The following is a 105073-nucleotide window of genomic DNA, read 5'->3' as shown; positions in this document are numbered from 1 at the left end:
TAGTGCCAGTCCCCAAGCAGTCAGCTGTGGTATCTCTCAATGATTACAGACCAGTAGCTTTAACATCTGTTGTTATGAAATGTTTTGAGAGATTGGTGCTGGATTACATTAAGGCTAGTCTTCCACCTTCTTTGGACCCATGGCAATTTGCATACAAGAAAAATAGATCTACTGATGATGCTGTGTCCATTGTACTCCATACTGTATTGAGCCACTTAGAACAACAGGGAACTTATGCGAGGCTGTTGTTTGTGGATTATAGCTCTGCTTTTAATACCATTCTACCAAATAGGTTGTTTTTTAAAATGATCAACCTGGGATTACCTCAGGAGATATGCATGTGGATAAAGGATTTTCTGACAGATAGGCCACAGTCAGTAAGGATGGGATCTCACCATTCTTCTACCCTGGTACTAAGTACAGGAGCTCCCCAGGGCTGCGTGCTAAGTCCCTTCCTCTATTCCCTGTACACACATGATTGCACCCCACTGTATAACACCAATGCAATTATTAAATTTGCGGATGATACGACAGTGGTGGGGCTCATAAATAAGAACAATGAGTCTGCTTATAGAAAGGAAGTACAAAGGTTGATACTTTGGTGTAAAGAAAATCATCTCACACTTAACATCAAAAAAACTAAAGAACTCATAATTGATTTTAGGAGGAAGAGATATGTACATTTACCACTGTACATAAACGGTGAGGAAGTGGAGAGAGTTGGTAGTTTTAAATTTCTGGGTACTTACATCTCAGAGGACCTCTCATGGACTATAAATGCCAACATGCTAATGAAGAAGGCACAGAAGAGGCTGTATTTCCTGAGAATGCTCGGCAAGTTAAATTTATCTCAGCATTTGCTTCTGTCATACTATCGTAGCACCATTGAGAGTGTCCTAACCTATGGCATTCTGGCATGGTTTGGGAGTAGCTCTGTAGCGGACAAAAAAGCTCTACAGAGAACCATTAAAATTGCCCAGAATATCATCGGGCTCCAGCTACCAACCCTGGATGACATCTTCACATCCCGCTGTCTAAGGAAATCACATAGCATCCTGAGAGACTCTTCCCATCCTGCTTATAACTTTTTTGAACTGTTACCATCTGGCAGAAGATATAGAACAATTAAGACTCGGACCACACGTTTTCTCAATAGTTTTTATCCCAGAGCTATAATTGCAATTAATAATGAGCTTAAAGACCACCAGTAGTGAATAATTAGTTGGACTGTGTAACTTGGCCTGCGGTGTAGATGTTTGTATTTTTAGTGGGGGACTTTTAGTGGGTGGGGAGTGTTTGGGAATTTTATGTGTGTGCATGTGTCTGGTCTCTGGGTGTCTGTGAATTTCGTTGTATGTGTATATACTTACAATGACAATAAATTATTATTATTATTATTATTATTATTATTATTATTATTATTATTAAGGACCCATAATAAGGATTGTGAGATATTTGCTTTTGTGTCCATGATTCAATATGCCTGAATGTGAAGAATCTGAGAAATTGTGGGAATGTAGAATCCATCTTGAAAAATCAGTCTTCTCTGTGAGTGTCTGGGAAAAACTGGTTGAGAATGTGGCAATCAGTATCGGCCCAGGCAGAAGGAGGGAGTAACACATGCAGCTTATCTCTTGTGAGGACAACTTCCAATGCAAAGTCAGCTTGTTCTTGGTTCTGCACTAATTGAGAGATGATTTGAGCTGTGTAAAAGGGAAGGACAGAATATATTCTTGTCTTTGTGTACATTCAAGGGAACTTCAAGCCTGATTGGCAGACCATCTGGAGTGGGACATTTAATGTATAAAATGTGATCAAGATTTTGTTTCAGTTGGCTGAGCTAATCTCTCAGGAAATCCTATGCTCATTTGCTGTCCTGCTCTGCAGTACCTGGGAGGATGCATTTTATATATCCTTTAGAGTATTTTTTTTAATTTATTTTATTTTATTTACACAGAAAAACAGCAAGACAAATTTGATTCTGTGTGAGTATTATGTAGATTAGTCTAACTTTGTTATTTTCTGTTGTGTTTTCTTGATTGCCATAGCATTATCTCATACATTATTTATTTTTATTTATTTATTGGACTTCTATTTGGGCTACAATTGCCTTTTGAAACCTATTTTTTCTTGTCTTCTTATCTTTCTATTCTTTTTAATAAAATCTTAAAATATCTCCAACCAACTGTCTAGATTGTTTGCACAGAAGATTTTTGGTTCTCAAACCGGGTCTTGCCTTGACCAGACACCAAGAGTTCTTCTGCGTATGGTGGCAGTCTGCCTTGCAAGGTTGAGGCACTGGTTCATTGTGCTTAGCTGTGTTGGATTCCCTGGAAGCACTGCCAAGTCTGGGTGACAGGGTTTTGGAATGCACCAGTGCCAGACTGATTTCATACAGTAGATGTCACTATAACTGGCTCTCCTGAATCCGCTTAACTCTGTAAAAATAGAATAGTGTGGCTGAGTTGGATCCCCTGAACCTGGATTCTCTCACATAGGAAAAGCCTGATATTGGTTGCAATACCTAGCAGGAAAAAGAAGACCAAGCTTTAATTAGCAAAAGAACTCTGAATGTAGTTGACATGAATGTCAACAGTCAAGATGGTATACAGGATCTCTTCTTCTGCTCAGTACTATTCGCTAACAGAGGGGGGGGGGAAGGAAAGTTACAGAATTTAACACATTTTTTATCTTATAATCACGTCTCACCTGAACACAGAACAATTGTAATTTTAATGTCAGCATGACAGTTGCCTAAATACTCCTATGGCTCCCCCGAAGTGGCAGGTTCAGCGTAGAACAGGGTGACGGGTAGTAGAGAGATGACAACAATATTTACTACAGTGGACCCTCGACTTACAGACTTTTCAAGTTACAGACTTATCTGGCTGCAAAATTTAGGTTCAACTTGCAGCCAGAAAATTGACCTACAGACCAGAAAAAAACCAAAATGGAAAAAAAATGGAACAAAAACGGCCAGTTATGGGATTAATCAGTTTTTGAATGCATTGTAGGTCAATGGAAATTCGACCTACGGACTTTTTGACCTCCAGCCACCGTTCCAATACAGATTAATTCCGTAGGTAGAGGGTCCACTGTACTGTGGCAGGTAGCTACTTTTGAGTTTGGGGGAGGCATCATTCTCTGTAAATCTCCAGGCATTTCAAGGACTGAAGGATCACACCATGGATACTGAGAGAAATATTTGGCCATACAAGCTCCTTTCCCCGTGAAACACAATGCAGGTGACACCAAGCTCACCCTTTCAGTCTAAATGGGTGCAACTAAATCAATTTACAGTCTCAGCATCCTCACCTGATGAAACTTCTGATTCCACACAACGGCACTTCCATTTATAGTGAATTGTTTGCCTTCAAGCGCCAGGGGGTCCATGTGTCCAACCCGGACTTTCTGGGAGGACCCGTTGGGAAAGATGACGAAGTTGATGATATCAAACCCAGCTGCTAATTCCCCCTTCTCATCCAGGAATATTTCTTCCCCAGCATTATTGTTGAAGTGGAGAGTTTTCAGAAACGAGTGAAGCTGAATTGGAGAAGGAAGAAAAGGTTTACAGTTTTAGTCAGAGAGAAACATGCCAAAGCTCTATACAGTTTGAACATTTAGAAATGTTCCAGCCAAAGAACAATGGGTGATGTACTGAAGTGTGAAAAAAGTTTTCTTAGTCTTAAGAGACTGAAAGACTGGCATTTCTGAAAAATACAGAAAACATGAAATGGATGGCCAATAAATGTGCACAGATGAATTCATTTATCACTCCATCACGAAGCAGTGATAGCCCTCAGCTTAAGAGTCTCTAGAATTATGTTGGATTTATTCATGAATGTCAGATCCATCTTCTGCGACCTTTCTCCCTCCTTTGAGTAAAGAGGCAAGATCTCACTTTTCTCTCCTGCTTCCAAAACTGGAGGGATTACCGTGTTTTGCTGTACCTGGCTATTTACATGATCTTAAGCTTATTTTTTCATGTAATTACCTGCCATGGATAAATATTCAGAGAATCCTGTTTGTCTCCATCTCTCCTTCCTTTCTGTTGGGCTCTCAAGGAATAAATGGTGTGCAAGGCGTGTGCTACAAAATAAACAGCATTGTAGACACTGTAGCTGTGGCCAGTCATTCCCATTTCAAAGACAGATCCAGGAAGACCTGAGAGCTTCTCCTGCCCAGTGCATTTGTTTGCATCTCGAAAATACAGGTTAAGCATAGGTAATGAGCAGCGGAATACTGTGGACCAGAACTCAAGAATTAAATACATGTTTGTGTGAAATGGATTGATGTTCTCCAGAAAGTCCTGAAATCCTGGCACCACATTTGTGTGGAGGGTGAATGACAAGGTTCCATTGAGTGACTCTGAGGCCAGTTTTATCCCAGTCGGTAAAGATGTGTAATCCCACTGAGCCGTTGTCACCCACACCCTCCTTTGTGGTTGTCTTGCATGCAGTTCAAAGTAGAATAGAGTGAGGTATAAGGCCTCCAAAGACTGTTTGTCTCCATGCACAAGAACCACATTGATTTCAATCTGTCGGAAACTGTACAGAATGGGTTCCAGTTTTTGAACTAGTAGTTTATTCGGTAAGTGCACAGATACTCTAGGGATCATCATGGTCCAAGCAATACAAATATGACTCTCAAACAGCTTTGGTGTCAAAGTTCTAAGGAAGGTTTCTCCATTGTCATCATCCGGAACCATGAGGCCAACCCAGTTCCATCCAAAATGCCGGAGTAGGGAAACAATTCCCACATACTGTGGTTCTTCATTGGGGGTCATCCGATACAAGAAGGGGAACTGTATGTTGTCACTCAGAGCTTGTTCAAAAAAGCCATAGCTAACCTAATTGAAAAGCATACAATATATTTTAAACTAAGAAACCCTTCTTAATTTTTTCCAACATTACCTGACCTCACCCCAATTTTTGTTGTTACGTGTTGTCAAGAAACTTCTGGCAACCTTAATAGGGTTTTTAAGAAGTTACCACTGCCAGCATAACTGTGTTTCCATCATCAAACAAGGTTTTGAAATGATGGTTTCTGTGTGTTTCTGTATAATCTCAAAGAACAATTTTATAGGATTAAAGGAGGATTTTGAAACTATGTCTTCTGCTGTCTCCCAGTGTCTGCATTTTTAATTCTTTTTCCCACTGAATATACATTATCAGAGTCTCTCTTGTAATTCTAACGTGCTATCTTCAGCCTCCTAAAAACGCATCTCATGTTTCAAATTCTAGACTTGGCAGGACCTTTTAAGCAAGCTGTCAAAGAAATTTAAGGAGAAGTTCCAGTAGGGTTTCTCCACATGGTTGCATGTAATTCTAACATCATACTTTTTAAAAGTATATAAGTTTTTATTAACCTCCAAACAATAAAAAAGACAACAAACAAAATAGACACATGAACAAATCAAGTTAAACTAAACAAAACCACAATTATCACCCTGGTCCACCTTTAGGACTAGTTAAAATTTATATTTTTAATCATAATTCATACCGCCCCATTTCTCTCCAAAAATATATTGATTGTTTTCCAGGTGCATACCCTTTGGTCCCCCAGCCCAGAAATAAAGAGGTGAGACACAGGTTGTGGGGTTAAAACTTGGGACACAAATTTATTATCTATTTAAACTAGTCCTCCAACTACAAGGGTCCATGACCGTAGTGCGACATACTTCTCAGTCTGGAGTAGCCTGGACCATTCACAGAGCAGGGGGAGCTCCTATTTCTGAATCGTGCTGTCCATTGTACAGCACGCATTCAGGTGCTCTTTGCTAAGGGTAATCCCACCTTCTTAGCCCGCCAAGTCTCATGACCCTTAGTGGGCTGCTGGCCAGGAGGTCCCCCTATGGAAATCCACTCCTCATCCCATGCCCGGCTGGCTCCACCTGACAGAGAGATGGCATAATTCTCGCACCACGAGTTCACCAAGAACTCACCCAACTCTTGTCTTTGCACTACCTGCCATTACCTGGGGCTATTTATATGCCCCAAACACACCAACCAAGCCGAAAATTTCAGCTCAAAGGCCCCCTTGTACACCGTTGAGAAAAAGGGGGCCCATACCCAAGTCCAATAAGTGAAAAACACCACTTCTATACAGTTCTCGCTGGTGGCCTGTATGTCAGGATGCTGTATCACCCATCTAAGGCTAGTCCTAATGGCTCAGCTAACTTCACAATTAATGCCATGCCTTGGATGGTTGATACACCTAGTATTGCGATCAGCCCTCCAGACCAAACATGGTATGTTATTAAACCACAACCGGAAGCTGCAGCTGTGGATACTGTACCTATTCTAAAGAAATGAATGCCAAATTTACAGCCATCAATGTCTGCTGCCTGAAGCCACACAAAGTAACCGTCCAAAATTGATATTTCGTAAAGGCCGAGCCATCTTTATGGTGAAATAAATTGCCACTTGAACTGCCTTTTACTTTGACAAATTCTGAAATGGCCCTAACCGGGCAAAGTTATTTTACAGAACAAATTCCTAAGCTTATAACTTGGCCCTTTCCAGACTGGTCGCTGAACAAGAAATTTAGGGGACATTGCCGTGCGCTTATCATCTTGCCTACCTCCTTTCCTTGCCCCAACCCTCAATCAATATTATGACTCTGAAAACTCTGGGAGGTTCAGGACAACCATGTGCCTTGGCATAGAAAGCGAGGCGGAACATCTTCCCTAAGTGGGGAGCCAAGCCTTTCCGATGGAGATGAACTTTGTACTAGCAAATGGTCAACTGTTACAGTGGTGCCTCACTTAGCAATGTTAATCTGTGCAACAAAAATCGCTCCTAAGCGATTTAATCGCTAAGCGATTTTTAAAAGCCCATAGAAACGCATTAAAACACATTTAATGGATTCCTATGGGCATCAAAACTAACCTTAAGCGAAAATCCTCCATTGCGGCAGCAATTTTCGGTGCCTCTAAAGTGAGGCAAAACAGCGGGTGGCCATTTTGTTTATCCGGTGGCCATTTTGGAACTGCCAATCACCTGGCCGAAAATGGGGGCTTTGCGATGATCGCTTCCCTGCAATCATCGCAAAGCGAAATTTCCCCATAGGGGCCATCGCAAAGCAATCGCTCCTGTGATGGTAAAAAGTTCATCGCTATATGGAGTGATCGCTATGCAAGGTACCACTGTATATGCCATGGTCTACCCATGCCTTCTGCACTGCAAAAGCAAAACTCCTCACATGCAGCTGCATAGCTACACCTGGTACTGGGAGTGATTGTCTTGTCTGCTTCACTCCTTCAATGCTCCATACCTCTTGAGGCAATGTCAGTAGACAAGCTTGAGTTTCCAGGGCAAATGCCTTGAACCAGTCGATCTCTTGACGGGACAGGGCGTTCAGCCAGCTCATTCTTCTACCAGGCACATGACAGGCCTGGAAAACGATATTATGCACCAAACAGCGCAGCATAAAAGGCTCTCAGCAGTCGCATGACTCTCAGTGATTTTGACATGAGAGTATTCACTACATGTACTACTGCCATATTGTCACACCAAAGGTAACTGCTGAATTGGTCCAAGATGGCAGGTGACTTCAGAGTCACTCCATTCCATCGGTCACAGACCTGCACACCATCAGCCTCAAGGTAATACATATCCGGATGACCGAGCAGCATCGGAGAAAACTTGGGACTCAACTCCCAAGCACAACTCATCTCGCCAGAATAAAATTACTGTCATATCCATCAAGGAACTGCAGGTAATCCCTCATGCCTGTTGTCAAACTTTTTAAAAATTTTTTATCTATAATGTGGTCTTGCGAAACCACTCATGGCCCAACAAAGCCATCTCAAAAAAGACCCACCAAGGGCAATGACTTCACTAACGAAGTTGAGGTGACCCACCACCTCCTGTAGCTCCCTTAGCGTAACTTTAGTATGTTGTAACAAATTCCAAATTTGAATCCTAAGGTCCACCAATTTACTCTCCAGCAGGCTGCTGGATTGCTGAATAGTATCTAATTTGATACCCAAAAAGGTAATTGTGTAGGTAGACCCTACTCTTGATGCCCTTAACAGCTCACAGATTCTAAACATCCCACAAATTGCACAAAGTGTCACAGCTTTAATTAATTAATTAAATCTCCTTCTTAATACAACCGCAATGCCGCTCTCCAGGTGGGATAGCGAAGCCTCTCTGCCATGGTACCTCAGCAGAATGGTCATTATATCCATATATCCTTAAATCTTAACATTTCAATACCTGTGGTATATTGTAGGTGCTTAAAATATGGGCCATCTGCATGGAATTTTGGGAGGTGAGCCCACCAATGACTGCCGAGAGCTCCTCCTTCCTTCCACAGTTGTAATTGAGGGGGTTTCCTTTCTTCCTGAACAGAAAATCCAGAGTGTTGTAAGTGGCAATCCAGGAATCAAAGTAATTGTTATAAACTTTGTACCCCAAGGTGACATTGGGCAGCAGTTCAGCCTTCTCAGTGATCTCATGGATGGCAAAAGCCAAGGCCAAGACTTGCTGGTAGTTTTTAGGGATCACACTGCAAAGACAATTCAAAAGCTTCTTACATGGTGACCTCAAAGACTCCAAAGTGATACAGAGTCTGTTGCAATTGGCTGCTTTGTGGAATCAATTTGAATGTCCCCCATTGTTCTTCTAACCTCCATACTTTCCCTTGTCTTGTCAGTCATTGAATGAATGGAGAATATTTTTTTCTATTATGTTTCTGAACTCTTTCAATTCCATTTAAAGCTGATATGCACCCACACATCTCACTGAACAATCGAACCCTCCTATTCAATTATCTCTGCCTGAAAAGAGTTAATAAAATCAATTAGGAGCCAATGTCTCTATATATGATGACATGGTACAGGCAGATTAGGATGAATATCTTCCTCCCATGGACAGAAAAATGTACAGAGAATCATTTACAAACTCTGATGGTGGCCCAAAACGGGACACAATTGCAATGTAGTGCACTGAAAATGTATTTTATGATATGCAATCATATATTATATATAATCTTTGAATGGCAAAACAGAATGAATTGAAAAGTCCACTGAAAATTGAGAACTCTGAATATATGAATGATAGATTGCCCATCCAGAATGGACCCAAAGTATTTTTACCAGCTCCAAACTTTAACTGATGCCCAGTGGAAGACCCCTTTGTTATCCTTCCCCCAATGATGAAAATAACCCAGCTCCAAAGCCTCCTTGAAAGAACAAGCAAGGGATTGAGACCAAATTTTAATGAGAACCAGCTTTCACCTCTGTGTTCTGACAGCTCTATTTTTATAGCAATGGGGGTGAAGTATTAGTTTGTATGAAGCATGCCTGGATCAACATCACATTTCTTAACAACAACAGAGAGAGAGAGAGCCTAAGATCTACTTACTAACCAGTCCTGAGAGATTGTGGGTGTTTCTTAAATGTCTCCATGAAGAAGCTGCCAAGTCCTATGGAAACAAATCCACCAATGATAAACTCATTTGAAGGATGAACATCTGAAGGCATCTGGGTTCCTGGCTGCCAATCACCCATGGAGTAGCTGAAACTCTGGCTGGAGCACCAGTGTTGTAGGAGGAGAAGCAGTGCTGCTGACAAAGATCTAGACAAGTCCCCATCGGACCCCATGAATGATCTTCCACAGTAACTAATAACAAACTCTATCAGTCCTAGGAGAAGACACTGAAGAACCTAGACTGACAGACCGTCTTTTGCTCAGATTCTGAGTCTGAGATGGTTTGAGTTGTTTGGACAGTGTTCTTTATATTATGAGGGATGTTTTTCCTCCTTTTTCTCTTCTTTCAAATGCAGGCTTTCATCTTCCTCATGGGATTTGAAGAGCAGAGGCACTGCACAAAGTTATTGTAATAATTGCAAGGATGATAATTAAGCCTCAAAATATGTCTTGATGTTTTTCTGTTAGACAGTCAGGCCTACTTTCTCTTGGACTTATCAAAATCTAGGGAGTATAGAAGAGAAGAGAAACAACTCAGGAAACTCCATATTGTAGCTGGACAAAAATTAGAACATTAGTATATTATATACAAAAGTATCAATAATAATGTATCACCAACTGATATCAAACCATCAAACAATATTTGTAAACAATGTTCTGTTTTATGCTACGCAAGTAGATTATATGATAAAGTTCTCCAATGCAAATGTATGCAATCCAGGTATCAACTCACAGAAAATCAAAAACTAGGGTCTGGAAGTGTTGAGTTAAAAATTCACTTCAAATGTGCAGTTACTGTCTTGGATCCTCGGGGTAATGTTGACGAGCTCTGAACATGAAAGATTGTCCACTAAGCTCATTTTGTGGTAATTTAACTTCTTCAGAAGGAGAACTAATATACGAATGTCCTAATTTTTGTCCAGCTACAATACAGAGTTTCCTGAGGGGTTTTTTTATCTACTTTAACTTGGAATCTGAAAACTTTGTTGAAAACTGCAGAGGGAGAAATCAGCCTCCTTGCCATTTACCTGAATTCTTGAAGAAAGAAGAATTTCTCAAAGACTACTTGGGAAGGAAGAGGCTGGAGGTTGTCCATGTTGCCTCTGGATCCTGGCCATGTGCCTTGACAGCTGCCTTCCACTGAGTGAGGTCACTAGTACTGTCGATCAAGGATTGGAAGGGTGTTCTGAGACCTCTCGAATCTCTCTCCTTCCCATGCATTCTGATTTGTTTTGCAAAGAAACAGAGAACAGTTTAGCTGGAAGGTGAAACTTGGTCCTTTTGCCAGCAAGGCAGGATTTTTGCTGATGAACTTCACTCTGTTTTTAGCACAAGTCCATGAGACCAACATAAAAAGAGACACTTCTAGTCAGAAGGCATAAATATTCCAAAAAAAGATCCAAGCAGTAGCTTTGGGAAGTCCACAAGCATGAATGCAACGGCACTCTGCCCCTTACACTGCCCGACAGTTGATAGAGAGGAGAGAGAGATCAAGGGCCTACTGTAATCAGGTCCGTGAGAAGGGAAAGTAGCCTATTTGCATGTTTATTTTGAAAGAGGACGAGGTCTCTGACTCACCTGAAGCCTCTTTTTGTCAGCTATGGTAGTATCAGTTCTAGATGATTTGTTGACCATCCTTATGGAGTGGCTTCTCCTTCCAAGGGCCCCTGGTAGTGGGACTGGAGCTTCCCACCTTAGGATTTGAACTGGCTGATGGTATTGGCAGGAGTGGAAGAACTTCTCCAGGAAGAATGTAAGGAAAGAGTTTTCAGTCCCATCCATCTGCAGAGCTTAAGTAGCATAGCTGGCACTGAAGAACTCATATGTTTGGAATGTTAGTTACATATCACAACTTAGTTGTTGTTGTTTTTGAAACATGTGAATGGATGCAGGGGGTAGTGGGAAGAACTTGCAGTGGTTGAGTTCCCACCTAGCTGGACCCACTTGGTAAGGTGGGGTGGAGATGTCATGTTCATGCTGAACTTGTGGGGCTCTTCTATACTCTCTGCCCTGTTAGGGAACCAGCAGGACAATAGAATATATTAAAAACCTAATCTGTCTCCTTGCGAAGCTTCAGACACCAGGCTGGGTGACTGATGTGATACATTCCAGAGCCATTGGCAACTGTATCTAATAAAGATTTGACAAAAATTTTATATCAAAATTGTGTAGTGCATATGTGGCTATTTATACTCATTGACAGTTGCATGACTCTTTGTGAACCAGATTGATCAGTAGTGCTCTGATTTGAGCACTGTTGTTGGTACAGCCTCAGTGGATGGACATTACTATGTTTAATTTAAACTCACTTATTTAAGATGCTGGCCACAAACGACAGGGTGTATTGCTAAAAATTTAAACAGGAAATATCCATGTAGGCATTTCAGGACTTGGTGAAGTTGAAGGACATAGGGAAGCCCTAGAGGTTGCAAAAGTGGATCCTTTGAGGTCCAACTCAACTACATAGAATTCAGTTTTGAAATGGGAAAGGCTATGTGATTGCCCTGAATTCCTGGGGATTTATACTGTAGCCTGTCTGTTATGTTTTGTTTACTCCACCCAAGAGCACTGAGTCAAATAGCAGTAATCTTGGAGAAAGAAAGAAAAAAGCACATTTTGTCCCATTCATACTGCAGAGGTCAAGAATCTTACCAAGGCTTGTACATTTCTCATTGTGAAATTCTGTAGTACTAAGACAGCCTGCTCAACCAAGGACTATCAGAAGGCTCTCAAAGCTGTATGGCAGGTAGATTTGGGAGAAGAAATAAATGTTGAGGTGTGGAAGAATAAAAGGGACAAAAGGAGGTGTGGAGCTCTTCTCCATCTTGACCTCTAGTGGTGGGTTATTGGGTTGCCTCTTCTTCCCTAAATGCTACATCAGGATTCTCAGGTCTGAACCCTCAAGAGCAATTAGTAAGACAAAGAAGTGGTGGTAATTTGGGGATCAAGAATACCCCCCAAATGCAGCTAAGAAGGAAGGGCAGTTGTGTCAAAATTCTTCAGGACGAAAGGGAAGAATTGTATTTAGGCTATATTTTTAGCAAAACAGTTTAATGCAACATTTCCTGAGCACCACCTGCAAAGGTCAGTGCCCATTCTTGTGGCTGTTTGGAGGAGGTCTGGTGTTTGTAGCCTTAGATCTCCCCCCTCCATCTCCTTTTTCTCTTGGTTTGCTGCAGGCAGTTGGTTTCACTTTCAGCCTGTTGGGCTTTTTCCCCTGGGTGGCCTCTAAACCCCCGTACCTTTTGGGCTCAGCAGTTTTATTTCTGTCTGGCTAAATACGGCTTGGTGTGCTTCCTTACTAGATGGCTAGTGGCAGCTTAGTCATGGGGGCCAAGAAAGGGGTTGGGAACAAGAAGGGCAAGCAGGCTCCCTTGCCAGTCACCTCCCAGGATTTCTTCCTCTGATGATGATGAGGAGGAGGATTCAGTTGATCTGGTGGCACTAGTGGCAAGGGTTCAAGCGCCGGAGGTGGCAAGGTAGATAGCGTAACAGGTGATGATGCCCAGCCTGCCACCCAGGAACTCTGTTAAGGAAACAAAGGTGCTCAATAAGGCATGCACTCAACAGCTGGGCTCTGAATTAATTGAGCATATTTCTGTTTTAGATCAGGAAAGCCCTTGCACTTCAGCTTCTGTGGTGGGCATAAAGTGGCCTAGGAGTGTAAGCAGAGTTGCTACTCCAACTTTGAAGTCACCTGGAGGAACGCAGGCTCCTTCAACAACCATCGTGGGTCGGTGATCCTATGCCAGTACATCTGCGAGGTCAGTGGTTCAGTGGAAAAGACACAGGAGGTGGCCAGCCAGGTGAGGTCGTGGCAAAACCAGACACTAAGGCCACCCTGTCGAGGTGAAATTGCCCCCCATTGTCTACTGGCCCCTTGGCTACAACTGGAAGCACTTGTATGTTCTTCCCAATAGTTTACAATACCCCACTTTGGCCAGCCCCCTATTCACAATGGCCCTATCTTGGCCTACATGCAGGAGCTATAGTGAAGGTTGGTGTTTGGCCATACTTCTCAGTCCTGGACACAAGCCATAATTCTGTGCTGGTCCATGCGTTGCCATTTGGTGAGCAGATTTTGCCACTTGGGGATCACTTACTCTCTGCCACTAAGGAGAAGATATGGCAGGGTAGGTAGATGGATATCTTTAGCCTTCTCAATAGAGAATCGGAGAAGAGGGAAAAAGACAAAGTGGATGTCATGGAGAAGGAGAGGTCTCATAGAAACAAGCCCAAGAGGTAAAGGGCAAATTGGCTCCTAGCATTTATCATTTATGCTGGGATCATAATAAAAGCACAGCCTTGGAGGGCTTTCTCTCTTTTCAAACAACTTGATCTGATTTATACGGCCTACATGGACTTTCCAGGACATGCATGGCTTCTTTATAATGACGTCATTCACATACATGCTCCAATCCACCCTGCCATGTGGTGGGATGAGCAGAATCCACAGCTATGGCTCCAGCCAAGCCTGCCCTTTGGGTGCGTTATGACCGTGGACACCTTATACAGCGAACCAGCCAGCCAACCATTTCCCGCATTATGGCAGGGCACTCAGTTCAACCCTGACTGCTTTGTTGGGAGTTCACTTCTCAGGGTATCTGCATCAGGAAGTCATGCTGGTTTTACATCCCTTTACAGGATATTCTAAGGACAGTCTAGGAAAGGGGGGAATCCCAGGATGCAGGGAGGGACAAGGAAGCCACCACGAGGTGGTACCCATCCTCCAAGAGGGTCCAGCCCAGTTAAGGTGGAGGTGCTAGCTGCACTACTTCTTGATTACCCTGAGCAGGATTATGGTAGTAATTGGTGATAGGTTTCCAGTTTGAATTCTGGATACCAGTTATGGGTGCCCAGTTTGGCTTTCATGCCAACAATTTTAAGTCAGTTCGACATTTGGAATGGGTAGCGAGGCAAAAAATTGCAGAAGAAATGTGGGAAGGTAGGGTTCTCTGCCCCATTCGGAATTCTGTTAGGACTTTGAAAGTATATTTTTAATTTCTGTCCCTGTCACTTTGTGTATGTGCAAAAGTGTGTGCTTGTGTATCTGTGTAGTCATTGATTAATTTGATTTTTTTAAAAATCTTGTGCCTATCTCATGGTACATTTATTTAGATAAACGTGGATATTTTGGTGGTTGTCTTACTGGCGAGTTTTCCTTCTCCTATACCATTGCCTGCTTTTGAAGTGAATGGAATCCCTACTGCACGCTTTGCCTTAGCTTTCCTTGGAGATTTCTGTAAAGTTTTTTAAAAGTTTGAATTGATTTTGTTGCCTGCCCCACTCTTGCTGTTTTGTGGTAGCTTTACAGATCCTTTAGGGATTTTAGATTGATTCTGCCTAGAACCTGCCATTTTGAGTACTTTTAAAGAGTTGTTCAGGCTTTTGAGTTGACTCTCTGTTGCCTGGCTTGTCCCTGGTTTATAGAATTATTTAAGGAAAAATGAAATGAAATGACCAAAAACAGTAGGACTGCTTTGTGTTTCAAAAAATCACCAGTGCACGAAAGACATGAAAAGAAAAGAGGAACTCATGAAAGAAACCAAAATGAAGCAAAAATTAAAATTCTTTCTAATGACATTTTTATGGTTACAGAAGGTGCTAAAATGAATCAAGTGAATCCTTGTGAACTCAGGTTACACAACTGTATATCTCCTAACCATTTGCACTTCTTTTATCTGATTACACCATATATCGATAGATTGCTCAATTCAGTTGCCATAATAGATCACTCTAGCTACTACACAACATGTTTGGTAGCCATTTCTAGTCAAGATGGCACTTTCTTCTTCTTTTTTGCTTTACTCCTAGTGACAACTTTGTTCTACCTGAAAACAATCCTGTCTCCTTACCAAATGCTTTCTTGTGTTCAGTTCAGGCCTCAGGATTATAATATACAATTTGGGGAGGAAGATACAACCTAGTAATCCAGCACCAGAGGCCAAGATGGAGAAGATCTCCACGGCCACCATATATTTCCCTTTGGTGCTCAAGTAGGTGGGCACAAACGATATCCACACACTGCAGAAAACTAACATGCTGAAAGTGATCAACTTGGCTTCATTGAAAGTATCAGGCAACCTCCTGGCAGAGAAAGCCACTAGGAAGCTGATGATAGCCAAAAGGCCCATGTAGCCCAGGACCATGTAGAACATGAGAGGTGAGCCATCATTGCATTCAAGAAGGATTTCATCTCTCTGGGAGTGTATGTCCAACTCCAGAAAGGGATGAGCCATTGCTAACCATACACCACATATGCCCACTTGAAGGAAAGAAGAGGGAACGATGACTAAGACAGCAGGTCTCTTCCCAATCCAATTCCTTGCCCTATTCCCTGGCTTGGTGGCCATGAAGGCCAACACCACCGTGATGGTTTTGGCCAAGATGCAAGCGACAGCAAGGGTGAAAATGATGCCAAACACCATTTGTCTCAAAAGGCAAGTTACTTTCCCAGGCCACCCAATGAAGAGGAGGGGGCAGAGAAAACAGATGAGAAGAGAAGAGAGCAGAGTACAGGTGATGCTCCAGTTATTCGCTTTGACAATGGGAGTATCACGGTGCCGAATGAACGTACGCATCACCATAGCTGTGCCCGTGGAAAGGAAAAGAGATGCAAAAGCGAGAGCTGCTCCCAAAGGCTCCCCATAGGATAAGTAGTTCAACTTTTTAGGAAGGCATTGGTTGTGATTTTCGTTGGGATACTTATCTTCTGGGCACTCCTGGCATTGTTCAGCATCTGAAAATGAAAAGAAAAGTATTAGAAGTCTGGGAGTAAACAAATCTATTGTGTGTATTCAGCTGCCATCCTGCCATTACTTTGCTACAAAAAAAAAGTTATCATTGTGCAGATACAGGACTGTTCATTGTCAATGTTCCCTGCTTCCAAAGTCCACTCCTTGTGTTGCTGTATGAAATCTGTCTTTTGCATGCACAGAAAAATGATAGACACTAATATAAATTCCAAGTAGGTGGGGCTTGTCAGCCTTGGAAGGCAGCCCATCCTGGATAAGGAAAACTTCGATTTCAAACCTCCACTGCCTTATGGCTATATCCACTGAAGGAAAAGGCTTCAGGAGTTAACCTCGAGGCAAAATCTAGAGCTGGAGTCCTGGAGGCAATTTGTGTCATTCTGCCATCTCCTGCAACGTTGCTTGATCCAGTCCTTGCCTTTCCATTTCAGCAACGTGGAAAGGGGAATTTGCTGCTTGGGTAACAGCCTATCCTCCATATTATTTTACCGAGGCTTCGTGCTCTGGAGAGGACTCTCCAACTTCGCATACAGCATCAAAACAACATGGAAAGGGATTGTCACTCTCAAATTGGCCTTCTCAGCCACACTAGATGCTGTTCCAAGTCCTCCATACAGACCATGTTACCATAGTCTCTTGACTATGATGAATATAAATTGGAATGTTAAATTATTTGGCTATGTAGAAAAACCCTTCACTTACCACTCTGGATTGATATCCTCCCTGCAGGGCACTGAACACAATCATAGCAACACACTTGCTTCTCTGGCTGGACGAACATGCTCTGCCCAGGATGGCAACTCTCAACACAGGTGGATCTGGGTGGCATCTAATGATAACCATAAGGAAAGGCATTTTGGATGTAATTGGTTGGGGATGATAAAGCTTCAGCATTGTTCCTCAGCTTTCAAGAAAAGAGATATATTGCTACTTGCTGTCATGACAATAGTAACATACTGTGCCCTATACAGTGGTGCCTCACTTAACAGGCGCTCTGTTTAGCGATGAAACCGCATAGCGATTAACCTTTTGAGATCGCAAAAGCAATCGCATTGCGATGTTTCCTATGGGGTATTTTCGCTTTGCGATGATCGGTTTCCTGTTTTACTTACCGATCATCGCAAAGCAATGATTTTTTAACAGCTGATCGGTGGTTCCAAAATGGCCGCCAGGTTAAAAAAATGGCCGCCCACTGTTTTTGCGTGGATTCCTCGCTTTAGAGGCAGCGAAAATGGCCCTCGTATGGAGGATCTTTGCTTTAAGGTCAGTTTTTTGGCTCTAGGAACGCATTAAACAGGTTTTAATGCGTTTCCATTGGCTTTTTAAAATTGCATAGCGACGAAATCGCTTAGCAGCGATTTTTGCTGCACAGATTAACGTCGCTATTCGAGGCACCACTGCATCTAATTAATGGCTGGCTGGCTGGCTGGCTGGCTGGCTGGCTGGCTGGCTGGCTGGCTGGCTGGCTGGCTGGCTGGCTGGCTGGCTGGCTGGCTGGCTGGCAGGCAGGCAGGCAGGCAGGCAGGCAGGCAGGCAGGCAGGCAGGCAGGCAGGCAGGCAGGCAGGCAGGCAGGCAGGAAGGAAGGAAGGAAGGAAGGAAGGAAGGAAGGAAGGAAGGAAGGAAGGAAGGAAGGAAGGAAGGAAGGAAGGAAGGAAGGAAGGAAGGAAGGAAGGAAGGAAGGAAGGAAGGATTTGGAAACTGTTCAAATTGGAGTTACACTTAATTGGTTTTCTTCCCAAATTATTGGTACTGTAGCAACCTAAGGTTTTATTGGTTGATATTTGAAGCGTCGAGAGAATTTGTTGGCTAATGCAATGAAAGGTTGGAGTGCCATTACTGTTTCTGTCATGACTAAGGCAGGTGTAATGCTGGGAGCAGTAACAGGCCAGTTCAGACCACAACCAATTCCTAGTAGCCCTCTCCCTCTGCTAGGACTCCTTTCCCCACCTTCCATCATGCAGAAAAATGTTCCTGGTTTCATTTGGCTCTCTGCTCTTTCGAAGATGTTACTGAATTCCAGGACAGGCAGGAGAAATTTAATTAATGAATTTGAAACATTTCTTGCTTCTCCCTATGAGTGGGTTACAGAGTAGTTCAAAAAGAATTTTAAATGAAGTGGTTGAGAACTATTACTTATTAAAAAAATTAAATCATTAAAATTATAGTGTCAAACTCTGCACAAGCCAAGACCTTCAATCTCAAAGACCCTAAGAAATAAGCATAAAGTGACCTGGTGCCAAAATGATGTTAATATTGCCACAAACCCACAGTTGAGGTGCTACAACTGAAAACACATGTCTCCACATACTGAAGAGTTCTCAGTGGAGGGAAATGAAGGAGGGTCTCCCTAGGAGATCTTAGTAATTTGGCTGATTTCAACAGAGAGAGAGAGAGATGTTCCTTCAAATACCCAGGTCACAAACCATTTAGGGCTTTGTAGGACATGATCACAGCAGTATATCGACTGAGAACTGGATTTTGAAGGGGCAGAGGAACTAGAGGCACAATTACTAACATGCGCTGGATTATGGAGAAAGCCAGAGAGTTCCAGAAAAACATCTACTTCTGCTTCATTGACTACGCAAAAGCCTTTGACTGTGTGGACAACAGCAAACTATGGCAAGGTCTGAAAGAAATGGGAGCCCCTGACCACCTTATCCATGGCTCCAATGCTTTGGCCATCTCAGAAGAAGAGAAGACTCCCTGGAAAAGACCCTGATGTTGGGAAAGTGTGAAGGCAAGAGGAGAAGGGGACGACAGAGGACGAGATGGTTGGTCAGTGTCACCGAAGCTACCAACATGAATTTGACCAAACTGCGGGAGGCAGTGGAAGACAGGAGGGCCTGGCGTGCTCTGGTCCATGGGGTTACAAAGAGTCGGACACAACTTAATGACTAAACAACAACACAGGACATGGTCAACACTCAGAACTCAGTAGAACTTTTTATCTCTCAGTATTAACTCTAAAAGTCTATTTTCATGTCAGTGAGTCTACATATATTGAAGTTTATTTTAAAAAGCCTGTCCTGTCAGATTGAGTGTATGTGTCAGAAAGTTTGTGAGTCTCCGAAGAAGTTACTGTACTGTGATTTTGAAATACAGGAAGAATATATTTAAATATTATTCTTGTTTTAATCTTTATCATTCTTTAGATCCTACCATTACCTTCCTACCTCTTACCTATGGTCCCTCAAACACCTCAGTTTTATTAGTTTCTTTCTTTTCTTTCTTAAAACCTTTATTGGCATTAAAAGGGGATAAAGCAGCAGTAACAATTTATGTCATAGTATTGCAGACCAAAAAGGACGATCGTGAAGGTAAGAGCTGGGAAGGTGATGCGGGGGGAGGTTGGGGGAGGGATTTTGGCTTGGAGACCACTAATAAAAAATCCGCTACCACGCTAGTGATGGTCGCCGAGTAATCGCTTAAAAGGACGGGAAGGGGGTCAGCTAGGGAAACAAAAAGGGACGATAGGAGGGGTTCGAGAATGTTGTTTCGTAAATGTAGATGAGTCGGGCAGCGGAGTAGTATGTGGTCTAAGGTATCGGGCTCAGATGAGCAAAAGAGACAGAGTCTATTGTTACGTGGAATGTTTGCAAACCTGCCAAAATGAACAGCTGATGGGAAAATGTTAAGTCTTGCTAGCATAAAAGCCCTCCTTTTACTTGGATTAATTAATTTACTGAAATAGTTGGAGGGTCTACCAAGAGAAGGGGAAAGACCGAAGAAGAGAGGGGAACAAATAGGATTTAAATTGGGGAGTAATAAATTAAGTTCCTGTTGCCAGAGTTTAGATTTAATGATTTGATGGGCTCTGTGAAGGTTAGTGTCTGAAAGAGATTCGGGGGAGAGGTCCAAGGATGCGAGCTTGTCATCCAGAATACTGAACCACTTGGATGAGAAGGGATCTTTTAGTAGGTCATTGAGTATGGAATCTGGTTGGGTATTGAGGTGCAGTCTAAGCCAGAACTTGAAGGTTAGAGACCAAGCGGTAGTAGAGGGAAGGTGTATGCCTAATTCGAGTATCAATGTGGACAATCTAATTAGGTTTGGGACCCCAAGAATCCTTCTGAGAAAGGAGGCAGCAACTTTATCAAGATCTTGATAAAGTTTTATTAGTTTGAGCCAAACACTGAATCTGCAATTGGAAAAAAATAGGATTTGTTTTCAACTCGTAAAAAAAAGAATGAGATTTTTCTTTAATGCAGAGGAAGAAAAAAAAGAACATCTGGCCAACTTTAAGTCTGACAGCTTTATTCCAGAGCAAATTTCCACTGATTACTCTTTTCATTATTTATATTGAAAATCTTTTAGCTCCCCTTTCTCCTTTAAAAGGACACAAGGCGCCTTGCACCATTAAGAGACAATATTTAAAAGCTAAAAACAGTAAGTATGGAAATAGTTTAAAAGAATTTTTTTTAATTATAAATAAAATGGTAAGTAAAATCAACTCCAAAAAGAGATTCAACAGTTCTCTTCCAGATGTGCTCCAGGTCTGAAAAAAGATTCATGAGGAAATTTTTCTCCACCAAAGCTCATGCTTCTATCATTTTCTGATTAAATATCAAAATATCTAGAACCAATGTCAAATATACTCATGAAAGATGAAGAAAATGTTGATAGACACACCCACCTGATTAAAAACCTGATTCCATACAATGTTGCTTCCATTAATAACGAACTCTTTGCCTGCAGGTGCCTGGGGGTCGATTCGTCCAACCTGGACTTTGTGGAAGGAATCATTGGGTGATATGTAAAAATTGATGATATCAAAACCAGCAACCAGTTTCGCCTTCTCATCCAGGAATATTTCTTCCCCAGCATTATTGTTAAAGCGGAGAGTTTTCAAAACTGAGTGAAGCTGAATTGGAGGGAAAAAAATCATTTATTGCTATAGCCAACATATGCTCTAGACACTGTTTTCAACATGTATCCTGCTCCTTCTCCTCCTTGTCTGAAAGCTAGTGAGAGAAAATAGGTTCTTTCTCAAACATGGGGAAATGTTCCAGCCAAAACAAAAGGGAATGTGTTCTGAAATAGTGAGAAAGGCTCCCTTTATCTTCTGCGGCAGGCAGAACATGTCATAGAATCATAGAAAAGTGAAGTTGGAAGGGGCCTACAAGGCCATCAAGTCCAATCCCTTGCTTGATGCATGAAGGCTGATTCAACCTTAAACTGGCTACCTGTGGTTGAACTCTGGGTCGTGGGCACAGTTTTGGCTGCACCACGAGTTGGGAATAGATCTGCACTGGGCATCTCATCTTTTCCACCATTCATCACGGAGCATTGATAGCACTCGCTTTCAGAAAATTTAAGAAGGATTTGGACAAATTCACAAAAGTCATTAATAAAAATATTGAGGAGCACCGGGCCCAGGACTGAGCCTCGGGGTACCCCACTTGTGACCTCCTCCCAGTTAGAGAAGGACCCATTAATCATCACCCTCTGAGTACGATTCTGTAGCCAATTGTTCATCCACCTGACACTTGATTTAGCCAGACCACATCTAGTTTGCTCGCTAATCAGGAGATCATGGGGCACTTTGTCAAAAACTATCCTGAAGTCAAGGTATATTATTTCTAGAGCATTCCCTCTGTCTATCAGGGAGGTGACCTGATCAAAAAACAAGATCAAATTAGATTGGCAGGATTTGTTCTTGATGCCCATAATCTTTGATTCATGCTTGGATGAAGGAAATGGGCAAAGATTGGTATCCCTCAGCATGATAGAAAAGCAGAGAAATAAAGCAGAAAGAAGAAAGAGCAAAGTGTGCTGCTTATATAACCCCCAGCAATTAAAGCAGTCTCTGGACGGTTTACAAGTTAATTACACAGTTTACAAGTTAATTACACAGGTTATGGATAACCCCCCCCACGCAAACTGGTTACTCATTTGACCGACCGCAGGAGAATAGAAGGCTGAGTCAACCTTGAACTAGTTACCGGTGGTTGAAGTCTGGATCATTACCATTGTTTTGGATACAGTACAGCAGCTGAACGGCTGCATCACGAGGATCCAAAGAATGGAATGAGTTGGGAATAGATCTGCACTGGGGATCTCCTCTTTTGCGCTGTTCATCACTGAGTAGTAATAGCACTCGGTATCAGAAAAATTAAGATGGAGTTGGACAATTCACAAAAAGACATGTCCAGCTCCGGTTTCCTCTCTCACATCATTCCAGAAAATACCATTTTCCCCAAAAAATAACATCTAACCTGAAAATAAGCCCTAGTAGGATTTTTCAGGATGCTCGTCATATAAGCCCTACCCCCAAAAATAAGCCTCAGTTCACTGAAACCTGGCCCTCCACTCTTGTGCAGCAACCAGAAGATGAGATGACAGTATTTGAATAATTGTAGATTGTGTACATGACAAAAATAAAACATCCACTGAAAATGAGCACTAATCCGTTTTTTAGAGCAAAAATTAATATAAGACCCTGTTTTATTTTGGGGGAAACGCGGTAGGTGAGACCTGACTACTCTATTCTGCCTTTGACACTGGAGGGCCTAACAGTTTGGGCTTTGCCCTCTTGTGGGTTTGTTCTGGATTTGGCTTTTTGACCTGCCATGGATAAATGTTCGGAGGATCCTGTTGGTCTTCATCTCTCTTTCCTTTCCGTTTGGCTCTCAATGAATAGATGGCATCCAGGGCATGTGCTACAAAATAAACAGCATTGTAGATGCCATAACTGTGGCCAGTCATGCCCATTTCAAACAAAGTTCCAGGAAGGTTCACAAACTTCTCTTGCCCGGTGCAGTTCTTTCCACCTGGATACTGCAGACCATGCAGTGGAAATGAGCAGGCAAATAGTGTGCACCAGAACTCGTGAATGAAATACAGCTTTGAGTGAAATGGATTGATGTTCTCCAGAAAGTCCCCAAAACCTGGCACCACGTTGGTATGGAGGGCAAATGACAAGGTGCCATTGAACGTCTTTGAGGCCAGTTTTATCCCCGCTGTTAATGCCGTATAATCCCACTGAGCTGTCGTGACCCACACCTTCCTTTGTGGCTTCATCACACGAAATTCATAGATGTCTAAAACAAATCGTAATGCTTCCAGAGACTGTCTGTCTCCGTGCGCAAGCATCACGTTGACTTCAGTCACTAAGAACGCCAAAACAATGGGTCGCATTCTTCGTTCCTGTATTTCCCTAGGTAAATATGCAGAGACTATTGGGATCACTATCGTCTCAGCAATGCAAATACGGCTCTGCAAGAGCTTTGGTCTCAAGGTCTGAAGGAAGGTTTCTCCACTGTCATCCTCAGAAACAACGAGGCCGATCCAGTTCCATCCAAAGTGCTCCAGGAGCAGAACAATCCCCGTGTACTGGGGATCTTCACTGGGGATCATCCGGTAGAGAAAAGGGAACTGAATCTTGTCGCTCAGTCTCGGGTCAAAGGCACCATAGCTGATCTAACAGAAAAAGAACAATACATTTTAAAAGAAGAATCTAACAGCTCTGTGATTTTGAAATCTGGCTGGGGAGCTAAAGGTTGAGAGTTTGATTTCTACTGTGCCTCCTTGATAGGATCTGGAAGACTCAGTGATCTATTCGGTTCCTTTCAAGTCTGTAGTTCTAGGAGGATAGACGATATCTCTTCACTATTCAATTCAATTCAATTCGGTAACATTTATTAAAAAATCATCATGAGCAGATGTTTCTTGTTATATGCTGTTGAAATGCTTCCAGATGATGGGGATCTCAGTAGAATTTTCAAAGAAGGTGAATGGAATAATTTACTAGGACCACTGATTTTTCATGGACAAACCAGGATTTACAAACATGTCTTGTAAAAATTTGTTTGACTGTCTATTAGCTCCACTTCACTGGCCTCCAATGTTTACCACGGTTTCATTCTTTACCCCCAAAGTTTGTTGTTCTTATAAAGAACCGACGTATAGCGACTCTTAAAGGACTTTCAATGTAAGTGAGATATTTAAGAAATGATTTTATTAATTCTATACACCCAAGTGAGTTTCCATGGCTGAGTGAGGATTTGAATCCAAACCGCCTGAGTCCTACTCCATCACTCAGTCCACTACACCACAAGGGGTCTGCTTAAAGAATAATAATAATTTGCCCCCAAGTCAATTCTGATTTATGGCAAGCTTTTTCAGGGTTTCTACGCAGAGAATACTAAGAAGGGTTCTCTTCTTCCAGGAGCTCCCTGGGACTCTGCAGCTTTGCGAAAGACACACAGGAGAGGAGTTCTACTCTCAGGAGGCATTGTAGAGAATCAAACTCCCAAACTTTGATCTGATACCTAAATCACCCAGCTGTCCAGCCAGGAAGTTTACCACGGTTTCATTCCTGATTCCACTAAATATGAGTTAGCAAAATTTCCTCTTGCTTTTCTCTTCTGTTCTCTTAAACGTCATAATAAACTCAACTGAAGCTGCTGACTCAAACCTGGTGAATCAATTCTAACCATAATAGAGAATGAATTTTAGAAAAAACTCAAAAGGGAACTCTTCACTTGGTGGCATCTACTTAGCTCTAAAACCGTACCTGTGGTATAGTGTAGACATTTAAAATGTGGGCCATCTGCATGGAGGTTTGGGAGGTGAGACCACCAATGACAGCCAGGGTTTTCTCTATCCTTCCACACTTGTAATTGAGGGGGTTTCCTTTCCCCAGGAACAAAAGGTACACAAGGTTCCCCTTGTCAATTTTGTCCAGTCGTGTCCGACTCTAGGGTGTGGTGCTCATCCCCGTTTCCATGCCGTAGAGCCAGCGTTTTGTCCAAAGACAATCTTCCGCGGTCACTTGGCCAGCACGATTAGCCACGGAATGCCGTTAGCTTCTCACCATGGTGGTATCTATTTATCTATTCACATTTGCATGCTTTCAAACTGCTAGGTTGGCAGGAGCTGCGACGAGCGATGAGAGCTCACTCCGTCACGTAGATTCAGTCTTACGACTGTAGGTCTTCTGACCTTGCAGCACAGAGGCTTCTGCGGTTTACCCCACAGCACCACCACGTCCCTAGTGACATCTACTTAGCTCTTAAACTATACCTGTGGTATACTGTAGACATTTAAAATGTGGGCCATCTGCATGGAGGTTCGGGAGGTGAGACCACCAATGACAGCCAGGGCTTTCTCTGTCATGCCACAGTTGTAATTGAGCGGTTTTCCTTTCACCACGTACAAAAAATCCACAGTGGTCCTACAGGCTCTCCAAGAATCAAAAGCATTGTCATAAATCTTGGAACCCACTGTGGTATTTGGTAGCAGTTCAGCCTTCTTGTTGATCTCATGGAGAGCAAAAGCAAAGGCCAAGATGTGCTGGTAGTGTTTAGGCATCACACTGCAAAGACATTTCAAACCCTTTTACAACTCGACTTCGGAGAATCAAATATGTTACAATTTCTATTGTGATTTGCTCATCTAAGTAAGCCAGATATTCTGCACACACCATGGAAAAATCTTAGTCAAACCACGATAAAGAGTTTGTACCCTAAAGCAACATGAGTCGAGAAATAAGATGTCACCAGGGCAGCAACAAAACCATCTGATGCTAAGCTTGGTCATAGTGTAGGGACTGATTTAAGCCATGAAAAATCTAATGTGCATTCTCCTTAAGAGGTCCTTGGGCTTCAAGGCCATGTTCATTTCTGTTAAGTAAGTCTTGTGAGGAACATCTGGGATTCCCTTTTACCAGCAGTTTAACAGCAGTACCCTGAAATATCATCTTCATTGGGCATTCAGTCTTTTCCTAATGGAGTTTGCTGGGTAGTCGTGAAGGTATGATGTGCCTGCAGACTGCAAGCCTTTATGTAGAACTGGTTTCAATGCATGCCTTCCTCTTAAGCCACCATAGCTTCCCCTCTCTTTTGATTTCTCCAGTGACCTAAGGGAGAATATCTTTCTATTTTCTTTCTCAACCTTTCAGTTCATCTCACTAGCCTCTCTTCCACCCAGTTAATTTTTTTGTTAAAGTAGCTTTGTCCCCAGAGATTGCAAGACAAGGGGAAAGTAATGAAACATCTGAAGTGTCTGAAGTATTTTTAACAACTCCAAAATTCAGCTGATGCATAATAATAATAAAAAACATTTTAGACTCTAGCGATCATTGAGTCATGTTCATGACAAGGAGGCACACAGGGGAATCAAATTCTCAACTTATGACTCTGCCGCGAGATACATTAAGCAACTTTATACAATAACAGAAGTGGGATTTTTTTTTTTTGCAAGTACATTGTTTAAATTTAGGACCATATGGAAGAATAATAGAATATCTGCTCTTTATTTTGTGATGTTACAAAGCATCTTTAGGTTCCCTGTGTATTTCTGAAGAAAAAGAAAATGATAAAGATCTACTTACTAAGCAGTACTGGAAGACTGTGGGTGTCTCACAAAGGTCTCCATGATGAAGCCAGCAACTGTAATAGATACGAATTCACCAATGATAACGTCTTCTGAAGGATCATCTGAGGGCTTCTGAGTTTCTGTCCTCCATTCACACATGGTGCTCAAACTGTGACAGAAGGACCTGTGCTGAAGGAGGAAGAGCAGCACCAACAAAACTAGTGGATGGCTTAGCAAACATTCTGCGAAGTCCATGTTGGGCCCCAGAGATGATCTCCTCCACTCCCCACCACAAACCTCTATCTGTTCTGGTGGAAGGCACAGAAAACCTGGGATTGACAGAGTGGCTCCACCTCAGAATTCAGAGATAGAAATAGTCCATGTTGTTTGGGAAGGAGCCTTTATAGAGTGAGGTAAATATTTTGAAGTGGAAACAGGGTGTTTTTGATTTAAAAAAAAAAAAAAACCTCATAGGCTTCTGTTTTTCCATGGGGATTTGATGAGCAGCATCACTAAACAGCAATTTAAATTGTCAAGAAAATAATCTAGACTCATAATATGTGTCAGTGTTTTTTTTTTAATCTGACAGTGAAGCCTGCATTATTTTGGAGTTTGGAAAGTTTGTAAGAAACTGCAGAGGGAGAAAGGAGCCTCCCAACAATTAATTTGGAGTTTCTGAATTCAACAAGACTTCTTCCAAGTGGAAGAATGAGGCTCAATCTTTGTGTGTGTAAACTGACTTTGTATCCTGCTCAAGCTCCTTGACAACTACTTTCAGCTGAGTCAGGCCCCTGGTTGATCAAGAGTAGCAAGAATGATTGGAGACCTCACAAAACACTCTCCCTCCAATGCAACCTTTTTTTTAAAGAGAGAGTGAGAAAGAAAGACACACACACAGAGAGAGAGAGAGGTTTCCTGCCCTTTGAAGTTGATGCATTCTGCTTAGCAAACCATGAATTTTGCTGCTGAACATTGTCCATTATTCTCGGCCAAGGTCACCGATCCGAACATTAAAAACAGCCACTTCTGACTGAGGGAAGAGGTACAAAATGCATGTTCTTGAGCCCATTAAGTCATTTGGTGCAAGCCAAGGAATGGGACACCTTGTCCCTGTATTTCCACAATCAACCACCTCAGAAACTTCTCCCAGCCTGTCTTGCCTCTGGGATATTGCGAGGATCTAATCCCTGGTCTCAAATATTGGCCCTAGAATTTCTAGGAATGGGCCGCTGCTGAGTTGGCAACCCTAAAAGTGAATTGGAGGTCTTTCAAGGGCAGGTGGCTGTGCCAAGTCCATACGATGCCCCCTCTCACCACTGCTAGTTGTGCTTAGGTAGTTTGGTCAAGTCTATTACTAGCCTTGCAAAGTAGATAAATGGTCACTGCTCCTCTTCAAGTTCAGTCCCAGAAGCCAGAAGAACTGAGACTTTCCCAGAAATCTCTGTGGGTCTTAGGATCACAAGTTCCCAGAGTCTTAAGCTCTCTGCTTCCCAAAGTCATAAACAGAAACTAATATTCAGCAACAATTACCAGAGAAGAAGAAAAGATTTCACACTGGGACTAGGGATTATTATTATTATTATTATTATTATTATTATTATTATTATTATTGTTGTTGTTGTTGTTGTTGTTGTTGTTGTTGTTGTTGTTGTTGTTGTCGTCGTCGTCGTCGTCGTCGTCGTCGTCGTCGTCGTCGTCGTCATTGTCGTCGTCGCCGCCGCCGCCGCCGCTGCTGCTGTGCTTTTTCTTTTTGTTGTTTTTTGTTGTTGTTTAGTTTTTGTTGTTAATGTTATTATTGTTATTGTTGTTATTTTTAAATTGTTCCACAAACTTGGTAGTAGTAGTAGTTGCAGTTGTAGTAGTAGTAGTAGTTGTTATTGTTGTTTTTAAATTGTTCCGCAAAGTTGTTCCTTCATATGATGTAAGGCAAGACTATTATAACTGATGTTGCTTTTCACATAGGTCTTTCTGAAGATGATAGCTAACTTTTTAGCAATCTTGAAAGTGTGGCTGTCCTATCATTTCCCAGTCCTTTAATTCCTTCTTACAGTCATAGCTGAATCCCTGTTGCATGGCTATCTATACGGGCATAACTTAGCTTTATACCTGCAGTGCTGTTCACAGAATCACACAATGGATAGCACAATTGCATGATCTGCGTTGTCTGACTGTAATGCCTGGCAAAATTATACCTGCATAACTTCACATCATGTGGTGACAAACTGGATTTCTGCCACAGAAACTGATCAACCCAGCTTTGCCCTTCCATGGCTATTCTCAGGTTGAACACCTTTTCCCTTGGTTATAGGTCACAGACCTCAATCTCCCAAATGTATCTGTGTTTTCTTGTTAAATGGCATCATGATTTTTCTTTGCTTATATCTGTAATAAGCTTATGTACATTTCATTCATTGCTTTAGCGATGGAGTTTTGCTTCCTCTCCTCCTCCCTGCTGCAACTTCTTGTGCCCCAGCATTTCTTCCACAATCTCTCCAAAGAGATCTACAGAGTGGTGGAGAAATTTATTCTACCAGCTACACCTGTTCAGTTCTTTTCATAGTCTACTGACAATAGATCTCCAATGGGTGTCGTATACCTTACAAATACTCCCTATTAGTCATAGGCTACAAGAAACACTTCAGTTTACATGGCCCTGAATCAGATGATCCGATTCTGTTCAGCTGGGTGGAATATGCAGGGAACCACCCTTGAAGGTGTAGTAATGCTGGGGCAAGGAAAGGGTGGATTTATCTTATGTTAGGCATAGCAGAGAGGAGTTAGACAGTAAACCTCATTGGCAAAGTTACATTTTTTAAATTTACCCTGTCCCCCTCCTTAAGAATTTATGCCATCTAGTTTTGTTCTCAGGCAGTCTCCTTCTTCATAGATCAGACATGGTTCACATCATTATTTTTCTAGGCACCATTGGCCCAAGGAGCATCACTGAAGCAACAGGAATAATGAAAAAAAGAGTTAATTTTTACGTAAAACATGTTGAGAGTTCCAAAATGCCCCACAAAGACAGAAACAAAAACAAAAACAAAAATTAAAATCTTGAAGGGTGTTTTCTCCCCATTTCCTTGCCAGGTGGAGAAAATTAAATGCTGGGGGGGGGGGGAAGGAATTGAACCATGGGCCCACCAAAGTTGCCCAAGGTGAAGATCATTGTAGTAGTAGTAGTAGTAGTAGTAGTAGTAGTAGTAGTAGTAGTAGTAGTAGTAGTAGTGACTCCTGCTGCTGCATTAAATAATTCTACACCTTTAAAAAAATCACAACACAGAAAAATCCACAGTCAAATGGTTTATACATGACCAAAGTTCAAAGAATTCTAGCAGTAGTGGATAAAAGCCAGCGTCACAGAAATCTGAAGCGTGACCCTTAGAGATGGGCACGGATCGGCACAACAGGACGTCACGGTTCATCAGAGTCCACTAACCGTGCTGAATTTTTTAAAGAATGAACTAGTTCATGGATCATTCACTTTGGGCCCATCTCTAAATGAAAGGAAGCGTTCTGTGTAACTCAGCCCGCCCGCCCCCGTTCTTGGGTTTTCCACCCCCTGCCCCCCATTTCTTAAGCCCCAGAACCTACCTGATTTACTCAGGGGCCACCAGTTCTTCCCCTCCACCTCCGTCATGCTACCCACCTGAGTAGGACAATAGGCTGTCTGGGGCCTACGTCCTGCCCCCCCCTGCATCCTGAGAGACTTAAGGTATTGAGGGTTCCCTCATTTTTTGAGGGTTCCCTATATCTAGCCAAATGGGCAGCAAAAGTTCCCACAGTAACTGAAGCTTCTCAGGAAGCACCGGGGCAGGAATTAGGTCGCAGACGGCCTACTGTCCTATCCAGCTGGGTGGCAGCAGCCGTGGGGGCCCAGAGCAAGTATGGGAGGTGCTGGGGCCCCTGGAAGGGAGGATTCCATTAAGCCAAATGAAGCACCAATGATGAGCTGCCTTATACTGGGGCAGACTGTGGATCTATCTGGTACTCTACTGTTGATAAGACTCATTTCATAGCATCTTTCCCCAGTTTCAGAGCAGAATCTTTCTTCCCACATCCTGAGGATTTAAATAGGGACATTGTGCATGCTAAGCCTAGGCTCAGCCACCAAGCTATGGCCTTTCATAGGGACATTTCTCAGCAAGAAGTTGAGTGAGCTGTCAATTTCATTATATAGGATATACAGTACCTCGCTAGACAACGACCCCGCTAAATGACGAATCCGCGTAACAATGACTTTTTGCGATCGCTATAGCGATTCACAAAACAGTCATTCCAATGGGCTATTTTCGCTTGACGATGATTTGGTCTGTGCTTCGCAGACCGTTTGTTCGCAAGATGACAATTTCTACACTTGATTGTTGGCTTCATAAAATGGCTTCCCTGTGTTTTCCAGACCTATGCTCCGCGGGATAGCCATTTTAATAGCTGATCGGCACTCGCAAAATGGCTGCCCTATGGGCAATCTTCGCGGGGCGACGAGGTATTTTCCCATTGGAAGGCATTAAATGGTTTTCAGTGCATTCCAACTGGGAAATGGTGTTCGCATGATGATGATTTTGCTAAACAGCAATTTTCACAGAATGAATTATCATCATCATGCCGGTCACCACTGTAGTTACACAGGTTTATCTCAGCAGTCACAGTCATTTTTCAGCACTATTTACTGTTATTTCTTGTCCTTTGCTGCCACCAGGCGACCATTTTCATTCAATGCACACAGCTATTGTGTGATTGATTCTTAACATTTCTCACACTCCTTAGCATATGTTCATTCCTGTCCCATATCTACCTTCAATTAATGGCACCTATTTACTTTTTTATTGTTGCCACATGGGATTTCTTCCTGGAGTTTTGTCATTGTCAGAAAGCTCTGACTTCCCAGAAGGACCCATTACAACTAAAAGGGAGTTAATTGCTGATCTGCGTCTATTTATTTATTTATTTATTTATTTATTTATTTATTTATTTATTTAGTTAGTTAGTTAGTTAGTTAGTTAGTTAGTTAGTTAGTTAGTTAGTTAGTTATTTTATACCCATGTCTACTTGATTATGAAAATAATCAAAGTTGACCACTCAGTCCATAAGGGATTGGCCTCGGGGTATCACCTGAGCCTCATCCCTGTAGTAATAAATGATGAAATAGGTATTCTCCTGCGGAGCTTTGAAGGATGTTTCCGTACCTGGAACTCCTTTTCAGTTGTGGTTGTTCCACAATTCCTGAGGTTCTTAATGGAAAGCTAGAACTGTAGTTCCCATCCTTGGGTAACCCAGGTGTTCTTGGTCTGCAACTCCCAGAATCCTCAGGCACCACACCTGGTGTTGAAGGCTTCTGGGAAATGAACATACTGAACATTCTGGGAACATGCTTTGTTTTGTGATTGGTGAATGGAAGCAAACATGAGCTTAATTTCCCATTCTGATTGCTGAGGTACTCATCTCTAGGAAATCCCATCATGAATCAAAACAAATGTATTTCCCCCTTAAAATCCAGCTTAACAGTGAATTAACTTAGTTTATGTAAATCTGCCAGGCAACTTAATGGCCATATGGAAAAAGAAAGATGAACTCTAAGTAGCCTCTTTCCACATCATTCAAACAGATCTTTCTTAATGTTCACCTGATGCTCCTGTCCGAAGCTGATCCTGGAGTGTCCCAGAGTTTGTCCAAACCACAAAACCTGTGGGAAGAGCACTACAATGTACAATATAGTGGACATTTATGCAAGGGGACAATTGTTTGTGCACCCTTAGGATTTAAAATAAAACCATGTTGCAGTGTGCCTGTCCATGAAATAGACATCCATTATTGTGCACAGATATAATTCCATCTTGGAAATTAAAATGTCAGTAATTAATAGTATAGAGGGCATGGCAGTGAAAATGAAACTGCCCAGAATTTGAAAAGAAAAATTTTGATTTCTCCAGTTTTGATCTGCCCGTAGATTTTGAACAATAAACTTAACTGGCAGAAAGTTTGTTGGGAGCAATGGCCTCTGTGGAACACTATCCTCCAGGTCAGTTTCTTCTCTAGTCATTTGTTTATAAGCCTTCTTCACAATTGATAGATAACAGCTCCATCAGATAGTCTTTGTAAAGGGAAAAGCCCCTTAATCTCTTAGGAATGTCTGGTCCCATTGACCTAGAGTAATTTCAAAATCTCCTTCCCTAAGCATGCTGAGTAGCATGATGAAAGCACCTCAATCCAGGTGCTCTCAATGGGACAGCCACGCTCATCCTCATGTATTTCTGTGCAGGAACGTCTGTTTTTGAGGTATAGTGCTAGCCCAACCCCATTTCTATTCTTTCTGTCCTTTCTGAACTATTTATTTATTTATTTATTTATTTATTTATTTATTTATTTATTTATTTATTTATTTATTTATTTATTTATTCATTCATTTATTCATTCATTCATTCATTCATTCATTCATTCATTCATTCATTCATTCATTCATTCATTCATTCTATTTGTACCCCGCCTATCTGGTCAAAATGATATATCCTTCAGTTCCTGTATTCCAGTCACGGGAATCATCCCACCAGATTTCAATTATCCCTGTCAGTGTGTGTGTTTAGTCGTTTAGTCGTGTCCGACTCTTCGTGACCCCATGGACCAGAGCACGCCAGGCCCTCCTGTCTTCTACTGCCTCCCGGAGTTGTGTCAGGTTCATGTTGGTTGCTTCGCAGACACTGTCCAGCCATCTCATCCTCGGTCGTCCCCTTCTCCTCTTGCCATCACACTTTCCCAACATCAGGGTCTTTTCCAGGGAGTCTTTTCTTCTCATTAGATGGCCAAAGTACTGGAGCCTCAGCTTCAGGATCTGTCCTTCCAGTGAGCACTCAGGGTTGATTTCCTTTAGAACTGATAGGTTTGTTCTCCTTGCAGTCCAGGGGATTCTCAAGAGCCTCCTCCAGCACCACAATTCAAAGGCATCAATTCTTCGGCGGTCCCTGTCAAGTCATATTTAATCCCTGAATTATGATTTCCAGTTCTTCTCTTTTTGTTTCCCATACTCCTGGTGTTTGTGTATAGACACAGGAGATTGAGTGACTTGTGGCCTGCTTTATTTCCTACATTTTTTGAAGGTCATTAAAGGTCCTTAGTCTGTTCCTCTTTTTGTACATAGGCCTCCATTTAATTTTACTTCTGATCTTGCATTTCTGCAAAGTGTTTTCTGGGGCCCACCAGGTTTGAACCAGGAGTTTCTATCTGCGTTCCTGTGATGAAGCTAATTAGTTAAAGGCAATGACTTTGGTGTGGGATATGGTATGCAATCAAAAACCCTCCCTTCCTGTCTCTCCTTTTAATTCCTTCAGAGAAAAGCAGGGTTTCTCCTCCCCTAAGGGCTGCCTTGCCCATCAGGCATCTGGGGATCATCTGTCCAGTTGTGTCTGGGGGCAATGTTGATGAGTCTGTCACAGCTGGACTTCAGGAGAGGCTAGGAGAAGCTGAGGGGTGCGCAAAAATCAAACTGCAAACTATCTTCCTCTTTTCCTACCGTTAGAGATTGGATTTTCAGATTCATTAATGAACATGGACACTCATTTCACACGCTAGCAAGGTTATGCTCAAAATCCTCCACGGTAGGCTTCAGCAGTATGTGGACCGAGAATTCCAAGAAGTACAAGCTGCATTTTGAAGGGGCAGAGGAACTAGAGACCAAATTGTGAACATGTGTTGGATTATGGAGAAAGCCAGAGAGTTCCAGAAAAATATCTACTTCTGCTTCATTGACCACGCAAAAGCCTTTGACTGTGTCAACCTCAGCAAACTATGGCAAGTCCTTAAAGAAATGGGAGTGCCTGATCACCTTGTCTATCTCCTGAGAAACCTATATGTGGGACAGGAAGCAACAGTTAGAACTGGATATGTGACAACTGATTGGTTCAAAATTGGGAAAGGAGTATGACAAGGCTGTAGATTGTCTCCCTGGTTATTTAACTTATATGCAGAATACATCATAGGAAAGGCCGGAGGAATCCCAAACCAGAATTAAGATTGCCAGAGGAAATATCAACAACCTCAGATATGCAGATGATACCACTCTGATGGAAGAAAGTGAGGAGGAATTAAAGAACCTTTTAATGAGAGTGATAGAGAAGAGTGCCAAAAATGGTCTGAAGCTCAACATCAAAAAAACTAAGATCATGGCCACTGGTCCCATCACCTCCTGGCAAATAGAAGGGGAAGGTATGGTAGCAGTGACAGATTTTACTTTCTTGGGCTCCATGATCATTGCAGCCACGAAATTAAAAGATGACTGCTTCTTGGGAGGAAAGCAATGACAAACCTAGACAGCATTTTAAAAAGCAGAGACATGACCTTGCCGACAAAGGTCCGCATAGTCAAAGCTATGGTTTTTCCAGTAGCAATGTATGGAAGTGAGAGCTGGACCATAAAGAAAGCTGAACGCTGAAGAATTAATGCTTTTGAATTGTAGTGCTGGATGAGACTCTTGAAAGTCCCCTGGGCTGCAAGGAGAACCTATCCATTTTGTAGGAAATCAACTCTATGTTCTCACTGGAAGGACAGATCCTGAAGCTGAGGGTCCAATACTTTGGCCATCTCATTTGAAGACTCTCTGGAAAATACCCTGATGTTGGGAAAGGGTGAAGGCAAGAGGAGAAGGGGACGACAGAGGACAAGATGGTTGGACAGTGTATTCAAAGCTATGAACATGAATTTGACCCAACTCCAGGAGGCCGTGGAAGACAGGAGGGCCTGGTGTGCCCTGGTCCATGGGGTCACAAAGAATCGGACACAACAACAGCACCAAAACAATAGCATAATTTTGCTGTAAGATCAGAATATGCTTCTTTATTAAAACCCTTGGGACTTGAGGATTTGAGGCTGCATAACCTTTAATGCAATGCTTTTCATATCTTAATGTTTGAGTTTTACATGTATTGAAATACTGTAGTTGAATTTGAAATTGTTAATAGGGTTGTTTTTGATCATTTCCAAGCCTCTGTTTCTCCATTGCTGGATGGGGGGGGTGGATTTGGTCAGCACCTTAAATAAGTTAACTTAAAGAAAACATAGTAATGTCCGTCCACTGAGGCTGTACAAAAACAGTGCTCACCTCAGTCACATGGTACGCAAGATGTCCTGCAGTTGTCAGTGAGCCTAATAGTTGTCCAGGGCCCAAAGTGTAAACAACATACAATTTTCCTAATTTGAAAATAAAGTAGGCCTGGCTGTCTGACACACACAAAAATTGAGACATATTTTGAGACTTCATTATCTTCCTTGCAATTATTACAATTTCACGGTGGAGTGCCTCTGCTCTTCAAGTCCATGAGGAAAACTGAAGCCTGTATTCAAAACAAAAGAAGAAGAAGAAGAAGAAGAGGAGGAGGAGAAAGAGGAGGAGGAAAAACATCCCATTTCTTCTCTGAAATGTTTCCCTCACAATATAAAGGCTCCAGTCAAAACAATTTGGGCCATCTCAGACTCAGAATCTGGGGAGGAGATAGTCTGTCAATCTGAGCTCTTCCGTGTTTTCTACTAGGACTGATAATGCTTACGAGTGCTAACTTTAGGAAATGAGGACTTGTTTGTCAGCAATTCCTCTGGGTGTTTTGGCCCTGCTGCTGCTCTTACAACACTGGTGCTCCAGCCACAGTTTCAGCAACTCCATGGGTGATTGGCAGTCAGAAACCCAGATGCCTTCAGATGGTCATCCTTCAAATGAGGTTATCATTGGTGGATTTGTTTCCATAATGCTTGGCAACTTCTTCATGGAGACATTTAAGAAACACCCACAATCTTTCAGGACTGGTTAGTAAGTAGATCTTAGTCTCTCTCTCTCTCTCTCTCTCTTGTTAAGAAATGTGATGTTGATCCAGGCATACTTCATACAAACTAATATTTCACCTCCATTGCTGTAGAAATAGAGCTGTCAGAACATTGAGGTGAAAGCTGGTCCTCAGTAAAACTTAGTTTCAATCCCTTTTATGTTCTTTCAAAGAGGTTTTGGAGCTGGGTCACAATACTTATTATTGAGGGAAGAATAACAAAGGGGCCCTCCATTGGGCATCAGTAAGAATTTTTAGCTGGATCTAAAGTATTTGGATGGGCAAATATATCATTCATATATTCAGGGTTCTTATTTTTCAGTGCACTTTTCAATTCATTCAGCTATGCAATTCAGAGATAATAAATGCTGTGGTTGCATATCATAATCTACCTTTTCAGTACACAACCTTTTCAGTATTTCACTCCCATTTGTGGCCACTTGCAGAATTTGTAAATGATTCTCTGTGTATTGTTCTATCAATGGGAGGAAGACATTCACCCTAATCAGCCTGTACTATGTTGTCAAGATGTATATATGGACGTTGATTCTGATTTGATGTTGTCTTTTATTTAGGTTTTTGGGGCAGAGATGATTTGTCAGGAGGGTTAGACTGTTGAGTGACAATTGAGGTTCTTGGGTCCTTTTAAGGAGAAAGGTGGGATAAAAATGTTTTAAATAAATCGTTTAACCAAGAATTTCCCATGGCATGTGTGGCAACAGCGAACTTCCCTAGAGCAAATTGCAACAGATTTTGTAGCACTTCAGATTCTCTGAGGTCCCAAGATACAAAGATTTTGAACTGTCTTTGCAGTGTGATCCCTAAAAACTATCAGCACGTCTTGGCCTTTGCTTTTGCCATCCACGAGATCAACAAGAATGATGAACTGTTACCCAATGTCACCTTGAGTTACAAGATTTATGACAATTACTTTGATTCCTGGAGAGCCACTGAGACTATTCTGGATTTCCTCTTCCTGGAGAAAGGAAACCCACTCAATTACAACTGTGCAAGGACAGAGCAAGTCCTGGCTATCATTGGTGGGCTCACCTCCCAAAATTCCATGCAGATAGCCCATATTTTAAGCACCTACAATATACCACAGGTATGGTTTTAGAACTCAGTACATGCCATCATGTGGAGACCCCCTTGAAATGTTCTTTGAGTTTCTTCCACAACCTGCTTAAAATGATCTGCCAAATTTAGAGCCTGAAGCTTCAGATATGTTTTTAGGACACTCGAGACAGCACATTAGAAACCCTACTGTCGGATATTCAGTGGGAACGAAGAATAGTAGACAATGGGAGACAGCAGAACACATGGTATCAAATCCTCATTTAGTCCTAGAATGGTTTTCTTAGAGAGTGTTTAAAAACACACAGGAAATATAATTTCTAGTCCTTATTTCACAAAAGAACCACACTTTGGTATCATGGCAGTGGTAACTCCTTGAAAATCCTGTTACGGTTGCCATGATTCACAAGTTTCTTTACAACACATAAAAACAAAAACTAAGGTAAGGCACACTTACGTTGGGGAAAAAAGAGGAAAGGGTTTCTTAGTTTAAAATATATTGCATGTTTTTCAATTAGGTCAGCTACGGCTCTTTTGAAGAAGCCCTGAGTGACAACATTCAGTTTCCCTTCTTGTATCGGATGACCCCCAATGAAGAACCACAGTATGTAGGAATTGTTTGCCTGCTCCAGTATTTTGAATGGAACTGGGTTGGCCTCATTGTTCCAGATGATAACAATGGAGAAACCTTCCTTAGAACTTTGACACCAAAGCTGTTTGAGAGTCATACATGCATCGCTTGGACCATGATGATCCCTAGAGTATCTGTGCACTTACCGTTTGAACTACTACTCCAAAAACTGGAACCCATTCTGTCGACTTTCCGACAGATTGAAATCAACGTGGTTCTTGTGCATGGAGACAAACAGTCTTTGGAGGCATTATACTTCATTCTATTGTACTTTGAACTGTTTGAGAGACAAACACAAAGGAGGGTGTGGGTGACGACGGCTCAGTGGGATTACACATCTTTACCAACTGTGTTAAAACCGAGCTCAGAGTCACTCAATGGAACCTTGTCATTCGCCCTCCACACAAATGTGGTGCCAGGATTTCAGGACTATCTGGAGAACATCAATCCATTTCACTCAAACATTTATTTCGTTCCTACATTCTGGTTCACAGTATTCCTCTGCTCATTCCCAATGTATGACCTGCATTTTCGAGATGCAAACAACTGCACTGGGCAGGAAAAGCTCTCAGGTCTTCCTGGATCTGTCTTTGAAATGGGAATGACTGGCCACAGCTACAGTGTCTACAATGCTGTTTATTTTATAGCACACGCCCTGCACGCTATTTATTCTTTGAGAGCCCAACAGAAAGGAAGGAGAGATGGAGACAAACAGGATTCTCTGAATATTTATCCATGGCAGGTAATTACATGAAAAAAATAAGCTTAGGATCATGTAAATAGCCAGGTAGAGCAAAACACGGTAAGCCTCCCAGTTTTGGAAGCAGGACAGAAAAGTTAGGTCTTGCCTCATTACTCAAAGAGGAAAGAAAGGTCGCTGAAGATGGACCTGACCTTCATGAATAAATCCAACATTATTCTAGAGACTCTTAAACTGAGGGCTATCACTGCTTAGTGATGAATGGAGTGATAAATGAGTTCATCTTTTCACATTTATTGCCATCCATTTCATGTTTTCTGTGTTTTTCGGGGATGCCAGTCTTTCAGTCTCCCAAGATTAAGAAAATGTTTTTAACACTTCAGTGCATTACCCATTTTGCCTTGGCTGGATCATTTCTGAATGTTCAGACTGTACAGAGCTTTGACATGTTTCTTTCTAACTAAAACTGTCAACCTTTTCTTCCTTCTCCAATTCAGCTTCACTCGTTTCTGAAAACTCTCCACTTCAACAACAATGCTGGGGAAGAAATATTTTTGGATGAGAAGGGGGGCCTGGCAGCTGGATTTGATATCATCAACTTCGTCATCTTTCCCAACGGGTCCTCCCAGAAAGTCCGGGTTGGACACATGGACCCGCTGGTGCTTGAAGGCAAACAATTCACTATAAATGGGAGTGCCATTGTGTGGAATCAGAAATTTCATCAGGTGGGGATGCTCAGACTGTAAACTGATTTAGCTGTACCTATTTAGACTGAAAGGTTGAGCTAGGTCTCACTTGCATTGTGTTTCATGGGGAAAGAAACTCGTATGGCCAAATATTTCTCTCAGTATCCATGGTGTGATGCTTCAGTCCTCGAAATGCCTGGGGATTTACAGAAAATTTTGCCTCCCTCAAAATTCAGAAGTTGCTGCCTCCAGCAGTCGACAGTGTTGTTGCAATCTCTCTGTCATCCCCTTCACCCTCTTCTATGCCGAACCTTCAACTTCAGGTGATCTATCAGAGTATCTTGGGAATGACGATATTAAAATTACAATTCTTTTGTGATTGAGGAAGAAGTGATTACAGAATTAAAATTACAGAATTAGATTCCACATTTTTCCTTACTTTCCTTTCTGTTGGGGAGCAGCAGAAGGGTCTTGTAATCCATCTTGACTGTTTACCTTGGTGCCAACAACATTCTGGATGGCTTTGCTAATTAAAGCTTGGTGTCTTTTTCCTTCTAGATAATGCGAATAATATCACGTATTAAATGTCCTATTCCAGATTGTCTGCCAATCAGGATTTAGTGTTCCTTAAATGTTCACAAACATTTGTGCTCTCTCCCTCTACACAGCTGAAATCATCTCCCAATTAGTGCCGTACCAAGGAACAAATTGACTTTGCTTTGGAGACTGCCCCTAGAAGACCTAAGCTGCAGGTGTTACTTCCTCCTCGTGATTAGGCATACACTGATGACCATATTCCTAGTCAGATTTTCCTAGACACTCACAGAAAAGCCTGATTTTTCCACATAGATTCCATGTTTTCCCCATTTCTCAGAGTCTTTCCATTCTGCCATTTTGAATCATGGATACAAAAGCAAATCTCTCACATTCCTTCAGAAGGATTTGAATCTCATGACTTTCTCATGAAACTGTAACATGGGGGTGGGTTAGGGATGTTTTTGGAAAACAGCAAGGAGATCTCTAAATACATGTCCAATCTTCTCCATATTTAATAAAGAGGAAATCCAAACTATCAGCAATCACTATGCCAATATATAGCCGTCATTCAAGAACCTCCTGAATGTTATAGCCTGTTTCTTGAAATATGCCCTCCTATCAGAAAGGGCCAACAAAGGGCCAGAATGTTGATTTAACTTGCTATCCAATATGAGAGATCCAGTCCTGTGCACCTGTAATATCTATGATTTAGTGGTAGAAATTTAAAGTTGGTCTTTGGAACTCTTATGATGACCCACAGTTTACGGGTTAATTGTTATGGTTTCACCACCAAATTTTGCATTAGTTTAGAATTTTCTATATAGTTATGTTTGGAAGGGTTTTTAATTTAATATTTTAATTTATATCATTATTTGATTTAATTTATGTTTATCATGATATACTGATCATAAGCTGCCTGAAGTAGTGCTCTGCCCACTGGATGGAGAGTGGAGAGGGATTGACAGAGTTGCGGTATTACCAGGATACACCAGGTGGCACTAACCAAAAGGACTTCCCTGAGAGATGAAGACACCAAGCAATAATGCAGTGTTGATAGCAGAATAGTTATATTGTTTACAGGATATATACATACATGTACAGCTTAGTCCTTGTTTCCAGTCCCAAAGTCATACACAGCAGTTTCAACAAAGTTCAATGCATAAATCAGAGTCAAAGTCCTTGTAAATTAGTTCAGCAGTCATATACCATATGTTCTGTCCAGTAGTCAGAGTTCTTCTCCCAATATATAGCACAAAGACACGGCTTCTTCCAGGAATATTCCAGTACAACACCACGACAACCCACAGTGTGTGTTTTAGGTCTGCTAGCTTTATTCCAGGGATAGCCAATCCTGGGATTGCTCTCTCAGCTATTACAAATACCTCAGCTGTATAAATTCTTGCTTTGCTTCTTTCTACAGCAGTGATTCTGACAAATACTTATTGCTTTAGTACAAAACTGCATTTAACAATTCCTTCAGGTTTATCCCAAACTTGTCAGGGATGAAATTACATTAAATGAAACTCTCTTGTGCAACTTTATGTCACTGAACTTGAATGTTGTCTACAATCACAAGTCTTGGGGTAATTAAGAGATGCTTCCACCATGTGCTGCAAGCTTCCATTGATCCATTGTGATTCACTACATTCTAGGGGAGCCTTTGACAGCCGCAAAATGAAGGGGAAAGTAGTCATAAATGTCTGCAATTACAATTTCCAGTCCAGCAAAGAATGGCATTTTGGCCAGTATATCACCTTAGCTTCTGTTTGTCATAGTGGAGGTATATGTCCCTACCTGAAAGCTAAATAGCATCTGTAAGGCTTTGCTCTTCAAAAACAAATGCAGAACATTCCAAACACTCTTTTCTTCTAATTGGAAGCTGCCCAGATCCACCTGTGTTGAGAGTTGCCATCCTGGGCAGAGCATGTTTGTCCAGCCAGGGAAGCAAGTGTGTTGCTATGATTGTGTGGAGTGCCCTGAAGGGAGGATTTCAACCCAGATGGGTAAGTGAAGCATTTCAGACTTTCATAGACATTCAGTTGAGGATCCCTCTCCCTGGATTCCTAATACCAAATCAGGAAATGCATTTCTTGAAACCAAAGAACATTCTGAAAGAAAAATCAATGCTGCTGTTGAAAAAATGGTTAGAGGTTCATGGATTCTTTGCATTTGTCAGTCATTGGTAGCTGAACATGGAAATACCTTATTTTTCCATGTATTATACTTTTGTCTAAAATCTTTAGACCAAAAACTGAGGGTGATCTTATACACAGAAGCAAGCTGAGAACAAAAATAACTGGAGGGGAAAGCAGGGATCAAAGTGATCCTACAGACCTTTGATCCCTGCTTTTCCGTCCACTTGCTATGCCTTAGCAAAAGCAAAGCAGGGATCAAATTGCTGTAGGATCACTTTGATCCCTGCATTCCGTTCTGCTTACTAAGTTCTAAGGGGCTTAGCAAAAGGAGGGGGAAAGGGTCAAAGCAATCCCTTGGATGTACAAGAGGGAAAGCGATCCAAATCATTATGCAGTTGCGGGATGGCTTGGATCCCTTTCCCCCTCCTTTTGCTAAGCCTTCTGGGGCTTAGCATGAAGGGAGAAAGCAGGAATCAAAGCGATCCTGAAGCACCTTGCTCCATTTTCCCTACACTTGCTAAGCCCCTCTTAGATTTCTTAATTTTGGATTAGAAAAGTCTTATACATGGGGGCGTATAATTCACGGAAAAATACGGTACAGTGGTGCCTCGCACAACGAGCGCCCCGTAGAGCGATCAATTCACTCTAGAAGGACGTTTTCGCGATCGCAAATGTTATCGCATACCGATGGCCCCTATGGTCGAAAATCGCAGAGCGAACGTCGGTAAGCGGTTCGCTTACCGACATTCGCTTTGCGACCCGCGGATCAGCTGTTCGGCGGCTACAAAATGGCCACCGGAAGCCGCAAAATGGCCACGCGCAGCATTTTTGCGCCCTCGTTAAGCGAGGGGAGGGCGCGAAAATGGCTGTCGGCCATAGAGGAACATCTCTGAACGGTGAGTAAAGGAGCCTTTTGGAATGCATTAAATACTGTTTAATTTGTTCCAATGGGCTTTTCTGTCCTGCTCAGCGATGTTTTCACACAGCGGGGCACTGTGCGGGGCACCACTGTACTTCTGTATGCTCATAACATTCTGATTACTCTTTCCTTTTCAGATGCAGGTCAATGTGAGAAGTGTCCTGTGGACCATTATCCAAACAAGAACAAAAATTGGTGTATTGGTAAAAAGTTAAGCTACCTGTCTTACGGTGAACCATTGGGAGCACTACTGGTGTCTTTTGCTCTCATTCTTAGTGGGAACACAGTTGTGGTAATGGGAATATTCCTCATCTACCGCCACACTCCCATTGTCAAGGCCAATAACTGGGGAATCACCTGCGCTCTCCTCTCTTCTCTGCTCCTCTGTTTTCTCTGTTCATTCCTCTTCATTGGATGGCCTGGGAAGATAACCTGCCTTCTGAGACAGATGGTGTTTGGTGTTATCTTTTCTGTGTCTGTCGCTTGTGTCTTAGCCAAAACCATGACTGTGATTTTGGCCTTCATGGCCACCAAGCCTGGAAGCCAGATGAGGAGATGGCTTGGGAACAGACTCGCTCTGTCAGTCGTCATTTTCCCTTCTCTCATTCAAACTGCCATCTGCATGGTATGGTTGGCCACTTCTCCTCCATTTCCAGAATCTGACATGCATTCCCAGAGTGACACCATCACAGTTCAATGCAACCAAGGTTCCGATCTCATGTTCTACCTTGTCCTGGGCTTCATGTGGCTGTTGGCCCTCATCAGCTTCACAGTGGCTTTTTTTGCCCGGAAGTTGCCCGACTTGTTCAATGAAGCCAAGCTGATCACGTTCAGCATGTTGGCCTTCTGCAGCATATGGGCATCTTTTGTGCCAGCCTACCTTGGCACCAAAGGGAAATACACCGTGGCTGTGGAGGTCTTCTCCATTTTGACCTCTAGCGGTGGGTTGTTGGGTTGCTTCTTCTTCCCTAAATGCTACATTATGATTTTCCGGCCTGAACTAAACACCCGAGAGCAATTAGTAAGAAAAAGAAGTGGTGGTAATTAGGGCTTCAGGAAAACCAATCTATGAGTGCGAAGCTAAGAAGGAATTAAAATACTTTCAGAATACTTGGCCAAGACATTGAAGAATTGTCTTAAGCCTACATTTTTGACAAAAAATGTAATTCAACACCTATGTTGTTCAATTTCTTGCTCAAAACATTAGTTGAAAAAATGTGTACATTAAGAAAAATGTTTGTGTAAAAATAAATGTGAATATTTGTTGTATGATTGCTATGTTCTTCAGTTTAAACTCCCAGACTGGTGTGTTCATGGAATGAAAAAGCCATTTAATAAAATATATATATTACTTCTGCAGGCCAGATAACCTACTTAATATCTCCATTCCTGACTGTGGAATGCTTTTCTTCTTAAGCTCTTTCCCTTAGAGATACAACAACAAGATGGCTGAAATTGTGGGTTTTTGAAAGGAGGATGAAAAATAATCACGATTGGCTTGGAGTGCTTTTAATGGACAACCATTATCTACAGTACCTATTTACACTCAAACTGTTTTAGGAGACAGTGAGTCTATCATGTTTGAGCATAGCCATCACATGTTATTAAAATTAAGAAGCTGTGTGATACATATAGCATTATGCTACATGTTTCATAATGTGTGTGTATGGTATGTATGCATTGAATGTAACTGTATATATGTGAAGATAACATGCTTGGGTCAAGGCCCCACAAAAACTTGAAACTTGTCCTTAATGTACCTCCTGTTGACCACAATGATTGTTATTTGGTAAAGCCAACTCCACTGAAGATTGGACATCAACCAGCATGTTTTCCAACTGTTCCTAAGCCGCTCCACATCAATTCAGACAATTAGGCCAAGATATAAAGAGATGGCCCACCTCAATGCAATACTCCATAGAGCTATTCTGATATGATATGTAGCAGGACACACCCTGAAGTGGCATTACTCCAAAATAGTTTTTGTGGCTTATGTTGAAATTTGACCTCTTGAAAAATCTTGGATGAAAGCTTGTACATTTTAAAAATTACAGGAATGGGTACTGCTGCTGTTGGAAACGAGTACAAAACAATATCTAGAAAAGTTTGAAATGGTAAAAAATTTCTCAAGAAATAGAAGGAAGACATTCAGACCCACCAGTCTCCTGAGGTGGACCATCTTATTTGTCTCCCTCTCCTGTTCAGAAGATATGAATGTCGATATGACTGCATTCTAGCAGGTGGTGATCTGTCCATGATAATAAACTGCAAAGCTTTCCTCTGCACCAAGATCAAGAAAACCGGTTCCAGAGTACATCCTGCAATATGAGTTGGGCCAGATATTCTTTGGGACAGAAAAATGGTTGTCCTAGATGACATGACGTCCTGAGCTACTACTGACAGGACATTGTTTTTCTAGATGTTGAATTCATTAGGAGCTGATTATACTTCAATGTCCGTGGGTGGACACGACTCTTGCTTTGTTCTCTGCCCCCATTTCAGCTAGACAAGCTCAAAACCAACAGTGGGGCATGTCAGCTGTAGAATGAAAGTACTGTATATCACAATATTCCTCTGTCTCTCCTGTGACAACCAGATCTTGTCTCTTGCTGGACAAAGAACTAGGGTAGGCAAAGTGTACTGAGAGTACTCCTCCCGGCTTCATCCAGTCACTCCTTGCAATACAAGCCAAGTGGGCACACACATCCAAAATCAAATTCTCAATGGTTGTCATTATCCCCTTCCATCTACCAGATAGTTAGCATCAGTATTTTCAATGCACAGAACAGGACACTAAGAGTACCTAAACTATTTGTAGTGGGGGCATCCTGGGACCACCAGTTCCCTGTGGTCCTCACCTCTTGCATAGTAATGTTACATAGTAATGGACCCCCACCACCTGCATCTCCCCTATATATCAGATAGATTTTAGGTAGACTTCAGATTTTTCTCAGAATGACGGTGGAAATACCTGTGGGATTCTTTAGGAGATTCAAGCACCTAATTTCTGGTTCTGGCTTTTATTGCTTTATTTCCTGCAATCTAGCTTTACAACTTTCTTAAACTATCCACTTCTGTGGGCAAGGAGAACTGGCCAAGAGATATGATATCATTCATCTGATCATATTTCTAAATGAATCCTTCTTGACAGTCCAAGTTGGAGCTTCTGTTGGTGAGATGTTCAGCACAAATGAAAGGGAGATCATGTGGCATTCTGGGCTTATCAACTGCATAAAACTATTTTTCTGCTCAGTATTGTCAGTATTAAAAATCTTCATTGTCCTAGACTTAGTCCAATCACAGGTGGCCTCCTATGATCACCTAGAATCCCCAGGTGGGCATCTGGGACTGGAAGAGAAGAAGGGAGGCAAAAGGCAGGTCTTCCTACTGCCATCATGTGCTTTATCACGCATCCTCTGGCTGGGAAGCAGAGGGGAATATCCCCTCAGTTGCCATGTTTACTTGGATGTACGTAGAAATCCCACAGGAGGGTACCTTACTGAGAGGCTCCCCCTATACCACTCAGTGGTGAGTGAGACTGCCCTTCCCACGAAGCATAGAGGAGATCCCCAGCAAGCAGTATGACTACAAGAGTGTTCTCTCATCCAGTTAACTAATTGACTATTCCTTGCAGTGTTGCATCCCACATTAAATTTAAATTCAGTATTGATTTATTTGAAAGTTGAGTCATGGCAACTGGACTTCTTTCTTATTAGGTTGAAATGTTTCACTCCTCAGAAATAACTTGAGGAGAGCTGGTAGGAGACCCCTGATATAACCTCCACATAGGTTTCACTTCCTCCTGGTCTGAATAGGCTCATTAGATGGACAAAGGGTTGTTAACAGTGGCCTTTTTGGTTGGTGTAGTCTTTACATTTCTGGGGATGGAAGAAGGGGCAGCATGATAAATAGGAGACAAGTTGTGTTTAAGGCCTCCACCCCTGTTGAGTGAGGGGTTTTCTATAAGCACATGTACGGCCTCTCTGACTCTTCTCTCCAACCACCAATCTTCTTGGTCCAAAATGAGTACATCTTGTTCATCAAACAAGTGTCCTTTGTCCTTCAAATGAAGGAACACTGCGTCCTCTGCTTAAAATCTCCCTGTTTGCTAATTCTGGTTGCTCGCTCCTTGGAGACTGTCCTCATTTTTCTTTTGGTGTCCCCTGTTAGGGCTCCGTTTCTGGGCACCATTGAGCCACCATCCATAGGGAATGGGCGTCCAGCGGAGCTGTGTCAGGCCCTCTCCCATCCAGCTTTCGAGAGGATGGTGAAGACAAGGTTGCTCACAGAAGCTTTTAAGGACATTCTCCCTTGAGTCACGATGCATTTATTCCATCTGTCCTGCCATAGTGTAAGTTTAGCTTTTAGGTATTATGTCATATTTATTAGATGATATTTTGAGTATTTTTTGTTTATCACTGGTGTACTCTTATGGTTATATCATTTTATATTGACTGTATTTCCTTTTATTCTAGACGTGCCTGACACTAATTGAGTGGTATCATCATCGTCATCGTCGTCATCATCATCAATGTGCTGTCAAGCCCATTCTGACTTATGCTGACTCTTTTCAAGGTATAAGTAGAATAAATAAAAGAATAAATAAATTCAAAATACAACTTCAAAGCCTTAAAGCCCTAAATGGCTTGGGTCCAAGCTATCTCAAGGACCACACTGCTGTTTATGAGCCAGCTAGGTTATTAAGATCATCAGGAGATGCCTTCCTCTCGGCCCCACTACCTTTAAAGGTGTGTTTGGTGGGAACACAGAAGAGGTCCTTCTCTATCACTGTTCCCAGTTTCTAGAACTCCCTCTCACAGGAGGCTAAGCTGGTCCATTTTTTTCCTGTCCTTTAACAAGCAGACAAAGACCTTTCTCCTCAGGTGGGCTTTCCCCTACCGACTGGCTGCCTGAGTGGGGTTTTTTAATGGATATTTGTGCATTACTGCTTTGAATGTCTTTTGGGGGTTGCTTTTGTTTACCATTTTTTAGTTTGCTCCTTTTCAGTATTACTCTATTTAGCCTTAAAGATTTTCTTTTAACAATGTAATCCACCTTGGGTCCTTTTTAAGCAGAAAAGCAGGGTCAAAATAGTTAAGATTAATAAATTGATAAATTATAGACTAGAAACAAATCTCCCCAAGAATTTCTACAGAACTGCCTTTTGTTCTTAGCTGCATATTCATAAATTGGTATTCCTGAACCCCAAACTGAAGAACATAGCAAGCATACAAACATAATTATACATTTATTTTCACACAAACAGTTCTCTCAACGTACAAATTTTTTTCAACTAATGTTTTGAGCAAGAAATTGAACTACATAGATGTTGAGCTATATTGTTTTACCAAAAATGTAAGCTTAAGACAATTTTTCAATGTCCTCGTCAATTATTCTGAAAGAATTGTAATTCCTTCTTAGCTGTGCACTCATAGATTGGTTTTCCTGAAGCCCTAATTACCACCACTTCTTTTTCTTACTAATTGGTCTCGGGTGTTTAGTTCAGGCCGGAAAATCATTATGTAGCATTTAGGGAAGAAGAAGCAACCCAACAACCCACCACTAGAGGTCAAGATGGAGAAGACCTCCACAGCCACGGTGTATTTCCCTTTGGTGCCAAGGTAGGCTGGCACAAATGACACCCATATGCTGCAGAAGACCAACATGCTGAACGTGATCAGCTTGGCTTCATTAAATGAGCTGGGCAACTTCCGGGCAAAGAAAGCCACTGTGAAACTGATGATGGCCAACAACCACATGAAACCCAGGACAAGGTAGAACATGAGATCGGAACCTTGGTTGCATTGAACTGTGATGGTGTCACTCTGGGAATGCATGTTAGATTCTGGAAATGGGGGAGAGGTGGCCAACCATACAATGCAAATGGCAGTCTGAATGAGAGAAGGGAAAATGATGACTGACAGAGCAAGTCTGTTCCCAAGCCATCTCCTCATCTGGCTTCCAGGCTTGGTGGCCATGAAGGCCAAAATCACAGTCAAGGTTTTGGCTAAGACACAAGCGACAGACACAGAAAAGATAACGCCAAAAACCATCTGTCTCAGAAGGCAGGTCACCTTCCCAGGACATCCAATGAAGAGGAATGAACAGAGAAAACAGAGGAGCAGAGAGGAGAGGAGAGCACAGGTGATACCCCAGTTATTGGCCTTGACAATGGGAGTGTGGCGGTAGAGAAGGAATATTCCCGTCACCACAACTGTGTTCCCACTAAGGATGAGAGCGAAAGATACCAGAAGTGCTCCCAATGGTTCACCGTAAGACAGGTAGCTTAACGTTTTACCAATACACCGATCTTTCTTCTGGTTTGGATAGTAGTCTGCAGGGCACTTGTCACATTGACCTGCATCTGAAAAGGAAAGAGTAGTCAGAGTGTTGTGAGCATATAGAAGTATTTCCATGTTCACCTACCAATGAATGTTCTTTAGTTTCAATAAATGAATTTCCTGATTTGGTATCAGGAAACCAGGGAGAGGGATCTTCAACTGAATGTCTATGAAAGTCTGAAATGCTTCACTTACCCATCTGGGTTGAAATCCTCCCTTCAGGGCACTCCACACAATCATAGCAACACACTTGCTTCCCTGGCTGGACAAACATGCTGTGCCCGGGACGGCAACTCTCAACACAGGTGGATCTGGGCAGCTTCCAATTAGAAAAAAAGAGTGTTTGGAATGTGCTGCATTTGTTTTTGAAGAGCAAAGCCTTACAGATGCTTTTTAGCTTTCAGGTAAGGACATAAACTTCCACAGCCACTATAACAAACAGAAGCTGAGGTGATATACCGGCCATAATGCCATTCTTGGCAGGACCGGCAATTGTGATTGCCGACAATAATGAGTACTTTCCTCTTCATTTTGGGGCTGTCAAAGGCTTCCTTAGAATGAAGTGTATCACAATGGATCAATGGAACCTTGCAGCACATGGAGGAAGCATCTCTTAATTACCCCAAAAACTCATGATTGTAGACAACATTACAGTTCAGTGACATAAAGTTGCACAAGAGAGTTTCATTTCATTTCATTTTTCTCCAATCCATCCAGTGGTCAGGGCACTAGTTCAGGCAGCTTACGATCAGTACATCATGATGAATGTAAATTAAATTCAATAATGAAATAAATAAAAATATTACATTAAAAACCTTTCCAAACTTAACTATATAAATTATAAACTAATGCAAAAGATGGTGGTGAAACCATAACAATCAACCCATAAACTGTGGGTCATCATAAGAGTTACAGAGACCAAAACTAAATTTCTACCACTGAAACATAGATGTAACAGGTGCACAGGACTGCATCTCTGATATTGGATAACAAGTTAAATCAACGTTCTGTTGGCCCTTTCTGATAGGAGGGCATATTTCAAGAAACAGACTATAACATTCAGGAGGTTCTTGAATGACGCCTATATTTGGCAAAGTGTTTGCTGATAGTTTGGATTTCCTCTTTGTCAAATATGGAGAAGATTGGACATGTACTTAGAAATCTCCTTGCTGTTTTCCAAAAACATTCCTAATCCACCCCCATGTTACAGTTCATTAGATTCAAATCCTTATAAAGAAATGTAAGAGATTTGTTTTTGTAGCCATGATTCAAAAGTGGTACAGTACTGCACTAATTGGGAGATGATTTCAGCTGTGTAGAGGGAGAGAGTACAAATGTTTGTGAACATTTAAGGAAACCTAAATCCAGATTGGCAGACGATCTGAAAAAGGACATTTAATGTATAAAAAGGGATTTAGATGTTCCTCTCATTGGCTTAGGTTGCCTCTTATGAGATGCTATGCTCACTTGCTGTCTTGCAATGCGGTGCCTGGAAGGATGTATTTTGTGTATCCTTATGCTGATTCTATGCTTATGTGTGAGTGTTAGATTAGCCTAGCTTTGTTAGGGTGTGTTTCTCATGTGATCTCCTGATCACCCTTGCTTTGACTCATACCTTATTTGTCCCTACCTGATTATTATACACTCTATTTTTGTTTTCCAGTCTTTTGAAAACCTTTTGAAAACTTTCTGGCTTCTTGGCTTCTTATTCTATTTAATAAAATTTTAAAATATCTCCAACTAACTGTCTGGGTTTTTGGCTGAGATGAACGAGACCGTGCCAAGACCAGCTATCAAGTGTTTTGTGTTTTTTTTTTTTGAGGGGTGTGATAGTGGCAGTCTACCTTGCAAGGTGGGTGAATTGGGTCTATGTGCTTAGCTTTGTATATTTTTGACTCCCTGGAAGCACTGCCAAGTCTGAGTAGACTATGGTGTAGGGAAGAACCAGTGCTGGGCTGGTTCAACACATATCACCCAAAAAATGGATTCACTCAACCCAAAGGAAATAGTATGGCTGAGTATTTAGAGAGGGACCCCCTGACATTGGATTCTGTCACACAAGAAATACCTGATGTTATTTGCATTACCTAGAAGGAAAAATACACCAAGCTTTAATTAGCAAAGCCATCTAGAATATTGTTGGCACCAAGGTCAACAGTCAAAATGGGTAACAAGACCCTTCTGCTGCTCCCAAACAGAAAGGAAAGTAAGGGAAAATGCATAATCTAACTCTTTTTCATCCTATAATCACGTCTTCCTTGATCACAAAAGAAATGTAATTTTAATATCTATACCATGCTTCCCAAGATATTCCTATGGATCCCTTGAAGTGGAAGGTTCGGCATAGAACGGGGTGAAGGAGATGAGAGAGAGATGGTAACAACACTGACCACAGCTGGAGGCAGCTGCTTCTGAATTTTGGGGGAGGCACAATTTTCTGTAAATCCCCAGGCATTTCGAGGACTGAAGGATCAGACCATGGATACTGGGAGAAATATTTAGCCATACAAGCTCCTTTCCCTGTGAAACACAATGCAAGTGAGACCTAGCTCAACCTTTCAGTCTAAATAGGTACAGCTAAATCAGTTTACAGTCTGAGCATCCCCACCTGATGAAATTTCTGATTCCACACAATGGCACTTCCATTTATAGTGAACTGTTTGCCTTCAAGCGCCAGGGGGTCCATGTGTCCAACCCGGACTTTCTGTGAGGACCCGTTGGGAAAGATAATAAAATTGATTATATCAAAACCAGCTGCCAGGTCACCCTTCTCATCCAAAAATATTTCTTCCCCAGCATTATTGTTGAAGTGGAGAGTCTTCAGAAACGAGTGAAGCTGGATGAAGAAGGAAGAAAAGGTTGACAGTTTTAGTCAGAGAGAAATATGTCAAAGCGCTGTACAGTCTGAACATTCAGAAATGTTCCAGCCAAGGCACAATGTGTGATGTACTGAAGTGTGAAACATGTTTTCTTAGTCTTGGGACACTGAAAGACCAGTGTCCTGAAAAACACAGAGAACATGAAATGGATGGGCAATAAATATGAACAGATAAACTCATTTATCACTCCATTCATCACCAAGCAGTGATAGCCCTCAGTTTAAGAGTCTCTAGAATAATGTTGGATTTATTCATGAAGGTCAGGTCCATCTTCAGCAACCTTTCTCTCCCCTTTGAGTAATGAGGCAAGACCTCATTTTTCCATTCTGCTCCCCAAACTGGCCTACTGCTTTTTGCTCTACTTGGATATTTATATGATCCTAAACTTGTCTTTTCATGTGATTACCTGCCATGGATGAATATTCCAAGGATCCTGTTTGTCTTCATCTCTACTTCCTTTCTGTTGGACTCTCAAAGAATAAATGTTGTGCAAGGCATGTGCTACAAAATAAACAGCATTGTAGACACTGTAGCTGTGGCCACTCATTCCCATTTCAAAGACAGATCCAGGAAGACCTGAGAGCTTCTCCTGCCCAGTGCAGTTGTTTGCATCTCCAAAATACAGGTCTTGCATTGGGAATGAGCAGACGAATACTGTGAACCAGAACATATGAATGAAATGAATGTTTGAGTGAAATGGATTGATGTTCTCCAGAAAGTCTTGAAATCCTGGCACCACATTGGTGTGGAGGGCAAATGACAAGGTTCCATTGAGTGACTCAGAGCTCATTTTTATCCCCGTCGGTAAAGATGTGTAATCCCACTGAGCCGTCGTCACCCACACTCTGCTTTGTGGTGGTCTCTCAAACTGTTCAAAGTACAATAGAGAGATGTATAATGCCTCCAAAGACTGTCTGTCTCCATGCACAAGAATCACGTTGATTTCAATCTGTCGGAAAGTCGACAGAATGGGTTCCAGTTTTTGGAGTAGTAGTTCAAACGGTAAGTGCACAGATACTCTAGGGATCATCATGGTCCAAGCGATGCAAAGATGACTCTCAAACAGCTTTGGTGTCAAAGTTCTAAGGAAGGTTTCTCCGTTGTCATCATCCGGAACAATGAGGCCAACCCAATTCCATCCAAAATGCCGGAGTAGGGAAACAATTCCCACATACTGTGGTTCTTCATTGGGGGTCATCAGATACAAGAAGGGGAACTGCATGTTGTCACTCAGAGCTTGTTCAAAAAAGCCATAGCTAACCTATTTGAAAACCATGCAATATATTTTAAACTAAGAAACCCTTCTCACTTTTTTCCAACATTACCTGTCTTTACCCCAACTTTTGTTGTTGTTATGTGTTGTCAAGAAACTTCTGGCAATCTTAATAGGGTTTTTAAGAAGTTACCGCTGTCAGGATAACTGTGTTTCCATCATCAAACAAGGATTTGAAATGATGGTTTCTGTGTGTTTCTGTATAATCTCAAAGAACAACTTTATAGGATTAAATGAGAATTTTGAAACTATGTCTTCTGCTGCCTCCCAGTGTCTGCATTTTTAATTCTTTTTCCCACTGAATATACATTACTTATCAGAGTCTCTCTTGCAATTCTAACATGCTATCTTCAACCTCCTAAAAACTCATCTTATGGTTCAAATTCTAAACTTGGCAGGACCTTTTAAGCAGGCTGATAAAAAAATTTCAGGAGAAGTCCAAAGAGGGTTTCTCCACATGGTTGCATGTCATTCGAAAATCATACTTTTTAAAAATACATAATTTTATTAACCTCCAAACAATAAAAAAGACAACAAACAAAATAGACACATTAACAAATCAACAAATCAAGTAGGAGCAGGAGGAGGGGCGCGCAAGCCCTCATCGCTGGCCACAACCCCCTCTGGCTCCTTCTTCACTACCACCAGCAGCAGCAGCAGGAGGACAAATAAGCGGAGAAGGGAGGGAGCGCCAGTGACCGCCTAGCGGGGGGGAGGAGGGCACAACATATTTTTTTTAAAAAACCTCACAGAATCGCCTTGCCAAAGGAGAAAAGCCCCCATCGGTACCCGCGAAATTAAACAGAACGGGGTGGGCCCCCAAAGGTGTGCACATGTGCACGCACACACATGCACACACACACACACACACACAAGTCTGACAACCTTCCTCTGAGGGGCCCCCTCAAAAAAAGGCACACTTGGCAGCAGCAGCTACCACCACCACGACAGAGGAGCAAACTCTGTGAGGTGAGCCCAGGTAGCCTACAGAGCCGAGGTGGCTGAAGCAGGACAAAGAGGAGGAGGAGGAAGCACTGCTGGGTGCTGAAGCGGCTGCTGGCCAGGCTGGTGCTGGGGGTGCCGAGAGAGAAAGAAAGCCAGAGAGCCGCTTCCCTGGAAGAGGCGGCGTCAGCTGCTGTTGGCGGCTTGGAGGCGCTCTTTGAGGATGGGCCAGGAGCTGTGATGATTTGTCCATCTCACGTGTCTTGTGTCTTCATAGGCTGACGCTAGATGAAATCCAGTTGACTTCCATCAGTCCATGGTAAAAAAAAAAAAAAAAGTCCATAACAAAATTATAATCCATTATAGGAAAAAGCACATGTCTGACCTTTCTCAGTCCAACTCCATCTTTTTCCAACTCCTTACCAACTTCCTTCTTCTTCCCAGAATTCTTCATAAGGAACACCCCCTCCTGGGTCTTGTTGTCCCGCCTAACTTTCTCATGAGAGCTTGAGAGTTGTTATCAAGTTTTGTGGCAGAATTATTTTGACTACGAAAGTCTCTGCTCTCTACTCATCTTAGCAACGAGATAATCAGCGAGCGAAGCGTCTCTGAAACAGCATGAAAAACTTTCCTACTACAGAGCAGACTTTAAATCAAGATGGATGCTATTGGGACAATCTTAGGACTACATATCCCATTCTAATACACACAATAACACAAATCATCACATGCCCCCCCTGATAATCGTTAAAATTCAGAGCAGTAAATCTGATCTAATTTTAAGAAATCAAGCAAAAGTAACTAAAAAGTAATTCAAAGTAATTAACTGGTGATATCTCGAAATTCAACTACAGATCAACTATTACAATAGTGAAACATAGCACACTGTTGAATACATTGTTTCAACGTTCAGGTTCATAAGAATCTTCACAGTACATTCTAGAAAGACCATCTGCCACAACATTCAATTTTCCAGGAATGTGTTGAACTTCAAAATCAAAATCTTGCAGTGCTAGACTCCATGTCAACAATTTTTGGTTGTGAGATTTCATCTTCTGCAACCAAACTAAAGCTCTGTGATCTGTTTGGAGTGTAAACTTACACCCCCATAGGTAAGGTCTAAGTAAATTGAGAGACCAAAATATAGAAAGAGCCTCTTTTTCAGGTACTGCGTAATTTCTCTCTCTATCCAAGAGTTTTCTAGAGAAGTATGAGATAGGGTAAAGGTTCCCATCTTCTCCTTGCTGCAGCAAAACGGCTCCTAGTCCTAATTCAGAGGCATCTGTTTGTAAAATGAATGGTTTGTCAAAATCAGGGGATTTCAGTATAGGTGCATCCATAATCTTAGCTTTTAAAGCATCAAAGGCACCTTGACACTCTGGTGTCCACTTTACCTTGACAGGCTGTCTCTTCTTAGTGAGCTTTGTCAGAGGTGAAGCCAAATGACTGAAATTAGGAATGAAATTCTGTAGTAGCCAACTAGGCCCAAAAACGAGCATACCTGTTTCTTAGTTTTTGGAATAGGCCAATCATTAATAGATTGTACTTTGGCTTGCAGAGTCTGAATTTCTCCTTGCCCAATCAAATGACCTAAGTACATGACTTTTCCTTACATCCATTGACATTTGCTGGCTTTGACTGTCAGTCCTGCTTGCTGAAGTCTGGACAAAACAGTTTCAATGTGAGACATGTGAGAATCAAAATCAGAACTGAAAATGGCAACATCATCAAGATAAGCACTTGCAAAAGTTTGTCTATCATCCTTTGAAATGAAGCACCAGCATTCTTCAAACCAAATGGCAATCTTCGGAAATGGAAAGTTCCCACGTGCGTAATGAAAGCGGTCTTATCTCGTGAATCTTCAGCCAAATCGAGCTGCCAATAAGCATTCTTTAGATTGAGAATGCTGATAAACTTAGCCTTTGAAAGATGTTCAATTAAATCATCCATTCTAGGCAATGCGTATGGATCTGGGACAGTAACACTGTTTAACTTTCTGTAATCAACACAAAATCTTACTTCCTCGAGAATTTCACCCAGAGCGTTACGTTTTGGCACCAGTACCACCGGAGAAGCCCAAGGGGAGAATGACGGTTCAATCACCCCCAAAGATAACATCTTTTATATCTCTTGTTCAATCTGGATAGCATGATTACCAATTGCTCTATATGGGCTAGACCGTATGGGCTGGGCATTGTTCTCAGTAGTTATCACATGACTGATCAATTTGGTGTAACCTGGTTTATCTGAAAACACATCTTGGTATTGTTCTAAAATTTGAAACAACCTTTCTTTCTGATCAACGGTACCTGTTAAAACAAGATTATCAGACCATGTACCTGCATCTTGCAATTCAGACAACATATCAATAGGTTCATTTGCAGCACGAAAATATTCAGCATGACATTGAAAAACCATTGCAGATCTATCTTTGTACAGTTTCAAACTATTGACATGGTAAAGAACAGGTTTCTTATTAGAATCCAACATTTTGACAAGATAATTGACATTTCCCAATTTTTGAACAATTTCACCTGGACCTTCCCAGACAACTTCTAGCTTAGAAGGTCTGAGTGGGTTCAGAACAAGTACCAAATCACCCACAGAAAATTCCCTGTGTCTGGATCTCTTATCGTGGAAGAACTTCTGACTTGCTTGAGCGTCCAACAAATTGTCTCTGGCCAACTCCTGGACAGCCAAGAGTTTCTCTTGAAGTTTTCTGACAAAATCAGCAACTGGCACAGTACTACTTTTAACCACACCTTCCCAATCGGATTTCAGGAAGTCCAATGGTCCTTGTAGATTTCTTCCAAACACCACCTCACTTGGAGAAAAGCCACCTAGTGAAGAATGAGCTGAGCTACGGTAAGCAAACAAAGCAAAAGGCAAAAGTTCATCCCAAATGTTTCCATATTCTTGGGTCAAAGTTTTAATCATCCTAAGCAAAGTTTGTTGACCTCTTTCCACCATACCATGAGATTGAGGATGATGGGCTGTGCTAAAACTGATGGTTATTCCACTTATCTTGCAGATCTTACGCATAAGTTCACTTGTAAAGGCTCCTGCTTGATCACAAATTATTTTGGATGGTACTCCAATACGCGAGCACAAGTCCACGATGATTCTAGCTATGGTGGTAGCTGTAAGGTTGCTAATAGCATAGGCTTCGATCCACCTACTGGCTGAACAGATGAAAGAAATGATGTATTTCTTCTTAGATTTAGTAGGAACAAAAGGTCCTAGCACATCCATTTGCAAACACTGGAACACTTGGTCAGGAATCTCCATAATCTGCATTTCGGCCTTTACCTTGTCAGTTTGATGGCCTGTGCGTTGGCAATAGTCACAAGAACTGACATAGTCCTTTACAGTTTTTGAAATACCAGGCCAGTAAAAATGTTGAGAAATCCTCTTTAGGGTTTTTTGTATTCCCTGGTGCCCACTACTCGGATGGTCATGAGCCATTTCTAGTATTCTCAGTCTATATTCAGTAGGCACGACTAACTGTTGAATAGGTTGGGCATCCAAGTTGGATTTGGGGAAATATTCTCTGTACAAAAGTCCATTTTCTCCCCACAGGAAACTAACTTGCTGATGCGCAGGACGTTCAGCATAGTTGTCTGCTTGTGACCTCAAAGAAGCTAGAGAGGGATCATTAAGTTGCTTCTGTCTAAAGTCCTCTGATCCCTTAGGTATCACCTCCTCTATTGTAGTTTCAGTTTTAGCTGCATTATCAGGTTCGGTCACAAGAGGCTGCTGTTGGGTAAGATTTCCATCTGAGCTATTCTCAGTGGATTCCTGCTCCAGTTCAGGATCATGCATCTCCCTACTTTGAGAACGTGTGACTACCTGCATCGAAGCTACATTTTGACTCTGCATGTGATCCAAAAAGGAAAGATCATTTCCAAGCAGAAAATCAGGTTTTCCCTCATGGGTTAAAATATGTTTTGCACCTGACCAGGACTTGTAGGTAATTTTTACATATGCCAGAGGATCAAACTTCTGCTCTGTCTCTATAGACCCATAAGTTTTTATTAGACACCTCAGATTGTTCAGAATCAAGGTGGGGTCTAGAAAATGTCTGCTTATCGAAGAAATGTCGGCACCCGAGTCACGAAAAGCACTTAAAGCCATATCACCTCCAGGTGTGTGAAGAAAAACCACCTCAGAAAATGTGCGGGTTGCCCAGTCCCTTTGTGCATCTGGCACTATGCATTCAGGGTCCATAACAGAAAACCTCTCTCCTGATGCAGTCTCTTTTACAATTTCTGAGGAAATTGAAGCAATTTGTAAGTCCAAAATTCTAGGCACATATTGGTTTACTGCTGCCTGCATTCCACTGGCTTGCGAAGGGGTTACAGTTAAGTTAACTCCTTCCTGACTCTGTGAAGGCACAATGCTTGACTGGTGAGGCACAGAAACTGCATTACTGGCAGCTGGCACTTGCTGAGTTCCTGCTGGCACAGAACTTACATACGCCATCTTGGGAGTGCCTGCTTTAGATCTGCGTGGAGCTGGGACAGGTGTTTTTCTAGCTGGCTCCTTAACTCGGCTAGCTGGCACATTCAACCTTGGGCAATCTCGTCGCAGATGAGAGCCACCACATTCAAAACATTTAAGAGGTGTTTTACTCTGGCTAGGAGCTAGGCTCCTGCGTTGCTCAAATGAACTTTGCCTGGGCTCTTGAGAATGAGACTTTCTAAAATCAGGCTGACTCTGTCTCTTAGGCGCTACTGGTGCAGTCTTTGGCCTAACAGCAGGTTCATGCGTTTTAAAGGAGAGGATTTCATCAGTCTTTAAAGCAAGGGTTTGCAAGTCTTTGTATCCTCTCTCCAACAAAGTACTCCTTATTTCTGAAGGCACTAAATTAAGAAAATGCTCCATGTACAACGCAGTTCTTAAATCCTCAAAAGTACTGGCGCCCAAGGAGCTCAACCACTGATCACCAGATGTTCTATTTTGTCAGCTAGTGCAGAATAACACTCATTAGGCTGTTTTTTCAGTTTTCTAAAGTTCTGCCTCAGTATTTCCGAAGTGAAACCAAATTTTCTCTTTACCACCTCTTTAAAAGTAGGCCAGTCAGGGTCCTCATCAGATAATTTGGCTACCAAGTTGGCAAGTTGCCCAGAACACTGAGTACGCAGTAGCTTGAGGTGCCAGGCCTCCGGTATCTTAAGATCTCGACACGCTTGTTCAAATATCGATAAAAATGATAAGATATCATCGCCATCATGGTAGTAAGGTAGATTGCTTCTATCAACACTGGCTATTGAGTTCTTAAACTCCTCTTTTTCCTTCAGCTCATAAACCAAATGCTCCACCTTTTTCTCTCTGTACTGCTTCAATAACTGATCAGCAATGTTCTGATTATGAATAGATTGAGTGTGACAAGCAACAAAATCTGCAAACATCATTGTTAACTTATCCACTGGTGATAGACTCTTGTTAGGATCAGGCCCCTCAGCACCGGCTGCTGCTGCTGCCACTCCTGCTGTTTCATCAGGAATGTCTCTGGCTGGCACTCCCCTCCCTACTGGAGTGCTGGCACCCGCCATTTCCTCTGCCTGATCCATCTGTCGCAACCTAGACCAAGTCTGATCTGGATCAGATCCAAGTAGGTTCTGGATATCCTCAGCTGTGAGATTGTACTTAATTCCACCTGTTCGCAATCCCCTAATCTTAATTGTCCTCTGAGTCACAAACTGCTCTCCAGGCAACTCCAAAAATTCTTCTCCTTCTAAGTGTTGCTCCATGCAAGCTGCAACTAACGCAGATGCCAAGTTGACCCAAAAGGAAAAATCCTCTCCCTGCCCCTGTAGCCGAAACTGTAGGGCGAGGGCAAAGCCATAAAACACTCTGGCAGAAAACAGCCCTACCCTGGAGCTTCAGAAGGGTGACCGCTTACTTGCATGAAAATGTCCACTCATTAAACAGCCCAATTACATAACCAAAGCATTAGTTCTTAACAGACTTCGCTTAAAGCTAAGTCTTTCTTTAAGACCCTTAGCTGAAAAGAAAAATGCAATATAGCTGATTTATAGCCCTTCAAAGTAAATAGCGTGGAAGAAATCCCTCTGCCAAGGCTTGGGATTTCCCAGCTGTGAAAAGCACATGCATCGAGATGCTTGCTGCTTTCAACTTAAGCCAAAGTAAATGCAATAAATCAAAGCCCGTGTTTCATGTCACCGCTGCCAACCATGTAAGCAGCCCTTTATCTCCAAAGAGATTTACGGGGGTGCCGGAGACTGGGATGAGTCCGAAATCCAGACAAACCTCTGACTGCTGAGCAGAGCCCTTAGGTCTCAGCAAGGACCTGTCTAAACTTTTTCCTCAAAAGCCAATCTCCTTTATTAAGAAAGCAACACACACAGACAAATTCATGAGTTATACTCAGAATAATCTGGCTCTAAATCTTTGGTAGCAAACACACATGGCCAATTAGACATTCAGCTAGTCTGTACAAGAACCAATGCATGCAGATCAAATCATTACTGCTTTATTGAAAAGAATTGCTTTAGAGAAGGTTTCAGTTGATAATAAAATAGTTCAGTAGGTACATTTTCATATCAAGACAAACAGAATACTCCTCTCCCCACTCCAGCTAGAAAAATAAAGAAATAGAATTATGCTAACTAATAAAAAGCATAACACAGTCCATCTCATGTGTCTTGTGTCTTCATAGGCTGACGCTAGATGAAATCCAGTTGACTTCCATCAGTCCATGGTAAAAAAAAAAAAATAGTCCATAACAAAATTATAATCCATTATAGGAAAAAGCACATGTCTGACCTTTCTCAGTCCAACTCCATCTTTTTCCAACTCCTTACCAACTTCCTTCTTCTTCCCAGAATTCTTCATAAGGAACACCCCCTCCTGGGTCTTGTTGTCCTGCCTAACTTTCTCATGAGAGCTTGAGAGTTGTTATCAAGTTTTGTGGCAGAATTATTTTGACTACGAAAGTCTCTGCTCTCTACTCATCTTAGCAACGAGATAATCAGCAAGCGAAGCGTCTCTGAAACAGCATGAAAAACTTTCCTACTACAGAGCAGACTTTAAATCAAGATGGATGCTATTGGGACAATCTTAGGACTACATATCCCATTCTAATACACAAAAAAACACAAATCATCACAGGAGCGAGCTCCACTCTCAGGCATCACGCGGTGGCAGCTTGGGCACTTGGGGAAAAGGGCCAGCAGTGCACCTCACTTGCCAGCTCACCCCCAAGACAGTGCCTCTTGCATCTTCCATACGGAACTGTAGCCTGCCAGCCGCAGGCTGCAGTTCTGGATGGAGGGTGCAAGAGGTGCTGTCTTGGGAGAGAGCTGGCAAGCATGGCAAGGCTTTTATTACTCTTGACAGCAGAGGACGTGTGGGCGCTTTGGGGGGCAGGCAAGGTGGGGGCCACAAACTATCATTCAGTGGGCCACAAATGGCCCCTGGGACGCATGTTTGAGACCCCTGTTGTAGATGCTCTGCTGAGGCAAATGGGTAGCAGGAGGTTTGATTCTGAGCTTGTCATGTTTTTAGGAACCTATTTCCCTTCTGAGATGATGCAAGTAACCTCCCGAGTGAACGAGGAAGATTACATTGAACTGTTAAAGGGAAAGACAGGCAGGATAGTGGACTGGGTGATAATGATCAAGACGTACTGTATAAAGGAAAACGTTGTGCTGGCATTGAAAGAAGCAGACAAGGAAAACCTCGAGTTATCTTATGGGGAAGGGAGGGGCGAATGCAAATACACCCCAGAGGAGGACCAAATCAGTCCCTTGAACAAAGAGGAGCTAGAGACATGTTTATTAAGTGCAAGCAGGTTTTCTTCAACAAGCCTGGAGTAGCCAAGGGTGTAGTGCACAGGGTTGACACCGGGGATGCACGCCCACAGGCGGTTACACCTTATAGAGGACGAACCTATCTAGTTAAACTTTGGGGCCAAAAAGTGAAGTTTGGTCAATATAAGAGAAGGAAAAAGACCCTGAGAAAACAGGCATGGCCATATTGGGAAGGCAGAGGGGTGACCTATTGAAAGCTAAATAGGTTGAGACGTAGCCTAACCCTGCCAGTGGTGCAAAGTGCAAAAGGATGCTAGGAAAGGCACAGACACAGTTGATTCTATCAGAGGCTCAAGCATGCCTCCCATTTGAGGTGCTACCCATCTCAGCATCAATGGTAAAGGACAGAAGGCTGGTCTCAAATGCTAGTCCCCCTGAAAAAAAAAAACACTCCTTCCCAGCACGTGGAAAAAAGGAAGGGGGGGAAGGGGGTGCAATCTTAAACTAAAGTAAGCTAAAGTAAGTAAAGAAAAGGTGGGGGTAGAGGGAGTGCGATCTTCACCTTCCTTCCCCCCTTAAGCAAGGAACTCTACACTTAAACAATCAAAGACACTTTACAACAAGGAAGTAATGAATGAAAACAGAGAAATAGCACCAGCTAAGTAGTGCTGCTGAAGAGTAACCCAAATCCTTGCTGATAAAAAGCAGCCTCGTGCATGGAAAACCAATTAAGCCTGTCTCCTTATTCAGTACCAGTTGAATAATTACTACTATAATCTTTAAACACAATTCCAATACTCCTTCCTTTCTCATTTCTCTCTCTCCCTCTCTCCCTCTCTCTCTTTTTTAATAGCTAATGAGACCACAAAAGAGGGGCGGGTCAAACAGTAAGTATAAAACAGCCAAAACGCTCCCCTTACATGCTCGTCCCCACTATAATCACCCTTCATTCCCAACACATTAAAAACAGAGGGGCGAGGGGGTGCAATCTAACCTCCTCACCCCTTGCAAAGCCCAATGTATAAATAGAAATATAGTCAATTAAGTTAAGCTTATGAATGAAGTAAAGAGACGTGGGGTGATGGGGTGCGATCTTCAACCTTCCCCCCCTTTAAGGAACAAACTCTAAAGTTAAACAAGAAAGAACTTTTAAAATATACTGATGAAATAGAAACCAGCTAGGAAGCATTGCATTGCAACCCAAATCCTGTATGGGAGAAGCATCCTCGCGCTGGGAAAACGAAACGGCTTCCTCGCTTGGCTGCAGGGCTCGCCTCTTTGCCTGCAAAACGTCAAAGAGGCTTGAGCTGGAGGGACCAAGGGCTTCTTAAAAGCTCCGTCCCTCCTCCCCTCAAAAAGCGGTGTAAAGAACAGCAACGCTGCTCTCCAAGTGGGAAAGTGAAGCTTCCCCTCCAAGGTAACTCAGCACCACAGCGGAGCGATCATTGTACTTCTGCAATACTTATACCAAAGATAAACTCCATATATCCTTAAATCATCACATTTCAATACCTGTGGTATATTGTAGGTGCTTAAAATATGGGCCATCTGCATGGAATTTTGGGAGGTGAGCCCACCAATGGCAGCCAGGATTTGCTCCGTACTTCTGCAGTTGTAATTGAGGGGGTTTCCTTTCTTCCCGAACAGAAGAGCCAGAGTATTGTCAGTGGCAATCCAGGAATCAAAGTAATTGTCATAAACCTTGTAACCCAAGGTGACATTGGGTAGCAGTTCAGCCTTCTCAGTGATCTCATGGATGGCAAAAGCAAAGGCCAAGACTTGCTGGTAGTTTTTAGGGATCACACTGCAAAGACAATTCAAAAGCTTCTTACATGGTGACCTTAAAGACTCCAAAGTGATACAGATTCTGTTGCAATTGGCTGCTTTGTGGAATCAATTTGAATGTCCCCCATTGTTCTTCTAACCTCAATACTTTCCCTTGTCTTGTCAGTCATTGAATTAAAGGAGAATATTTTTTTCCATTATGTTTCTGAAGTCATTCAATTTAAAGCTGATATGCACCTACAAACCTCACTGAACAATCGAACCCTCCTATTCAATTATCTCTGCCTGAAAAGAGTTAATAAAATCAATTAGGAGCCAATGTCCCTATATATATATCTTGATGACATGGTACAGTCAGATTAGGATGAATATCTTCTTCCCATGGACAGAAAATGTACCGAGAATCATTTACAAACTCTGAAGGTGGCCAAAAACAGGACAGAAATGCAATGTAGTGCACTGAAAAGGTATTTTATGATATGCAATCAAAGGATATATCATCTTTGAATTGCAAAACAGAATGAATTGAAAAGTCCACTGAAAAATGAGAACTCTGAATATATGAATGATAGATTGCCCATCCAGAATGGGCCCAAAGTATTTTTACCAGCTCCAAACTGTAACTGAGGCCCAATGGAAGACACCTTTGTTATCCTTCCCTCAGTGATGAAAATAACCACGCTCCAAAGCTTCCTTGAAAGAACAGGCAACGGACTGAGACCCAATTTTAATGAGGATCAGCTTTCACCTCTGTGTTCTGACAGCTCTATTTCTGTAGCAACACAGGTGAAATATTGGTTTGTATGAAGCACACCCAGATCAACATCACATTTCTTAACAACAACAAAAGAGAGAGAGAGAGACAAAGCCTAAGATCTACTTACTAACCAGTCCTGCGAGATTTTGGTTGTTTCTTAAATGTCTCCATGAAGAAGCTGCCAAGCATTACAGAAACAAATCCACCAATGATAAACTCATTTGAAGGATGAACATCTGAAGGCATCTGGGTTCCTGGCTGCCAATCACCCATGGAGTAGCTGAAACTCTGGCTGGAGCACCAGTGTTGTAGGAGTAGAAGCAGTGCTGCTGACAAAGATCTAGACAAGTCCCCATCGGACCCCATGAATGATCTTCCACAGTAACTAATAACAAACTCTATCAGTCCTAGGAGAAGACACTGAAGAACCTAGACTGACAGACCGTCTTTTGCTCAGATTCTGAGTCTGAGATGGTTTGAGTTGTTTGGACAGTGTTCTTTATATTATGAGGGATGTTTTTCCTCCTTTTTCTCTTCTTTCAAATGCAGGCTTTCATCTTCCTCATGGGATTTGAAGAGCAGAGGCACTGCACAAAGTTATTGTAATAATTGCAAGGATGATAATTAAGCCTAAAAATATGGCTTGATGTTTTTCTGTTAGACAGTCAGGCCTACTTTCTCTTGGACTTATCAAAATCTAGGGAGTATAGAAGAGAAGAGAAACAACTCAGGAAACTCCATATTGTAGCTGGGCAAAAATTAGAACATTAGTATATTATATACAAAAGTATCAATAATAATGTATCACCAACTGATATCAAACCATCAAACAATATTTGTAAACAATGTTCTGTTTTATGCTACGGAAGAAGATTATATGATAAAGTTCTCCAATGCAAATGTATGCAGTCCAGGTGTCAACTCACAGAAAATCAAAAACTAGTGTCTGGAAGTGTTGAGTTAAAAATTCCCTTCAAATGTGCAGTTACGGTCTTGGATCCTTGGGGTAATGTTGACGAGCTCTGAGCATGAAAGATTGTCCACTAAGCTCATTTTGTGGTAATTTAACTTCTTCAGAAGGAGAACTAATATACGAATGTCCTAATTTTTGTTCATCTTCAATAATTTGTCCATCTACAATACAATGTTTCCTGAGGAGTTTTTTTATCTACTTTATCTTGGAGTCTGAAAACTTTGCTGAAAACTGCAGAGGGAGAAATCAGCCTCCTTGCCATTTACCTGAATTCTTGAAGAAAGAAGAATTTCTCAAAGACTACTTGGGAAGGAAGAGGCTGGAGGTTATCCATGTTGCCTCTGGATCCTGGCCATGTGCCTTGACAGCTGCCTTCCACTGAGTGAGGTCACTAGTACTGTCAATCAAGGATTGGAAGGGTGTTCTGAGACCTCTCGAATATCTCTCCTTCCCATGCATTCTGAGTTGTTTTGCAAAGAAACAAACAGTTTAGCTGGAAGGTGAAACTTGGTCCTTTTGCCAGCAAGGCAGGATTTTTGCTGATGAACTTCACTCTGTTTTTAGCACAAGTCCATGAGACCAACATAAAAAGAGACACTTCTAGTCAGAAGGCATAAATATTCCAAAAGAAGAACCAAGCAGTAGCTTTGGGAAGTCCACAAGCATGAATGCAATGGCACTCTGCCCCATACACTGCCCGACAGTTGATAGAGAGGAGAGAGAGATCAAGGGCCTGCTCTAATCCAGTCCGTGAGAAGGGAAAGTAGCATATTTGCATGTTTATTTTGAAAGATGATGAGGCCTCTCTCACCTGAAGCCTCATTTTGTCAGCTATGGTAATATCAGTGCTAGACAACTTGTTGACCATCCTTGTGGGGTGGCTTCTCCTTCCAAGGGCCCCTGGTAGTGGGATTGGAGCTTCCTACCATAAGATTTGAACTGGCTGATGGTATTGGCAGGAGTGGAAGGACTTCTCCAGGAAGAATGTAAGGAAAGAGTTTTCAGTCCCATCCATCTGCATAGCTTAAGTAGCATAGCTGGCACTGAAGAACTCATATGGTTGGAATGTTAGTTACATATCACAACTTAGTTGTTGTTGTTTTTGAAACATGTGAATGGATGCAGGGGGTAGTGGGAAGAACTTGCAGTGGTTGAGTTCCCACCTAGCTGGACCCACTTGGTAAGGTGGGGTGGAGATGTCATGTTCATGCTGAACTTGTGGGGCTCTTCTATACTCTCTACCCTGTTAGGGAACCAGCAGGACAGTAGAATATATTAAAACTCTGAATATGTCTCCTTGCGAAGCTTCAGACACCAGGCTGGGTGACTGATGTGATACATTCCAGAGCCATTGGCAACTGTATCTAATAAAGTTTTGACAAAAAAATTATATCAAAATTGTGTAGTGCATATGTGGCTATTTATACTCATTGACAGTTGCATGACTCTTTGTGAACCAGATTGATCAGTAGTGCTCTGATTTGAGCACTGTTGTTGGTACAGCCTCAATGGATGGACATTACTATGTTTACTTTAAGCTCACTTATTTAAGATGCTGGCCACAAACGACCAGGTGTATTGCTAAAAATTTAAACAGGAAATGTCCATGTAAGCATTTCAGGGCTTGGTGGAGCTGAAGGACATAGGGAAGCCCTGGAAGTTGCAAAAGTGGATCCTTTGAGGTCCAACTCAACTACATAGAATTCAGTTTTGAAATGGGAAAGGTTATGTGATTGCCCCAGCAATCCTAGGGATTGCATATACTGTAGCCTGTCTGTTATGTTTTGTTTACCCCACCCAAGAGCACTGAGTCAAATAGCAGTAATCTTGGAGAAAGAAAGAAAAAAGCACATTTTGTCCCATTCATACTGCAGAGGTCAAGAATCTTACCAAGGCTTGTACATTTCTCATTGTGGTATTTTGTAGTACTAAGACAGCCTGCTCAACCAAGAACTATCAGAAGGCTCTCAAAGCTGTATGGCAGGTAGATTTGGGAGAAGAAATAAATGTTGAGGTGTGGAAGAATAAAAGGGACAAAAGGAGGTGTGGAGCTCTTCTCCATCTTGACCTCTAGTGGTGGGTTATTGGGTTGCCTCTTCTTCCCTAAATGCTACATCAGGATTCTCAGGTCTGAACACTCAAGAGCAATTAGTAAGACAAAGAAGTGGTGGTAATTTGGGGATCAAGAATACCCCCCAAATGCAGCTAAGAAGGAAGGGCAGTTGTGTTAAAATTCTTCAGGACAAAAGGGAAGAATTGTATTTAGGCTATATTTTTAGCAAAACAGTTTAATACAACATTTCCTGAGCACCACCTGCAAAGGTCAGTGCCCATTCTTGTGGCTGTTTGGAGGAGGTCTGGTGTTTGTAGCCTTAGAACTCTCCCTTCCCTCTCCTTTTTCTCTTGGTTTGCTGCAGGCAGTTGGTTTCATTTTTCAGCCTGTTGGGCTTTCCCCGGGTGGCCTCTAAACTCCCTTACCTTTCGGGCTCAGCAGTTTTGTTTCTGTCTGGCTAAATACGGCTTGGTGTGCTTCCTTACTAGATGGCAAGTGGCAGCTTAGTCATGGGGCCCAAGAAAGGGGTTGGGAACAAGAAGGGCAAGCAGCCTCCCTTGCCAGTCACCTCCCAGGATTTCTTCCTCTGATGAGGAGGAGGAGGAGGATTCAGTTGATCTGGTGGCACTAGTGGCAAAGGTTCAAGCGCTGGAAGTGGCAAGGGAGAGAGCACAACAGGTGATGATGCCCAGCCTGTCACGCAGGAACTCTGTGAAGGAAACAAAGGTTCTCAATAAGGCATGCACTCAACAGCTGGGCTCTGAATTAATTGAGCATATTTCTGTTTTAGATCAGGAACGCCCTTGCACTTCAGCTTCTGTGATGGACATAAAGGGGCCTAGGAGAGTAAGCAGAGTTGCTACTCCAACTTTGAAGTCACCTGGAGGAACGCAGGCTCCTTCAACAACCATCGTGGGTCGGTGATCCTATACCAGTACATCTACGAGGTCAATGATTCAGTGGAAAAGACACAGGAGGTGGCCAGCCAGGTGAGGTCATGGCAAAACCAGACACTAAGGCCACCCTGTCAAGGTGAAATTGCCCCCCATGGTCTACTGGCCTCTTCCCTTGGCTACAACTGGAAGCAGTTGTATGTTCTTCTCAATAGTTTACAATACCCCACTTTGGCCAGCCCCCTATTCACAATGGCCCTATCTTGGCCTACATGCAGGGGCTATAGTGAAGGTTGGTGTTTGGCCATACCTCTCAGTCCTGGACACAAGCCATAATTCTGTGCTGGTCCATGCTTTGCCATTTGGTGAGCAGACCTTGTCACTTGGGAATCACTTACTCTCTGCCACTAAGGAGAAGATATGGCAGGGTTGGTAGATGGATATCTTTAGCCTTCTCAATAGAGAATCGGAGAAGAGGGAAAAAGACAAAGTGGATGTCATGGAGAAGGAGAGGTCTCATAGAAACAAGCCCAAGAGGTCCAGGGCAAATTGGCTCCTAGCATTTATCATTTATGCTGGGATCATAATAAAAGCACAGCCTTGGAGGGCTTTCTCTCTTTTCAAACAACTTGATCTGATTTATAGGGCCTACATGGACTTTCCAGGACATGCATGGCTTCTTTATAATGAAGTCATTCTCATACATGCTCCAATCCACCCTGCCATGTGGCGGGATGAGCAGAATACCCAGCTATGGCTCCAGCGAAGCCTGCCCTTTGCGTGCGTTATGACCGTGGACACCTTATACAGCGAACCAGCCAGCCAACCATTTCCCACATTATGGCAGGGCACTCAGTTCAACCCTGACTGCTTTGTTGGGAGTTCACTTCTCAGGGTGTCTGCATCAGGAAGTCATGCTGGTTTTACATCCCTTTACAGGATATTCTAAGGACAGTCTAGGAAAGGGGGGAATCCCAGGATGCAGGGAGGGGCAAGGAAGCCACCAGGAGGTGGTACCCATCCTCCAAGAGGGTCCAGCCCAGTTAAGGTGGAGGTGCTAGCTGCACTACTTCTTGATTACCCTGAGCAGGATTATGGTAGTAATTGGTGATAAGTTTCCAGTTTGAATTCTGGATACCAGTTATGGGTGCCCAGTTTGGCTTTCATGCCAACAATTTAAAGTCAGTTCGACATTTGGAATGGGTAGCGAGGCAAAAGATTGCAGAAGAAATGTGGGAAGGTAGGGTTCTCTGCCCCATTCGGAATTCTCTGTTAGGACTTTGAAAGTATATTTTTAATTTCTGTCCCTGTCACTTTGTGTATGTGCAAAAGTGTGTCCTTGTGTATCTGTGTAGTCATTGATTAGTTTGATTTTTAAAAAAAATCTTGTGCCTATCTCATGGTACATTTATTTGGATAAACGTGGATACTTTGGTGGTTGTCTTACTGGCGAGTTTTCCTTCTCCTATACCGTTGCCTGCTTTTGAAGTGAATGGAATCCCTACTGCACGCTTTCCCTTAGCTTTCCTTGGAGGTCTGTATTTTTTTTTAATTTTGAATTGATTTTGTTTCCTGGCCCACTCTTGCTGTTTTCTGGTAGCTTTACAGATCCTTTAGGGATTTTAGATTGATTCTGCCTAGAACCTGCCAGTTTTAGTACTTTTAAAGAGTTGTTCAGGCTTTTGGGTTGACTCTCTTTTGCCCAGCTTGTCCCTGGTTTATAGAATTATTTAAGGAAAAATGAAATGAAATGACCAAAAACAGTAGGACTGCTTTGTGTTTCAAAAAATCACCAGTGCACGACAGACATGAAAAGAAAAGAGGAGCCCATGAAAGAAACCAAAATGAAGCAAAAATTTACATTTGTTCTAATGACATTTTTATGGTTACGGAAGGTGCTAAAATGAATCAAGTGAATCCTTGTGAACTCAGGTTACACAACTGTATATCTCCTAACCATTTGCACTTCTTTTACCTGATTACACCATATATAGATAGTTTGCTCAATTCAGTTGCCGTAACAGATCAGTCTAGCTACTACACAACATGTTTGGTAGCCATTTCTAGTCATGATGGCACTTTCTTCTTTTTTTGCTTTACTCCTAGTGACAACTTTGTTCTACCTGAAAACAATCCTGTCTCCTTACCAAATGCTTTCTTGTGTTCAGTTCAGGCCTTAGGATTATAATATACAATTTGGGGAGGAAGAGACAGCCTAATAATCCAGCACCAGAGGCCAAGATGGAGAAGATCTCCACGGCCACCATATATTTCCCTTTGGTGCTCAAGTAGGTGGGCACAAACGATATCCAGACACTGCAGAAAACTAACATGCTGAAAGTGATCAACTTGGCTTCATTGAAAGTATCAGGCAACTTCCTGGCAGAGAAAGCCACTAGGAAGCTGATGACAGCCAAAAGGCCCATGTAGCCCAGGACCATGTAGAACATGAGAGGTGAGCCATCGTTGCATTCAAGAAGGATTTCATCTCTCTGGGAGTGCATGTCTAACTCTAGAAAGGGATGAGCCATTGCTAACCATACACCACAGATGCCCACTTGAAGGAAAGAAGAGGGAATGATGACTAAGACAGCAGGTCTCTTCCCAATCCAATTCCTTGCTCTATTCCCTGGCTTGGTGGCCATGAAGGCCAACACCACCGTGATGGTTTTGGCCAAGATGCAAGCGACAGCAAGGGTGAAAATGATGCCAAATACCATTTGCCTCAGAAGGCAAGTTACTTTCCCCGGCCACCCAATGAAGAGGAGGGGGCAGAGAAAACAGATGAGAAGAGAAGAGAGCAGAGTACAGGTGATGCTCCAGTTATTCGCTTTGACAATGGGAGTATCACGGTGCCGAATGAACGTCCGCATCACCATAGCTGTGCCCATGGAAAGGAAAAGAGATGCAAAAGCGAGAGCTGCTCCCAAAGGCTCCTCATAAGATAAGTAGATCAACTTTTTAGGAAGGCATTGGCTGTGATTTTCATTGGGATACTTATCTTCTGGGCACTCCTGGCATTGTTCAGCATCTGAAAATGAAAAGAAAAGTATTAGAAATCTGGGAGTAAACAAATCTGTTGTGTGTATTCAGCTGCCATCCTGCCATTACTTTGCTACAAAAAAAAGTTATCATTGTGCAGATACAGGACTGTTCATTGTCAATGTTCCCTGCTTCCAAAGTCCACTCCTTGTGTTGCTGTATGAAATCTGTCTTTTGCGTGCACAGAAAAATGATAGACACTAATAATTTCCAAGTAGGTGGGGCTTGTCAGCCTTGGAAGGCAGCCCATCCTGGATAAGGAAAACTTCGATTTCAAACCTCCACTGCCTTATGGCTATATCCACTGAATGAAAAGGCTCCAGGAGTTAACCTCGAGGCAAAATCTAGAGCTGGAGTCCTGGAGGCAATTTGTTTCATTCTGCCATCTCCTACAACGTTGCTTGATCCAGTTGCATTGGTCCTTGCCTTTCCATTTCAGCAACGTGGAAAGGGGAATTTTCTGCTTGGGTATCAGCCTTTCCTCCATAATATTTTGCCCAGGCTTCGTGCTCTGGAGAGGACACTCTAGCTTTGCATAAGGGATGGTCACTCTCAAATTGGCCTTCTCAGCCACACTAGATGCTGTTCCAAGTCCTCCATACAGACCATGTTACCATAGTCTCTTGACTATGATGCCTATGATGAATATAAATTGGAAAGTTAAATTATTTGGCTATGTAGAAAAACCCTTCACTTACCACTCTGGATTGAAATCCTCCCTGCAGGGCACTGAACACAATCATAGCAACACACTTGCTTCTCTGGCTGGACAAGCATGCTCTGCCCTGGATGGCAACTCTCAACACAGGTGGATCTGGGTGGCATCTAATGATAATCATAAGGAAAGGCATTTTGGATGTAATTGTTTGGGGATGATAAAGCTTCAGCATTGTTCCTCAGCTTTCCAGAAAAGAGATATATCGCTACTTGCTGTCATGACAATAGTAACATACTGTGCCCTATACAGTGGTGCCTCACTTAACAGGCGCTCCGTTTAGTGATGACACTGCATAGCGATTAACTTTTTGAGATCGCAAAAGCGATTGCATTGCGATGATTCCAATGGGTTTTTTTTTTCGCTTTGCAATGATCGGTTCCCTGATTCGCTTACCAATCATTGCAAAGCAATGATTTTTTTTTACAGCTGATCGGCGGTTCCAAAATGGCCACCGGGTTAAAAAAATGGCCACCCGCTGTGTTTTCATGTGGATTCCTCACTTTAGAGGCAGCGAAAATGGCTGCCGTATGGAGGATCTTTGCTTTAAGGTCAGTTTTTTGGCTCTAGAAATGCATTAAACAGGTTTTAATGCGTTTCCATGGGCTTTTAAAAATTGCATAGCAACGAAATTGCTTAGCAGTGATTTTTGCTGAACAGATTAACATCGCTATGCGAGGCACCACTGTATCTAATTAATGGATGGGTGGGTGGCTGGCCGGCTGGCTGGCAGGCGGGTGGGCGGGCAGGAGGGAGGGAGGGAGGGAGGGAAGGAAGGAAGGAAGGAAGGAAGGAAGGAAGGAAGGAAGGAAGGAAGGAAGGAAGGAAGGAAGGAAGGAAGGTTTTGGAAACTGTTCAAATTGGAGTTACACTTATTTGGTTTTCTTCCCAAATTATTGGTACTGTAGCAACCTAAGGTTTTATTGGTTGGTATTTGAAGCATTGAGAGAATTTGTTGGCTAATGCAATGAAAGGTTGGAGTGCCATTACTGTTTTTGTCATGACTAAGGCAGGTGTAATGCTGGGAGCAGTAACAGGCCAGTTCAGACCATGACCAAATCCTAGTAGCCCTCTCCCTCTGCTAGGACTCCTTTCCCCACCTTCCATCATGCAGAAAAATGTTCCTGGTTTCATTTGGCTCTCTGCTCTTTCGAAGATGTTACTGAATTCCAGAACAGGCAGGAGAAATTTAATTAATGAATTTGAAACAATTCTTGCCTCTCCCTATGAGTGGGTTACAGAGTAGTTCAAAAAGAATTTTAAATGAAGTGGTTGAGAACTATTACTTATTAAAAAATGTAATCATTAAAATTATAGTGTCAAACTCTGCACAAGCCAAGACCTTCAATCTCAAAGACCCTAAGAAATAAGCATAAAGTGACCTGGTGCCAAAATGATGTTAATATTGCCACAAACCCACAGTTGAGGTGCTACAACTGAAAACACATGTCTCCACATACTGAAGAGTTCTCAGTGGAGGGAAATGAAGGAGGGTCTCCCTAGGAGATCTTAGTAATTCGGCTGATTTCAACAGAGAGAGAGAGAGATGTTCCTTCAAATACCCAGGTCACAAGCCATGTAGGGCTTTGTAGGACATGGTCACAGCAGTATATGGACTGAGAACTGGATTTCGAAGGGGCAGAGGAACTAGAGGCACAATTACTAACATGCGCTGGATTATGGAGAAAGCCAGAGAGTTCCAGAAAAAGATCTACTTCTGCTTCATTGACTACGCAAAAGCCTTTGACTGTGTGGACAACAGCAAACTACGGCAAGGTCTGAAAGAAATGGGAGCCCCTGACCACCTTATCCATGGCTCCAATACTTTGGCCATCTCAGAAGAAGAGAAGACTCCCTGGAAAAGACCCTGATGTTGGGAAAGTGTGAAGGCAAGAGGAGAAGGGGACGACAGAGGACGAGAGGGTTGGACAGGGTCAACGAAGGTACCAACGTGAATTTGACCAAACTGCGGGAGGCAGTGGAAGACAGGAGGGCCTGGCGTGCTCTGCTCCATGGGGTCACGAAGAGTCGGATACGAGTTAATGACTAAACAACAATACAGGACATGGTCAACAATCAGAACTCAGTAGAACTTTTTATCTCTCAGTATTAACTCTAAAAATCTATTTTCATGTCAGTGAGTCTACATATATTGAAGTTTATTTTAAAAAGCCTGTCCTGTCAGATTGAGTGTATGTGTCAGAAAGTTTGTGAGTCTCCGAAGAAGTTACTGTATTGTGATTTTGAAATACAGGAAGAATATATTTAAATATTATTCTTGTTTTAATCTTTATCATTCTTTAGATCCTACCATTACCTTCCTACCACTTACCTATGGTCCCTCAAACACCTCAGTTTTATTAGTTTGAACCAAACACTGAATCTGCAATTGGAAAAAAATAGGATTTGTTTTCAACTCGAAAAAAAAGAATGAGATTTTTCTTTAATGCAAAGGAAGATAAAAAGAATATCTGGCCAACTTTAAGTCTGACAGCTTTATTCTAGAGCAAATTTCCACTGATTACTCTTTTCATTATTTATATTGAAAATCTTTTAGCTCCCCTTTCTCCTTTAAAAGGACACAAGGCGCCTTGCACCATTAAGAGACAATATTTAAAAGCTAAAAACAGTAAGTATGGAAATAGTTTAAAAGAATTTTTTTTTAAATTATAAATAAAATGGTAAGTAAAATCAACTCCAAAAAGAGATTCAACAGTTCTCTTCCAGATGTGCGCCAGGTCTGAAAAAAATATTCATGAGGAAATTTTTCTATACCATAACTCATGCTTCTATCATTTGCTGATTAAATATTAAAAAATCTAGAACCAATGTCAAATATACTCATAAAAGATGAAGAAAATGTTGATAGACACACCCACCTGATTAAAAACCTGATTCCATACAATGGTGCTTCCATTAATAACGAACTCTTTGCCTGCAGGTGCCTGGGGGTCAATTCGTCCAACCTGGACTTTGTGGAAGGAATCATTGGGTGATATGTAAAAATTGATGATATCAAAACCAGCAACCAGTTTCCTCTTCTCATCCAGGAATATTTCTTCCCCAGCATTATTGTTAAATCGGAGAGTTTTCAAAACTGAGTGAAGCTGGAATGGAGAAAAAAAATCATTTATTGCTATATCCAACATATGCTCTAGACATTGTTTTCAACATGTATCCTGCTCCTTCTCCTCCTTGTCTAAAAGCTAGTGAGAGAAAATAGGTTCTTTCTCAAACATGGGGAAATGTTCCAGCCCAAACAAAAGGGAATGTGTTCTGAAATAGTGAGAAAGGCTCCCTTTATCTTCTGCGGCAGGCAGAACATGTCATAGAATCATAGAAAAATGAAGTTGGAAGGGGCCTACAAGGCCATCAAGTCCAATCCCTTGCTTGATGCATGAAGGCTGATTCAACCTTGAACTGGCTACCTGTGGTTGAACCTGGTCAAGGGCACAGTTTTGGCTGCACCACGAGTTGGGAATAGATCTGCACTGGGCATGTCATCTTTTCCACCATTCAGCACAGAGCACTGATAGCACTCGTTTTCAGAAAATTTAAGAAGGATTTAGACAAATTTACAAAAGTCATTAATAAAAATATTGAAGAGCATCAGGCCCAGGACTGAGCCTCGGGGTACCCCACTTGTGACCTCCTCCCAGTTAGAGAAGGACCCATTAATCATCACCCTCTGAGTACAATTCTGTAGCCAATTGTTCATCCACCTAACACTTGATTTAGCCAGACCACATCTAGTTTGCTCGCTAATCAGGAGATCATGGGGCACTTTGTCAAAAACTATCCTGAAGTCAAGGTATATTATATCTACAGCATTCCCTCTGTCTATCAGGGAGGTGACCTGATCAAAAAACAAGATCAAATTAGATCGGCAGGATTTGTTCCTGATGCCCATAATCTTTGATTCATGCTTGGATGAAGGAAATGGGTAAAGATTGGTATCCCTCAGCATGATAGAAAAGCAGAGAAATAAAGCAGAAAGAAGAAAGAGAGCAAAGCGTGCTGCTTATATAACCCCCAGCAATTAAAACACGCTCTGGACGGTTTACAAGTTAATTACACAGGTTATGCATATCCCCCCCCAGGCAAACTGGTTACTCATTTGACCGACCGCAGGAGGATAGAAGGCTGAGTCAACCTTGAACTAGCTACCGGTGGTTGAACTCTGGATCATTACCATTGTTTTGGATGCAGTACAGCAGCTGAACCGCTGCACCACGAGGCTCCAAAGAATGGAATGAGTCGGGAATAGATCTGCACTGGGGATCTCCTCTTTTGCGCTGTTCATCACTGAGCAGTAATAGCACTCGGTATCAGAAAAATTAAGATGGAGTTGGACAAATTCACAAAAGACATGCCCAGCTCTGGTTTCCTCTCTCACATCATTCCAGAAAATACCCTTTCCCCCAAAAAATAACATCTAACCTGAAAATAAGCCCTAGTAGGATTTTTCAGGATGCTCGTCATATAAGCCCTAAAAAGGTAAAGGTAAAGGTTCCCCTTGACAATTTTTGTCCAGCCGTGTTCGACCCTAGGGGGTGGTGCTCATCCCCGTTTCCAAGCCATAGAGCCAGCATTTGTCCAAAGACAATCTTGCGTGGTCACATGGCCAGTGCGACTTAGACACAGAACGCTGTTACCTTCCCACCGAGATGGTCCCTATTTATCTACTTGCATTTGCATGCTTTCGAACTGCTAGGTTGGCGGGAGCTGGGACATGCGACGGGTGCTCACTCCATCGCGTGGATTCGATCTTACGACTGCTTGGTCTTCTGATCCTGCAGCACAGGCTTCTGTGGTTTAGCCCGCAGCTCCACCACATCCCTTGGTATATAAGCCCTACCCCAAAAAATAAGCCTCAGTTAACTGAAACCTGGCCCTCCACCCTTGTGCAGCAACCAGAAGATGAGATGACAGTATTTGAATAAATGTAGATTGTGTACATGACAAAAATAAAACATCCCCTGAAAATGAGTACTAATCCATTTTTTGGAGCAAAAATTAATATAAGACCCTGTTTTATTTTGGGGGAAACGCGGTAGGTGAGACCTGACTACTCTATTCTGCCTTTGACACTGGAGGGCCGAACAGTTTGGGCTTTGCCCTCTTGTGGGTTTGTTCTGGATTTGGCTTTTTGACCTGCCATGGATAAATGTTCGGAGGATCCTGTTGGTCTTCATCTCCCTTTCCTTTCCGTTTGGCTCTCAATGAATAGATGGCATCCAGGGCATGTGCTACAAAATAAACAGCATTATAGATGCCATAGCTGTGGCCAGTCATGCCCATTTCAAACAAAGTTCCAGGAAGATTCACAAACTTCTCTTGCCCGGTGCAGTTGTTTCCACCTGGATACTGCAGACCATGCAGTGGAAGTGAGCAGGCAAATACTGTGCACCAGAACTGGTGAATGAAATACAAGTTTGAGTGAAATGGATCGATGTCCTCAAGAAAGTCCTCAAATCCTGGCACCATGTTGGTATGGAGGGAAAATGACAAGGTGCCATTGAACGTCTTTGAGGCCAGTTTTATCCCCGCTGTTAAAGCCGTATAATCCCACTGAGCGGTCGTGACCCACACCTTCCTTTGTGGCTTCATCACACGAAATTCATAGATGTCTAAAACAGCTCGTAACCCTTCCAGAGACTGTCTGTCTCCGTGCACAAGCATCACGTTGATTTCAGTCCGTAAGAATGCCAAAACAATGGGTCGCAATATTCTGTTCTGTATTTCCACAGGTATATATTCGGAGACTATTGGGATCACTATCGTCTCAGCAATGCAAATACGGCTCTGCAAGAGCTTTGGTCTCAAGGTCTGAAGGAAGGTTTCTCCACTGTCATCGTCAGAAACAACGAGGCCGATCCAGTTCCATCCAAAGTGCTCCAGGAGCAGAACAATCCCCGTGTACTGGGGATCTTCACTGGGGATCATCCGGTAGAGAAAAGGGAACTGAATCTTGTCACTCAGTCTCGAGTCAAAGGCCCCATAGCTGATCTAACAGAAAAAGAACATTTTAAAAGAAGAATCTAACAGCTCTGTGATTTTGAAATCTGGCTGGGGAGCTAAAGGTTGAGAGTTTGATTTCTACTGTGCCTCCTTGATAGGATCTGGAGGACTCAGTGATCTATAGGGTCCCTTTCACCTCTGTAGTTCTAAGATGAGGGTGACGATATCTCTTCACTACAAAATCATCCTGAGCAGATGTTTCTTGTTATATGCTGTCGAGATGCTTCCAGATGATGAGGATCTCAGTAGAATTTTCAAAGAAGGTGAACGGAATAATTCACCAGGACCACTGATTTTTCATGGACAAACCAGGATTTACAAACATGTCTTGTAAAAATTTGTTTGACTGTCTATTAGCTCCACTTCACTGGCCTCCAATGTTTACCACGGTTTCATTCTTTACCCCCAAAGTTTGTTGTTCTTATAAAGAACCAACGTATAGCGACTCTTAAAGGACTTTCAATGTGAGATATTTAAGAAATGATTTTATTAATTCTATACACCCAAGTGAGTTTCCATGGCTGAGTGAGGATTTGAATCCAAACCGCCTGAGTCCTACTCCATCACTCAGTCCACTACACCACAAGGGGTCTGCTTAAATAATAACAATAATTGGTCTCCAAATCAATTCTGATTTATGGCAGACTTTTTCAGTGTTTCTAAGCAGAGAATACTAAGAAGGGTTCCCTTCTTCTAGGAGCTCCCTGGGACTCTGCAGCTTGCCAAAAGACACACAGGAGAGGAGTTCTACTCTCAGGAGGCATTGTAGAGAATCAAACTCCCAAACTTTGATCTGATACCTAAATCACCCAGCTGTCCTGCCAGGATGTTTACCACGGTTTCATTCCTGATTCCACTAAATATGAGTTAGCAAAATTTCCTCTTGCTTTTCTCTTCTGTTCTCTTAAACGTCATAATAAACTCAACTGAAGCTGCTGACTCAAACCTGGTGAATCAATTCTAACCATAGTAGAGAATGAATTTTAGAAAAAACTCAAAAGGGAACTCTTCACTTGGTGGCATCTACTTAGCTCTAAAACCGTACCTGTGGTATACTGTAGACATTTAAAATGTGGGCCATCTGCATGGAGGTTTGGGAGGTGAGACCACCAATGACAGCCCGGGTTTTCTCTATCCTTCCACACTTGTAATTGAGGGGGTTCCTTTCCCAGGAACAAAAGATACACAAGGTTCCCCTTGTCAATTTTGTCCAGTTGTGTCCGACTCTAGGGTGTGGTGCTCATCCCCGTTTCCATGCCGTAGAGCCAGCGTTTTGTCCAAAGACAATCTTCCGCGGTCACTTGGCCAGCACGATTAGCCACGGAATGCCGTTAGCTTCTCACCATGGTGGTATCTATTTATCTATTCACATTTGCATGCTTTCAAACTGCTAGGTTGGCAGGAGCTGCGACGAGCGATGAGAGCTCACTCCGTCACGTAGATTCAGTCTTACGACTGTAGGTCTTCTGACCTTGCAGCACAGAGGCTTCTGCGGTTTACCCCACAGCACCACCACGTCCCTAGTGACATCTACTTAGCTCTTAAACTATACCTGTGGTATACTGTAGACATTTAAAATGTGGGCCATCTGCATGGAGGTTCGGGAGGTGAGACCACCAATGACAGCCAGGGCTTTCTCTGTCATGCCACAGTTGTAATTGAGCGGTTTTCCTTTCACCACGTACAAAAAATCCACAGTGGTCCTAAAGGCTCTCCAAGAATCAAAAGCATTGTCATAAATCTTGGAACCCACTGTGGTATTTGGTAGCAGTTCAGCCTTCTTGTTGATCTCATGGAGAGCAAAAGCAAAGGCCAAGATGTGCTGGTAGTGTTTAGGCATCACACTGCAAAGACATTTCAAACCCTTTTACAACTTGACTTCGGAGAATCAAATATGTTACAATTTCTATTGTGATTTGCTCATCTAAGTAAGCCAGATATTCTGCACACACCATGGAAAAATCTTAGTCAAACCACGATAAAGAGTTTGTACCCTAAAGCAACATGAGTCGAGAAATAAGATGTCACCAGGGCAGCAACAAAACCATCTGATGCTAAGCTTGGTCATAGTGTAGGGACTGATTTAAGCCATGAAAAATCTAATGTGCATTCTCCTTAAGAGGTCCCTTGGGCTTCAAGGCCATGTACATTTCTGTTAAGTAAGTCTTGTGAAGAACATCTGGGATTCCCTTTTACCAGCAGTTTAACAGCAGTACCCTGAAATATCATCTTCATTGGGCATTCAGTCTTTTCCTAATGGAGTTTGCTGGGTAGACATGAAGATATGATGTGCCTGCAGACTGCAAGCTTTTATATAGAACTGATTTCAATGCATGCCTTCTTCTTGAGCCACCATAGCTTCCCCTCTCTTTTGATCTCTCCAGTGACCTAAGGGAGAATATCTTTCTATTTTCTTTCTCAACCTTTCAGTTCATCTCTCCACCCTCTCTTCCACCCAGTTATGTAATTTTTTTGTTAAAGTAGCTTTGTCCCCAGAGATTGCAAGACAAGGGGAAAGTAATGAAACATCTGAAGTGTCTGAAGTATTTTTTTAACAACTCCAAAATTCAGCTGATGCATAATAATAAAAAGACATTTTAGACTCTAGCGATCATTGAGTCATAATCATGACAAGGATGCACAGAGGGGAATCAAATTCTCAACTTATGACTCTGCAGCCAGATACATTAAGCAACTGACTAACTAGCAGTTCAGTGAAGGAGTACTCTAGTTTCTTCTCTCAAAAATGCGTATCTTGTCCCTGCCACAAAGCTTCCTTGCATGAGACATCCAAGGATTGAGACCAAATTGATTTTAGTGAGGACCAGGTTTGATCTCAACCTCATGATGGTTCTCTTTCTACAATAACAGAAGTGGGATTTTTTTTTTGCAAGTACATTGTTTAAATTTAGGACCATATGGAAGAAAAATAGAATATCTGCTCTTTATTTTGTGGTATTACAAAGTATCTTTAGGTCCCCTATTTATTTCTGAAGAAAAAGAAAATGATAAAGATCTACTTACTAAGCAGTTATGTTAAATAGTGGGGGTCTCACAAAGGTCTCCATGATGAAGCCAGCAACTGTAATAGATACGAATTCGCCAATGATAACGTCTTCTGAAGGATCATCTGAAGGCTTCTGAGTTTCTGTCCCCCATTCACACATGGTGCTCAAACTGTGACTGGTGCACGAGTGCTGAAGGAGGAAGAGCAGCACCAACAAAACCAGTGGATGGCTTAGCAAATATTCAGCGAAGTCCATGTTGGGCCCCAGAGATGATCTCCTCCACTCACCGCGACAAACCTCTATCTGTTCTGGTGGAAGGCACAGAAAACCTGGGATTGACAGCGTGCCTCCATCTCAGAATTCTGAGACAGAAATAGTCCATGTTGTTTGGAAAGGAGCCTTTATAGAGTGAGGGAAATATTTTGAAGTGGAAACAGGGTGTTTTTGATCTTTTTTTAAAAAAAACAAACTCATAGGCTTCTGTTTTTTCAAAGGTCTATATAGTCCTAAGCAGGAATCAAGTAGTAGACTTGAAAATGTTAACTGTTTATTTCTATATTTTTTTCAAGATTTTATTGTTTGCAGTTCAACACGCCAGCTGTACACACAAATTCCTAGGGTTGTAATGTTGCTCCTGGTTGAAATACACAAAGAACACAAAGAGATCATTGTTTCTGATTCCAGGTCTTAGGAAATTTGCTGAAATCTCAATGGGATTGTTGTCCTAAAAAGTAAGGAGCAAGGAAGAGAAAGGGACTTGAGGGAAGAGGTACGAAATGCATGTTCTTGAGCCCATCACGGCATTTGGTGCAAGCCAAGGAGTGGGACACCTTGTCCCTGTATTTCCACAATCAACCACCTCAGAAACTTCTCCCAGCCTTTCTCTGTCTTGCGTCTGGGATATTGCGAGGATCTAATCCCTGGTCTCAAATTTTGGCCCTGGAATTTCTAGGAATGGGTTGCTGCTGAGTTGGGAACCCTAAAAGTGAATTGGAGGTCCTTCAAGGGCAGGCGGCTGTGCCAAGTCCATACGATGCCCCCTCTCACCACTGCTAGTTCTGCTTAGGTAGTTTGGTCAAGTCTATTACTAGCCTTGCAAAGCAGATAAATGGCCATCGCCCCTCTTCGAGTTCAGTCCCCGAAGCCAGAGGAACTGAGGTTTTCCCAGAAATCTCTGTGGGCCTTAGGATCACAAGTTCCCAGAGTCTTACGCTCTCTGCTTCCCAAAGTCATAAACAGAAACTAATATTCAGCAACAATTACCAGAGAAGAAGAAAAGATTTTACACTGGGACTAGGGATTATTATTATTATTATTATTATTATTATTATTATTATTATTATTATTATTATTATTATTATTATTATTATTATTATTATTATCATCATCATCATAATCATCATCATCATCATCATCGTCATCAGCGTCGCCGCCGCCGCCGCCGCCGCCGCCGCTGCTGCTGTTGTGTTTTTTTTTGTTGTTGTTTTTTGTTGTTGTTTAGTTTTTGTTGTTAATGTTATTGTTATTGCTGTTATTTTTAAATTGTTCCACAAACTTGGTGGTGGTGGTGGTGGTGGTGGTGGTAGTAGTAGTAGTAGTAGTAGTAGTAGTGACTCCTGCTGCTTCATTAAATAATTCTACACCTTTAAAAAAATCACAACACAGAAAAATCCACAGTCAAATGGTTTATACATGACCAAAGTTCAAAGAATTCTAGCAGTAGTGGATAAAACCAGCGTCACAGAAATCTGAAGCGTGACCCTTAGAGATGGGCACGGATCGGCACAACAGGAGGTCACGGTTCATCAGAGTCCACTAACTGTGCTGAATTTTTTAAAGAATGAACTAGTTCATGGATCATTCACTTCGGGCCCATCTCTAAATGAAAGGAAGCGTTCTGTGTAACTCAGCCCGCCCCGCCCCCCATTCTTGAGTTTTCCACCCCCTGCCCCCCATTTCTTAAGCCCCAGAACCTACCTGATTTACTCAGGGGCCACCAGTTCTTCCCCTCCACCACCGTCATGCTATTCAGCGGAGTAGGACAATAGGCTGTCTGGGGCCTATGTCCTCCCCCCCCCCGCATCCTGAGAGACTTAAGGTATTGTGGGAAGTGTCATTTTTTGAGGGTTCCCTATATCTAGCCAAATCGGTAGCAAAAGTTCCCACAGTAACTGAAGCTTCTCAGGAAGCACTGGGGCAGGAATTAGGTCGCAGATTGCCTACTGTCCTGTCCAGCTGGGTGGCAGCAGTCGTGGGGGCCCAGAGCAAGCATGGGAGGTGCTGGGGCCCCTGGAAGGGAGGTTTCCATTAAGCCAAATGAAGCACCAATGATGAAAACATTCAGCATTTCATTTCACTCCATTAAAGCTCAGTTCCACAAACCACCTACACACACACACACACACACACACACACACACACACGGTTCATGGTCCATGCTTCAGTTCTTACACCGAGGTGAATTTGTCCTCCCTTCAATCTTCAGTAGGAACCAGAAACCTCAGAGCTGCCTTATACTGGGGCAGACTGCGGATCTATCTGGACCTCTACTGTTGAAAAGACTCATTTCATAGCATCTTCCCCCAGTTTCAGACCAGAATCTTTCCTCCCACATCCTGAGGATTTAAATAGGAACATTGTGCATGCTAAGCCAATGCTCAGCCACCAAGCTATGGCCTTTCATAAGGACATTTCTCAGCAAGAAGCTGAGTGAGCTGTCAATTTCATTAAATATGATATACAGTACCTCGCTAGATGACAACCCCGCTAAACGACGAATCCACGTAACGATGACTTTTTGCGATCGGTATAGCAATTCGCAAAACAGTGATTCCAATGGTCTATTTTCGCTTGAGGATGATTTGGTCCGCGCTTCGCAGACTGTTTGTTCGCAAGACGACCATTTGTACAGCTGATCGTTGGCTTCGTAAAGTGGCTTCCCTGTGTTTTCCGGACCTATGCTTCACAGGACAGCCATTTTAATAGCTGATTGGCGCTTGCAAAATGGCTGCCCTATGGGCAATCTTCGCGGGGCGACGAGGTATTTTCCCATTGAAAGGCATTAAACGGTTTTCAATGCATTCCAATGGGGAAATGGTGTTCACATGACGATGATTTTGCTAAACAGCGATTTTCACAGAATGAATTATTATCATCATCATGCCGGTCACCACTGTAGTTACACAGGTTTAACTCAGCAGTCACAGTCATTTTTCAGCACTATTTACTGTTATTTCTTGTCCTTTGCTGCCACCAGGCGACCATCTTCATTCAATGCACACAGCTATTATGTGATTGATTCTTAACATTTCTCAAACTCCTTAGCATATGTCCATTCCTGTCCCATATCTACCTTCAATTAATGGCAGCTATTTACTTTTTTATTGTTGCCACATGGGATTTCTTCCTGGAGTTTTGTCATTGTCAGAAAGCTCTGAGTTCCCAGAAGGACCCATTACAGCTAAAAGGGAGTTAATTGCTGATATGCGTCTATTTATTTATTTATTTATTTATTTATTTATTTATTTATTTAATTTGTACCCCGCCCCTCTAGACCATGTCTACTTGATTATGAAAATAATCAAAGTTTACCGCTCAGTCCATAAGGGATTGGCCTTGGGGTATCACCTGAGCCTCATCCCTGTAGTAATAAATGATGAAATAGGTATTCTCCTGCAGTGTTTTGAAGGATGTTTCCATACCTGGAACTCCTTTTCAGCTGTGGTTGTTCCACAATTCCTGAGGTTCTTAATGGAAAGCTAGAACTGTGGTTCCCATCCTTGGGTAACCCAGGTGTTCTTGGACTGCAACTCCCAGAAACCTCAGGCACCACACCTGGTGTTGAAGGCTTCTGGGAAATGAGCATGCTGAACAATCTGGGAACATTCTTTGTTTTGTGATTGGTGAATGGAAGCAAACATGAGCTTAATTTCCCATTCTGATTGCTGAGGTACTCATCTCTAGGAAATCCCATCATGAATCAAAACAAATGTATTTTCCCCTTAAAATCCAGCTTAACAGTGAATTAACTTAGTTTATGTAAATCTGCCAGGCAACTTAATGGCCATATGGAAAAAGAAAGATGAACTCTAAGTAGCCTCTTTCCACATCATTCAAACAGATCTTTCTTAATGTTCACCTGATGCTCCTGTCCGAAGCTGATCCTGGAGTGTCCCAGAGTTTGTCCAAACCACAAAACCTGTGGGAAGAGCACTACAATGTACAATATAGTGGACATTTATGCAAGGGGACAATTGTTTGTGCACCCTTAGGATTTAAAATAAAACCATGTTGCAGTGTGCCTGTCCATGAAATAGACATCCATTATTGTGCACAGATATAATTCCATCTTGGAAATTAAAATGTCAGTAATTAATAGTATAGAGGGCATGGCAGTGAAAATGAAACTGCCCAGAATTTGAAAAGAAAAATTTTGATTTCTCCAGTTTTGATCTGCCCGTAGATTTTGAACAATAAACTTAACTGGCAGAAAGTTTGTTGGGAGCAATGGCCTCTGTGGAACACTATCCTCCAGGTCAGTTTCTTCTCTAGTCATTTGTTTATAAGCCTTCTTCACAATTGATAGATAACAGCTCCATCAGATAGTCTTTGTAAAGGGAAAAGCCCCTTAATCTCTTAGGAATGTCTGGTCCCATTGACCTAGAGTAATTTCAAAATCTCCTTCCCTAAGCATGCTGAGTAGCATGATGAAAGCACCTCAATCCAGGTGCTCTCAATGGGACAGCCACGCTCATCCTCATGTATTTCTGTGCAGGAACGTCTGTTTTTGAGGTATAGTGCTAGCCCAACCCCATTTCTATTCTTTCTGTCCTTTCTGAACTATTTATTTATTTATTTATTTATTTATTTATTTATTTATTTATTTATTTATTCATTCATTTATTCATTTATTCATTCATTCATTCATTCATTCATTCATTCATTCATTCATTCATTCATTCATTCATTCATTCATTCATTCATTCTATTTGTACCCCGCCTATCTGGTCAAAATGATATATCCTTCAGTTCCTGTATTCCAGTCACGGGAATCATCCCACCAGATTTCAATTATCCCTGTCAGTGTGTGTGTTTAGTCGTTTAGTCGTGTCCGACTCTTCGTGACCCCATGGACCAGAGCACGCCAGGCCCTCCTGTCTTCTACTGCCTCCCGGAGTTGTGTCAGGTTCATGTTGGTTGCTTCGCAGACACTGTCCAGCCATCTCATCCTCGGTCGTCCCCTTCTCCTCTTGCCATCACACTTTCCCAACATCAGGGTCTTTTCCAGGGAGTCTTTTCTTCTCATTAGATGGCCAAAGTACTGGAGCCTCAGCTTCAGGATCTGTCCTTCCAGTGAGCACTCAGGGTTGATTTCCTTTAGAACTGATAGGTTTGTTCTCCTTGCAGTCCAGGGGATTCTCAAGAGCCTCCTCCAGCACCACAATTCAAAGGCATCAATTCTTCGGCGGTCCCTGTCAAGTCATATTTAATCCCTGAATTATGATTTCCAGTTCTTCTCTTTTTGTTTCCCATACTCCTGGTGTTTGTGTATAGACACAGGAGATTGAGTGACTTGTGGCCTGCTTTATTTCCTACATTTTTTGAAGGTCATTAAAGGTCCTTAGTCTGTTCCTCTTTTTGTACATAGGCCTCCATTTAATTTTACTTCTGATCTTGCATTTCTGCAAAGTGTTTTCTGGGGCCCACCAGGTTTGAACCAGGAGTTTCTATCTGCGTTCCTGTGATGAAGCTAATTAGTTAAAGGCAATGACTTTGGTGTGGGATATGGTATGCAATCAAAAACCCTCCCTTCCTGTCTCTCCTTTTAATTCCTTCAGAGAAAAGCAGGGTTTCTCCTCCCCTAAGGGCTGCCTTGCCCATCAGGCATCTGGGGATCATCTGTCCAGTTGTGTCTGGGGGCAATGTTGATGAGTCTGTCACAGCTGGACTTCAGGAGAGGCTAGGAGAAGCTGAGGGGTGCGCAAAAATCAAACTGCAAACTATCTTCCTCTTTTCCTACCGTTAGAGATTGGATTTTCAGATTCATTAATGAACATGGACACTCATTTCACACGCTAGCAAGGTTATGCTCAAAATCCTCCACGGTAGGCTTCAGCAGTATGTGGACCGAGAATTCCAAAAAGTACAAGCTGCATTTTGAAGGGGCAGAGGAACTAGAGACCAAATTGTGAACATGTGTTGGATTATGGAGAAAGCCAGAGAGTTCCAGAAAAATATCTACTTCTGCTTCATTGACCACGCAAAAGCCTTTGACTGTGTCAACCTCAGCAAACTATGGCAAGTCCTTAAAGAAATGGGAGTGCCTGATCACCTTGTCTATCTCCTGAGAAACCTATATGTGGGACAGGAAGCAACAGTTAGAACTGGATATGTGACAACTGATTGGTTCAAAATTGGGAAAGGAGTATGACAAGGCTGTAGATTGTCTCCCTGGTTATTTAACTTATATGCAGAATACATCATAGGAAAGGCCGGAGGAATCCCAAACCAGAATTAAGATTGCCAGAGGAAATATCAACAACCTCAGATATGCAGATGATACCACTCTGATGGAAGAAAGTGAGGAGGAATTAAAGAACCTTTTAATGAGAGTGATAGAGAAGAGTGCCAAAAATGGTCTGAAGCTCAACATCAAAAAAACTAAGATCATGGCCACTGGTCCCATCACCTCCTGGCAAATAGAAGGGGAAGGTATGGTAGCAGTGACAGATTTTACTTTCTTGGGCTCCATGATCATTGCAGCCACGAAATTAAAAGATGACTGCTTCTTGGGAGGAAAGCAATGACAAACCTAGACAGCATTTTAAAAAGCAGAGACATGACCTTGCCGACAAAGGTCCGCATAGTCAAAGCTATGGTTTTTCCAGTAGCAATGTATGGAACTGAGAGCTGGACCATAAAGAAAGCTGAACGCTGAAGAATTAATGCTTTTGAATTGTAGTGCTGGATGAGACTCTTGAAAGTCCCCTGGGCTGCAAGGAGAACCTATCCATTTTGTAGGAAATCAACTCTATGTTCTCACTAGAAGGACAGATCCTGAAGCTGAGGGTCCAATACTTTGGCCATCTCATTTGAAGACTCTCTGGAAAATACCCTGATGTTGGGAAAGGGTGAAGGCAAGAGGAGAAGGGGACGACAGAGGACAAGATGGTTGGACAGTGTATTCAAAGCTATGAACATGAATTTGACCCAACTCCAGGAGGCCGTGGAAGACAGGAGGGCCTGGTGTGCCCTGGTCCATGGGGTCACAAAGAATCGGACACAACAACAGCACCAAAACAATAGCATAATTTTGCTGTAAGATCAGAATATGCTTCTTTATTAAAACCCTTGGGACTTGAGGATTTGAGGCTGCATAACCTTTAATGCAATGCTTTTCATATCTTAATGTTTGAGTTTTACATGTATTGAAATACTGTAGTTGAATTTGAAATTGTTAATAGGGTTGTTTTTGATCATTTCCAAGCCTCTGTTTCTCCATTGCTGGATGGGGGGGGGGGTGGATTTGGTCAGCACCTTAAATAAGTTAACTTAAAGAAAACATAGTAATGTCCGTCCACTGAGGCTGTACAAAAACAGTGCTCACCTCAGTCACATGGTACGCAAGATGTCCTGCAGTTGTCAGTGAGCCTAATAGTTTTCCAGGGCCCAAAATGTAAACAACATACAATTTTCCTAATTTGAAAATAAAGTAGGCCTGGCTGTCTGACACACACAAAAATTGAGACATATTTTGAGACTTCATTATCTTCCTTGCAATTATTACAATTTCACGATGGAGTGCCTCTGCTCTTCAAGTCCATGAGGAAAACTGAAGCCTGTATTCAAAACAAAAGAAGAAGAAGAAGAAGAGGAGGAGGAGGAGAAAAAGGAGGAGGAAAAACATCCCATTTCTTCTCTGAAATGTTTCCCTCACAATATAAAGGCTCCAGTCAAAACAATTTGGGCCATCTCAGACTCAGAATCTGGGGAGGAGATAGTCTGTCAATCTGAGCTCCTCCGTGTTTTCTACTAGGACTGATAAGGCTTACGAGTGTTGACTTTAGGAAATGAGGACTTGTTTGTCAGCAATTCCTCTGGGTGTTTTGGCCCTACTGCTGCTCTTACAACACCGGTGCTCCAGCCACAGTTTCAGCAACTCCATGGGTGATTGGCAGTCAGAAACCCAGATGCCTTCAGATGTTCATCCTTCAAATGAGGTTATCATTGGTGGATTTGTTTCCATAATGCTTGGCAACTTCTTCATGGAGACATTTAAGAAACACCCACAATCTTTCAGGACTGGTTAGTAAGTAGATCTTAAGCTCTCTCTCTCTCTCTCTCTCTCTCTCTCTCTCTCTCTCTCTCTCTCTCTCTCTCTCTCGTTAAGAAATGTGATGTTGATCCAGGCATGCTTCATACAAACTAATATTTCACCTCCACTGCTGTAGAAATAGAGCTGTCAGAACATTGTGGTGAAAGCTGGTCCTCAGTAAAACTTAGGTTCAATCCCTTTTATGTTCTTTCAAAGAGGTTTTGGAGCTGGGTCACAATACTTATTATTGAGGGAAGAATAACAAAGGGGCCCTCCATTGGGCATCAGTAAGAATTTTTAGCTGGATCTAAAGTATTTGGATGGGCAAATATATCATTCATATATTCAGGGTTCTCATTTTTCAGTGCACTTTTCAATTCATTCAGCTATGCAATTCAGAGATAATAAATGCTGTGGTTGCCTATCATAATCTACCTTTTCAGTACACAACCTTTTCAGTATTTCACTCCCATTTGTGGCCACTTGCAGAATTTGTAAATGATTCTCTGTGTATTGTTCTATCAATGGGAGGAAGACATTCACCCTAATCAGCCTGTACTATGTTGTCAAGATGTATATATGGACGTTGATTCTGATTTGATGTTGTCTTTTATTTAGGTTTTTGGGGCAGAGATGATTTGTCAGGAGGGTTAGACTGTTGAGTGACAATTGAGGTTCTTGGGTCCTTTTAAGGAGAAAGGTGGGATAAAAATGTTTTAAATAAATCGTTTAACCAAGAATTTCCCATGGCATGTGTGGCAACAGCGAACTTCCCTAGAGCAAATTGCAACAGATTTTGTAGCACTTCAGATTCTCTGAGGTCCCAAGATACAAAGATTTTGAACTGTCTTTGCAGTGTGATCCCTAAAAACTATCAGCACGTCTTGGCCTTTGCTTTTGCCATCCACGAGATCAACAAGAATGATGAACTGTTACCCAATGTCACCTTGAGTTACAAGATTTATGACAATTACTTTGATTCCTGGAGAGCCACTGAGACTATTCTGGATTTCCTCTTCCTGGAGAAAGGAAACCCACTCAATTACAACTGTGAAAGGACGGAGCAAGTCCTGGCTGTCATTGGTGGGCTCACCTCCCAAAATTCCATGCACATGGCCCATATTTTAAGCACCTACAATATACCACAGGTATGGTTTTAGAACTCAGTACATGCCATAATGAGGAGACCCCCTTGAAATGTTCTTTGAGTTTCTTCCACAACCTACTTAAAATGATCTGCCAAATTTAGAGCCTGAAGCTTCAGATATGTTTTTAGGACACTCGAGAGAGCACATTAGAAACCCTACTGTCGGATATTCAGTGGGAACAAAAAATAGTAGACAATGGGAGACAGCAGAACACATGGTATCAAATCCTCACTTAGTCCTAGAATGGTTTTCTTAGAGAGTGTTCAAGAACACACAGGAAATATAATTTCTAGTCCTTATTTCACAAAAGAACCACACTTTGATATCATGGCAGTGGTAACTCCTTGAAAATCCTGTTACGGTTGCCATGATTCAGAAGTTTCTTTACAACACATAAAAACAAAAACTAAGGTAAGGCACACTTATGTTGGGGGAAAAAGAGGAAAGGGTTTCTTAGTTTAAAATATATTGCATGTTTTTCAATTAGGTCAGCTACGGCTCTTTTGAAGAAGCCCTGAGTGACAACATTCAGTTCCCCTTCTTGTATCGGATGACCCCCAATGAAGAACCACAGTATGTAGGAATTGTTTGCCTGCTCCAGTATTTTGAATGGAACTGGGTTGGCCTCATTGTTCCAGATGATAACAATGGAGAAACCTTCCTTAGAACTTTGACACCAAAGCTGTTTGAGAGTCATACATGCATCGCTTGGACCATGATGATCCCTAGAGTATCTGTGCACTTACCGTTTGAACTACTACTCCAAAAACTGGAACCCATTCTGTACACTTTCCGACAGATTGAAATCAACGTGGTTCTTGTGCATGGAGACAAACAGTCTTTGGAGGCATTATACTTCATTCTATTGTACTTTGAACTGTTTGAGAGACAAACACAAAGGAGGGTGTGGGTGACGACGGCTCAGTGGGATTACACATCTTTACCAACTGTGTTAAAACCGAGCTCAGAGTCACTCAATGGAACCTTGTCATTCGCCCTCCACACAAATGTGGTGCCAGGATTTCAGGACTTTCTGGAGAACATCAATCCATTTCACTCAAACATTTATTTCGTTCCTACATTCTGGTTCACAGTATTCCTCTGCTCATTCCCAATGTATGACCTGCATTTTCGAGATGCAAACAACTGCACTGGGCAGGAAAAGCTCTCAGGTCTTCCTGGATCTGTCTTTGAAATGGGAATGACTGGCCACAGCTACAGTGTCTACAATGCTGTTTATTTTATAGCACACGCCCTGCACGCTATTTATTCTTTGAGAGCCCAACAGAAAGGAAGGAGAGATGGAGACAAACAGGATTCTCTGAATATTTATCCATGGCAGGTAATTACATGAAAAAAATAAGCTTAGGATCATGTAAATAGCCAGGTAGAGCAAAACACGGTAAGCCTCCCAGTTTTGGAAGCAGGACAGAAAAGTTAGGTCTTGCCTCATTACTCAAAGAGGAAAGAAAGGTCGCTGAAGATGGACCTGACCTTCATGAATAAATCCAACATTATTCTAGAGACTCTTAAACTGAGGGCTATCACTGCTTAGTGATGAATGGAGTGATAAATGAGTTCATCTTTTCACATTTATTGCCATCCATTTCATGTTTTCTGTGTTTTTCGGGGATGCCAGTCTTTCAGTCTCCCAAGATTAAGAAAATGTTTTTAACACTTCAGTGCATTACCCATTTTGCCTTGGCTGGATCATTTCTGAATGTTCAGACTGTACAGAGCTTTGACATGTTTCTTTCTAACTAAAACTGTCAACCTTTTCTTCCTTCTCCAATTCAGCTTCACTCGTTTCTGAAAACTCTCCACTTCAACAACAATGCTGGGGAAGAAATATTTTTGGATGAGAAGGGGGGCCTGGCAGCTGGATTTGATATCATCAACTTCGTCATCTTTCCCAACGGGTCCTCCCAGAAAGTCCGGGTTGGACACATGGACCCCCTGGTGCTTGAAGGCAAACAATTCACTATAAATGGAAGTACCATTGTGTGGAATCAGAAATTTCATCAGGTGGGGATGCTCAGACTTTAAATTGATTTAGCTGTACCTATTTAGACTGAAAGGTTGAGCTAGGTGTCACCTGCATTGTGTTTCATGGGGAAAGAAGCTTGTATGGCCAAATATTTCTCTCAGTATCCATGGCGTGATCCTTCAGTCCTCGAAATGCGTGGGGATTTACAGAAAATTTTGCCTCCCTCAAAATTAAGAAGTCTCTGCCTCCAGCAGTCGGCAGTGTTGTTACCATCTCTCTCTCATCCCCTTCACCCCGTTCTATGCCGAACCTTCAACTGCAAGGGATCTATCAGAGTATCTTGGGAATGATGATATTAAAATTACAATTCTTTTGTGATCGAGGAAGAAGTGATTACAGAATTAAAATTACAGAATTAGATTCCACATTTTTCCTTACTGTCCTTTCTGTTGGGGAGCAGCAGAAGGGTCTTGTAATCCATCTTGACTGTTGACCTTGGTGCCAACAACATTCTGGATGGCTTTGCTAATTAAAGCTTGGTGTCTTTTTCCTTCTAGATAATGCGAATTATATCACGTATTAAATGTCCTATTCCAGATTGTCTGCCAATCAGGATTTAGTGTTCCTTAAATGTTCACAAACATTTGTGCTCTCTCCCTCTACACAGCTGAAATCATCTCCCAATTAGTGCCGTACCAAGGAACAAACTGACTTTGCTTTGGAGACTGCCCTAGAAGACCTAAGCTGCAGGTGTTACTTCCTCCTCGTGATTAGGCATACACTGATGACCATATTCCTAGTCAGATTTTCCTAGACACTCACAGAAAAGCCTGATTTTTCCACATAGATTCCATGTTTCCCCCATTTCTCAGAGTCTTTCCATTCTGCCATTTTGAATCATGGATACAAAAGCAAATCTCTCACATTTCTTCAGAAGGATTTGAATCTCATGACTTTCTCATGAAACTGTAACATGGGGGTGGATTAGGGATGTTTTTGGAAAACAGCAAGGAGATCTCTAAATACATGTCCAATCTTATCCATATTTAATAAAGAGGAAATCCAAACTATCAGCAATCACTATGCCAATATATAGCCATCATTCAAGAACCTCCTGAATGTTATAGCCTGTTTCTTGAAATATGCCCTCCTATCAGAAAGGGCCAACAAAGGGCCAGAATGTTGATTTAACTTGCTATCCAATATGAGAGATCCAGTCCTGTGCACCTGTAATATCTATGATTTAGTGGTAGAAATTTAATGTTGGTCTCTGGAACTCTTATGATGACCCACAGTTTACAGGTTAATTGTTATGGTTTCACCACCAAATTTTGCATTAGTTTAGAATTTTCTATATAGTTATGTTTGGAAGGGTTTTTAATTTAATATTTTAATTTATATCATTATTTGATTTAATTTATGTTTATCATGATATACTGATCATAAGCTGCCTGAAGTAGTGCTCTGCCCACTGGATGGAGAGTGGAGAGGGATTGACAGAGTTGCGGTATTACCAGGATACACCAGGTGGCACTAACCAAAAGGACTTCCCTGAGAGATGAAGACACCAAGCAATAACGCAGTGTTGATAGCAGAATAGTTATATTGTTTACAGGATATATACATACATGTACAGCTTAGTCCTTGTTTCCAGTCCCAAAGTCATACACAGCAGTTTCAACAAAGTTCAATGCATAAATCAGAGTCAAAGTCCTTGTAAATTAGTTCAGCAGTCATATACCATATGTTCTGTCCAGTAGTCAGAGTTGTTCTCCCAATATACAGCACAAAGACACAGCTTCTTCCAGGAATATTCCAGTACAACACCACGACAACCCACAGCGTGTGTTTTAGGTCTGCTAGCTTTATTCCAGGGATAGCCAATCCTGGGATTGCTCTCTCAGCTGTTACAATTACCTCAGCTGTATAAATTCTTGCTTTGCTTCTTTCTACAGCAGTGATTCTGACAAATACTTATTGCTTTAGTACAAAACTGCATTTAACAATTCCTTCAGGTTTATCCCAAACTTGTCAGGGATGAAATTACATTAAATGAAACTCTCTTGTGCAACTTTATGTCACTGAACTTGAATGTTGTCTACAATCACAAGTCTTGGGGTAATTAAGAGATGCTTCCACCATGTGCTGCAAGCTTCCATTGATCCATTGTGATTCACTACATTCTAGGGGAGCCTTTGACAGCCGCAAAATGAAGGGGAAAGTAGTCATAAATGTCTGCAATTACAATTTCCAGTCCAGCAAAGAATGGCATTTTGGCCAGTATATCACCTTAGCTTCTGTTTGTCATAGTGGAGGTATATGTCCCTACCTGAAAGCTAAATAGCATCTGTAAGGCTTTGCTCTTCAAAAACAAATGCAGAACATTCCAAACACTCTTTTCTTCTAATTGGAAGCTGCCCAGATCCACCTGTGTTGAGAGTTGCCATCCTGGGCAGAGCATGTTTGTCCAGCCAGGGAAGCAAGTGTGTTGCTATGATTGTGTGGAGTGCCCTGAAGGGAGGATTTCAACCCAGATGGGTAAGTGAAGCATTTCAGACTTTCATAGACATTCAGTTGAGGATCCCTCTCCCTGGATTCCTAATACCAAATCAGGAAATGCATTTCTTGAAACCAAAGAACATTCTGAAAGAAAAATCAATGCTGCTGTTGAAAAAATGGTTAGAGGTTCATGGATTCTTTGCATTTGTCAGTCATTGATAGCTGAACATGGAAATACCTTATTTTTCCATGTATTATACTTTTGTCTAAAATCTTTAGACCAAAAATTGAGGGTGATCTTATACACAGAAGCAAGCTGAGAACAAAAATAACTGGAGGGGAAAGCAGGGATCAAAGTGATCCTACAGAGCTTTGATCCCTGCTTTTCCGTCCACTTGCTATGCCTTAGCAAAAGCAAAGCAGGGATCAAATTGCTGTAGGATCACTTTGATCCCTGCATTCCGTTCTGCTTACTAAGTTCCAAGGGGCTTAGCAAAAGGAGGGGGAAAGGGTCAAAGCAATCCCTTGGATGTACAAGAGGGAAAGCGATCCAAATCATTATGCAGTTGCGGGATGGCTTGGATCCCTTTCCCCCTCCTTTTGCTAAGCCTTCTGGGGCTTAGCATGAAGGGAGAAAGCAGGAATCAAAGCGATCCTGAAGCACCTTGCTCCATTTTCCCTACACTTGCTAAGCCCCTCTTAGATTTCTTAATTTTGGATTAGAAAAGTCTTACACATGGGGGCGTATAATTCACGGAAAAATACGGTACAGTGGTGCCTCGCACAACGAGCGCCCCGTAGAGCGATCAATTCACTCTACAAGGACATTTTCGCGATCGCAAATGTTATCGCATACCGATGGCCCCTATGGTCGAAAATCGCAGAGCGAACGTCGGTAAGCGGTTCGCTTACCGACATTCGCTTTGCGACCCGCGGATCAGCTGTTCGGCGGCTACAAAATGGCCACCGGAAGCCGCAAAATGGCCACGCGCAGCATTTTTGCGCCCTCGTTAAGCGAGGGGAGGGCGCGAAAATGGCTGTCGGCCATAGAGGAACATCTCTGAACGGTGAGTAAAGGAGCCTTTTGGAATGCATTAAATACTGTTTAATTTGTTCCAATGGGCTTTTCTGTCCTGCTCAGCGATGTTTTCACACAGCGAGGGTTAATCCGGAACGGATTAACCTCACTGTGCGGGGCACCACTGTACTTCTATATGCTCATAACATTCTGATTACTCTTTCCTTTTCAGATGCAGGTCAATGTGAGAAGTGTCCTGTGGACCATTATCCAAACAAGAACAAAAATTGGTGTATTGGTAAAAAGTTAAGCTACCTGTCTTACGGTGAACCATTGGGAGCACTACTGGTGTCTTTTGCTCTCATTCTTAGTGGGAACACAGTTGTGGTAATGGGAATATTCCTCATCTACCGCCACACTCCCATTGTCAAGGCCAATAACTGGGGAATCACCTGCGCTCTCCTCTCTTCTCTGCTCCTCTGTTTTCTCTGTTCATTCCTCTTCATTGGATGGCCTGGGAAGATAACCTGCCTTCTGAGACAGATGGTGTTTGGTGTTATCTTTTCTGTGTCTGTCGCTTGTGTCTTAGCCAAAACCATGACTGTGATTTTGGCCTTCATGGCCACCAAGCCTGGAAGCCAGATGAGGAGATGGCTTGGGAACAGACTCGCTCTGTCAGTCGTCATTTTCCCTTCTCTCATTCAAACTGCCATCTGCATGGTATGGTTGGCCACTTCTCCCCCATTTCCAGAATCTGACATGCATTCCCAGAGTGACACCATCACAGTTCAATGCAACCAAGGTTCCGATCTCATGTTCTACCTTGTCCTGGGCTTCATGTGGCTGTTGGCCCTCATCAGCTTCACAGTGGCTTTTTTTGCCCGGAAGTTGCCCGACTTGTTCAATGAAGCCAAGCTGATCACGTTCAGCATGTTGGCCTTCTGCAGCATATGGGCATCTTTTGTGCCAGCCTACCTTGGCACCAAAGGGAAATACACCGTGGCTGTGGAGGTCTTCTCCATTTTGACCTCTAGCGGTGGGTTGTTGGGTTGCTTCTTCTTCCCTAAATGCTACATAATGATTTTCCGGCCTGAACTAAACACCCGAGAGCAATTAGTAAGAAAAAGAAGCTGTGTCAATTTGGGATTCAGGAATACCAATTTATGAGTGCGAAGCTAAGAAGGAATTAAAATACTTTCAGAATACTTGGCCAAGACATTGAAGAATTGTCTTAAGCCTACATTTTTGACAAAAAATGTAATTCAACTCCTATGTTGTTCAATTTCTTGCTCAAAACATTAGTTGAAAAAATGTGTACATTAAGAAAAATGTTTGTGTAAAAATAAATGTGAATATTTGTTGTATGATTGCTATGTTCTTCAGTTTAAACTCCCAGACTGGTGTGTTCATGGAATGAAAAAGCCATTTAATAAAATATATATATTACTTCTGCAGGCCAGATAACCTACTTAATATCTCCATTCCTGACTGTGGAATGCTTTTCTTCTTAAGCTCTTTCCCTTAGAGATACAACAACAAGATGGCTGAAATTGTGGGTTTTTGAAAGGAGGATGAAAAATAATCACGATTGGCTTGGACTGCTTTTAATGGACAACCATTATCTACAGTACCTATTTACACTCAAACTGTTTTAGGAGACAGTGAGTCTATCATATGTTTGAGCATAGCCATCACATATTATTAAAATTAAGAAGTTGTGTGATACATATAGCATTATGCTACATGTTTCATAATGTGTGTGTATGGTATGTATGCATTGCATGTATCTGTATATATATGAAGATAACATGCTTGGGTCAAGGCCCCACAAAAACTTGAAACTTGTCCTTATTGTACCTCCTGTTGACCACAATGATTGTTATTTGGTAAAGCCAACTCCACTGAAGATTGGACATCAACCAGCATGTTTTCCAACTGTTCTTAAGCCACTCCACATCAATTCAGACAATTAGGCCAAGATGGCCTACCTCAATACAATACTCCATTGAGCTATTCTGCTACAATGTGTAGCAGGACACACCCTGAAGTGGCATTACTCCAAAATAATTTTTGTGGCTTATGTTGAAATTTGACATCTTGAAAAATCTTGGATGAAAGCTTGTACAATTTAGAAATTACATGAATGGGTACTGCTGCTGTTGGAAACGAGTACAAAACAATATCTAGAAAAGTTTGAAATGGTAAAAAAATTCTCAAGAAACAGAAGGAAGACATTCAGACACACCAGTCTCCTGTCTCCCTCTCCTGTTCAGAAGATAGGAATGTCGAGGTGTCTGCATTCTAGCAGGTGGTGATCTGTCCATAACAAACTGCAAAGTTTTCCTCCGCACCGAGATCAAGAAAACCAGTTCCAGAGTACATCCTGCAATATGAGTTAGGCCAGATATTCTTTGGGAAAGAAAAATGGTTGTCCTAGACAACATGAAGTCCTGAGCTACTACTGACAGGACACTGTTTTTCTAGATGTTGAATTCATTAGGAGCTGACTATACTTCAATGCCAGTGGGTGGGCACAACCCTTGCTTTGTTCTATGCCCCCATTTCAGCTAGACCAGTGGTTCTTAACATGGGCGATAATGCCCCCCAGGGGGCGATTTCATTTTTCAGGGGGGCGGTAGAACGAAAAGGGGCGGTGTGGGGGCGGTGGAACAGAAGGGGGGTGATAGGGGGGCACTGGAGCAAGCCAAACCTGTGAAGGCAACTGCACCCGCGGTGCTGGCAGTGGATCCGGTGCCGCCACCGCCAGACAATCCAGCTCTTTCTGCCAATATTCCTTTCCTTTCAAACAAATACTCTATTATTCTAAGATTCTCCGATTCTTAAAATTCTGTTAGGACTTGTAGCTGAAGTGACAAAACCAACTGCTAGCATATTATTGCCAGCAATGGCAATAATATGCCAGCTGACATATTATTGGTCAATATGAAGACTAAGTCTTTTGGTGAAACTAGAATGGGCCATTAATACATAGTCCTGGCTTTGTTTTCATCAGGATGTGGCCAGAAGCCATGGAGACATATTGTTTTTAATTGCCACCTTTTAGTATCAGAGATAGTTTGTGGAAGATAAAGTGAAGCTTTTATCAAGCTGCATTTTTCAAGCTTTGGAATACACAGGCTTGTGTCCAGTAAGGATCATCTTGCTGATGGAAGGAGAAATTAGGCTGCTTCCCTACCTTAATTTTCTCCTGTGCTGCCCTCATTCTCCATTGCCACCACACCAAGCTCAGTTACACAACTGACACTTAACAGCAGATCTGAAGTGGTCTGCAAGAGGGAGGGGCATCATTGAAAACTGTCTCCTTCCCTCTTCTGAAAGGGGACAGTGCCTTCTATCAGTGGAGTGACTTCCACTCGATAAAAACCTCAGCACCCTTTTTTCATTTTCATGTCTTGTTTTGTGTTTTGCCCATGGCTGATTGATTGATTAGGCATCCTTCAGTCTCAAGAGACTATGGTAACGTGCTCTGTATGGAGGACTTGGAACAGCTTATCGTGTGGCTGAGGCCAATTTGAGAGTGACCATCCCTTCCACACAGAACACAAATACAGTCTGTCCCCTGTCCAGCTCCTTTCGGGACTGCCTCTTTGCCTCGGCCTGCTGGACAAGGGTCACTTCAAATTGGGAGAGGCTGTGATGCAACACCTGCCTCCAGGCTGAACACTCAGATGTTAAAGGTTTCCCATCTGTTGAGGTCCATTCCTAAGGCCTTCAGATCGCGCTTGCAGATACAGTGGGGTCTTGACTTGAGAACTTAATCTGTATTGGAAGGCGGTTCTCAAGTCAAAAAGTCTGTAAGTCAAGTCTCCATTGACCTACAGTGCATTGAAAACCGATTAATCCCGTAACAGGCCGTTTTTGTTCCATTTTGGTTTTTTTCTGGTCTGTAAGTCAAATCTCAGTCTGCAAGTCAAACCTAAATTTTGTGGCCAGAGAAGTCTGTAACTCAAAAAGTCTGTAAGTCAAGCCGTCTGTAAGTCAAGGGTCCACTGTATCCTTGTATTGCAGCTAGGGTCTCCCTCTGGGGCAAATTCGCTGCACTAATTCTCCATACAGGAGATATTTTGGAATCCGATGTCAAAGGGATCTGATGTTGAGCCATCAAAAACTATGGTGCCCTTCATTCCCCCATGAAAGGACCTGATGATGTTAAAGAGTCGAGGTGGACATCCAATCTTGGGAAGTATTTTAAAAAGGCTCTTCCTGCGAACCAAATCAAAGGCCTTTGTGAGATTTATGTAGGTCACAAAGAGTGGCTGTCGTTGTTCCCTACATTTCTCCTGCAACTGTCTGAGGGAGAATACCATGTCAGTGGTGGATCTATTAGCTTGAAATCCACACTGTGATTCTGGAAAGACTCTGCAAGGACCTGGAGTCTCTTCAGCACAACACGGGCAAGCAACGCTGAGAAGAGAGATGCCAGGGTAGTTATTGCAGTCGCCCCTGTCTCCTTTTTCTTATACAGTGTAACGATGTTTGCTTCGTTTTTGAATTCTTTGTGTGCTCTGTAAAACATTTTGTGTTTTTCTTTGTATTGTACTGTACTTTTTAACGTGCACTCCAGTTCGATATTATATTTTGATTTCTCAATTTTATGGTTTCAAATTTTTTGTGCTCTTCATGTAAACTTTTTTTGTAGATATATATATACACTGGTGCCTCGATTGACGACGATAATCTTTTCCAGTAAAATTGCTGTACAGCGAAATCAAAGCTAAAGTAAAAAAAATCCATTAGAATGCATTAAAAACTGGTTAATGCATTCTAATGGGGAAAATACCTCATTGTCCAGTGAAGATCCTCCATAGGGCGGTCATTTTCTGGTGCCTGTAAAGCGAGTAATCAGTCCTAAACACAGCGGGGAGCCATTTTGCACAACGGGGAGCCATTTTGTGACCCGCCGACCAGCTGTTTCAAAACCATCATTAAGCAAAAAATCGGTTGCGGAAGCAGGGAACCAACCGTCGTAAAGTGGATTTCCCCCATTTAAACATAGCAAAAAAACTCATCGTAAAGCAGATTCGTTGTGGAGATTCGTCAAGCGGGGCACTACTGTATATAATTTGTCGCTCTGATTTTTGTTGCTTTCCTTCTGTAATTTTTTCTTTGTGTCTTTTTAACCCTTTTTATAGTGTGCATGAACATGTATTTTCCTCGAATCTTAATTTAATTTCAGAGTTTTCGTCTTGAAATTTTTAGTTCCTGCATTGTGGTTTGTTTTTAAGCCCTTTTTATATTTCTTTTTGCATCTTAAAATTCACTTGTAACTAAATCATTAAATGTTACTGTTTTTTTCGAGCATTTCATTTTCTTGCAATTAAATTTTATTTTCAGGGGTCATTGGATTTAACTGTCTTGAATAAATAAATAAATAAACAAATAAATAAATAAGAAAGATATTGCCATGGGGAGGGGGGCAATGATAACTTCCTCAATGGCTCAAGGGGGCGTTTCTTTCAAAAAGGTTAAGAACCACTGAGCTAGACAAGCTCAAAACCAACAGTGGGGCATGTCCGCTGTAGAATGAAAGTACTGTATATCACAATATTCCTCTGTCTCTCCTGTGACAACCAGGTCTTGTCTCTTGCTGGACAAAGAACTAGGGTAGGCAAAGCGTATTGAGAGTACTCCTCCCGGCTTCGTCCAGTCATGTCCTTGCAATACAAGCCAGGTGGGCACACACATCCAAAATAAAATTCTCAATGTTTGTCATTATCCCCTTCCATCTACCAGATAGTTAGCATCAGTATTTTCAATGCACAGAACAGAACACTAAGACTACCTAAATTATTTGTAGTGGGGGCAGCCTGGGACCACCAGCTCCCTGCTGTCCTCACCTCTTGTATAGTAATGTTACTGCATCCCCACCACCTGCATCTCCCCTATATATCAGATAGATTTTAGGTAGACTTCAGATTTTTCTCAGAATGACGGTGGAAAGACCTGTGGGATTCTTTGGGAGATTCAAGCACCTAATTTCTGGTTCTGGCTTTTATTGAGCCTCGTGGCGCAGTGGTTAAAAAGCTGTACTGCAGCTAAAACTGTGCTCACGACCTGGGGTTCAAATCCCAGGTAGCCGGCTCAAGGTTGACTCAGCCTTCTATCCTTCCGAGGTCGGTAAAATGAGTACCCAGCTTGCTGGGGGGGGGGGCAATGTGTAGCCTGCATAATTAAATTGCAAACCACCCAGAGAGTGCTTGTAGCGCTATGGGGCGGTATATAAGTCCAATAAATAAATAAATAATAAATGTATAAATATTGCTTTATTTCCTGCAATCTAGCTTTACAACTTTCTTAAACTATCTACTTCTGTGGGCAAGGAGAACTGGCCAAGAGATATGATATCATTCATCTGATCATATTTCTAAATGAATCCTTCTTGACAGTCCAAGTTGGAGTTTCTGTTGGTGAGAAGTTCAGCACAAATGAAAGGGAGATCATGTGGCATTCTGGGCTTATCAAATGCATGAAACTATTTTTCTGCTCAGTATTGTCAGTATTAAAAATCTTCATTGTCCTAGAATTAGTCCAATCACAGGTGGCCTCCTATGATCACCTAGAATCCCCAGGTGGGCATCTGGGACTGGAAGAGAAGAAGGAAGGCAAAAGGCAGGTCTTCCTACTGCCATCATGTGCTTTATCACGCATCCTCTGGCTGGGAAGCAGAGGGGAATATCCCCTCAGATGCCATGCTTACTTGGATGTACGTAGAAATCCCACAGGAGGGTACCTTACTGAGAGGCTCCCCCTATACCACTCAGTGGTGAGTGAGACTGCCCTTCCCACGAAGCATAGAGGAGATCCCCAGCAAGCAGTATGACTACAAGAGTGTTCTCACATCCAGTTAACTAATTGACTATTCCTTGCAGTGTTGCATCCCACATTAAATTTAAATTCAGTATTGATTTATTTGAAAGTTGAGTCATGGCAACTGGACTTCTTTCTTATTAGGTTGAAATGTTTCACTCCTCAGAAGTAACTTGAGGAGAGCTGGTAGGAGACCCCTGATATAACCTCCACATAGGTTTCACTTCCTCCTGGTCTGAATAGGCTCATTAGATGGACAAAGGGTTGTTAACAGTGGCCTTTTTGGTGGGTGTAGTCTTTACCTTTCTGGGGATGGATGAAAGGACAACATGATAAACAGGATACAGTTTGTGTTTAAGGCCTCCACCCCTGTTGAGTGAAGGGTTTTCTATAAGCACATGTGTGGGGGGGTTCAACTACATCCTTATGTAACTCTGCATCAGGAAGGACGAAAGAGGCTTCAGAATTAATAAATAAAGAATTTTTATTAACACATCTTGGGTCAACTCTTTCTTCAACAGTAACTGGGTTTTGTAACATCAAATGAGGTGGGGAATCATCCCAAAACCACGCTAACGATTTATCAACAGGTAACTCTTTTAATAGTAGGTTTTCGCACTTTTCTCTTTCTCAGTTGGCATTCTCAGAAATCCGTTGCGGACCGCACAGAGGATCCCGCAACATGGATGGCGGGCCCAATCTCCCTCTTTCGACAGCTCTTTCTCTACTTCCGGATCTAATTGATGTACCATTTTCTCTGGACCTTGAGCCCTGTGATACGCCAGAACTGTCCATTCTTCAGGGCTAAGGCCAGGTATTATAGGTTTGAACTTTCCTTTCGCTGAATCTTTGTATTCTTCATCTATGTTACCCTCGGCTAGTCTTTTCTGTGGGACTGAGAACACCCTCACTTCTTCGTCTGGTTCTTCAGTCACTTTCTCCTCTATCACGGTTACTTTCTGTGTTTCCTTTAATCTATTTCCTTCTTCAGTCGTCAAGAACACATCTATACTCTCCCTGTCGCGGTTCCAGTTCTCTTCCTCACTCTCAACTGATGTCTCTGACCGTTTCTTCCGTTTTTCCTCCTCGCGGTTTTCCCCGCCTTCTCCCTCTCCTATCTCAGCCTCGCGGATCTTTCTCTCCTCCTTCGCGCGCGCCTCTGTCATCTGCCTTTCCTTCGGTCTTGCTCCTAACTCTCTTTCAGGCTTTATCTCTTGCTCTATCTTGGGAGGTTGAGGGGACGGCTCACTCTTTGATGTTCCTGCTACTTCCTCCTCACACGCCCCCTCCCTTGAGTGGGCCGTCCTCTCGACATCTATCTCCTCCTCGATATCCTGCCGAGAAAAATAATCTGTGTTAATATGATTTTTCCCTTTTCTATATTGGACCGTGAAGGAAAATGGTTGTAGGCTGAGATACCATCGGGTTAACCTTGCATTAGAGTCCTTCATCTTGTTTAACCATTGTAAAGGAGCATGATCAGTCATTAAAACAAATGTGGTACCCAGTAAATAGTATTTAAATGATTGTATAGCCCATTTAACAGCCAAGGCTTCTTTTTCAATCGTAGAATATTTCCTCTCTCTTTCACTTAACTTTTTACTAATGTACATGACAGGATATTCCTTCCCATTTTTGGTTTGAGACAGTACCGCCCCTACCCCTCTTTCGGACGCATCCGTTTGAACCAGGAACGGTAACTCAAAATCAGGAGCATATCTGTGAGGCAATGAGTTTAAGATCTCTTTCACCTTATTAAAAGCATATTGTTCTTTCTCACCCCAAATTATTTTTTTGATTTTTTTCTTTTTTGTCAAATCCGTCAAAGGTGCT

At 42.2% G+C, this 105073-nt stretch overlaps 6 protein-coding genes and 1 long non-coding RNA gene across 8 annotated transcripts in view; 2 read left to right on the top strand and 5 right to left on the bottom strand.

Moving 5' to 3' along the window:
• Positions 1 to 14606: 14606 nt before the first annotated feature.
• LOC110071269 (vomeronasal type-2 receptor 26-like) lies at positions 14607 to 23165 on the bottom strand. Its single transcript, XM_072976924.2, has 3 exons — positions 20824 to 23165; positions 16892 to 17018; positions 14607 to 16176 (listed from the first exon to the last, which is right to left on the bottom strand). The coding sequence occupies exons 1-3, from the start codon at positions 21073 to 21075 to the stop codon at positions 15248 to 15250; spliced, it is 1308 nt and encodes a 435-aa protein (XP_072833025.2). The 5' UTR covers positions 21076 to 23165; the 3' UTR covers positions 14607 to 15247.
• A 12448-nt stretch (positions 23166 to 35613) lies between these two features.
• Positions 35614 to 54049, top strand: LOC140708273 (vomeronasal type-2 receptor 26-like). The gene is made up of 5 exons (XM_078378766.1): positions 35614 to 35630; positions 37121 to 37412; positions 37900 to 38142; positions 39210 to 39437; positions 43057 to 54049. The coding sequence occupies exons 1-5, from the start codon at positions 35614 to 35616 to the stop codon at positions 44035 to 44037; spliced, it is 1761 nt and encodes a 586-aa protein (XP_078234892.1). The 3' UTR covers positions 44038 to 54049.
• Positions 45888 to 52155, bottom strand: LOC144583412 (vomeronasal type-2 receptor 26-like). The gene is made up of 3 exons (XM_078377131.1): positions 51939 to 52155; positions 49526 to 49649; positions 45888 to 49353 (listed from the first exon to the last, which is right to left on the bottom strand). The coding sequence occupies exons 1-3, from the start codon at positions 52014 to 52016 to the stop codon at positions 48443 to 48445; spliced, it is 1113 nt and encodes a 370-aa protein (XP_078233257.1). The 5' UTR covers positions 52017 to 52155; the 3' UTR covers positions 45888 to 48442.
• A 16467-nt stretch (positions 54050 to 70516) lies between the features above and the next one.
• LOC144583850 (vomeronasal type-2 receptor 26-like) lies at positions 70517 to 80278 on the bottom strand. The gene is made up of 3 exons (XM_078378765.1): positions 79991 to 80278; positions 77750 to 78426; positions 70517 to 71720 (listed from the first exon to the last, which is right to left on the bottom strand). The coding sequence occupies exons 1-3, from the start codon at positions 80276 to 80278 to the stop codon at positions 70763 to 70765; spliced, it is 1923 nt and encodes a 640-aa protein (XP_078234891.1). The 3' UTR covers positions 70517 to 70762.
• A 14746-nt stretch (positions 80279 to 95024) lies between these two features.
• LOC140708272 (vomeronasal type-2 receptor 26-like) lies at positions 95025 to 98589 on the top strand. Its single transcript, XM_073003658.2, has 2 exons — positions 95025 to 95433; positions 96645 to 98589. Exons 1-2 carry the CDS (start codon positions 95355 to 95357, stop codon positions 97577 to 97579), a joined length of 1014 nt encoding a protein of 337 aa, XP_072859759.2. The 5' UTR covers positions 95025 to 95354; the 3' UTR covers positions 97580 to 98589.
• A 2232-nt stretch (positions 98590 to 100821) lies between these two features.
• The window catches only part of LOC144583411 (uncharacterized), a 409702-nt gene continuing 405450 nt past the window's right edge, over positions 100822 to 105073 (bottom strand). The window contains exon 2 of the long non-coding RNA XR_013537175.1: positions 100822 to 101908. This is a non-coding gene — a long non-coding RNA (uncharacterized LOC144583411). The remainder of the gene's footprint in view (positions 101909 to 105073) is intronic.
• Positions 103707 to 105073, bottom strand: part of LOC110071292 (vomeronasal type-2 receptor 26) — a 16213-nt gene continuing 14846 nt past the window's right edge. For both annotated transcript variants that reach the window (XM_078377126.1, XM_078377127.1), the window contains one exon: positions 103707 to 104574. The gene's annotated coding sequence lies outside the window, so the exon portion shown is untranslated. The remainder of the gene's footprint in view (positions 104575 to 105073) is intronic.

Source organism: Pogona vitticeps, chromosome 6 (genome assembly GCF_051106095.1).
Source record: "Pogona vitticeps strain Pit_001003342236 chromosome 6, PviZW2.1, whole genome shotgun sequence".
NCBI classification, from domain to species: Eukaryota; Metazoa; Chordata; class Lepidosauria; order Squamata; family Agamidae; genus Pogona; species Pogona vitticeps.
The sequence above is the reverse complement of the archived record's forward strand: the minus strand, read 5'-3'. Positions and strand labels throughout refer to the sequence as shown.

Excerpts from the sequence above, each read along its gene's own strand:
- LOC140708272 (XM_073003658.2), top strand. The coding sequence starts at position 95,355 with ATGTTTGTCCAGCCAGGGAAGCAAGTGTGTTGCTATGATTGTGTGGAG. Across the intron at positions 95,434-96,644 it reads GAGGATTTCAACCCAGATGG|ATGCAGGTCAATGTGAGAAG; the intron begins GTAAGTGAAGCA and ends TTTCCTTTTCAG.
- LOC140708273 (XM_078378766.1), top strand. Across the intron at positions 37,413-37,899 it reads GCACCTACAATATACCACAG|GTCAGCTACGGCTCTTTTGA; the intron begins GTATGGTTTTAG and ends TTTTTCAATTAG. Across the intron at positions 39,438-43,056 it reads GGAATCAGAAATTTCATCAG|CGGGGCACTGTGCGGGGCAC; the intron begins GTGGGGATGCTC and ends GTTTTCACACAG.
- LOC144583412 (XM_078377131.1), bottom strand. The coding sequence starts at position 52,016 with ATGGACCCCCTGGCGCTTGAAGGCAAACAGTTCACTATAAATGGAAGT. Across the intron at positions 49,650-51,938 it reads GGAATCAGAAATTTCATCAG|CTGCCCAGATCCACCTGTGT; the intron begins GTGGGGATGCTC and ends TCTAATTGGAAG. Across the intron at positions 49,354-49,525 it reads GAGGATTTCAACCCAGATGG|ATGCAGGTCAATGTGACAAG; the intron begins GTAAGTGAAGCA and ends TTTCCTTTTCAG.
- LOC144583850 (XM_078378765.1), bottom strand. The coding sequence starts at position 80,278 with ATGCCTAAACACTACCAGCACATCTTGGCCTTTGCTTTTGCTCTCCAT. Across the intron at positions 78,427-79,990 it reads ATGTCTACAGTATACCACAG|ATCAGCTATGGGGCCTTTGA; the intron begins GTATAGTTTAAG and ends TTTTTCTGTTAG. Across the intron at positions 71,721-77,749 it reads AACTGCACCGGGCAAGAGAA|ATTTCTAATACTTTTCTTTT; the intron begins GTTTGTGAATCT and ends GTTTACTCCCAG.
- LOC110071269 (XM_072976924.2), bottom strand. The coding sequence starts at position 21,075 with ATGATTTTTTTCCCTCCAATTCAGCTTCACTCAGTTTTGAAAACTCTC. Across the intron at positions 17,019-20,823 it reads GGAATCAGGTTTTTAATCAG|ATGCCACCCAGATCCACCTG; the intron begins GTGGGTGTGTCT and ends GGTTATCATTAG. Across the intron at positions 16,177-16,891 it reads GAGGATATCAATCCAGAGTG|ATGCTGAACAATGCCAGGAG; the intron begins GTAAGTGAAGGG and ends TTTCATTTTCAG.